Below are 143071 nucleotides of genomic sequence, written 5' to 3' on the forward strand. Positions count from 1 at the left end.
ATTATAGTGTCTTATTGTAATCTCACGTTAATCATACTATTTTAGTATAATCTCAACACTTATATAACAATGGTTGCACTTTGATATAATCTTGTAATTATACATATATAAGGGATAGTGTGGTATTGGATCAAATGTCCTATATATGTATTAATGGAAATCATTTTTACTATAAAGTTATGTTGGTAATGAATATTGTATCAAATTTTACTACATTAACGATAAAACTAAAACTTAAATGATAATTGACATTAAACTGAACTTGATTTCATTAGAAACAAAATCAAGATATATAATACATCAACTGAACCTAACTCTATATCAAGTTTGATAATAATTTATATGAATAAACAATCAACACTTTGCCAACAAAATAATAATGAAGTCTTATTATAGAATCAAGACATGAATAACTTGTTCAAGCAATGAAGTGTTTTCTGCACAAAGGTAATATAAAGCATGGAGATGTTATTCAACTTAAATGGAATGGTTATAAGATGATAGATTTTTTTATGTTTTCATTAGGTAATCTTATTGTTCAGACTTCAAAAGATTATCTATGTGTAAGTTGTATTATAATGTTTATAAACCATATTTATTCACATTTTAGTGAATTTTCATAAAAGTCTTACATTTAGTAATATAAAAATAGAACATAAGAAAGTTATTATAAAAATGAAGACTTGATTTGAGATGAATAACCACACATCAATCGATATGTATCTTGGATATAGGTGGGAATTTGGTAGTTTTTGTTATAAAAATTGTATGTGGAGTGATAATACTTTTTTGAGTATTTGTAGATGTAAGCCTAGAGGTGTCGAACTATGCTAAATTTCTTGTGTGTGTGTGTGTTTTCTTTTTAATTTATAGGTGTGCTTCGATTTGAAAAGATTATTTCCAATTGCGTGATTCTTAATCGTTGTATCAAAGTTGCAGTTCTAATCTTAGGAGGAAGATTAACAATTCGACATATGTTGAGCAGAGTCAACATTACGTGCCACATTTCTTACAAATAGGTTAGTGTAGTTGATCCTTTTTTGTGCAATGACTTTGTTGTTATGTGTAATGGGATCTAGCTTGGTTGATGTGGTGTTGGTGATGGATTCCCCTTGAGTATTGGTGAGTTGTTGAAAACAATGATGTGAAAGTTGCTAACAACAAAGTTGATGTCTAAGACAATAATAGCTAATGACAAAAATTTTTTTTGACATCAATGAGTTTGTGCAAACTACTAGTGACAAGAGCGGTTCAATCAAATATATTGTTAGCATGTCAAATCTTTGTTCCAACATGTGAAACTTTTGGATAAGGATAGATATGTTGGTTTTTTTCACTAAATTGTGTCAAAATAATTGTATAAAAGTTTGCAATTTTTTTTAGAAAATTTTTATGAAGGTTTTCAGTTTTAGCAAAAAAAAATTACACTTTCATAAATAATACTTTTATTAAGTATTGGTGAATGTAGACTTTGAAGTGTTGAACCATGTCAAATTTTTTGTATGCTTTTATTTAAATTTATGCTCTTATGTTCAAATCTATTTATGTTTGAAGAAATTATTTATTCTCAACAATATTTGTTGGGATAAACTTAAATTTTAGGGTTTTATTAATAATTTTGTTTTTTGGGTATATTAATATTTAGTTTGATTTGATAGAGATAAAATAGGGACACATAGTTATGATTTTCGGTTTATTTAGGTAGAATATTATTTTATGATAGATTAAGCAGATTTTATTTTTAAGATAGTTGATATTTTATTTTTATTTCTCGTAATATTGTAAGTGTTATAGCTATTTAAAGCCCTTCAATTATAATGAATAATAAGACTCAATTTTAGGAAAATATTTGAGTGTGTGTATCGTGAGATTTTCCCAATAGTGGTATCAGAGCTTTATGCTCTGAGTACCGAGAGAGAGAAATTAAGAGAGAGAGGAGAGAGTCAAACACCGTGAGAGAAAAAGTGAGTGCTTGATTTTTTTGTGAGAGAGATGACAAATGTATTCAATGGGATGAGTGTGCCACAATTGTCGGAAAATACCAATTATGACAATTGGTCTTTGCAGATGAAGGTTCTTCTTGGATTCCAAGATGTATGGGAAATAGTGGAGGACGGGTACAATGAACCTGCAGATGATGAGCATCAGACAGAGAACCAGATTGCTGCATTGAAAAAGACACGAGTGAAAGACAAATCGGCTTTGTACTTTATGTATAATGTAGTGGATGAATCTGGATTCGAGAAAATAGCTAATGCAAAGTCAGCAAGAGAAACATGGGAAATTTTGAAGGTGGCATACAAAGGAGATACTCACGTGATGCAGGTTCGAGTACAAGCTCTCAGAAGAGAGTTTGAACATATGGAGATGGATGAAAATGAGGGAGTTGTCGATTTTATAGCTCGAGTGCAGAAGATGGCCAACCAACTCAGAATGAATGGAGAAGAGGTTCCTCCTAATCGGGTTGCGGAAAAGATCTTGAGAAATTTGACGGATGATTTTGAAAGTATCGTGGTCACTATTGAACAGATAAAGGATTTGTCAACTCTCACAGTGGAGGAGTTAGTTGGGTCATTAAAAGCCCACGAATTGAGAAAGAAAAAGAAAAAGAAGGAACCCAACAATCAATTACTACAGGTACAGTTTGACTCGAATAAATCTCGGATTACTCAGAGCCGAGGTCCTGGTGGCAAAGGACGAGGTGGACGTGGCCGAGGTAATGATAATGAAGATCAAACCGGTCAGCAGAATTGACATGACCGAGGACAAGGAAAAGGTCGAGGAGATCAATCAAGAGTGGAGTGTTTTAAGTGTGGCAAGTACGGCCACTATGCAAACGAGTGTAGGTCAACAAAGTGCTACAACTATGGCAAGTTTGGTCATATTGCAAAGTATTGCAAGACCGAGACAAAGGGGGAGACGAATCTTGTTACTGAAGATGCAGAAGAAGATGTAGAAGAACTATTGCTGGCAAAGAGCTCGGATACAGTGGACATGGAAAATTCGGTCTCAATAGTGGATGAAGTGATCTCGGTAAAAGGTGCAACAAATGTGGAAAAAGAACTCAAACAAAAAGATGAAGAGATTCAGCGGATAGGGAGACTTCTAGATGAAGCTAATGAAATTATGAATAAACAGATGGTTGAGCTAGAGGAGTTGAAGAAGACGGCTCCTAAAAAGGAAGAGAAAGCATCTAGCGTTATTGAACTAGATAAAAATAGGGAAGAAGATGAAGAAGAGATGAAGAATGATGAGATTTCTACCAACTCGGTATGGTATCTAGATACTGGAGCAAGCAATCATATGTGTGGGAACAAGAACTTTTTTTATGAACTCACCAAGGTGGAGGCCAAATTTGTGTCTTTTGGAGATGACTCCAAGGTGGCCGTGAAAGGGCGTGGAACAATTCGGCATATTCAGATTAATGGGCGAGTTGGAGAGATTAGGGATGTTTATTACGTTCCGGAGTTGAAGAGCAATGTTTTAAGCATGAGTCAGATAATTGAAAAGGGTAATTCAATTTTTATGAAAAATCAGGTACTCTATTTAAAGGATAAGCATGGTCGTCTAACAACCCAGGTAAAAGCAAAGAAGAACCGGTTGTATGAATTGGAGCTGAAAATCTTGGAGAGAAGATGCAAACCTAGAGTAGGATGATGCACATGGAAAATCGAACGAAGGAAGGAAGAATTTAAGTTTATGGGGGAGTTTGTTGTGATAAACTTAAATTTTAGAGTTTTATTAATAATTTTGTTTAAATCTTATTTTATTAGTTTTTGGGTATAGTAATATTTAGTTTGATTTGATAGAGATAAAATAGGGACACGTAGTTATGATTTTCGGTTTATCTAGGTACAATATTATTTTATGATAGATTAAGAAGATTTTATTTTTAAGATAGTTTATATTTTATTTTTATTCCTTTGAAAGTGTTATAGTTATTTAAAGTCCTTCAATTATAATGAATAATAAAACTCAATTTCGGGAAAATATTTGAGTGTGTGTATGGTGAGATTTTCTCAATAATATTATCATTAAGGATGGAAAGAATTATATGTTGGTAGGTTGAATTAAGACATTTATAAATAATCTTATCTTTTAATACAAAAAATTGTGTATTAATAGCCATATAAAGAACAATTAGTTTGTGTTATTTATTTTAAAGGATTTTGAGGTGAAAGTGGAGATTTAAATATAAAGTTTATGCATATAAATTACAGATAAAAAAAATGTAACAATATATTATTATTATTATTATTATTATTAGATGGTATTATTATTATTATTATTATTAGGATGGTATTATTATTATTATTATTATTATTATTATTAGATGATATTATTATTATTATTATTATTAGGATGGTATTATTATTATTATTATTATTATTATTATTGTTGTTGTTATTATTATTATTATTATTATTATTATTATTATTATTATTATTATTATTATTATTATTATTATTATTATTATTATTATTATTATTATTATTATTATTATTATTATTATTATTATTATTATTATTATGATGGGTTGTTTCTTCTTCTTTCTTGGGTACACAGACGACTTCTTTTTTTCTTGGGTTGTTGCTTCATCTTTTTCCTCGGAGCAACACAATGGCGTCACCGTGGGCATGGAAGGACAGATAAATGTTGATTGTAAAATCCAAGTTTATTTAAAAAACATAAATAACTTGAAAAAGTATGCAAGTGTAATGAAGAATACAATAACAATTATTTAACAAAACAAATTCATAAATTTGCTGGTTGACGATAAGTTAAATGGTAACTGACGAATCAGTTTTTAGCTTATAGGTTAGTTATTAACTAATAAACTTCTAACTTACAAATTTTAAGTTGCATTACAAAAAATATTATATTTACCTATTGATAAAATCTATAAATAATGACAAAAATATGTAGATAATTAATAATTATATATCCACGTATTATTCATAGTAGGTAATTAATACGTTAGTAAGTTATTTATAATTTTTTTGCATGTGAGAAATATGTTTTTATGCGTAATACATACGGATAGGTAAATTTCTTATTTGTTTATTCATAGATAATTCCTATAACTCAATTTTCGTATTTTCGTGTGTAATTTCTTAATGTTGTTTATCCTTAAGTAAGTTTTACCTACCACTTATCTGTGGATAAATTACTATAAATACATTACATCAATTTCCAAACTATATAGGTCAATACAACATTCATAGTTCTTTACTTTTAAAACATAAATTCAAACAATACCATTTGAATTATTTCTTTATATATATATATATATAATCAAATGCAATATTCAAGCACAATTCAACTTAATATTATCCAATCATATATATCATAAATTAATTTAAAATCTCATAAACTGCACGTATTTACATATTTATTTATTTGAAAAATCCGGTGCAGACCATTGAATAAGATATAGAAAGATCTAGAATATAAGACGATGAAGCACAAAGAAATAGAATGAGATGACTAAAGCATTACAAGAATACGAACATGTAATATTCTCATTAGAGAAGAAAAAAGAAAAAGAAAATCTATACTATCCAATACAGAAGATACAAGGAGAAAAAACAAACCAAATTAAAATGTTATAGTTTAGTAAGACAAGATGGAAAAATATTCTTTAAATTAAAAAAATATTACCACATAATTAGTGAATTGAATTTTTAGCGACCTATGTAATAAAGGTGACATAAAATCCTTCTTTTATACTAACACAAAATTTAAATTATAATAAAATAGCCTATATAAACTACTTTTACATAATCAATAAGTCTCTCCATATAAAAATGTTTTAAAGTTATTGATAGTGAGAGAGATGGAACTTGTTCTTGAAGATGAAGATATGTTGTTTTACTTTCTATGGCGTGTTGTCATGCATTCAACAACACTTTTAAATAACATACTCTCCTTACTTACTTTCTTCTTCTTTTCTTATACGTAAGAATCAATCATTCATAACAACAACAACAAAACTATTGCACTCATATTTCACTTTTCACAACTTTTCCAAATAAAATTTGTTTTTTTAAAGGTTAATTACCATAATCATTGTGTTTTCTATTTTACAATTTAGAATATTGTTTCCATTTTATCTTCAAAAAATATATTAAAAATTCAAAATATACATTTAAATTATTCTTATTCTTAATTTTTATACAATTTAAAAATACTGAATGTTTCGGAACATAAAATATCATTCATTCTTCAATAGATTTAAGATTTTATAGAGTTTAAGAATAATTTATAAGTTAAAAAAAAAAGAATTAGAAATCAAACCCATACTGTCTTCAATTGTTTGATAAATCCATTTACGAGGTTTTGCTTTAACAACGTTTTCAGTCTTTGCTATTTTCTAATAGCTTCAGTAGTGATTGTTGAGAGGAATATTCCAACTACGTTTTATCAAATATTCCAAATAATTTGTTTTTGGTGAGGTCCATATCTCTCTCTATAAGTATAATCATTTTTTTTGGATTTCATTTTGAATATTAAAAACAGTTTTTTTTTTTCTGAATAAACAGGGTATATTTCCTGAGCTGTATTTTGTGACAATTACATCTATCACTGTTCTTAAATACCTTATGAATTGTCAAAATAGTAGTTTTTTTATGTTATACTTTATATTTAAATGTATTGACTAATCTCCTTGAAAATTTTATGAACAAATTCCTGATCCGATAACAACTTATATTAATAAAAAAAACAAAATAAGAAGACATTAAACACAAATAATTATTCTTACTAGTTTTTCATTTCTTTATACGTATGAGTAAGGGCCGTGAACGAGGCAGTCGAAAGGCGCGGTATGGGTGTTGCTTCCTCCACTACCCCAAGTGTTTCTGTACTTTTCACTATTTTCTTTTATTTCAAAAATACTCTACATTTCTCTACTATTTTCTTTTATTTCAAAAATACCCTACACTTCCCCATTATCTTCAATAATCTTTCTCTTTCTCTCTCTGCATTAATGGAGCATTCATATGGCTTAGATTTAAACTTGTGATATATTGTAAAATTTTATTTACACTTTCCCTTAAATAAGTTTGATATTCATACTTCTTTTATGTCTTCTCAAACAAACTCACTCCTACCGTCTGAACTTTTTGTTTTTTAAATAAAAATATCACAAAAGAAATTAATTTCGGTTATTTTGAAGTAATAAAAAAAAGTTTTTGTTATATGGGCGGTACTAAATCCAATAAAAAACACAAAATTTTTCTATTAAGAAGCATAGTGAGTATGAAAACTTATATAGACAAAATAATGAAAGATAAGAAAAAGTAATAATGGTCGTACAAAAGAAAATGAGAAGGACAGCAAAAGTGGGGTAGGAAGATAAAAACGGGGTGTGAATAAAAGTAGTTTGTGTTGAACCCAAAATAACGATTAAAGTGTAAACTACTTCGAAAAAAAATAAGAGTGACAGGGGACGGTAGAAAGTTTCTTCCTGCACATCTATAACTTTCTTTCTGCACCTTTATAATTTTTTTTCCATTTTTCTCTTCGGATTTTAGAATCTAAAAGTTTTTTTATTTATTTATGGATTGTACAGTTGCGCAATCTAGAAGATAAATATGACTTTTAAAGTTTTGTTTTTTCTCAAAAAATAGTTATCAGATTATACTATTTGAAAATCATTTGGCTTTCAGATTACATAATGTAAAAGTATTTTTTTATTTATTTATCAAATTATATAATTCAAATATTTTTTCTAAAGAAAAAACTTTCAAATTATAAAATCTGAAAATTAAAAAATAATTTCTAAATTGTATAATCTAAAAAGGTTGAAATAGAAAAAAAAAATCTTATGGGCTGTAGGAAGAAAGCTATGTATGGAATGCAAACTGACACTGCCAGGACGCTATACAAGGCTGAAAACACAGTAACGCAATATGTAATTTTGCAATATGTAATTTTGAACTATTTTTTAATTTTTTGTGTATATAAATTATCCAGTTAAAACAATACTAATATAATTAATAAAAATTGTAAGTTGTTTAAATTGAGAACTAAGATTACAGAAAGTAAAAATTAAAAAAAAAACACCACATTCTCAAATAAAAAACAAAAAGAATGGTCAAAGTTACAATTTTGAGAAAGAACGAACTTCAGTCCTCGAACATTCATTGTAGCAAAGAAAACTGTTTGCTGAAAAATATTCCCAACCAGAACAATTGCACGTTGCTCAACTTCACAAGACATAAATAGGCATGATGGACCAACTTTAAGAGAGGGAGACATTCTGTTGTCCTTTTAAAAGATAATCATAAGAACATGCACTTAGTTTTTTTTTTTCATCCAAATTTTACAAATTTAAATGTACTGTTTTCAATTTTTCATTTTGTTGTTAAAGTTTATCTTTTGTAAGTTTTATGGATACTTTATGCTTCACTCAGTCAGACAATAGTTCAGTTTTTGAATGTATTTGGTGATCCAATGAACCTTTAATGCATTACTTTGACTGCACAGAAAGAGATTGTTGTGCGGCAAAGCAATGAGCTTTTGGCATTAGGTTTGAGGTAAATATGAAATATGCAGATTACATTATGCATAAACATCAATGAAGATCCGTCCAGAAAACGTGTGAATCTCAGACAGCATAATGTGAAAATAGATAAAAGTAATGATAATTAAGAAGGGTGGAGTGGTTTAAGTCACTTTCCGTTGGCTCCTCCAATTTCTTCCCTCCCCTTTTGGGAATCCCTACACTGACGTCAACAGCTAGCTGGCAAGTGGCACCTGTCGGTGATTCTCTTTCATCATCTCTTCTTTAATGTTTTTCCCACTTGCCCTATTGTTTCTTACCACTTCCATGTGCTTTTTTTAAGCTTCTCTCACTTTTTGGCATATTATTAGATAGATTTGATTTTGCTGTAGCTTTCATTTTTACCATCTTTCTGTCAAAACCTGATTTTTCTTTCTTAAATTATTAATGTGAATTTGGTTCAACAGTGATGTTTCTTTCATGACGGATGTGCTGAAGGTCCCACAGAGAGTAAATCATGTTCAGACATGCTTATTCTTTTGGGCTGTTTAGTTTCTGTGATATTTTTTTTTCTCAACCTTTCAACTGTCTCTGCAGTTCTTGTTTTGCGGTTCTAACTTCTCAGTCACATAAGTTCCTCACGGGGGTGAGTGAGTGAACTTTGAATAAGTAAGTGCTTTGTATGAGTTTTTGAGGTTTGCCTTGTTAGGTTTTGATCTTTGATGCGTGGTGTGGTGTGGCAGTTGAAGTTGTATTGAAAAAGGTGATTTTTTTCGCAGTGGCAAGCATGGCAAGAGGAAGAGCAGATGTGAACTCTAGAAAAAATTTAGTCGTGGCTGTGTTGTTTTTGGTGATTGTTGGTGTTTTCTTCTACTTTTATTCTCAGAGTGGCGATTCATCTATTGTTGAGTATGGGGATAAATCTTTGAGACAATTGGGTTTGAAAGGAGACAGAGATGTGAGCGAATCTTCCTCCACACTTATTGGAGGAGAGGACAGTGCTATACCAAAGACCATTCCAGTGAGTTAATTTAAGATTTTGAACTGAATAAGTTTAACGTTTTCCATTGACACTACCCTAGAATTTGTGTTTCTACTACTATGGCACCTTCAACTTTTTTTTTACTCTCGTATTTACCTTTTTAAGGTCTGTGACGATCGTCTATCAGAGCTTATTCCTTGTCTGGACAGAAACCTCATATACCAAACAAGATTGAAGCTTGATTTAGCACTGATGGAGCACTATGAAAGACACTGCCCAATACCTGAGAGGCGTTATAACTGTTTGATTCCTCCTCCTCCAGGGTACAAGGTGACGTTTTCACTCTCCTGGGATTGCTTACGTTAGATGGAACTATGAAAGTTCAGTGTTTTGAAATATTCTTTGCTTAAGTTTTTAGTTTCTTATGTTGATCTTGATAATAGATTCCAATCAACTGGCCCAAAAGCAGAGACCAGGTGTGGAAGGCAAACATACCTCATACCCATCTTGCAACTGAAAAATCTGACCAGAATTGGATGGTTGTGAAAGGTGAAAAAATAGTTTTTCCTGGTGGAGGAACCCATTTCCATTATGGTGCTGATAAATACATTGCTTCAATTGCTAATGTAAGCTTCAATTACCAATGTAATGCTTCAATTGTTCAAGATCTGTTAATTTTCTGTCAAAATTTGTCCTAATTGAGAGTATTTTAATCCATTCACAATTTTGTTACAGATGCTTAATTTTCCAAACAATAATATAAACAATGAGGGAAGAGTGAGGTCTGTTCTTGATGTTGGGTGTGGAGTTGCTAGCTTTGGAGGATATCTTCTTTCTTCTGATGTGATAGCAATGTCATTGGCTCCAAATGATGTTCATCAGAATCAAATTCAGTTTGCCTTAGAGAGGGGAATTCCAGCATATCTTGGTGTCTTAGGGACCCTGAGGCTCCCTTACCCAAGTAGATCTTTTGAATTTGCTCATTGTTCTCGCTGTAGAATTGATTGGCTTCAGAGAGATGGTATCCTTCTCCTTGAGCTGGATAGGTTACTGAGGCCAGGAGGTTATTTTGCATATTCATCTCCTGAAGCCTATGCACAGGATGAGGAAGATAGGAGAATATGGAGAGAAATGAGTGCTCTTGTGGAGAGGATGTGCTGGAAAGTTGCTGCTAAGAGGAATCAGACTGTTATTTGGGTCAAGCCTCTCACAAATAGTTGCTACTTAAAGAGAATGCCTGGTACTTTGCCTCCACTATGCAGATCTGATGATGATCCTGATGCTGTTTCCGGAGTTAAAATGAAAGCTTGCATTTCACGCTATTCTGATCGTGAGTCATATTTCCTGTGTGTTATAATATCATTAGTTGTTTTTATTGAAAGTTTCAAATCGACTACAGATAAGACTAATTTATAATGTATAAGTGACTACAAACTTCACTTTACAAACTGGTTTTGTAAGATTGAGTTAGGTTTAAAGTTCATTTCTTAATGTTCAAAAGTATGATTATTAATGTCCTCATGTTTATGCAGTTGTTGAATAGTTCACTTTATGAAATTGCTTTTGTTATTGCCATTATAGATAGGTCCATGTCTTTCTGGATATGGTATATATGATAATACTAGATCGTTTTTGCATGTTTCACTAGCAATGGCTTTAGTAGTTAATAACTCTTGTATGCAATAACAGTATATTCTGGTGTTTAATGCAGAAATGCACAAAGCAAAAGGAAGTGGTTTGGCTCCTTGGCCAGCTCGATTGACTACTCCACCTCCTCGTCTGGCAGAAATTCACTATTCTTCTAAAATGTTTGAGAAGGACGTGGTAATTTAAACTCTATCTTGATTACCATTTCAATATCTCCAATATTATTCTTTCATTGATCAGAAAGAAGTATCAACATGAGGCTTCGACTAGCTGTAACAGAAGAAGAAAAATATGAAAGAAAATACAAGAACAAGGGGGAGGATGCTTAAAACCCTGGCATTAATCAACCCATAGTAATAGATAACTGAGATCACATGCGTTACTAGACCGTATTTTACCATGAACAAGTTCATGTTATACCCATCTGTTGCCTAGGCATCAGTTTGCCCCCTAAATTTTCCTTCTACAATTGGTTCCTTATTCATTATCTATTGGAAGACCATCTAAAGATGACACCTTATGAACAATTCTTTATATTAGTTGAATGTGTAAAGATATAGATTTTAAGCCTAACTCAATTTTATAGAACCGGCTTATAAAATGAAATTTACACTTGCTTTAGATACTGTAAATTGACTTTATCACTACTCGATGTGAAACTTTTGACAATATGTAGTTATTCTATATCTTCTTCTCCAGTTCTAAGATGATCATGATGATCTTGCAATGGAAATTGACATGAACAAACAAACAAACGAATGTTGGCTAGTTTTACTAGAGATCTAACTTTGTGCAGGAAGTTTGGCAAGAAAGAGTTGATAATTACTGGAGCAAGCTAGGAAGTAAGATTAAAGCAGGCACAATACGGAATGTGATGGATATGAGGGCAAATATAGGTTCATTTGCAGCAGCTTTGAAGGACAAAGATGTTTGGGTTATGAATGTGGTGCCACAAAATGAACCAAAATCTCTCGCCATAATATATGACAGAGGATTGATAGGAGCAGTTCACAACTGGTATGGCTCGTTTCTTTCATGAAACAATTATTTTAACAAGCTTAATTTATGGCAAACCTTATTCAAATTTTTGTTTCATTTTACTACTTACTCTCTCCTTTGGATAAATGAACATAAAATGCAAGAACCAATCAAAACATTAAATTGTTCACATTCTAAGCAACAAGAAGAACTTATATTAGATGTTTCTTTTATTAGAGTTCAATAATCAAAGACTTTTCAAGGTAGATATCATACAATTTAACAAACTAATCATATTTGATGATTTGTAATTGGATGATAGTTAAAAAAATTTAATTAGATGTATTTTTTATTCTTAATTACAACACATTTTATAATTTGCTTAAGATTGAAATACTCTTTAATTATAATCAATTTATCTAAATTTTAGATTGACTTAAATATGTTATTGGTCCAATTTTATCGTTTTGGTTCCTATACTTTTTTTTCCATTTTGGTTCTTATAATTTCAAATTTTACTATTTTGACCGTTATTGTTAGGGTCTCCTGCTTAAACGATGATGCTTAAATGATGATGTGACACGCATGAGTAATGTCATGAAGACACATGACACCATGTGGCACCACTTATTATCAGGACATGACATTTTGTATAATACATCATCAAGAGTAGATCTTAGATATTCGGAATTAAAATAGTAAAATTTTAAGATATAGGAACCCAAATGATAAAATTTATATATTATAAAAACCATTTAGGTATTTAGTACAAAGCTATTTTTATAAATTAATATTTGTTATTTTTAATGATATTTTTGAAATATTATGTCACTTAAATATAAAATTAATCTAAAAACAAATATTTATATATTTTTTTAAGTTATACCCAATTTTACATCTAATGTTAGTTAAATTAATTTACAGTTCTTGTTTCATGAAATAATGAATGGTTACCGTGAATCATAATAATAAACATTTGATAGTTTGATAACTATTTGATAGCCGGTAGTTAGTTAGATATAATGAACAATAAATTTCGTCAAAATAAATTAAGAAGTGAATTCTAAGTTTACTTTAACTATACAAATTTAATTTTTGAAGTAAATTTTGTATTCATTTATAGATTATAAAATTGTCTTATTTTAAATTGTCTAATCTCAAGTTGAGAGATCTTCAACGGATTTAAATGTCAAATATCATATAGTGGGTCCTTTTTGAAGGAAAAGAAAGAGGTAATAAGTTCTCTTGACAAGAAAATCTTATTCAGTGAAAACCAACATTATTTCAGTTATTGAAATGTGGATTCAACATGATCTGATAAAATCTGATAATTTGTTCAAATATGAAAACCTGGTATTAACCATGCTGTGGCTATTTATATATTTTATGAATGGAACAGGTGTGAAGCTTTTTCAACCTACCCTCGAACTTATGACCTACTACATGCATGGACTGTATTTTCTGATATTATTAAGAAAGAATGCAGTCCAGAGGACTTGCTGATTGAGATGGATAGAATTCTGAGGCCAAAGGGCTTCATCATTGTCTATGATAAGCGGTCAGTGGTGGAGTATGTAAGGAAATACTTGCCTGCATTACACTGGGAAGTTGTGACAAATTATGACATTGATCAAGGTAAAGATGATGAAGATGAAGAAGATGATCATGCAGTGGTTATAATTCAAAAGATGTGGCTCACAAGTGATAGTATCCAGGTTTCAGAATAGTGTCATAATATTCACTGTATAAGTTCACATTAATTTCTGTAGCCTTATTACTGCGGCCTAAGTTTTCAGTGTAGCTCTCTTCACTGTAGACGTAAGTCGCAGTGAAAGCTCACTTAAATCATCATATCTTTTTATTTGCATTTATTTATTAAATTTTGGACGCTTCAGCGTTTATATCCACACCTAAGGGATGCCGATTTTTCAATTAATTTTTACATATTACTGTACTAGATATTGTAGTTTTTTTTTTCAACACTTCTTCTTATGTTTTGGGATCACGTTGGCCCCTTGGTTGTTAACCTAACTGCTTGAAAAGGGGTACTATTGGCATGCAGGACTCTAAAAAATATGGTTTAGGTGGAGTTGAGTCCTGCCATAACTTGGGTTGTTATTTAAAGGAAAATAGTGCTTTGCTCAAACAATAGAGCACGACCCTTGAGTCGAGAAGACTGACAAAGTACTGCTTAAATTGGATACTTTTATGGTCGGTGAGGATTTGTTGTGTTTTTAGACTCTGCTCCTTAATTTTCCGAACAGGCTCAGCTTATAAATGATGTATACCATTTATAAGCCTAAGCAAATTCCATGACTTCAAAAACACATAAGACCAAGAAAAGAATGACTACTGTTATTAATTAACTCTTGTTTTGGTGAGTTCAGACCATTATGTAACATTACTATAATGGTGGTTTGGAACTTTGGATCCATGAGCTTCCCTTTGCTTTGTTAAGAAAAATAATGAAAAGAATTATCAATATTACGTACGTATGCGGCAGTTGATCAAGTAATCACTATCTGGAGCAATTTAATGAGAAGTTCAGAACTTCTGTCATTTCTAATCACTTTTCTGATGTTTTGTTTTGGGCTACAATGGGGCAAAGTTAATAGCTGCCACAATTTTCGCTTGAGTTCAGAAATTTACAATTTAATTCTCATTTTCATCTACTAAGGAAAAGAAACATAAATAAGCTTATCAAAATTTGCATTCAACTTAGTATAGATTTAGTTTACTCGCTTATATTATCTAAGCCAAATCGAAATTACAGATTTTGATGAGGTAGCTTTTTCAAGTCCATATTTTCATTCGTTGTGTTTAATCTCAGAAACTAAACAAAATTGCATAATTTAATCTCCCAAAAATATCTGTCAATCGTGAACCTTTTCAACTAGGTATTTAGTGTGTAATACTTAAAAGTCAAACACTCTTCGTGGCTAACATTTTTTTTCCGGTCTTATGGGGAGAGGAAAGGGAACTTGAGATAGCATGCATTCTTTACCGTGGATGCATGTCCAACTGGCTGTGCTACTTCAGCTACGATGGATGGACTTTCATATCATTGCCAACGTATATGAACCAAAAAAAGGCATCTTAAAACAAATCACTTCATAGCATTTGCACGATCCAACCCCATCTTCATAAAGGGATCTAAGCCAGATCTATATCCACTTCCAGAAATTGTCCATCCCTTCTGAAACTTGTAGACAGTAAACGATAATCCTCGAAACTATGAGAGTCGACACGAAATCACAAACATGTATCTATAAAACGCAATTATTTGAAGCCGAAGGAGGTAGGCAGAGAGATTCAGATGTGGACGATGATAGCATATGGTGTTTGGGGGCAAAAAAGTTATCGACCATAATGTCTGGGAGAGGTATATGCAAGAACATGAGCGGAGTCGACGACTTTCATCAGGATAAGGCAAGATCAAGATAAAAAAATTTCTCTTTTGATATAATTGAGCTCTAAATTTGTTACGAATTAGTACAACAAAGTCCTACAAAATTGGATTAGTACCATATGTTCAAGGAAAAACACAAATTACCATATCATGTCTTTATAAATAGACAACCTTCCTTTTACTCATGCAGACTTCAACTTGGATGAAGTTGAAGCGAGATGGGAGAGAATTCTGTGTCCCACGAACATAAGAAAAACACCCAAAAGTCCTACAGTTTTGAGTGTAGTAAACAAGTCCAGCTGCATTTGAACAAAGGAAAATCAGCAGACAAGCATTTCATATTCAAAAATGGTGGAATAAACTGTGACAATACAGCCCCGCCAGAAGAGAGGATGAAAATTGTTCCACCAAAAACCAATGTGGATCACTCATACCAGCTCTGCTAGCTAAGCATTGCATTTTGTTTAATATTATAATTTACAGGAGACTGCTTCTCATTTATTAAGATCACCATACTTTAAATGGAGAAATAAATATCACCGCAGAAAAAATTGACAGAAACATGTTGAATAGAATATAAGCAAGAATACCTTCAACCAGAAAAGTACATAGAGCAATAGAACTGCAGCAATGCCGAGATGGAATAGGATAGCGTATGTGGCAGGTGCTGCTGAAGATGGAAAATTTTTAAAGTTCACCCCCAAGCGTAACAGCTGTAGATGACGTAAAAGAGAAAATTGTTAACTAACATAAGGAAGATAAATCAAATCATAAGAGGAAGACAGGATAGGTAAACCAATACAAGTAACTTGATAATTGAAACAACGTTGGAGGATGCCAAAAGATCATCTACACAAAAACAGTCTATCCCACACACGCCTAAGCATAAGTGAAGGAAATATATACCTATATGTTTAAACATAAAATTGAAGCCTTTTAAACTGAAAAGATATAATACAACTTAAACATTTAGCAATAGCGACCAAAAGGCATCAGACCAGAGGCTCAACTGCAGATAGTCGTAGATATCTTGTTGGTTAAAGCAGTCTTTAAAACATAAAATGTTGAACCTTTACCAACACTATCTTTCAGAGGATGGGTTTGCGATAAAAAAAGGCTCAATTTTTAAAATATAGTCTTTGGTGTCCTAAGCAGATAAGACCTCTTGCTCTCCTTTTAAACCATATTTTTAACATGGGAGCCAGTGACTGATTTAAAAGGTGATTACAGAAACAAACAATCTAACGCAGTAGTAGGTTATTCACTTCAAGTCCACCACAAATGAGGTTTTATGTCCGAAATTATAAGGAGAAAAATAGGCATGTTTCTTCTATAAAGAAATAAAGAAAAAAGAAAAGCCATTATCAGTCTTCAGTTTTTATCCCAAAAGTTCCCAAAATAAATATCATATTTTAGAAATATGATAGGAAAAACCATTCATGTGTGAATGGTTGGTTTATGAGAACATATAATTCAATTTTGTTTATAAAATTCATCCAAATGTTAGTTAACTAATAAAGAACAGTCACAAAAGTAAATTAACAGTAAAAATAAATTATCATTTTTAGATAACTTTACTGCAGCTTCTTTTCCACTCATCTATTGTCACATTATCTGAACTGCCTTTTCTCAGGCATCAACAAACGTGTGCCAGTTTCAAGGGAGGATTATTAACAAGACTTACCCCAACTAAAAAGCCAATAAATGGAAGAAGAGTCAAACTCAAGAAAGTAAGAGAGAGGTTCTGGGGTGGTCGTTTTTCAGGAGCCCTGAATATGTGGGCTATCTCAGCTTTGGGACCATATCTTGAGTAAGGATCAAGAGGGAGGGGAGGAAGACGCACTGCCTTCTCAGGAGTTTCTGGAAGTTCTAAATCAACATGACCAAGAGGTCGCAAGAAAGAGTTCTCCTGAAACCACAATTTTTTTGTTAGATTGCTTATTATATCATGTATCATGGAGTAAGGGTAAATTAAGCAAACCAAATATTGCAATATACCATAACAGCATCTCCAACGGTTAGTTCAATGTCATATCTGCCCGAGAGATAATAAAACTTTTCCACCAAACCAAGAAAATCCTAAGAGCCAAAATTACAAAGAACGTGAGAATAATAATAACATCTATAATGAAATGACAATTACAGAAATCACATATTGCACGTAATTTCAAAATGACAATTACATCTCTAACAAAATTACAAGCTTCTCAATCCCAGTTCAGCTCTAAAGCAGGTACAAAAGGTCAAATATTGGACATAGTTTCTCAATAACAGATAAATAACCATTCGCTTTCAAGTAGTTAAAGGTACAGTTTATCAGAAGCAGCATGCGATTTCTAATGTTGAAAACTATATGCTGCCATGCACTAAAAATATTTATCGGACCTTGGCAAATTATGCACTAAAGAAGAGCATTTGAAAACAGATAATGAAATATGTAATAGATACTTACAAGAATGATCTCAAACTTCTTGCCAGTATTTCCAACCACAAAGACGTGTTCATGGTTTGTCTCATGCTTCAAATTCAAAAATGCCTGCAGAAAAATAATTCCTCAATAAACAGAACAATGAAATGGCATTCATCTAGAAGATCTAAGACAACTACTACAGACCTGATGAGGCTTAAAAGGATGACCATGAGGTGTTGTCAATTGGAAAGAAAAGCGCAACTTTTGCAAGTGGTTAGCTGAGAGTTCAACAACAACATTTCCAGCCAAATCTAGCCTGGATAACAATATGACAATTGAAATTGAAAAAATAAAAACATGCAAAAAAGTTACTAACAGGTAAATATATACCTTAAGATTTAAATGCGCATGTACTAAGTTCATACATCAAACACAACATAAAATAACAAGTATTTATTTGAAGGTTAGATATGTAATCAATAATAAAGCAAACAGATTCCGAATATAACTGCAGAAAACTTCTTAAATCAGAAACAAAAACATACTTTTTCTGGGTTTCAACACTTCCAAGATCACTGTCAAGAACTACAATTTCTGCATTGCTGACTTTGATAATGCCAGTGACATATATTGGTACATGAATTTGACCTCCAGTAGCAAAAACATTTTCACCAGCAGAATCGTGAAGTACAATCTACAAAACGGGCTTGAAATAGTTGACAGGCTAATACAACTTACAAATACACCTTGATGAAACTTAAAGGAAAAATATTTCACTAAACTTAACAAGCAGGTACCTCAAAAACAAACACGTAAGTTCCCACATCCACGTTGTCTGGGAAAACTTCCAAGACATGAATTCCATTACTTTCATCATATTGGAGCTCCTGTGTGATCAAACATCAGCAGTACTTCAAACAACAGAAAGTAAAACACACCAGAGATATGCAAGAATTCCAACACTGGGGGGCCGGGGAATAATGTCTATATTTATCATGCCATGTTCCTCAAAATAAACTATTGAGAATCATCACTCACCTTGCTCTCAAAAATAGCTGAATCTTTAGCATCAGAGCGGAAAGCTCGGACAATCTTAACTGTTAAAGGTGGTGCAGCTGAACCAAGTACTGTATTCACCCTAACCTAATAAATTTTGAAATAGAAATTATCATGGTTTAACAGGAGTAAGAATGAGAACTAGAAAAACTGCACAGTTATAAAAGGGTTGATATGTACTTAACACAGCCAACCAAGCATGAGATGTTAATGTAGTAGTACTTCATGTAGACGAATCAACAAGGAATAAATGGAGACAAGTGCAAATAGAAGAACTTAATAATCTTCAGGACAGAATAAAAGAGAATGGGACAAAGGAGAGCATAACATTAAGAAATTTTAAAAAGTAATATTGGCAATGAAAGGACTCATAATAACAAATAGCATCCTGCAGCAACCAAGGAAACCTAATCTAAACTAAGAGCTGTATCAGTAATTGTTTTGACATTACAGGACTTTGAAAGGTGGTGTGAAGAATGTATGCTTGAAGGATGGTTCAGGCCAAAATTAGATAAAAGTCAAAGAGTTGCGGAATATTCTCCACTCTTCTATGTTAAAAAAGAATGTACATTGTAACATGTTCAGAAAGCAAGAGTGCATACCATCAACCACTCAGATATAGAATATAGGTGGGAATGAGAATGCTGTTTCTTTCTCTTTGGCACTTAAATTCTATATCACAATAATTATTTCCCAATTCCTAAGATCTATCAATTACAAAACTCTCGAAAATAAGACTTTAAAGATGCTAACTTCATGGAATACCTTGAGCTGATCTTTTTTGGATAATGAATAAACTGTTTCAGGAAGTGACAATACCAATGGGATGGAAACCCTACACCACAAAAAGAAATCCGAGGTACATAATGTTACTGAATAACATGACTAGATCAATGTATGAGAAAGAAAAGAATAAAAGAGAGATACACTATAAAGGTGTATTTCCAATAATAGATTGTTTTTAGAAATGCGCTTGCCTGTTGTTCTCTAGAAGAGCTAATGACTCAACTTGATTGAAGAAGTCCTTGGCATCACCTGGGATTCCAATACCCAGGAAAAATTTTGCTAAACCCAAAACTTTATTCCCTGGAAGCTGGAAATGCAAAACCATAACATTAACATAAAATTCTAACAGGATAAAAAATTAAAATGTAGCCCATACACTTCACATACATTTACTTTTCCAGAAATTACAGAAGCAAATGTTGTAACCCCCCGAACAACAGATGAAGTTGTGGAAAGAGAAGCCTGATGCTCACGTCCACCAACAAATTTCTCATCAAAGTAGAAGGTTCCATCATCTGAAAAGAGATAATATTTTAATCTTAGATCAGAAGGATGAGGAATGTGGCATAAGGAACAGCGTAACCATTTAATGCAGTAACAAACAATTAGGGTCTACTTCGATAAATCAAAATTACTAGGAATTTGAATTTCAATTAAAATTATGTAAGAATTGAAATAAGTTCAGAATCATAAATTTACTATTTGGATTGCACAAAGAATTAAGGTATATAATTTGAAATCCAAATGTTTGAATGTAAAATCTAGAATTTAAATAAAATAATACAAATCTGACATTAAGAAGTTAATTAATATATAATAATCAAACATTTAAAATTTAATAATATTATAAAATAAATAACAGTTTAAAATTTAAAACAAAAATGGTTCTCTACGCTTATAATTTCTTATAATATAATGATGAACCTAATAAATAGATCTTAAATTCACATCTACTTTGGTAAAATCTAGATCTGATTTGTCTTTCAAAATGACCCTAATGTCATTAGCATAACAATATCGTATAACAATGAAAAAGAAGTGTGAGGAACATATTTTGTTTTTAGGTTCAGCACATTTAAATTCCTAGACGTGGTGAGGATTTTTAAGGTACTGACTAAGAAATGGAAAGATCTTCCACGGGTTATTTTGCACTTCCAAGGAATTATGACTCTCATACCAAATTCTAATTCAATGCTCTGATCCAAATGCCAAAAAAGCACTTAAAGGAAATTTGCAGGAATATCCAATTAGGGAGGAGAAGACATAAGTTTGTCTTCCAGCAGATTTTATTATGTTAAGTGGCACCAAGTAGGACTGTTACACAATAAAGCAAACATAGAACTGCTATCCATATCCTCAACCCTAAGAGACATACTGCTTCGAAAAGTTTGTTGAAGAGGTGTATCTTCTATCTTTAAGTCATTTAGTTTGTAAAATGGAACAAAAATTGATCAATGGTATAATTATTAATTACTAACAATGGCATTCAACTCGATGAGTCTATCAGAAAATATGTATAGAAACAAACAGAACTCAGTGCTGTTAAAACTCTATAGTTTTTAGTTTACAAAAGAGAAAAAAAGAATTCAACCAAAAGAAAGTTGCACCGCAGCATAGCATGCAATGACATTGGGAGATACATAGTATCTACCATCTATCAAAGAACAAACTCTTTTAAAGGTAAAGCTATGGCTGCTACATATATCCACTCTAGGGGAATCAAATTTCATAGGTGAATATTAAGCCTCATGGTGAAATTTAAACGAGGTTAAGATCAGAGGTACACATACCATATTTCTCAATGCTGTCAAAAAGCTTCAAAATATCATTTTTCACTGTATTCACCTGACAAAATAGGAATGACATAAGATATCAATAGAAATGCCAGGATACCCATGATAAAGTATGGTCGCAAGATGCACCATAAACAACAAAGGTAAGTAAAACATAATCTAAACAGGTAAAATGTATAAAAAATGTAAAACTTATAAGTTTAACCTTAGATTCACAATACATCTCAAAAAAAGCTAAACTTCAAGTATTTGAATAGGTTGTCATCACTTTGTTCACCATTTAAATTCATTTTCATTTATCAGTGCCCTGCTGGTGTTCAACTTTTAGTAATTTAGTTTACAAATCATCTGATGAAACTTTCCCAACATAAATTTTATTTGGCACAATGCATATACTTTCATCCACACTAATTTTAGAATTTAAAAAGAATATGAATATTTTCAACTAAGCAAGCTTTAAAGCTTAAAATGTGAAGAAGGCTGAAGCAGGTAAAGCAACCAATTTAAGACAGATTTTACCCTAGACTGATCAATTTCAGAAGATGCTAATGAGATCACTCCGGCCAGTGCTTCAAGTGCTAACCCTGTAAAATATAACAATAGCTTAAGTTGTCATTATAGATAACCAGCAATATTTCCAAGAAGTCCATAATGCTAGTTTCAATGCAGATCGCAGGAAACATAAAATATCATCCTATTTCCAGCAAATCATTACCAGCGGCAAAGGTACTGGACTCTGGATTATCAGAACTATAGCGCCATCTTCCATCACTTTGGCTCAGAGCCTGACAATAATGCATTATATAACACTACACATCATGACCGTCTAAATTGCAATTGCAGCAATAAAAACATAAGTTGTGAAACGAAACAAATAAAACAAGGGAAATCCTATCACCATGCTATATGAGACCAGAATGGTAGCTATGAAGAAACAAAATAAGTTCCCACCTTACTCAATACCAAAGACACTAAAAAGTAAAACAGACCTTGATTGAATGGAAGATTCCATCCGCATCGGCAAGAAGCACATCAACATCAGAAGCCTGATCCTGTATATATAGAAGGAAGTGATCAAATCCATGAGCAAACCATAATGAAACATAATATCCCATTGCAGCTAGCAAGTGACAGTAAAAATAGCAGAGTCCTTAAAAGAGAGGCATTGCCATTATCTAAAATAACATAACAAGAGAAATTTTAGCACATTAGGAGAATATTTCAAGGACCAAAAAAAAATTCTTTTACATATCAATTAGAGTAGCAGGATGACAGGGAACTCAAGCCAAGTGTCTGAGTATAAAGAATGGGAAAATAATCTTCTGTAATGCACCACAGCCTCCTAAGAGGATTCAAATAAAAAATCACATAACAACCCGATGGGTTTACCACCTACCAAGTAGCATAAAGTCTAGAGAATTACCTTTATGAGAACCAAACTTGCTATTGAATGGTACATGTCAACCAAAGTGCTTGCATCATTGACAGTGGCTTTAACTCTCACAGCAATATCCTTTACAAGATAAGCAAATTGCAGCATCAGTTTTCAGACTTGCAATTTAACTACACAATAATTTCATGAGCCATGACATTCAAGCGCAACCTAATCATAAAAAGATACCCATAGCACAAAATTACCTTGAAAACGTCCGCATTAACCTTGCACTTTAATATGCCATTAACCTTTAATGCATAGAACAAATCCTTCACAGGGGACGAGGACCCAAGATTTTCCACTACTTGCTTGCACGTGGTTGCGCTCACATCTGGCTTATTCCCAATCCCAAGAATCTCAAAAACTCTGATGGCCTCATAGGCCTCTTCTAAACTGATAAGAAATAAGAGAATAAAAATAAGTTGACTTATATAGAGTTATCTAAAGTTTCAAAGTGATGGAAACCTAACAAATCAATTCATTACAGAAAAATAGAAGATTCACACCAGAGCTATAACAATCTTGTAATGTCTTAGGATGTTGCATTTCAATAAAACATGCGATGCGAGAAAACAAAAACGAGATTAAAAAAGCTAGCGCATGGTTTTCGAAACAAAACTATAACTAAATGGCGGCAGTGTCAGTGTTCATTATAGTCTGCATCAAGTTTTTAACTAGCGATCCGGACACAGTTTCATTGCTCTGCGGTCGAGGTGATCCCAAAAACCTTATGGTTGGACTAAAATTGCGGTCGAAAACTGTTTTTAAAACCCTGGTTTGTATTCACGACACTCTACTTCGACAAACTCTACACTAATTACACTAATTCGTGAAATCAATTCACAACGAAACCACAGCTACTCTTACGAGGCTAATAACATAAGGATCCATGATCTACGTATCAAAACTAAGCTAAGCATTAACCAAACTACACAACACGCGAGAAAGGGAGCTAGAGAGAGTTCAATTGACCTTGAAAATGAGCCACCGAAGAGCTCCGATGCTACGGAACGGTGAGCATCAGAGATGGGGCCAGGAATCGTGACGGCTCCGCAGATCGAAGCAGAAAAAAGCAGTGCCAGTAATCCTCCTAGGTATCTGGCCATTCCTGCACCGTTGAATCTAAGAATTTCAAAACACAGGAAATCGCATTTACAATTTGGAAGCGGATCGACGGCGAATGTTAAGTTTTTTAGGTCAAGAAGATGAGAACTAGGACATACGCGGCAGCAGCAGGAAGATGAGAAGGAAGGAATACACTTCGCAGCGACGACTTCAACTGAGGAGTGTTTACCTTCTTCGAATGCAACTTAACTAGAAGTCCTCTTTGGTCGTGGCATTAAATTTCATTTCCAATATTGTCCCTGAAACCACGTTTTTAGTGTTCTCAAAGAGAAAAAATTTTAAATGTTTTTTTTCATTAAAATATATAAATTAATTTTAAGTGTAAAATAGACATAATTATAATTTTTTTATCTGTGTTCTACAAATTTGTAGTTTTTATCGCTAAATTTTGTCTGCATTTTAACCTTTAACCATCGGTATTTTTATGGCACAATGTCACTGAAAAATATGTGTGATAGTCGTGACTTATCTTATAATTTGATTGTAATTTAACATCATTTTAAATTAATTTTAATAAAATTATAAATTATTTGAAGTTAAATGACTAAGATTTTAAAAACATGTAAATTTTATAAAAATATAAACCAAAACTATAATTAAGTCAAAAAAAAAGTGTCTCGTGTTTTTTCAGAAGATACGTCAGTTTGCGTATAGATAAGATAAATATTTTTCAATATAATAACAAGAAGAAATGGAGAAAAGAACGAGTAATTTTAAAAATTTAATGGTTAATCGTGTTTTACTATAAAAATTCATTTTAATTCTTTAATTTTTAAATTTTAATTATTTTGACTTGTGGTCTATGGTCGAGTATGACGTTGTAAACAACATGAATCTTGAAAAAAATAATCCTTCAAAAGCAAATCTTTATGAAAATAAAAAGTTACATATATCAAATTTCTTTATAATAAAAGTGAGAAAAGTCATGTCATATTTTTTTTCTCTCAATGGATAAAGGAAATTAAGGAATGAGATTAATACCAAACACTTGAGTGACGTACAAGTCAGGCATCATTGTAAATTTTGACACTCAGTATTAATATCTAAATGTTTATTAACAATTTTTAATCAACTAAAAATGTATTAGAAAGAAAAAAAAAATAATGCAAAACAAACATAAACAAGTTATATCTATTATAAAAATAAATCTAAATAAATGTATGGTCAAATTATCAGTGGTAATGACTCATTAGGCCCCTAATGTAGATTAAGGTGTGATTTGGTCATTATTAGGCCAACGAAAAGTAAAGATCCATCATAATTATTATAAATAAAGATCTCAGGTATGACTTAGAGGGGGAGAATGCACATAATATGTAGTACTTGTTGTGCTAACTGATCGGTCATATTACTGACTTGAGCATTAGAGTACATTTGACACGGCTTGGACAAGAAAGAGGGAGAGGGAACAACATAACTTGGATGATGGAGGACCATTAGGGAGCTCATCCGGTCTTCAGAACAACTTGAAGTGCTTTGAGTAAGGAACCTCAAACTTGTACCCGAAACATTTTGGCGTCCACTATGGGGTTGAACGAGTATCCCCTAGTGTAGCCACAAGAAACTAGTGAGTGGTACTTTGGAAGACCTCAATTGCCCAATCGTTCAACCTCAATATTTTTGTTCAACATCAGCTTGCTCAAACCACTTTATCAAAATTGGTCTCAAGTGTTCGACCTAAATTGTTCGATCATACCTTGACCTCAACTGCTCGATCACCCATGGCCTCACAAGTATTCGATCACACTTGGTCTCAATTGTTCGGTCATTCCTATGGCCTCACAAATACTCGATCATCTATGACCTCACACAGTCACCTATGGCCTCACAGATACTTGACCACACTTGATCTCAACTATTCGGCCTAAAGTGTTCAACTTCAATTTTTCGACCATACCTTGGCCTCAACTGCTCGCCCACCATGGTCTCACAAGTACTTGGCCACACTTGGTGTCAATTGTTCGGTCATACCTTGGCCTCAACTACTCGGTCATCCATGACCTCACACACACTCCGCCACACTTGGTCTCAAATGTTTGACCTAAAGTATTCAACATCAACTGTTCAACCATATTTTGGCCTCAACTACTCGGTCACTCATGATCTCACAAATACTCCATCACACTTGATCTCAACTATTTGACCTTAGTGTTCGATCATACATTATATTAAAATTATCATTGTTAATAAGCTTTGCTAATAATCTTATATCTTAGTATTTTTTTTTCTCCCCTCCATCTACTGTCTTCATTCACCTTCCTCCCAAACATGAACTTGAGAGAAAAATCCCAAATCAAATCAAATCATAATAATTAAAATGTCATCGTTTTTGGGCATAGCTTGCTTGTTATGTTTCCATCAGTTTCATTATTATGAGTATGTTGCTACAGCAGGAATTATCTTGATAACTTTGTTTCAATATTGGCGTTTAATTATGAAGAACTTAAATGTAATAGAAAGTGGTGAGTGAGAACTTAAATCTAACAGAAGATGGTGAGCTATGAAGAAAATGAAGGGTGAAAAGAAAAAAAAACCTAGAAAAATTTCAAAATAAAAGATAACCAATTTAATAGAAGATTTAAGGCTTAATACCTGTTTTTGTCCCTCTTTTTAAGGGAAATATTCACTTTCGTCCTACCTTTTTCAAAAAGTTCAATATGGTCCCACGTTGTGAAAAAAGTGTCCAAGTTAATCCTTTTTGGTCCGGCGTTAAATATTTAACGATCCTGCTGCCAGCTAGGACTGATGTGTGCAACGTGGCTTTTTACTTGCGTAACGTGGCAGTGACAGTTTTCCATTAATTGAGAACGTGGCAGTGGGCAGTGAGATTAAAATTCTGAGTGTTAGGGTTTGATTTGGGTATTTCGAAATCGCGATTTGGGGATAAACATTTTGGAGTGCCTGCAAATCAAATTTGGGTGAACCAGAACAGAGAGGATGAGGATCTCCTGCAACGTCAAGCTCGAACAGAGAAAAGAGGGAGAACAAAGAGAACCCGAAAACATATATGGGGAAGAATAAAGTTGCTCCCCTAGCAATCCTTTTGCGCGAGCTCCAAGACTCCCAAGCCACCTTAAGTTGGGGTTTCCGCGAAGAAGAGGAAGGCAAACAAAATTGGGGAAAAAATTCTTCAGATTAGGGTATTGAGATGAATCAGCATTTGGGGTTTAACTAGAGTAATTAGGATTCAATTGGTTTAATTAAATTTTTCACTTAGAATTAGAGAAATAATTAAAATTTATCACTTACAACAGAAATTAACAACCCCAAATTATTTTTAATTAACGTTAACAGGAAATAAAAATTCTTACTTTATATAACAACCCCTAATTAATTTTAATTAACATTAAAAGGAAACCCTAATTCTTACTTTATTTCTAAATACTATTAAAAGGAAACCTAACCACTGATCTATTCCTTCAACATTTTGGAAGAACTGGAAATACAAATTGGGTGATGAAATCTGCAGAGCAAATTGTGCGTTTATCCTTTTTGAGAGAGAAAAAGGAAGCTCCACACTACTCTATTCTACATTTAATTGTCAAGTTCTTGTAATTCTTACACCTAACAACAATATACCTGTTTTCAGTGTTTAAAAAAGAAAAACAGAGCCAGCAAAAAAAGGCCGTGGGAGGATTCTCCATTGATGCTTCTTCAACCAGGGGCTTCGACAGCAAAATTACACTCTCCGTTCTCATCACTTGCTCTTCAAACCCTAACTCAGAATTTTTAAATCACTGCCATTGCCACATCAACTGCCACGTTGCACACATCAGTCCTAGCTGGCAGCAGGATCGTTAAATATTTAACGCCGTGACCAAAAAGGATTAACTTGGCACTTTTTTCACAATGTGGGACCACATTGAACTTTTTGAAAAAGGTGGGACGAAAGTAAACATTTCCCTTAAAAAGAGGGACAAAAACAGGTATTAAGCCAAGATTTAAAGAAAGACATTAAGTTGATTATATTTAACAAATATTGAAACTCAATTAAATCTAAAAAAAAATATAGAAACTAAAGTATATCATAAATCTATATATAAAAGTCGAAATACTAATTTAGTCATGTTAATATTAACTCGCTTCTTTCTCGTATGTTTCCTTAGTTTGGAAAAGGAAAAAACGTGTAAATTATATTTGAGCAGATAAAAATATCTCATTCTTAATAGATTCATGTAGCTGGTTTAGCTGCACTTATCTTGTTTTGAGAGCTGGCAATCACCCCATGCATGGAGACATGATTTGTTTACAACATTATATTGACTGCAACACAACTCAAAATGCATTTCAACACCAGGGTCACTTCATTCTAATACGTGAGCCAGATTTTACGTAATTCGTTCATAACACAATATATATGGCTCAATCACTTGGCCTCATGTATCGGCACTACACTAGTTCACAAAAACACTGCTAATCATAGGAAAGACACTTAAAAATTGGAACTTCAAAATCACTCAGTACTTTAGAGGTGGCTGCTGGGTTGGTAACAATCCAAAACGCTTCTTCAGAGTAACTCTCTGCCTCGAATATTTATCATCGGGTGAAAACCGGGCTGCATTTTGGGAAAACCATTAAAATCATAACAAGTACAGAAAATGGAACAAATTAAAAATAACATTTGACAGTATTTGGCAGATATGAAAACGAGGAAAGTTTTTCTCAATTAGCAGTGACAAATCTGCCTTATTCCAATGACAAAATCCAAACTGTGCAAAAAGTAGATCTTTAAAATATTATATAGGGAGCAATGAAAATAATAAGTTATTTAACTGCTGAAAATAGAAAACAAAGTACTGACTTTTTAATTAAAATGAAAAACAATAAATCAAAATACAAAACATTTTCTTGTAGTAAATTAGCCCCAAGCAACTAAGTTCTACACTATAGAAGTTCTTAACCAGACAGCCACATTGATAATGTTTCTCAGTCAATGACTTCCATCCAATGTTACATATAACATGCACGTCAAGATGAAACTGACTCGGCACTTACGGAGAAACGATGAGGCTGATGATGTTACTTTTTCACTTACAAATAATGAAATCCTCGATGGAATAAAGACCAAAAATCCTCGATGGAATAAAGACCAAAAGGTGAAAAGGGTACAAAAAGAAAACAAAGATCAAGAACAAGCACCAAAGCATGCCAATCTCTCTAAAGAATTTGACACTGACAGTGGCTATTACCACAACCAATAAAACTCTTGAACCCAATTTCACAAATAAACTCGAAAGAAGACTGCCTGCCAGAGAAAAATCTAAAAGAATTTTATTTCCAACCATAAATTCCACAGAACCACAGATTGAATGCAATGCTAAAACCCTTTTTCCGTCGTCATTGACAAAGCAAATCCTCTAAAAATTAAAACACAAACTGCCATTAATCCAAATAATTCTAGCCACCAAACAATGCAAGAACAAGAGATGACCGTTTCAGAAAATTATCTACGCAACTAGAAGAGAAATAAAAAAAATACAAACAGTAACTATAATTCGGTCCACAGTGCATTTTAGTGTTAATGCAGAAATTGGACAGAGAGAGGGACAAAAGGTTTTCTTTAAAATTCACGAAAAAGTAATATAACATATTTGAAAGACCTCACATGTATAGGTCAAAAACAGTAGTAAACAGAGCAAAATACCTGGATGCGCAGATTGTGTAGCTAGCCCTAGCGGCGACTCTTTCTGCAAAGAAGAAAAACAACTCACTTCAAAACACAGTGATAACCACCAAGATGCAATTAAAGAACCAGAGCGAAGGAAATTCGTGAAGATGCAATTACATTACAGGAAATCCTAATACGAAGAAATTAAAACGTAGGAAAAGAACCAGTCCGTCAAATTGAGCAAGGGCTGAAAGAGCCTTTCAATAAGTAATTTCAAATTGAGTCAAGAGGGCTAAAGAAAAACAAAGAATAAATCTTCTAATTCCATTACTGAATCATTAATAGATGTAAACTACAGAACCATACACAAAACTTACCTTAGTGGTGTAGACTTTGTCACCATTCTCGTTTATGTAAAACTGAAGATACATTATCACTGATAACTTCTCACTGCGAAAACCGAATAAGATAACGATAAAGCTAGAAACAGATAACGTGTTGATATCAGAAATTGGAAACAATAATGAGTCTAGGGTTATCAGAATCATACCTGATCGAAAAAGAACAGCAACAGGGATAGACTCAGCCGAACGTAAGAGAAAACTGCGACGGAGGCGAGGGAAAGGGTTATAAGGTTTTCTTGTCTACACAAGTGCTTTGTTTCAACGAGAACGGGCCTTTCATTTAGGTTACATGCCCTTTTTATTGGTTATGGGCCATTTTGGTAACACGGTGTGGCCCATGATGTTCACACTTTTTTTATCTTCTCACTCCCCACTCTTTTGTTTAATTATTTGAGTTAGATATATTTTATATGTTATATACAAAAATATATATAGTATTTAAAGAGAGAGTTGAGTGAATAAAGGTTTTTCATGAGCCAAGTCATACCCATAATGTTGTACCCGACATTATTGGATTCTCTCTCTTGCCAGTTTTACATAATTATAACTATTAATTAGATGGTAATCCGAATTATCAGCTTCTTCCCACAAATTCAACTTTTTCACATTCTCAATCTTTTAATCCATCAATTATTGTTTCACTCCGCTGCGTTATTTTTTTTTCTTACGTTTGTACCTTCCGAAAAGCTTCAATTTAAGGTACGATCAGAAACTCTTGCGTGTTCGCCAAGTCAATTAGAACTATTTTTTTTTTTTACTTTTTTGTTGTTTCGATATTTAATATGAAAATGATTCGCAGGGTTATCATAGTTGAAATTTGTTGAATTGAAAGTTATTGCGAAAGGAGTGATGGTTGTTGTTGGTAGTGGTTGAAACTGTGATTGGTGAGCGAAATGGATTCTGCTAGGAGTTGGTTACAGAAATTTCAACCACGAGATAAATTAAGAGCCTCAACTAGAAAGAAAGACGATACTCATGGTGGGAATGAAGCTCCAAACGTGCCTCTGGACGAAGCAGCTCTTTCCAATATCACAAAGCAGAAGGTTGCAGCAGCTAAACAATACATTGAAAACCACTATAAGGAACAGATGAAGAACCTTCAAGAAAGGAAAGAACGGTACGTTACATTCCCTTGATATCAATAGTCCATTACTTATTTTCTTGTTAGTTTGATTTTCAAATGAATGCGTATTCTGTTATCTACTCTTTAGAATAAATGTTGTTTTTTTCCCATTAATGCATTATAGCTTACTTAGTAAACTAGTTGTAGTGCAACAAAAGATATTATATCAATTGGTGTTCCTAGTTTAGCTAGAATTTTCTAAGAACATTGGGAGAACTACCCTGGTTGATATGAAATAGGGGTGCAAGTTTGAATAAGAAAATATGTGAATAGGATGAAGAATCAAGAATGTTCCAAAATATGTAATTTATTGTTTGACTCAAATTTGGTGGAGATGATCTTTATTTATAATCTATATATAAATTTGAATGTTTCACCAAATCTTAGGTTAGTGGTTCTTAATACAACACAGTGTAACCATGCAATCCTAGTGAGTAAGTGGAACTGTATAAACTATTATTGTGGCAGAATTTTCTTTGGAGTGCAAGTTGAGATTTCTTGAACTATGACTACAGGTTTTTCTAACTGTTTAGTTAAATTGTGTTAAAACTATCCAACTTATTGTGTATGTTTCAGTATTAATCTGAGTTATGATCGTTGGATTAACAAATATGTTGAAAACATATCTAATACCTTACATGTGTCAGTCGAACCATCTTGGAAAAGAAGTTGGCAGATGCTGATGTATCTGAGGAAGATCAAAATAACCTACTTAAATTTTTAGAGAAAAAGGAAACTGAATATATGCGTCTTCAAAGGCACAAGATGGGTGTAGATGATTTTGAGTTATTGACCATGATTGGAAAAGGTGCATTTGGGGAGGTATGTTTGTGCTTCTTATATATGATACAAGTTAATGTGATTTCTACCTGTTTTCTTAGCTTTTAAATCTATTTATGCTTCTGTCCATCAGTGGTTCTACTTTTACCTACAATTTGAAATTGTTTTAGGTCAGAGTTTGTAAGGAAAAGACTACAGATCATGTATTTGCAATGAAAAAGCTAAAGAAATCAGAGATGCTTCGCAGAGGCCAGGTTTACAATCATTTACCTAGCTACATGTATTATTTTACAGAGAGTAATTTTCATGTTAAAGGCTAATGTTATCACACTTTAACTCAGCTAACTATTTCAGGTAGAACATGTCAGAGCTGAGAGGAATCTCCTTGCAGAGGTTGACAGCAATTGCATAGTTAAACTTTATTGTTCTTTCCAAGATGAGGAGTATTTATATCTTATCATGGAGTATCTACCTGGCGGGGATATGATGACTCTACTAATGAGAAAGGATACCTTGACCGAAGATGAAGCCAGATTTTATGTGGGAGAAACAGTTCTAGCCATTGAATCAATACATAAACACAATTATATACATAGGTATCTATGAAATTGGTTGTCTACCAGATATCAGTCTTGCTTTCTGCAGTATGTTATAGTTGATTATACCATGTAGACTAAGGTGGCAATAAGCCTAAAATAAATTGATCTACAAAACTCATTATTAGAAGTAAGTATTGTTGTGATAGCTAAAATTATAATATAACTTTTGTTGATTGTACATCATATAAACTAATCTTCATAATATGGCACATTGCAGGGATATTAAGCCTGATAATTTATTACTTGATAAATATGGACACTTGAGACTGTCAGATTTTGGGTTATGTAAACCATTAGACTGTAGTACACTTGAAGAAACGGATTTTTCTGCTGGTCAAAATGCAAATGGATTTCCTCAAAGTGATGAATCTGGACGCACACAACAAGAACAATTGCAACACTGGCAAAAGAATAGGAGGACACTTGTAAGTTCAAAACTACTATGTGGATTTTCTTGTGTGTGTGTGTGCTTGCAAATGTGAATGTATGAATGTTGCAGGCTTATTCTACTGTCGGTACACCAGACTATATTGCTCCAGAAGTTCTATTAAAGAAAGGCTACGGGATGGAATGTGATTGGTGAGTTCTATGCTTGTGAATGATAAGATTCAAATTAATTTCATTTTGCTTTTATGACACATCTAATACGGAAGCATACTTGTGTTTCATTCAGTAGTAGTGATTCTTTCAAGACATGTTTCAAGTAACACAGTTTACTCTAGACTTTCTTGTATATTTGATGAGTTAGATGTTTTATTCTGATACAGTGATGTTTGTCATGATAAAATTCCCAGGTGGTCACTTGGTGCTATTATGTATGAAATGTTGGTGGGATATCCGCCTTTTTATTCTGACGATCCAATGTCAACATGTAGAAAGGTAACATTCATTATAAAAATAACTACAAGCTAAGACTACTGTAATGTTTTTCATTTGATTAGCTTTAGCCATTTTTACTATGAACATGATAGTTCAAACAGTTTTATATTTTGTATTGCTCAATACATTTATCTAATTAACTCTCTATTTTATGTAGATAGTAAATTGGAAATCTCATTTAAAGTTTCCTGAAGAAGCAAGGTTATCTGTGGAGGCTAAAGATCTTATCAGTAAGCTTTTATGTAATGTGAACCAGAGACTGGGCTCAAATGGTGCAGATGAAATAAAGGTGTTGTATGGTGTGTCCTTTTCTACATTCTTAAATATCTTGTGTAGACTTTTTAATATAAACATTACCTTTCTACTGCATTTTTTCTTTAGGCTCATCCATTTTTCAATGGTGTTGAGTGGGAAAGATTGTATCAAATGGAAGCTGCATTTATTCCTGAGGTCAACGATGAGTTAGACACTCAAAATTTTGAAAAGTTTGATGAGGTATTTACATTTTTCAAATTATTGCTTATTTTGTGTTGCAATTTGTTTAAGATTATTCACATTTGTAAAAAGAAATATTCTCATTTTACCTTTATCACTTTTGCAGTCTGACCACCAGACTCAATCAGCATCAAGAACTGGCGGTCCATGGAGAAAGGTAATCCAAGATTTTACTCTGTTTTACATTTTTCATGAAGTTCTCTTAGAAATTATTATGCAAATTAAGTCTAAATACTACATACCTCATTGATAAAAGAATATATGTGTTTTTGAAAAAGTTATATAGATTTTTTAATAATATGAAAACAAACTTTAAAGCTTATCAACTGTGTATAATTATCTAAGTCAAATGTATTCTCTCACTTTCTTGGAAAAATTTATCCATATTCTGGTATTTATTTCTTGCCTTGTGTATAGTTCTTGAATGATGGTGTTTACAATTTTTTATTTCTTAATTTATCTTACACATTTTTCTGTTCTAATCCTTATTTGACTTATTATATGTGATGGTACAGATGCTTTCATCTAAAGACTTGAATTTTGTGGGATACACATACAAAAACTTTGAAATTGTCAACGATTATCAAGTTCCTGGGATGAGTACGTAACTTTTTGCTCATTTCGTTTTGAATGTAAATAATGTTCCTTAGAAGATTTTGCTTTTATTTTGTTTCATATCTACTTCTGAAATTAATTTTTGTTTATCTACTTTAAGACGACATTGATTATATTTTTTCTGTTTCTTATTTAAATATTTTACTTAATAAATTAAAGATTAATAATGGTGAGAAATATGTTATAAAGTTTAAAAAATCTAATATAAATGAAAATATTATTCACGGTTATGTGTTAAAATTTTAAAATGTACACATTTAACTTTTGCTAGATGTTGAGATTAAGTCGTGGTATTTTTGGGTAAGAGAAGTCTTGTATTAATTTTAAAGAATTAATCTCAGTTCAACTTTATTGTAAAGAAAAATAACAATGATTTTCATTAAACTTGTTGTGAAAGAAGAAAAATTTGAACTCATTCCTCTTTTTTCCTTTTTAATTAAACGAGAGAACTTTTTTCATTGATTTTAAAAAACTTTTCTTCCTTTAATATTTCTTGTGTACTCTTCCTTTTTCTTTTAATGTAAACCTAAAAAACTCAATATTTTATTTAGTACTTTAATAACAAATATAAGTAAATCAGTCATAAGTGTCATATCCACAACTTGAGATCACCACCAAGTTAAGCCAATTGCTCATTCAATTTTTCTTCTGTACGAAATATTGCAATTTTATATAAATAATAGTTCACACCAATGAAGTTATATGACTTTCCAATAACCATTGTACAACACAAAAATTGTTCATATTGAAAATTAAATAAAAAAGTAATTTTTTTTTCTTTTCTTTGGCAGCTGAATTAAGAAAGAAAACTTCTAAAGTAAAGAAGCCATCCGTTAAGTCTCTTTTTGGTATGTCACTTCTTTTAGTTTTTTTTTTTTTTAAATATATCTGTTTATGTTGCTAATTGTATACATGTTTTTCTTTATGGTTTTGTAACACTAACTCTTGTTGTTCAATTGCATTGATTAACATATAGATTGTGATTCTGATACATCTGAAGCATCTGCATCTGAGGCTTCTGATTCAAATGCAAGCACAACTAAAAAGATTGATGATCAACATACTCATTCAGAATAGAAATAACAACTCAAGTCTATATTAGTTAATAACCATTTTTCGTGTTTATTGTAATTTTTGCTTTTATTCCACATTTTCATTTCTTCTTGAAAACCTCAGTGGATACATGATTGATGGCTCGCAAAAAAACAAGAAACATATGTTATTTGTAGAAGCAATTGATTACTCTTTAGTTAGTTACCAAAACTTATATAGAAATGTAAATCTCTTATTTAATATAACTTGTGAAACATAAAGATTTAATAAGCAATAGAAATCATGGCTTTTTAATCAATTATCTTAAAATTACAAAAATTGTGTAAAGCTTTAAAAAAATTTAGAATTGACAAGTCATGCCAAGTTGACATGACTTTAAAACGAAGAAGTCGTGTCAAATTGAAACGACTTCACTCTTAATAAATCAAAATCTTAAGATATGACAACTTCTACGAAAAGTGTTTAATACAACTTTTACTAAGTTTAATCACAAACCAAAAGTAAATCCATGTCATGTTGTGACAAGAGTTGTAGTCATGTCATGTTGTGATAATTTCAGTTATGTATGGAATTAATTAAAATTGTGTCATAGTGTGACGACTTTAGTTTTGTATGGAATAAACTAAAATCGTTTTATATTATGACGACTCCAGGTAACTTCAATTTTTATCAATCCTTAGCATTGTGTTTCACACCATGTTATACTTCTTATTTTTAGTTAAATAAGAATAACTTTTTTACTGTATATAAAAATTCATTGAATGAATTAACATAATAAAGTAAGAAATATATATTAAATTGAGGTAAAAAAGTAGTTTCTAATTTTATTAAATACTATTAATTGGGAGTTTATAAGAAAAAGTTAAATGTATTGAAAATGAAGTAAACAAGGTACATTTTATAATCTTGGATACTTTTACAAGTGATCAAATTTTACTTTATATGTTGGCTCAGTAAATGACTTATATGGATATATGTCCTATAAATAATTTCTTTGCCTAGATGTAACAAACTATGTAGTCTTTCCAAAATAAATGTTGATTTTTTTTATTATTCAACTGTAAAAATAAAAATAATAACTACTAAAATACACAAGAAACTGAAGATTGAAATTATTACATAATTGAAGTGGTTACAACGTGACGACATGACTTCAATTTATTCCATATGGAAATGAGGTCGTCACAATATGACACAACTTTAATTCATTTTAATACAGAGTTGATGCTGTCACAGTATGACATGACATGACTTTAATTCATTTTAGTATGTTATTTCAAGTTGTGATGACTTCAACTTTTCACCAAAATTGTTATATGTTGACACAACTTATCGGTTTTAAAATTGTATAAAAGTTAGTCACCATGCTTATTTAAATGTAAGTCTAATTTATTTGTTATTTCTCAAATATTTAACTCTTTGTACACAAATTATGTTTATGACAATATAGTATTAGTTTAAAAATTGAAAAAATATGTTTTCAAAACCTAACTCAAGTGAATTAAAATTTAAGTTACATCTAGAAAGAAGATGTTATATTTTTTAAAAACATGTTTTTAAAAATAGAGAGCCTAATTCGAATTTGTCTTATAAAATAATATAAGTAACTAACTGAATTATTTAGAAAACAATACAAAGTACCTATTATAATTTTTAAATAATAAAGAATTAAAATCTATTCTACAAATTAAGTCGAAAAAAAGGAGTGAGAATGGCTGTGTAAATAAAGAGAACTTGATTGTCTATATAATTTTTTATTAAATGATGAATTTTATATATTTTAATTTTTAACGCTAAGCATAAATACCAACTCTAAAAAAAATATTAAAAACATTAAACTTAAAATACAAGAACGAAACAAATATCCGTACAATACCCGCACAATAAAAAATTGAAATGAAAAAAAAATCACCAAATGCTGTCATCTTTAAATTAAAACATAATAATATTTAAAATCAAAAGTTTCAGCAGTTTGACTCATAACGGTAATTATTCTAATATAATTATACAGTCAACAACAACTATGTTATATTTATTTGACTATCATTTATGTTTTACTATTCACAACAACGATAGAAAGAGACCCATTCAATCCTCAAGAAAAGCAATAAATCTATACAAGTGTACAGTGTTGTATTTTATTAAAGAAGAGAACGATGAATTAGAATAAATGAAAGTGTACTAGATAGAAATAATTTATCCCGCCATACAAAATAATTAAAATATATATAGTTACTTTCATCTTTCACTTTAAATTGAAACATCTAAATTTATAAAATCATGTTAATAAACAAAATTAATTATATTGTAAGACTTTTGGTCTAATATTAATGAAACATTCCTGTTAGGCACACACAACAACAACTACACTTATCTTCTCGTGACTAAACTATAGTAAAATACATATTGAACGGTCACCTTTCAAAACAATTAGATTTAATATTAATTAACTTACTAAATTATTATTAACAAGTGAGTCGTAATTAGAATGTTGTTAATTCAAAACTCTTTCTAAAATTTACAAATACAAGTTTGCAGGAAAAAGATAGATGATAATATTTAATACACTAATATTTTGTTGACTTAACATTAAAGTATTTTGTATAAATAATTTCCAAATTTAATTAGAGGAAGAGCTAAGACAAAAAGCAAAATGAAGACAAATATTCAAATTTTTAAGATACATTGACATAATAAACCGTTAACCTTAACCCATAACCAAAATATTAATAAAAATAAATGATTATAATATGATGCTTTGAAATAATAGAATCAGATTGAAAAAACATTTCAATAAAAATAATAAAAGTAAATATCTTTTATTTATTACCTAAAAAATATCACACGATATCAATATATAACATACTTATGTTATGTAAACATGAAAAATAAAACTTAAAAATGAGAGACTATATTTTAATTAATACCTTGTGTCATCGATTATGAGAGCTATCAATCCACCAATTAATATTTAATTAAGTTAAATATGTTTTTGAACTTTTAGATATAATGCAAAATTAAAATTGGTTCTTTTTCAAAACTTTGATTTTGTTTGATCTCCTAACTTTAAAAATGATTGGATATAGTTCATTATACTATATTGTTCTGGGACAATTTTCTGTTTTTCAGGTGTGGTTTTATTGCAAAAATAAATTAATTTTTTTTTAAAAAAATGCCCAGTAGACGTCTGTTAGTGCAATGTCGGACGTCTATAGACGTCTGGCAGTGCACAAACCGATGTTCAACCCTATCCCTAGCACAAAACCATTCAGACATATGGCTGTCGGGGGATACACCTCGGACGTCTATGTAGACGTCGGGGGGAGGAGACACCGGACGTCTATGTGGACGTCCGAGGGTACACATTGGACGTCTACATAGACGTCGGGGCTGACACATCATACGTCTACATAGACGTCCGTTGTGGACCCCCCGACGTCTGAGTAACGTCACCCACAAAGACGTTGGGGGTAGGTCGAACGTCAAAAAGAACGGACGTCTAAAGCCCTTTTTGCACTAGTGATTGGTTCTTTTTTCAAAACTTTGATTTTGTTTGATCTCCTAACTTTACACATGATTGGATATAGTTCATTATGCTCAAAAACGTTAAACTTTCTGTAACATGTCAAACAACGCTCCCATGTAACATCTGCATGATTTAAACCTCATTGTCACAAGCTTCTTCTCCCTTTGAATCCCTCATCTTATTCACCTTATGCGAGACTCTCATCTACCTTCATGGTCATTGAAGTTTTTTCTATGGTGTCCACTCCTTCCTCCTCAGTGTCATTGCAACGCTCCCAACCAACAACGTTGTTGTCGTTGTTGTTCTCATTCCTCGCGTAGGGTTTTGTCATTCCAAATTCAACTCTGCCGGTAACCAATGAGCTCCTCCCTCAATTTGTCGTCATTGTTGCCACAATAACCATAACAAATTGCCATCGCTACCAGAGCCAATCTTCTTCTCTCATGTGGAGTTCTCCTTCTTTTTCCCTTCTAAATCACATGAGACTCTCAACCCACCACCCCTCTTCCCTTTAATTCTAATATTCACACATAACTCCTAATTAATTTGTTCATGTTTTTAATATTTTTAAGTTTGATTATAAAATGTATTTATTTTGTGATATTGACTCGGGTTTCATCATCATGCATTTTTTTAAGTTAAAGACGAATATTTGAAAAAAAAAGGGAAAAGAGTGCTTGAAGATGTTTTGTGGTTTTTTTTTAGTTGAAATGAATATATAAATTGGGAACTGTTTCTTTTTTTCCACCATTAATCCTTGTTCAATCTACAATCGTCCCCCACCACCCCTAGTGGCCAATAGTTCAGGTCCTCTCGAGTTTAATTGGAAACTCTTCAACTAACTATCGCATATATACAAGGATACTGCATGAGTTGGATGGTTGGGAGTGAACTCAACCCAATCACACAAAATTTTCCTAATTCTAGTTCACTCCATGAATGAATAGTCAAACATAATGTTATCTCAACAAAACAGAAAATAATAAAATTAAATAATAAAACAAAATTTCAACAAATTAACCTAACCAAAAGCATAATCCTAAATTATATAGATGAAAAAGATACTAACATTTGTTTAAAACCATAATTGTTGAGACGAATGGAGTAACACATTTAAGAAAATAAAGCAACTTGTACTAGGGTCAGCCATGATCGCTAAAGGTGTGAGATGAAGAGTAGTAAACAATCAAAACTGCTAGAATAAGAAAAATGACAGATGAACTTACAAAAGTTCAACCCATTGATGAGGAGAAGGTCGAAATGTGAGCCACGAAGGAAGTGAGTAGGTAGATAATAATGAGAAGGTGGAAATGGAAGAAACAAGAGAGGAACACCTTGAACTTTTTGAGAAACGTAATAACGAATGACGAACGCAATGACAAATAAACAGTATGCAAATCCCAATTTTACTAAGAATATTGGGAAATTTGAGAGGGATGAAGGAAGGGAGAAATTGACGCTCAATATTTTTAGAATTTAAGAAAAAAAAGTTTAATTGTAAAATTTTGGGAGAGAATAGATGTAAAAAATGGAGAATGAAAGTAAAAAATGTATTATAATTTTGGTAGGTTTTAAACCTCTTAAAAAAAGAATTAAAATCTTCATAAATAAATCATTTATCAGAACCATCCTAAATTGTGTTAATTTATGGAAATTTTTATAACTTTTTAAAATAACCTTTAATATACAACATTTTTTTTGTAGTACTTAGAAGTGAATAAGAATCCGAGAAGATTGTTTTGGGTTTTAATAGGGTGTCTCTTACCTTTATGTTGTTTACATGAAGATTGATTGAAGATGAGAATATCCAAAAGAGAATAAGCTCGTGACAATAATGTGTAATCACTGTAGGAATACAGTGATAAAATATCGTTTAACATTTAAAAAAAAAATATTGAATAATAAAAGTTATATCAATAATTTCTAAAGTTAAAATACCAAATAAAATCAAAATTTAAAACAATAACTAATTACAATTTTACGTAATAAGAGATAAGAATGTGTAATCATATTTAACTCTACACTTTAAAGTTTAGTCTTAAAAGTTTACTTCCTAAAAATATCTTAAAACATTTTTTACAATAGCACAGCTATCGTGGAATGCACCTTATTTTCTGTTTGCGTGTTGCAATATCATGATAAAGGGTATGGACATTTGACTTCACCACATCCTGCGTTTAAAGCTACATTATACATTATGAATCTCCTTTTGATTTTTTATTATACATTAAAGTCCCTGCCATTATTTTATGCACTTGCGTACCATTTTTCAATATGCCGTGTCGTTTAGGCAGAAAATTCTGAACTTCTGACCCATCATGCTATGTATGGATCTGTTTATCGTTTGAAGTTGCCAACCTCACAAATCACTCATCATCAATAACATCTTTATTTCTCAAGATTCTACTGTCTAAAGAACCTTGCTTTTTACCAAAACTAAACCTATAATAATAATAACTTTCTGTTTTATTAAATTCTGATTTTGGTTTGGTGACGGTTGTTTTCTGTTTCCTTTAGCCACAATGGATTAGTATATACAAACGTAACTTTATCTTTATCTTAGGATTTAACGTAATTGTAAAACATGTCTGGGTAGGTTACTCGGAGTTTTATTATGTAATACAACATCAATCTATGTTGGATTAATATTGCAGGTGAAAATTTGTTGGATGTGTCGCCGTCATGATATTTGCGACCGAAAGGGGAAGAGAAACAGATAAATAAGACAAGATTATTAAATATCATTTTTTACATTAATAACTCTTTGATGATTGAATTAATATAGATGTTATTAAGTTTGCACTTCCCTAATTTGTAGCTAGTTGAATACTAGTTTGTTCATTTATGTAACATTTTAATTTTTTTTAAAACTAAATATTTTTGTTATAATTGTAAATATGTATAAATATATATAATTTGTTTTTATATTTTTGTACCCCTCACGATACGAATATCCATGTCTTGGATGAAGACAAACCAAGCCATTCTAGAGTACCCCGCTCAATTGGTAACGTCTCATTCATGTAATACATAAAACATACTTATCTATATGCACCATGTTTTACTTGATAGAGCAATGAAAGTTTCTAAGACAATGTATAAGTTATCAATAAAGTAGATTGAGTAATGATATTAGCAATTAACTAAAATAATATTTATAATAAAATAATTATCTACGAAAAAAATAAAAATGATCTATAATAAATTTGTAAAAAATTATTAAAATTTACTTTTAAAAAAATAATATTTGTAATAATAATAATTCTATTACACTTTGTAATCATAAAAAAAAATAGATATACACATAACAAATATGTTTCCACCATTTTATTGGAAGTGAGACTTATTATGTATAAGTAAAATTATGTTTTCACGATTTTATTGGAAGTGTACTTATTATGTGTAAGCAAAATTGTAATCCAAATTAATTTGAAAAGAACAAATTTGTTATACGAGTCATATACTGATTAATTAAGAAAAAAACATGTGTTTTTCTTTATCAATTATCAATCCATTATGCAAGATTACATGTATTGTTAGGTTATTCAAATGAGACTATAAAGAAAATTAATATCAACTAGTAGCGAAAATTTATCTTAAAGACTAAAATATATATTATCATTAACAAAAAAATTTAAGCCAATGAGTTTGTTGGATCTTTCATATATATATATATATATATATATATATATATATTTATTTATTTATTGTTCATCTTATTTATTTTTATTTAATGTGAGATTTTTAACTTCTTTTAAATTTTTAACATCTTTGATTCCATTATGTTCTTATCAAGAAAGAGAAAAATAATGGTGTTAGAACTGACAATTTGCTTTGGTGATTTGCTTGAAATTTTTTCATCTTTATTTAATGTGAGACATCTAATTTATTTTAAATTTCTAATACTTTTCTTTGCATTGATATATACTAATTAGTATCAAACTTTAAATTTAAATCCTCTTCAATTCAGTATATTTTTTAAATAAAATTTCTGTCGTTTGCATAAAAAAAAATTAAAAGATTCAAGTTTGTATATTAATAGTGTAAATTTTTTTATCTTGTATAAACTAAAATCACTATTGATATTATTTCTCATATAGTTCTATAGAAGCTTACAAAATTTATCACGCATGATTGTCTAACTTTGATAATGTAATTATATATATTTTTTCAAAACTATAAATTAATAAAGTTAAACAAATTTTTATTTTCAATTGTATTACGTTAATATGTTAAATATAAGTTAAGTAGAAAAACTAAGAATTCGTAGGGAAAAAATAACTCAATAAACAATAACATTTTAAATTAACGTTGTTAATATAATAAATAAAACATAAACTATATGCACTTAAAACTTTAAGTTCTTTTTTTAAATAAAATTATTTAATTGGCACTTAAAAACTACGGTTTCTTTTATATATATTCTCATCATTAACAAAATATTTGTTCTCTCTATTGCTTCTTTTATTTTTATCTCTCTTTCTTTCACCACAATTTACCAAAGATTTGTCGGGTGGAAATAATTATTGAAGCACCTCAATGCTTTACGAATTACATCCAAGTCACTTAGCATGTAAACATACGCTTCACAAGCAATTCCAGAATTTGGTTGAATCTTAAAACATCATAAAAAGTTTTATTATAACAGTAGTTGTTTCTACTCCATCAAGAGTTCAATCCAATATATATATATAACTAGTTTTTTTTCAGTGACAAATCAAGAATGTTGATGCTAAGTGTCATTATTCCATTCTTAGGAACATACGAATGTCTTTAGTTTTCTAGTACTATCAATACCTAAAATTTGGAGAAACAGTGACACAAAACACAACACAATCATCCTCTACCACATGATGCCAACTGCCTAAGTTCCCATACTAATCATCAACTCTTCCTTTTAAAAATACTTATTATGGTAAGAGACATGGTTACATATTAGTTTTTCTTAAACTATTATACAAAATTATGTTTCATCTTTAAACTAAATTATCAAATATTTATATTTCTTATACACTTTTTTAAAATTATATGACAAATGAGGTATTATAATAAACTGAAATATAATGTTTTACATTTATAAAAATGTAAAGAATGAACACCTTATAATTCGTTATAAATAAAAAATAATTTTATAATAACTTCTAAAACAAAACTGTAAAACATATAAATACTTATAGAATATAGAAAAGAGTTATTTACTATAAAAGGTGAAATAATTTTTTCCAATTGATTGCAATCGTGTACTCTATAATGGTACACAACCTCCATGATTATGTTTTTGTTTGGCCAATTCATTAATTACTATTTAGCTTTTTTTCTTGAGTGGAATAATAGGATTTATGATGGATCCCACGTTCCTCTCTCTCTCTAAGTCACTTTTTTTTGTCTTCCAATTATTGTTTTTTATATAATTAATGTGTCCCATATCTACACGGGTATTCATTTTATGCACTCGTGACATCCTCATTATACAAAACTTTTCAAACTTCACCTTTATTTTATTTTCACAATAACTATACAATAATTTTTTTTATTTTCTTGGCGTTCTACAAAACTATGTTCCCTTCATCATGTTTAATATTTTACTTTATTTAAAACAAGAATTAAAATATTATCTTTTGCAAGTAATTAATAAAGACTACTGTCAATTACTATATATATATATATATATATATATATATATATATATATTTATTGAAATTATGAATTCACCAGGATGAATATGCATTCTCCATACACAGCTATAGAAATCAAATTGTATAAAAGTCAAGTTAGAAATAATGTTAAGTATTGACTACAGAATTCAATTTTTTTCGGTGCTACTTCAAACCGTTTTAAAAAATAAACTCGATCAACAAGTTCTATCAGTGCAATTGAAAATTGGATTTGTAACTGATTTATTAACTTAAAAAATGATTTATCTTCAAATTATAAGCCTATTTTAATTGATATTTGTAGTTTTGTTTTTAAAAATTTAATCTGGAATGTTTAAGAATTATACATAAATATACATTATTCCTAAAAAGTAATGAATTATTTTAATCTGTAAAATGTATAATTTAATTTGTTATATTAATTGAAAATTTGATATATTAACTTACGATGATTTTTAATGAGGTTAGATAATTTTAATTATTCTAATAATCAATTATATATATAATAATTATTTTTATAATAAAATATAATCATAATTAATTTCTGTTTGGATAAATTATTCGAATGAATAAAATAGTTACTTATATACAAAATCTGTGGATTTAAAAAGGAAAATATTGTTTAAAATAATCATAAATGGTATATTTGAACACACATAAAATGATTTCTCTTTCTAATTTTTTTTTTAAAAAGGTAAGTGCCATTTAATATTTGTAAAAAACAGTTTTTAAGATGAAAAGAAGAGGAAATAAATTAAGCGTTAAATATGTTTTTGGTTTTTAACTTTTAGTGAAAAATAAAATTAGTTCTTTTTTAAAATTTTGGATTAATTTAGTCTTTAAACTCTAAAGTTTAGAGACTAAATTAGACCAAAGTTTTGAAGATAAACTAATTCTAATTTTCGCTGAAAGTTAAGAGACAAAACCATATTTAATCAATAAATTAATAATGAAAAAAAAAGGAAAAAAAAAAAAAAAGAAGGGGAGCAGTTTGACTGGAATGGGAGAGGAATAGAGATGTAAGGGATCGGTTAACCCCTCGTCTTGTCATAATCTACAAATTTTCTTTTCGAACACAGTTTCGCTGAAAAACGAAGATGAAAAAGTAAAGAAATATTAAAATAAAATTAATTTTAAATACAACGAAAACACATCAACGATTACTATAATCTTGCCAGCTTTTCCTTTTTCTCATTCTCTCTCTGTCTCTGTCTCTCTCTCCCTCTCTCTCTCTCTGTCTCTCTCTCCAAAGTCCATACTTTTTTTGATTTGTGGAATTACTCCAGTTCCTACTTGGTTCAGCACAGCCTCCACAATCTCCTCTTCTTGGTCTTTCTCTTTTTGTATTTTTACAATAAAAAGACTTAGTTTTGTGTGTTGTTGCTGATACCCGTTAGCATTTTGTGTTCTGGGTCAATGCGGTCATGTTCTTTGCAAATTAGGGCTTCAATCAGTGGTCTGGGGTGATCGATTCTGGTTTATGTGTGGATAAGGAATGTAGTTGGAGAAGGTGGTGTGTATTCTGAATAATAAAGATTTAATCTTCATTGTTGGGGATGCTACGAATTTTGTAAATTTAGCACCTTTTTTTTTATTTGCCCCTTATCCTGGATTTGTTCCTTATTCCCCTTTGACGGCTAATCGGACGACTAGATTAGAACATCTCATTGGATTTGAGTGGATGCTCCAATAGAGGTTGGAAATTTTGACCTGGTGGACCCCTTGGTGCACATAATTTGGTGGTGGAATTGGGAACAAATCTGAGCAGCAAAGGCTCGCTGTAGTTACCGGTGAGGGTGTATTGAAGCTCTTTTAGGATGGATCATGTTATTGGTGGGAAATTTAAATTGGGAAGGAAAATTGGGAGTGGGTCTTTTGGGGAGCTTTATATTGGTATGTTCATGTTTTTGCCCTCTTTTTCTTTATTACAGTAATTATAGTCTTCCTTTTGCAGCATTTTTACATATAATTATGTGGTTTGTAACGTATTTTTGTTCCTATTCTCTTTGTCAGCTGTTAATATACAAACTGGAGAGGAGGTGGCTATCAAGCTGGTATGTTAGTTCTCTTCAAGATTTTAGCCCTCTTTTGCGTCTGGATGTGGCAGAATGATTATTAGTTAACCCTTATATGAATTTGTAGAGATCCATTGATCTGTTCGTGTTTTTGATTCCATTTGCCTAGTATGTGCATACATAAACTAGTCAGTAATTACCTTGATTTAATCTGTGGAACATGGTTTTTAGACCGTATAATTGTCTTGCACTCGTTGGAGTGCTTCAGAATACTCCAAGTTTGTTTTATCAATGTTCAGAGAGTTCCAATAAGGATACTTGACATTTGATTTGAGATGTAGTTTATTATTGTCTGATTAACTAACAGAGGAAGTAGCATCTCTCTCTTGCACTTTTACTGAGCAATACTTACGGTTTTCAAGAAATCAATAAGATTACTTAATGCATTTCAGTGGCATGTGCTAGGGGTGTAGTGCACGATTTGGTTCCCATTATTAGCTGCAATTTATCTTAGATTTTTCATCACATTCTTTCTTCTGTTGTGTTTTGATAGTTTTTCTTTAAGTTTATTATATTTATCTGCTCATTATATATGTGTTTGTTCTTAACCCATTTGTCCTCTCTATAAAATTTCCAGGAACCTGTGAAGACCAAGCATCCCCAGCTTCACTATGAGTCAAAATTGTATATGCTTCTTCAAGGAGGAAGTAAGTCTAAATCTCTATATCTTCTCTCTCCCCTTTTTTTTCCATTTTTGGTACTAATTGTATTAGGCATTACCTCATGCTAAAGTTTCACAATAAAATTATTTCTCAATCGTTCTGTTGTGTGTATGAGTATTGCTGTCTGGAGGGGAACCCGTCACAGAGCAACAAAAAATCAATGAAACAGTATGAAGGGAGGATTACTGAAATTACTTATCCATTATAAGCCCTCCAGTACAGAGTCATGATGCAATAATAATGCAAAACGCAAGCATTGTATTCACAGTATACCATAAGTAGAAAAATGAACAACAGAACAGTACAAAGAAAGATTCCGACAGAGAGAAGGATCACAATTCAGAATTCTCATTACCCTCTTCCTCTCTCCTCTAACCGTCTCTTTTATTTATTTGTGGAACAATGAAAATCTTTGAGCTTGATGTTAGTTATTTTGGGCCTAGAGCTCCTCCTGACCTCAACGTTCCTTTCCCTCACGTGTTCCTCACCTCGTCTATCATTAAGTGTCTCTTTTGCCCCCTCATGCATTGTTACAGTGTCTTCTTGAGTGTGGAGGGTATGGCTTAATAGATGTCCTGAATAATCTTCTATTTATGAATCCAAAATCATTAGTCTCAAGCTATTCCCTCAAAGTAATGTGAGACTGAAAAGGTTTCAGAAAAAAAAATAAGATTTTTCCTTTTGAGTAATGCAATTTGGTTCCTTCTTGAAGCGGGTATTCCCCATCTCAAGTGGTTTGGAGTAGAGGGAGATTACAATGCGATGGCAATCGATCTTCTTGGACCAAGTCTGGAAGATTTATTCAATTATTGCAACCGGAAGTTAACATTGAAGACAGTGTTAATGCTTGCTGATCAATTAGTGAGTCCATATGTGCCATCATTTTCTAAGCAAAGTACATTAAATAGAGATACTGATATTTTATTTGCTTAATACTGTTCTTCAGATTAACAGAGTTGAATATATGCACTCTAGAGGTTTCCTTCACCGTGACATTAAGCCAGACAATTTTTTGATGGGCCTTGGACGTAAAGCAAACCAGGTATATTATTTTGTTGAAAGTGTCTTGTTTCTTCATCTTCACCTTTTTGTTTTGGAGGGTTTTGGTTGTTATTTCATCATTTTTCACACGAATGGAAACTAAATAACTCATTTAGTTATTACTTAGACATGACGTCAAAGCACATTTTGGAATTCAAATGTGCAAGACTTCTGAAGTGTGTACCTATAACAGAATTGGATTAATCTTTGTAGTGCAAGAGAAGACATAAAATGGTGTTGTGCTACTACGTATCAAAGAAGATAAATTTGATAAATTGAATTCTTCTTCATAGTTCAAGAGAAGGCATAAAATGGTGTTAAGCTAGCTACTAGTATCCTAGAAGATAAGTTTGATAAACTTGTTTCAGGAAGAAGAAAAGGAGCAGAGTGTTTATCTTTCCTAGGATGAGGAAAGAACCCTAAAAAATTCAACTCATTTGAAAAACTGCGAGTCTGGTGGTTATTCTATTTTGTCCTGTTTTGTACCTAATTGTGCAGGAGTGATTAAGTTTAGATTTAGGAGTCGCTTTCTACAACAAAGCATGAGACAGTACCTCACATGTCATGGTGCTTCGGATGTTGGCTTGTCATGGCCTCTTCTACACCTTGAAACTCACAAGGCATTCTTGCAAAGTGATTGAACATCGCTTTGAGACAACACGCCTTTCCTCTGGCTCTTGTCATTTCAATGAGTTATTTTCCTTTCTTTTTGCCTTCAATTCTATTCCAGTGTAATTCTTTGTTGCCACTAAAACAAATGATTGATATATTCTGAATGAAACATTCTATTTGCTCATCCAAATTCCAGTTCTTTTAACTATGTTCATCTCATGCTGGATATCTCATTTCAGGTTTACATCATCGACTATGGCCTTGCAAAGAAATATAGGGATCTTCAGACACATAGGCACATACCATACAGGTAAATTTTATCATCATTACTTGAGGATATTGAGGTGTAGTATATGAAATTTTGACCAGTGGTTCAGGGAAAAAACCCTGTTGTATTTATTGATGTCTTTGATTTAAGCATTTCTATCTCATCACTTCTATAGGCATAATACCCTTTTTCAAGTGGGTAGTCTTTACCTAAATTTAGGTGGTATTGGTATCATTCACTCGCTACAATGATTAATGATAATATTAATTGGGATCACTGTCAAGTATTGTGGATGTGGTTCGGTTGTGCTTGCAACCAAGCTCAACTCTGCAAATTGCAACATTTATCTTTCACTTTATTTTTTTTATTTTTATTTTAGTAATATAGTTCTATTTCGTAGTTTTTTGGTAAAATTCACATTTCTTTTCTTATTTACCGTTGTATTTCCTGTGCAGGGAAAACAAGAACCTTACTGGCACAGCTAGGTATGCAAGTGTTAACACTCATCTTGGAATAGGTGAGTATTATGTTGTGAATTTGCGTGGTTCATTCTGTTTTTTTTTTCTTTTATTTTTTTAACAACCAATAATTAGAACTCTTGCTTTAGTTAATTTTGCTTTATTTTGCTGGCAGAACAAAGCAGAAGGGATGATCTGGAATCTCTTGGTTATGTGCTCATGTATTTCTTAAGAGGAAGGTCAGACAATTGATAGAGACATCTACTTTATTATGTTATTCTTAACATAGTTTATCATAAAATGTTATTCTTACTATATCTTTCCATTGTACAATTTTTTTCAGTCTTCCCTGGCAGGGACTGAAGGCTGGCACCAAAAAACAAAAATATGATAAAATCAGTGAGAAGAAAATGTCAACTCCGATAGAGGTATAGTAATTAATTGGATCAGTACAGCTTTTGGATAAATTTGATATGCCCTCTGGATCTAGTATTTTGTGCAATGAATTTGGTTGGATGTTGTTGAATGGTGACTTCTAATGTGAATACTTATGAGCAAAATGAACTGCTTATTTCTCCTGTGCATTGAATTATATTTAGTTATCTATGAATATTGAATGATGTTATTAACTAAATACTCAGGTTAATTTTCACATTTCAAGTCTTAACAGTTGTATGTGCTGTGCATACAATTGGCAAAACTTGCCTATTGTGTATTTTACCTTTCTTTCATCTTCTATTATAGCTCTCAATTTTGTCGGTCCTGTTTTATTGTTAATATTTGTGCTTGTATAATAGGTGCTTTGCAAATCATATCCCTCAGAGTTTGTATCATATTTTCACTACTGCCGATCCTTGCGGTTTGAGGACAAGCCTGATTATTCATATTTAAAGAGGCTTTTTCGAGATTTATTTATTCGAGAAGGTATGACACACATGGTATCTAATTAGCAGATTAGCATTAAATATATTTTGATGAAAAACTAGTATGTTAAATGGATGCAAATTGTTCTGGACATTTTTACTGCAGGCTATCAATTTGACTATGTTTTTGATTGGACTATATTGAAGTATCCACAGATCGGTGGCAGCTCTAGAGGGCGGGTTAGTACTTTTATATCATGCTTGTTTGGATTTTTCTTTCTACTTGAGGTCACTTACTATAATGTTTTTACAACAGCATGAAAGTGGCAAGGCAGCTATGCATGCTGGACCATCTGTACAAAAGCCAGAAAAGATATCAGGTCCAATCTCTTTCAGCCAAATAAGATGATAATATTTCTTATTCTTCTAATTCAAAACAAATCTGACTCTGGTGATCAGAAATTAATATACTCTGACCTCCAACTTCCGAAACATTAAGCCATGTCTATCCTTTTCATTGTTCATTCAATTGTGGTTGAACTACTCCACCTTTCTCAAATTGATTTTTGTATAGTTCATGGTCATTCAAATCACTTACTCATTTCAGTTGGGAAAGAGATTCGGGAAAAATTCTCTGGTGCTGTTGAAGCTTTCTCCCGGAGGAATCCAACAAGTTCTAGTCCTCGTGGTGATCACTCCAAACATAGGGGTTTTGAGGAAGGAGCAGTGCACAAGGACGTGGTAAGTTTTGTTTTTTAACAATTAGATTCCACTATTGTTTTCGAGCATGAGAGCTTTGTGAATGTGTTGCATCATTGCATGCAATCATTTGTTATCAATTTTTATAGTTGTGGAGTACTTCCATCACGGAAACAGTGGTGAAAGTTGTCAGTTAAATAATGAACTAGTTTATCTTCATACCTATACGAATTTGTTTATATTTCTATTGACATTGTTAACATTGTCTTTGAAGTATCATGATCAAGAGAAGGGACGTAATTCATCTCGATACGGTAGCAGTTCAAGAAGAGCCATAATCTCATCATCAACCAGGCCAAGTTCATCCGGGGATCATACCGACAGTCGTACTGGCCGGCTCACCTCAAGTTTGAGCCGTCCATCAACAACACATAGAAACATTCAACCTATGTACGAGAGCAAACAACCAACGTACACACGGTCTGGATCTACCAGAGGCAACCGTGACGACCCTCTCCGGAGTTTTGAACTCCTCTCTATCAGGAAGTAACAAGTATATTTAGTTTCATTTGTTGCAAAGACATTTTCTAAATTCTAATGCACCTGTTTCTCCCAGAACTATTGATCTCAAGCTTTATGGAATCATGTTCACGTATATTATTGCATTGCAATGAGCCACGAGCCATGAGGTTATAAGCAACTTCATTTGCTGTGTATCAAGGTGGACTATTTTCTACCCCCTCCTAGATAGTTCCTTCTGAAGAAGATTTCTCAGATGTTGTACCATGTTCCTAAAACATGCTTCTGAGAATTCAACCAGCGTCCTCTCTTGTTTACCATAAAAACTTTCTTTTCTATAAAAACAAAATAGATGAAAGTAGAGTTGTAGTTTATGATACATTTGTTCTTGTCTTTTTTGCAATGAGACTCAACACTGTCTCTATCTATCTTTCCCTTGCTATGAGAGTGGAATTATTGATGTTAGAAATTGGTCTCAACCATTTAGAGCTGTTTGAGATCTTTCATTCTTCATTTCTCCGGCAGTTTTATAAACTACGTATGATGTTCTTGTTAGTTTTAAAATTTCTGGTGTTTGGTTAGTTGATATGATTTTCTCTAAAGATAAATTTATTTTCGTAATGGTTCTTAAATTTAATCATGGATGGTTAAGATTAAAATATGCGAGTAATCATGTTGCATGATAAGCATTTCTTTTACTTCAATTTTGATTACCATAGTATATAGTTGTACGATTTAAATTTATTATTGTTTTTCAATGGAAAGTGACTCATTTGATACATTACGTTGAGTTGAAACTAGTTCATTAATTAAAGGGTTAAATATGTTTTTAGTCCCTAAACTATTGACCGTTTCTGGTTTTAGTCCCTCTTTCAAAATAAGGTACAATTTGATCCTTATTCTTTTCGAAACTTTGTTTTTAGTCCTCGAAAACTAACATCGTTAAAAATGTGCTGATGTATCTAACGTCTCTGTTCACGTGTAATTGCTTTAATAGTTCAACACAACTCTCTTTGGTTTATTTATCTGTTTATTTCTGTTTTTCGTTTTTCTCTACTATCTTCTTCTTCTCCTTTTTCGAATTGTTCGAATCCTTGATGAAGCATTGAACCCTTTTCATCGGAATCTTAGTCCTAATGTGGGTTCTTGGTTTGAGTTCTCAGAAATTGGGAGAACGATGAAGAAGAACTCTGGATCTTGTACTGGAGGTTTAAACAACTGAAAGTCCGTAAGTTGAGTGTCTGCATTTGGGTATTTCTGATTCAGCTGAATCTGTAACCTTTCATAGGTTAGACGATTTGTTATTGGTCCGTATAAAGTTTTGTTGCCATTTATTTGATGTATCAGAGAATTTGTTGGTTGTTTAACATTTTCTGCAAACTCTTGAAAAATTTTCAGAGATCCAGGTGTTTTGGTCCGAGTACCTGTTAGAGTAATACTAGTTAAATTTTTGATTTTGAACAGTGGAAAAGTTTTCAATGAATTTAAAAAGGGTCTTCGTGTGCAGTTCCTGGTTGTGATTGTAAGGTGATGAGTGATGAACGTGGTGTGGATATTCTACCTTGTGAGTGTGACTTTAAGATATGTAGAGACTGCTATATAGATGCTGTAAAAACAGGAGATGGACAGAGACGTTAGACACATCAGCACATTTTTAACGGCGTTAGTTTTCGAGAACTAAAACCAAAGTTTTGAAAAGAATGAGAACCAAATTGTACCTTATTTTGAAAGAGGGACTAAAACCAGAAACGGCCAAATTGTAGATATATGCTTATTATTAAGTTGCATATTTCTAATTTTTTGTGATTTAAAAATAAATGTATTAATTTTAAAATAAGTAGACGTATATAAAGTAATTTGTTGAATAATTGTTTTACATTTGTCCTTTTAGGTGTTGATAATATCTGAGTCATTTTGTCTCATTACTAAGAAATAAAATTGAACAAAGTGCATCTATTAAATTGAATTCAACTTAAATGGAATTGTATCATGAGTAAATTGAATGAACTAATCTACTTCGAATTGGTTAACTACCTGCATTATTTAAATTATCAATTAGGATATGATTTTAAAATATATTTTCTAATCCCATACGTTATGATTCAATTTAATTTAAACAATTATATATAAGCATAATTCAATTTTCAAAACAACTTAAATTTTATATATATTTCCAAACGACAGAAGTCAAACTTCGATCACTTTAATTAAGTGATGCGAGTCACTTGCTACTAGTATAAACCCAAATTGGTATAAAAATGAAGCATCTAATACACTTTACAAGAATTTTACAAAAATCTCCGATTACGAATAAAAGAAGTAGCGATAATTCGATTTAACTTGTAGTTTTTGTTTAACCCAATAGCACTTTTCAAGTTAATTAGGCACTAGTTATTTCTTAACGTGTAAAACATTGTCTGTGACAGAGGTTTAAACCACGAGACTAGAAAATGCTTGATTTTCACACAAATGAATATTTCTCATTTTAGTTAATTTATTGACGGTAAAGCTTTGGGAATCAACTCTTGATAATGCAAGGCCTACATAGAATCAATGAATGTACACATGTTCAATCTAGAAGCTTCTATTTTATGATTTTCCCTTGCTTTCATTCCAAGCAAGCACCTGCACCAACAATCTAAAAGTTTTTTTCGGCTAGCCTCAGCATTAATCAACGTGGCAGTTTACATAAAAGTAGCATCAAACTTAAGACTATTTATTATTCTTTATGTCCCCAACTAAAACTTCTGCTGGTAAATTGCCATCTCAGCAATTTTGATATATCATCATTCCTACATGATAATATCAAAGATGTATGTACACACTCAACTTGTCAAATCCCAGTAAAACATGATCCAGGAATGAATTTTTGTTTAAAACTATCACAATCCCAGGCAAAAAATTAAGGGTTTCTTAGAGCTGCCAAACGCTTCTCAAGTTCGTCAATGCCCGAGCTGCAGGGGCATCAAATAAACATTAATAAAAAAAATGACTAAATTTTTACTTATTCATAGACACAATGGTCCAAGTTTGGTTCTTTAAAATATATGACCAGTTAGACAGAAGATACCTGCTAACATCTTCAGTATTCTTTGTTCTAATTCTCCCTTTGGGGGCTGCTGATAACTGCCAGAGTTCAAATATGAATCACATTAGCTCAAGAAAAAGCATTATGACAGATTAAATGAGTGCAGAGATTAAGAACAGCTTATTCCTACCTGTGAGGCAACATCCACACCAATTTCATCCAGCACCTGTAAAGAAAGAGTTTAAGAGAAATTGTCATCAATTTCTTTTTTGTAATTTGAAAAACAAATGCCATCTCCAAACAATAAGACCTTGACCATCTGCCTTCTAAACCTTGTAAACTATGCCACAACAAAAATAGTTCAGAATTCTAGAAGTTGTTTCAGATCTGGAGAAGGAAACATGATAGTAAAAACACCATGCTCTTTCTCTTGACAGACATTCACCAATTACTCCTTTACTTATCTCAATGAGATTATGGAAGGACTAGCCAAATGGCATCAATTGATCAACCTAGTTCACTCCACCCAAAATTTAAATAAGGCTTGGTGATTTTTTCTATTGATTCTTGACTGCCCTGAGTGTTGTTGCTGTGGTTAGGACCTAAAATTGGACCAATGATTCTAGCACACCCACCTAATCCTCAAGAATTCTAACCAAAGATATAATTGTTATTCCTCCCAGTAATCAACTTGATGTGAAATAAATGCCATGTCAAATATAAAAGGAGTCTTAAATTATTTGAAAAATTAGTAAAAGGCCCTGCAAACATTACTGCATATTATCTTTTGAAGTTGCAATGGAAGATAATAGAGAATACCTGATTTGTCAGTTCATCAGTTTCCTCTTCAGCTTCATCATCATCCAAGGCATCATCTATGGCATCGGACATCATTTCAGTCTGCTCATAAATTATATAGCATTAAAGTCCGTAAGTTGTTAAAACAAAAATGATTCCTGTTTTTTCTAACTTCAAAAATTAGTAAACCAAAACATCTTACAGTCATATCCATCTGTGCTGACTGTTTCTGGAAGTCCTGTATAATTTTAGCTTGCTTAGCTGGCTCCATTTGCTGCAATGAATCTTCTAATTTAGCACAGGGGAAAAAATAATAAAAATGGAAGTAGAGTTTAAAGACTTCGATTTAAATGTTTTTTTTTTCAGAGGAAGTTATAAGAAGTGCTGTTATCATTGCTGTTTCTATACACAGCATTTTTCCTTTGAGTTTCTCCTCAATGCGGGATATATCCACGCCATCCAATTTTATCTTCGAATTCTCATTCCCTTCCCTCACGTGTGCATGTGATAGGAGGGGAGAAGGAGGGCAGAAATATTTTTACAAAAAATTAGCAAAAGAATAATGTCATGCCCTTGACTATTGTGTGTAATAAAATCTAGCAAACCCCTCAGTAAACCCTAAATATGAATAAACTTTATGCACCAAACCCTCAACTTTTTATAAACTTGCGGATCCATGAATAAACATCAAAATACATTTTCGTTCACATATCTGTATTGGACACATATATTATACCATTACTTTTAGATACTTCAACGATATGTATTTTTGAAATATAGAAGCCTTCAAAAATTCTAGTACAGCCAAACCTAAGACATAGAAGTACTGATTGTAGGCAACAACTCATCACATTTACTTAGTAATATTGAACAAGTATGCCGTTAATGTGGATTTGCAAAATAGAAACTCTATATTAAGTTTCATGAATTTTGTACATATCCTGCATGTATCATATCCTATAAAAGTAGTTGTCTTGTATCACTACATTGGATGCATATAGACTTCAATACACATCATATATATGGATCATAAATAAACCTAATCAAATGTAGCTCTCATGGCCTAGAAACATATATACTATATACGGACAAGGTACATATTTAAAGTATAAGACTGAATGTGCAACCTTATTGATAGCTGACATTGCCTTTGTAGCGCCTTTCATGCCAGCAGCAACAGAAGAATGGGCATGCATCGCCTGCATCAAATTACAAACACAGAAAATACAGGGCAAATAAACCATGTACCTATTCAATTTTCAAACACAAGTAGCAAAAGAAGACAAATAAACGCATTACAAAAAACGAAGGCTCCATCGACGACGTACCTGCGTGTGAGTTGCTATGCCTCTCATCTGAGCTCTACTACCTTGAAGATTGGCAATTTGTTGCCTAAGCCTGACCAACTGGCGTGCTAGAATTTTAGTAGCTGCCTGAAAACAAAACATTCATTTTTAAACTCTGAACAAGTGATCAATGTCTGCAAACAAACGCAAAAAAAAAAAAAAAAAACTCCGACTATGAGCATGAAATGCAGAGGACACCTCATTGCCTGTCTTAGCAGTTCTTTTTATCTCAGCAAGAAGCTTCTTTTCCTGATAACACAAACACATAGTTCATATTATATAAATACACACGAAAGTTGAGGTTCCAAAAAAGGATAATCTCACATTAACTCGTTAAGAAACTGTAAAAATGACATACTTCCAATTGTAGTGCTCCAATTTCCTTCTCCACACCTGAAATAAGAAAACATATTATTTTACACACACAAGTAGAAATCTCAGCTCTCGAAACAAAAAAATGATCATAACCAAGGTAAATTGATCGACGGAAGGGTTTATGAGGTTGACTGAAACATCACATCACCTCTAGTGGCGTTCGCCATTTCTCGTTTACTCTCACGAAGGGCCTCTGCAGGAAAAAGAAACAAGGGCTTTTAACCAAACCAAAACGTGAAAATTAATCGGCAACGAAAGCATCCCAAACATGACGGTAAATTAACTATGATTGGCCGGGGGAGAAAGCGATGATTTGACGGAAGAAGAAGAAGAACCTTTGGCAGTGGGTTTCTTGGAGAAGATGTTCATGGCGATCGGTCACCGTGGAAGGGAATTAGGAAGAGACACGCACAGCACAGCGATGGTCGTGGATAGAAGAAATCCTCGTAATTTGTTAATCCTAATTTTCATGTTTTTTTAATATATATACTTTTTGTTTGTTTGTTATTATTTCCCATCTTCCACTTACTCCTCGATTTCACATTTTTAAGATTTTAGTTAATAGAAACCGCGTCGGTCTTGGTCCACCATTTTAACTATAAAGTTTCTAAAACAAATGATAATATTTATTTTCCTTTCCAAAATAAATTTGACATTTAATTTTGCAAACAATTTAGTTAAGGGTTCACGTCAAGTGATTAATTCAGTTATTATTTGTTTTGTTGTATGGAAGAAATTTCTACCGTATAATCAATAATGCCTTTTAGTTTAACTTTAAAGATCTAGTTTGGTTGATTAGTGTGAATTATTATAAACTTCATCACATGTATTCAATTCTTATTAATAAAATGAAAACAAAATTAAAGAAGCAATAAAATTTTGATTTAGACTTTGGATTAAAAAAATGCCTCCATTTTTTTTTATTTCTATTAAATTAATTATAAAATTATATTTAAGAATAAAATTTAACTGAATTATTATGAGTCACTGTTAATTTTTATTAGTATTAAAAGAATATTTAATAAGTTAAGTTTTTTCGATAAATTATACTATTATTTACTAGAAGAGGATGATTAATTATTTTTATTATTTTACTAATTAATTATATCTTTTTCTTTTCAATAAACTTAATTAAGATCAATATTAAAGATTAAACTGATTAAATTTATTATCTATTAAAAATATTAAATAAAAATAATTATTAAAATTTATTAGATAATTTATATTAAAAAATGTTAAAAATAAATTTTAATTATAATACATTTTAATATAAATCATTTAATTAATAAATAAAAAAGATATCACTAAATTTATATTAAGTCGTCTCTAAAAAATGATTTGGTAGATAGAGATAACAAATAAGAGAGATAAAAGAAAGTGTAGGTTAAACAAGAAAGAAATTATTTTATGGGCATCTTAAACGATTTATTATGTTGATTTTATCTTTATATTTCTCATTTCTCAAGAATCCAAACGTAACTAAAATAATTTGTTGAAATGACATGGAAAGGAACATAAAGACATGTCTGTAATGTAAAAAAAAAAACATAAAAAAATAATAATCGATTTAAAGAAATATTATATCGTTTCAATCATATTTCTTTCATGCCAAACATTCTTAAAATTTATAATATTTTTCATTTATTTTATGTATTTTATTTTTCAATTTTATCAATTTATTTCTTTCATACAAGACACGGTTCAAATAATGACATATTTACCAAACTTTAAATAAAGAATCCTTTGAGGTGATTTTAGTTCAGAATAATATTTTAACATACACAAATTTTTTATACATATTATTTTTTTTTAATATAAAAATTTATTTATTTATAATTATTTTATTCTTAATATGTGCCAAATGAATCATCCTATCATTCTACCATCATTCCTTTTAGCCTTACACCAAACATCTTCAAACACTTAATAAAGAAATCCACTTAGATTTTGTGTCTTTCTCTCTTCAAGTCACACAATTCCACAACTTAAAATGATTGAGATTCCCATAAACTGTTTTAAGAATAACTGAAAAGAAGACGAAGCTAGCAAGTAGTACAAAAATGTTTGCAAAAGAAAACAAACACTAATAATTAAGTACATTATTTTCATATAAATTGGTTGTAAAATATCTGTACATAAAAAATCATCAATAACTGAGGTAAACAGGTTACCACCAAAAGCATAAAAAGATACAATTTTAGAGTTGGGAGAGAGTTCTAAATTCAATCCTTTACTACCCATAAAACAAAACTTTTCTAATTTAGGTGATTTGTTTTTAAACCAATAACTACCATTTACAATCCATGACAGAGGTAAAATATTCTAATAAAAATGAAATTTTGTATTTGTAAAGAAAAAAAATACTAAAAATCAATTTTTATATTTTAATAAAAAAAAGAGTAAGAGGACAATGAAAAATAGTGTGGTGAAAATTGTGTGAAAGCATCAGTGTCCATTTAGGTTACTTTTTCCTGTATCTTCTGTAGACTTTGTTGTCTCAACGTGTCCATCTTCTTGTAAAGACTCATGTTTGTTAGCTAATTTGGAGCTACGTCTCCCATGGCCTTCGCATTTTGATCTTCCTCTGCTTGAGGCACCACCAACATTGGAACCCTCTTTTGACATCTTGGGACGTGACTTTCTAGGCGCCAAATCACTGTCTTCGTGTTGGTGGGAAATATCACCCGTGTGCATGTCGTGGTCGGTGTCTTTCGATGTTTGACATGAATCATGCGGTTGGTGCGATGATTTTGATGACTTTTTTGAACGCCTTGGTCTGTCAGATTTTTCCTTTGCCTGAGACTCTCTTACATTCCCCGTTGAATTTGAATGTTGTTTAGATTTTGCCGACTCGAACGAATGCCTCTCATCACCTTTCACAGATCTTGAACTTCTTTCCATTGAATCTGCAAAAGAAAACTCTTCATCTATGATATACACATGCAATACAAAACACGAGAACTTCTGCTATCATCATGTGTTAATCTATGACTTTCATCTAAACAAAACATGCTATATATATATATATATTACGTACCTTCAGAGGCCCTTTGGATTGAACTATTGGATTCTTTGCTATGATCAATGTCTCCTTTACGACTGTGAGATGCAGATGAATTCCCTGGGACAGATTTAAACTCGTTCATCTGAAACAAGTGAAGTAATGCTCCAATGGCTTCTTAAATGATGCAACATTTACAAACCTTATTCATTAATATTTCCGGTTTGATCACCATTATTCTAAGACAAATTAAGAATGAAAGCTTATGCATTGTAATATTCTCTCTCTTTCTCTCTCTCTCTCGACAAGGTCAACAAAACCACTTTTACAATATTTCGTTCATACAAAGAGTGATTAAGTAGCTAATTGAATGTGTAAACAATGTTTTGGAAAAAAAGGAGAATTACCCAGGTGGGGTTATTGTCAGAGGGACCTTGGCCATCCCATCCAATGTGTGCTAGATGCTTTACATCTGTGGGATGACCAATCTGAATGTCTGAATCTTTCTCATCTGCAAAGAGAAAATTAATTAATCTTTCTTCAACTTTTATTATATTTGAAATATGGAAATGGATAAAATAATTAGCGTGTTAAAAGTAATTCGAAATTAATTACAGCGAGGGAAAGAAATTAAGAGCAATGCCATGCACGTACCGAACATCTGAGAAATGAATCTTAAACCTTTCAGGAGACCCTTCACCTTGTTGTTGTTGGACATGTTGAGCAAATCTTATGCCTTCAATTTTCTTATATGAATTCAGCTTTACTTAGACTTCACAAAAGCCTGGAAGATAATGCTTAAAAATGATGAATTTGATATCAGAAAAGCCTGGTTTGAATAAATGCTCATAGCATGAATGAGGATAAGGCTTATATTTTAACTCTTTTTGCTTGATACCCAGAACCTGAAAACATGGTTTAGTGATTTTAATGTCATTTGCAGAAAAGGAAGAGTTGTTTGAAAAACTTGTGGCATGTAATTGGAAGAGTCTATTAAGAGAAAAGGTATGAATGCAGGAAAAGGATTAAAAGAACAACCATTTTTACTTTGGTTGATTCATTGGCGATAGTTTACTTGTTGGTTTTCCCTTTATTCAAAACCAGAGGCTGATCGAAATTTCAGGCGTGACAATGACGATATTTTAAAGGAATTCTTGCTTTCAATTTATCATATTTTTAGTCGGTGAGATGCTTTTTAACTATATTAATGTACTATTAAATTGATTTAAACTGAGAATACCATACTAATTTATTGTATGACAATTAAAATGACAAAAACTAGACAAGAAATCTTTTTGGAAGAAAAAATAAGTATTGTGATGATAAATTGACAACAACTAACTCATGGTTTAATTAATGAATATAAAGAGAACAACATGAAAACATGATCAACATTAAAATAAAATATAAATAATAAAAATACTATCGGTCAATGTCCGTCAAAAAGGAAAAAATATCAAAGTTATACCATATATATTAGTTTTTTTACAAAGAATAACATATTACAACTTTTTTCATGGAAAATACTTACAATTTTTATATGAAATATTTTTGGTGAAAAATATCTATAATTTTTTTAGAATTATCTTTTTCAGGAAATACCGTGTAAAAAATTATTTGTAGAAAATCAATATTAATACCTGTAAATTTCGTTGCATTAAATATTTTATACCTACATTTTTTTTAGAAAAATTATTTGTAAACCACCAATATTAATACTTGCTAATTTTTCTGCATAATATTATATTTTTTATTTAGCGAATAAAAGTCTGTAGCAAAATTTTATTGCATACCTACAAAAAACTTATGTGTAAAATTATTTTTGTAAAAAACTAATGAATATTTGTCAATTTTACTGCATAATATTATATTTTTTATTCTCGAAAAAAATCTGAAAATTTTCCTTCATCATTTATATTTTTATTTATTGAATAATATTATAGTTTAGTCATGGTTCATCTCCTCTCTATTTTTTCACACTTTTAAAATCTCAATACTACTCCCATTCAATCTCTTTTGTGTTTTTGTATACTCTTGTTATAAAGTTACCACTCTCTCCCTTCTCGCTTTCTCTCGCTCTTAGTTCTTGATAGTTCATTCTTGCGTACTCTCGTTATCTCGCTTTTGGTGCGGTTCATTTGATTTATAGTTTCACTTTTGCTTTGATTTGATTTTGTTTTAGATCGATGTGTATATTTGGTTTAATTTTTAAAGAAAATGATGTTAGAGTGTGTCTCTTGTAGCATGTTTAGAAGTGTGGTAGCTAATTTTTAAAAACTGACCAAAGCAATTTGAAATGAAGCTTCATTATATGAAATGTTAGTATCTATAAGCTTACACTTGAGGATTTGTTTTAATAATCACAACATGAAAAGAAAAAGTGTTAGAATACAAGGGAAGAGTCTAAGGGGACACCGGTACACTACTTTGCTAATTAAGGTTTCTTTTTTGTTGACCTTTTGTGATTATCATCTCATTTTTTATTCTCTATTAGACCTTTGTGTTGAAAATCTGAAAAGAATATTTAAAATCGTTGATCATGAAGTTTGTGTGGCTTGTTGTTTTATGGCATGCTGCATTATAAAATTGTAAATGAGATTCACAAAAACATATGTTAAGAAGTGAAATTTAATTTTAATTCAATCATACAAAATTAACTTGTAAGATGAGATTTACATCCACATATATATTGTAAATTAGTTTTATCTCTAGTTGACTTTCAACACACTTTTCTTACAGTGAGGTACATTTATGACTAAATGTTAATGGGTGGTTCGATATGAGATGAAATAATAGACTGAACAAACATCAAATTTCACTAAAACAAACTCTAACTCATAACTTTGATATTATGTTAAGAAGTGAACTTTAACCTTATTAAGCTTTCACCTCTTGCAAATTGATCTTACTTCCGAAGATTGCAAGGTTGTGTCATGCTTCAATCATTTCTTTATGATCATTAATGTTATTCTATAATTAATTGATATTCTACTATATATATATATGGGGTTTGCTAACATATGTAAGCTCTTTTTTTAGTTAGTGCATTTTAGCAGAGTGTAACGGATTTTAGTAGACAAAAATATTCTCATATAATATGGATTCTAAGTTTTAAGGTCAAGGGTATTTGAATAATTTTCATTTTCAAAACTAAAAAAAATAAATAAGAAACCCCCAAACCATTACTCACCTCATACATCATTCCTCTCAACCCTTTCTCTTTCGTCTCTCTCACTTCAACCTTCTCTCTGTCATCCATATAGTAGTTCTAACTGAAAAAATTAGAAACACCCACCTAACCCTAATCCAGCTTCCTCTCTTATCCAATTTGTTTCTCTCTCACCCACACACAGCAATCCGCGACTGCAATTTGTTGCTCTTGCTTTGTTCGTTCATTTGTTTTCCACTTTAATAACAAAATAATTGATGATGTTGATGTTGATTTTTGATTGGAGGGCTGTGTTATATCTTTTCCCTTCTGATTGTTATAAAAATTTTAAAATACTAAAGTCTACAATAATTTCAAAACTTAACCCGTAATAGTTGCAAAACATTTAGTTTCTTATTACCAATTTTGATAAGATCATAAAAATGAAAGGAGTATAAGTTAAACTATGAGCGTGATGGTAACAAATTTATTAAGTTTAAATTCCAATTTGAAATTCACTGCGTTTTGTTTTTCTTAATTTTACTTCTGCGGCAAAAAATAAATCAGAATGACAACATCATATTTATATTGACCAAACAAGTTGGAGATGTGACTTGTTTAAAATAAACTGACATGATGTGATTTACTTTGAAAAATAATTTTCTTGTCCAAGTGAGAGCTAACAGGTTAACATTATGACTAGTTTACTAATTTCTAGTTCATTTTTAATTAGTTGGTATATCAGTGCAGTTTTTCTTGAAAACTACTCAATATTTTGCAATATGTTCAAATTTAGAAGATGTGTAATTCGTTAGAATATTTTTATTATTTTTACAAAAATGAAATGAAGATATGCTTATCAATATAAAACATTCGAAAGTGAACGAGCATTGGTTTCTTTTCTGAATAAGGGGATAGAGTTAACAACAACAATTTTCTCTATTCATAACTCTCTTCAATAATTTGTTCATGTTAAATCATTTAGTACGATGTGCAAGAACTTCTTTTTTTTTGCTGTGTTTTGAAGTTGGTTTATATGCAGGAAGGTGAAAAGTATAATCCGAAATATTATTTTGAGGAGAAAATATGTTTTTAGAATTATTTTTAGGAGCTGACTTCATAAATCCATTTTTTGGATAATGACTTATCCCTTTCGGAATCCCTTTCCACACAAGGGTTTTTCTCTTCTCGAAAATATTTCCAAACAACTTAATAGTCAAAATATCAAATTTCCCTGAAGATAAATTACTAATTCTAAAATTTAAAAACGAAATTTAATAACAATCAGCTAAAATTAACACAACTCTCCAATAAAAAATCAACAACAACATCATCAATTATTTTGTTATTAAAGTGAAAAACAAATGAACGAACAAAGCAAAAACAACAAATTACGGTGTCACGGGTTGCTGTGTATGGATGAGAGAGGATGGAGATGTGAGAGAAACAAATTGGATTAGTGAGGAAAGTGGATTAGGTGAGTGTTTCTGATTTTTTCAATTGGGGCTACTCTAAGGATGACAGAGAGAAGGTTAAAGTGAGAGAGATGAAAAAGAAAGGGTGGAGAGGAATGAGAGATAGGTAAATAAGGGTTTGTGGTTTCTTGTTTTTTTCTTTAATTTTGAAAATGAAAATTATTCAAATATTCTTGACCTTAAAACTTAGAATTCATATTATATAAAGGTATTTTTGTCTGCTAAAATCCGGTACACTTTGCTAAAATGTACCAATTGAAAAAAAAAGCTTAGGTATGTTAGCAAACCTATATATATATATATATATATATATATATATATATATATATATATATATATATATATATATATATATATATATAACCGATGTATAATATTTTCATTCTAAATTATTTTATTGTTCACATGTTTTTGTTAGAATAACAAAATTTAAATTTGAATAAAAAGAGTCAATTACTATATCAAATATAAAAAATGACTTAAATATTAAACAATCGTTAATAATGTTAGTTATTAAAGTTTATTAAGAATTTTTCAATTTATATTGACAAAAAAAGTTAATAGAAAATATTCTTAATAGGTTTTGATTGAGATTATTTGTAGTCAGTGTTAACCATAATCAATATTATTTTTTACTATATTTATGATTGGGGTTTTTCTTTATCATTGTTGTCTAAAATGTTTCTCAGTTAATATTGATAAAAAACAATTCTAGTCTCGGTTACCATTAAAAAAATAAATTATAGTAAATTATTGACAAAGAGTAATACAAAAAAATTACTAAAAAATAATATTTATTAGTATGAATGAATAGACTCTACTCAATTAATCTCAACAAAAAATAGTTATCCAATAAGCCTCAACCAAAAGTTGAGAAAAGAAATAAAATATGAATTTAAAAATATAAATAATTTCAATTCCTTAATTTTTTTAATTATTTAAGATATGAATACAAATCATTATAAAAAAAGTATGCTAATACAAATCATTATAAAAATCATTAAAATAATTTATAATTAACTTTATTTAAATATAATATTTAGTCCTTTTCTAAACCATATCTAAATTTAAACCATATTATGTGTAATTCCCAATAAATTATAATCAATCAAATAAAAAATCTTAAAAAATAAAATATTCTTAACATTTCTCCTATTTTAAATTTGTTTAAAATTCAAACCGAATCAAACAAATATACAAACATACATTTAAAATGTGACCTAATTTATATTTGAATTCAATCTCTTCAAATAAAAATAGCAAGATATGCTTCTCAAATAGAAGTTTTTTATTTTTTATCAAAGTTAATAAGTACATATTAGTTTATTTCACTTACCTGTTGATTAATATTTCTGTAATAATAATAGTAACATAGCTCATTTTTTTGTGTATTTTTCTTTTTCTAAATCAATTATCCATTTTAGTGTAGTCAGAAACCATTTGATTTGTTTTCTTTTTATCACATTCTCTAATTAGAATTCCTTAATTTATTTATTAACGAATTTTAAAAAATAAAATAATTTTCTGTCATAAATAATTTTGAAAATTGACCTTTTATAAGTAGACAATTAGAAAAGACAAGTAGGGTATTTTTCTTGTCTCTGTTCTTCTGCATTGCACTATTCTTAATTAGTTCTTCACTAATTTCAACTACAGTAATCAGAGAAAAATGAATGGATTTTACAAAAGAGATCTTGCTTCTCCTCCTGCAGTTGACTTCTCTTCCGATGATGGCAAGGTAGTTTATTCTGTTACAAATTCTGTTTGATTCTTTACTATTTTCTGGAGTTCTGTTTTTTATATATTTAAATTATGTATTGCTTTGTTTTTTCTTTTTCAATTTATGAAATTTATTTATTATCTTTAGCAAACTTTTTACTTTATCTTTATCAAACTTTTTACGAGGTATAACTTTTATTATTTATTTATTTTTTAAAATATAATAAAAGAAGAAAAGGAAGAAAACAACTTTTTTCCACACAATTTTTTTGACATAAAATCAGCATTTAAACTCTAAGTTAAACATTGGGTGTCATAATAACCGTAAATTTTACTTATATTTAAATATGAATTTAATTTTTTTTGTAATAATTAGGTTTTGATTTTAGTCATAATTTTTTTTTCTATTTTAATATGTCATGGTTGTTAATGTCTCTATCATTTTATTTTTTAAATTCAATTCTATAAGAGTAAAATATATATTTTTTATAACAATACTATAAATCAGAAGTAGTAATTTTAGATTTAAAAAATATTAAATTTATATTTTTTTTTTACAAAAAAGACTGAAGTAAAAATAGCCAATTTCACACAATTAAAATGACTACTTTAACTCAATTTTTGACTTATAAAAACATTTTCTTATTTATTGGTAAAGAAAATAATAAAAAATGTGTGATTTGTCATCTCACATGTTTTATTTTTTTTACATATAATAATAAAGGAGTGAAAATTGTAATAACAAAATATATATATATATATATATATATATATATATATATATATATATATATATATATATATATATATTAGATAATGTATAATTTATAATTTTACAATTACTTAATTGTAATTAATTAATTTATTATTTTAAAAATTAATTTTGATGTGTTTCAATGTTATTTTTTAAAATAAATATACATATTATTTTCTCAGTTTTTCTTATATTTTTAGATCGTCAATATTATTTGTTAACAATTTATTAATGGATAAGTTGAGGTCACAATTTTTTTTAAACTTCTTTAAGTTTTTTTATGTAAAAATATTTTATTATAATTTTATATAAGAAATAAAAAGCTAAGGTTAAAAAAAATTGTTGTAAACCTGTGAATTCCAAAAATATGTTCCGTCTTTTGTAAAAAAAAAAAAGAACTAAAAAAAAGTTTATATATACTTTTTGAAATTGAATTTTCTGTTGCATGAGAGATTACGAGGTGCATAAACTGAATATTCTGTGAAGGAATCAAGACAAAGAACCTCTGCAACCCAACAAAAACGAAAATGTTTGACGGTTACAATCATCAAAAGAATAACCTGATCAATCGAACATCCAACATAGAAAACTAGATGTAGTGCTTAGGTTTTGCAAAGAGTATTTGCTTCTGCTTCTTTCAATGGCGACGGCGGGATTGTACCGACGCCTTCTTCCTTGTCCTCCCGCCGTCGAATTTGCTTCCTCACAAGGCAAGGTAGCGAGAACGAATGAACATGGTAATGTTTTTAACGGTATCGTGGTTTTACTCAATTTTTCTTTCTTCATTGAATTTCAGGAACTTTTTCTCGAAGCCATTCACAATGGAACCATGGAAGGCTTTTACAAGTTGGTTTCCCACTTTCAAACACAGTCCGAGCCCGCTTTCTGCGGTCTCGCTAGCTTGTCTATGGTTCTCAATGCTCTTGCCATTGATCCTGGAAGGAAGTGGAAAGGTACAGTTTATGCTTCTATCACTAACCAAACCTACGCGATTAAGCTTTTTGGACAAAATTCTGTAAACACTTTTGGAAAAATAATAATAAACTTTGTTTGAATCTATACAATGTCATATAAGAGTGATTTGACTTATTCATTATTAGCTTAGAGGGAGGTTTATTTATTACTTGTTACTTTTCTATTCTAGAAAAGTCTGTGGAAAAAATTCTGTAAACATATCCTAATTATGAATCAATGTTGGCTTAAATCAATTGTAATGCCTTGATTTGACTGTTCTGATTTATGTTTTTCTGTCTTCTGGGGATTTATCTGCAGGGCCTTGGAGATGGTTTGATGAATCTATGTTGGACTGTTGTGAATCTCTAGAAAAGGTGAAAGTTCAGGGCATCACGTTTGGGAAGCTTGTGTGTTTGGCTCAATGTGCTGGAGCCAAAGTTGATTCCTTTCGTGCTAGCCATAGCAGCATTGATGATTTTCGTAAATATGTCATCAAGTGTTCCATGTCTGATGAGTGTCACGTTATCTCCTCATACCATAGAGCTGCCCTTGAGCAAGTATGTTCTATGGTTTGATAGGAAATATGAAACTTTCCAAGTTTGATTGTTATTTCTCATCGCCTGTCATGCTGATTACTTTCTGTAATCTTGATTTTCTTTTCATGACAGACTGGAAACGGTCACTTTTCTCCTATTGGAGGATATCACGCTGGAAAGGACATGGCACTTGTTTTGGATGTTGCACGATTTAAGTATCCTCCCCATTGGATCCCTCTTAAAATTCTCTGGGAAGGTATGAATTATGTCGACGAGGCTACTGGACGAACTAGAGGGTAAGCTTTCTTATCTTATACTATTTTCTATTGACTTTTAATCTGATTAATCACAGTCAATTTGTTATGATGTTACTGAATGTTGACAATAAGAAATTATGTAGCCTGGACTGCAGTGGCCATTTTGAGCAATAAGAAAACTTGACACTTTTTTCTTTTCGTTACATACGTTAAATGATTTGCTTAACTTTTTTACCTATTTCAGATTCTTGCTTGTATCAAGGCCTCATAGGGAACCTGGATTGCTTTATACTCTGGTATTTATCTTTTTGATAAGTAATGACTCAGGGTTTTACATTTCAGATATAGTAAACAATACTGGTTGGGCATTAATTTTTTTTGGATAATTTCTTTAATTGTGAAAGCCTGTAGGCACATGATTCCTCCAATGTAGTGCATTATAATTAGTTTCTGTGTTATGGTGAAATTGTCCTCAGGAGCAGGCATGTTGGTTTATTTCTGGTTTGTATGATCTTCTTGTCAGCAACTGTGTTTCTTGTAAAGTAAACTACAATTTCCATTTTCAAACGGATAAAATACCTTGTTTGTCATCTTACTCCTATGATCCAATGTTTTATTTGCTAATACCAAATCAGATACTTTCATGTTGTCATAATAAGGATTATACAATAGTTGAATGAAGTTTAACTGGATATGCTTTATTTGTGGTACTTTCATACAAAACGGCGGAAAGTCAATTTGCACCATGTAGTTTGGCCATGTTTATTTTAACTCGTCTTAATTCATGCATTCATTTTCTTACTTCAGCAATCCTATGAATTCTGGAAATACATGCTTAGTGCAGTTTGTGTTTGTGTAGTGTCAGTATTGTGTTTTTGATTGTTTACATTGGTGTGGGTTGGATGTATCTTGTGTGTGTTTGTGAGTTTTTGAGTTTGTCACTGTTTTTCATTGTTTATGTTGTAATGGGTTGTATGAATCTTACAGAGCTGCAAACATGAGAGTTGGATTAATATTGCAAAGTTCCTGATAGACGATGTTCCTCTTCTATTAAAATCAGAGGATGTCAAAGACGTTCATCAGGTTGTTTCAATTATAGTCTCATCACTGCCATCCAAGTCTGAACAGTTTATCAAGTGGGTGGCAGAGATCAGGAGGCGAGAGGATGGTGGTCCAAGTTTGAGCACAGAGGAGAAAGCAAGGCTTGCTATCAAGGTTCAATACGTCCAATTTTATCTTGTCCCGATTCTCTCATTCATCGTATATTCTATTTTGGTCCCATCAATCTTCTTAGTAACTTTTTTGTTATGCAGGAAGAGGTATTGAAACAGGTCCAGGAGACCGGCCTTTTCAAATATGTAGCTTCCTTTCTGTCAAATTCTTGCAGCAGGGAATCACCAGATGATACAGATGCGTTACCTGTCATTGCTGCAAGTATTTGTTGTCAAGGAGCAGAAATTTTAGCTGGGAAACCTTGGTCACAGGCAGGGTATAGCTGTCAAGTAACATGTATGAAATGCTTGAAAGCTGAAGATGACAAGCCAATAACAATGGTTTCTGGGACTGTGGTAAATGGTAACACTGAGCAAGGTGTTGATGTGTTGATTCCTTCTTCAAGTAGGAAATTATGTAGCAATTGCTCTAGGACAAGTAATTATATGAGGATGCATCCAGCTAGCACTGACGTGCTAACAGTGCTACTACTGTCCTTACCATCTACAACATGGACAGGCATCAAAGATGAGCAGCTTTTGACAGAAATACACAGTCTGGTTTCAACTGAAAACCTTCCCTCTTTGCTTCAAGAAGAGGTAGTTTATTTCTCATTTGCTTTGTAGTTTCTTTTATACATTGCACTTCAGCACTGTTTTCTTCTAATTCTACTCAGTCTTCAACTTCACCTCACTGTTAACAATTCTGCATTTCAGGTTCTGCATTTGAGACGTCAGCTTCAGCTTCTCAAGAGATGTCAAGAGGGTAAGGTTGATCAGGATCTTGGTGCTCCTCACTCTTAGCATCTCACATTTTTTAATCATCCATCTCAAGGCCGAACCACTTTTCCACAGTCTTGACAGCTAAAACTTAAATCTCATACACGAGTGTAGAGTCACTTAATATTTTATTCACCTATTTTTGACAACTGAAAGTTCTATTTTCGACCAGGGATTCAGTACCTTAGTTGCTAATTACATTAATTTTTTTCGTTTATGCTTATTCACTCGTGCTGATAGAATTTACTTTCTGATTTTATATTGTACTTTAGATAACTTTTTGGTTATGATGTTTATGAATACCAAATTATATCTTGTTTTGTATATTTTTCTAGTTTCTCCTCTCTTGATTGTCCGTAAAAAAGTATGTAAAAATAAATAAATATGACACTAACTCAAATTAGAACTTGTAGATATAGCAGTGCTTGCAAAAAGACAAATTACAACCATTTGATAATGTCAAATAATAATATTTTAATTATAATTATATTATTTTTAATTTATAATTGTAATATATATTATTATATTATTAAAAAGGAGCGTTAAATGAATTTTTTTAAGGAGTGTCAAACTAACTTTTTTCAAAAGTATAGACATGACAGGGACTGATAAAAAGAGAAATATTTACGAAGAGAAATATTTACGAATAAGAAAACAAGTTTGATGTGACGAATCAAAATTAGAGAATTAAGATCGCGTAAGAATTAAATAGTATGGACCAACTGAAGAGTGCATATTCTTTCGTTGCATAGTTATTGGTGCTGTTGTGATCCTAATTTCACACTGAGCTCCGATTAGGGTGATAAATGGAACTGCACTACGTTATCATAAATAGTTCAGACATGTTTTATTAAATTGGACTGAACTAAATTATATTAAACTACAATATAAAATAAATTAAATTACTAATTATACTAATTTTAAATTGAATTGTATTAATTTTAACACTGCACTAGTTTTAAATCAAATTTTTAAGTTTAAATTAATTTTATAACATAATTTGAAATAAAATTTATTTTTATTATAGTGATTTAAAATATGAATAAAAAAAATATAAGTTTAAAATTTCACAATATTATTATTATTTTATTTGTTTATATTTTTTATTTGATTATTTATTATTTTACTTTTCTTATAACTAGTAATAAATATGATAAAATAATCTAAAATATTCTTAAAAGATAATAAGATTTATAAAAGCAAAAATTTGATAATATTATAATAGGAGGTATGATCCTAAAGATTTAAATAAGTAAATATTTATATATTATTTCTTAACAACACAGTACATAAAGTTTCTAAAAAATTAAATCGGAATTTTATTGTCACTCAAATTTAAGTGATAGTTTTAGCATAATGATTTGATTTTGATAAAGACTATAATTGGAGTGACAAACTTAAAGAAAAACAAAACAAAAACCTAGAAAAACAAAATCAAGTTAATTAAAAGAAACTAGAAAAAAAATTATAGAAAAAAAAAAGAAGGACCAATCAGTCTCACCAATAATCTTACATCAATTATGAAAATAAATATTTTAATTCCTCTCTTTCATTGAATAGGTTGAATGTTCTGGTACTATTTTTTTACATAAAAATAAATAAAATATCTTTTAAAACTTTCAAGTATACGTAGATTTAATCTTTATTTTATAAGTCTTTTAATATAATATATATTAATAAATTAGAGATTAAATGTCAATATTTAAAAACAAAAACTAAAAATAAGTTTATTGATATAAGAAAATAGACTTTATCCACATCAAATAAAAAAATTGAAATTTTTTTTTTTTTTTAACATTGAATGAAATCCAAACATTTTAACTGGTGATGGATAAGCTCAAAGGTATGAGAACCAAGACAACATACATACAATATTAAGATTTGAGAGTACAACTCTCTCACCAACCTCTTAAAAATATAGTTCAGTTCTATTAGTGAACTGAACTGAATTTCATAAGTTATTTTTTTTAAACTGAACCATAAAATAGTATATTTAACTTTTAATAAAAATAGATCAAACTATAGTAAAAATGAGTTATATTTGCCCGCTCCAATATTTATTCGAGAAAAGTATAATTTCCATTAATATTGCCCAGGCACCTAGGAATCGTGGGTTGAACATAGTTTCCATCAGCCATCACTTTCTTAAATTAATAAATAATATTGTTTAATTTTGACTTAATAATCTCGGTCTCAACTAATGGACATCTCGGTCTTAAGTTCGAAGAAGAATTTCATTGGACTTTAATGTTTTATTGGAGAAGCTTATGCCTGGCAATTTATACAGGAATAAAAAAACAATTTTTAAAAAAAAAACTAAATACGTTTTTAGTTTTTAAATTTAAACCTGAAATTAAAACTCACTTTTTTTTTCTAAGTTTGATACATTTTAATTATCAAATTTTAAAAATAAATAAATACGTTGCGAACAGAGAGACGGCAGAGAACTGAAGAAGAAGACGAAGAAAGAAAGAGGAAGAGAAGATAGTAATTAACGGTAATTTGTTAAGTTCAGAGGAGAAACATTACTGTAGGAGTTGCAGAAGAGAAGGTTTGATGTGCATGGCGAGCCCAGGTTTATACCGCAGAGAGCTACCTTCCCCTGCAATCGAGTTTGCTTCGCCCCTAGGCAAGGTCAACGCTCTTTCTCATCATTCCATTTATCTAATTCTTCCTTCAACAGTTTCATTGATTCGTTCTTCTTTGCACAGAAGCTGTTCGGCGAGGCACACGAGCAAGGAACCATGGAAGCCTTCTTCAAGTTAATATCCTACTATCAGACGCAATCAGAGCCTGCATACTGCGGTCTCGCCACACTTTCCGTTGTTCTCAATGCCCTTGCTATTGATCCTGGAAGAAAATGGAAAGGTATATTGCTGTAGTAATCTTCTCTTCTTTTTTTTGTTGTTTTGAATTTATGAAAGGAAAAGTCGCTTAACAGGTCCTTGGAGATGGTTTGACGAGTCCATGCTGGATTGCTGTGAGCCTTTGGCTCAAATTAAACTGGAAGGCATTACGTTCGGGAAAGTTGCGTGTTTGGCTCGATGCAATGGAGCTAAGGTGGAAGCCTTTCGATCGGATAAAAGCTCGGTTGATGAGTTTCGCAAACGTGTGATTTCGTGCTCTCAGTCTGAGGATTCTCACGTCATTGTATCTTACCACAGGACACCTCTCAATCAGGTGGTGTAGACTTCATTGGTTCACCATTCGTCTTTATGATAGATTATTAGTCTATTCATAACTCATGTTTCGTTAACTTTGATCGGGCCTACTTCACTTTATACATAGTTGTTTAATTCAACATCTAAGGTCCTTTTCTATACAGATACACTTACTGTTGAGTTGTGTAGGAAATGGAGAGCTACATGAGTTTATAGAAATGATGGAAATTTTGTCATGTTGTTGGGTAACAGACTGGAATTGGTCATTTTTCACCAGTTGGAGGATATCACGCTGAAAGGGATATGGTCCTCGTATTGGATGTTGCTCGTTTCAAGTATCCTCCTCACTGGGTTCCCCTTACCCTTCTCTGGGAGGGAATGAGCACCATTGATCAAGCAACGGGACTTCGAAGGGGGTAACACTAAGATCTCTTATACTGCCAATTAGAGCATAGTAGGATAACAGCTAGTTGTGTCTTAGGGGATGCTGCCGACACATTCTTTATTTCTCAATGTCTTTTGTAAAATTTTACCAAAATTATAGCCCCTTTAATTGCTATTATCGCCTTCAACTTTGTTGCACTTCTCCTTTTGCCAAAACGAAACCTTCCTGAATTTTGTGAGAACTGGTTATTTAACAGTGGAAATGTTTTCCTAGTCAATAAATTTTCATCTCTTACGGGGTTCTTTCTTTTTATTCAAGCTTACCAATTACTCAAAAATGGTAGTTTTCGTGGAATGTACGGTATGCTTCAAGTAATTTACTTATTATTTATGCCCTGATGCATTTCATTAGGGAAAAGAAATCTGCATTGGAAACTCCGGAGAATAATTTCTTTTTTTAATTATCGAAGTTGGTTTGATTAATTTATAAAGGATCATTTTCGGAGTCTTATTTTGTAGGTAACAAGTTCCGTTCTAATCAATCATGTTGTAGAATTTGAGAGGGAAACGGGTGGAAGTCGAAAATATCTTTACCTCATCATAGTCATAACATAATATGATTATATGTACTAAATTTGGGTATATCTATATATTCTATCCACATATACCTTAGTTGTTTTCTGCTGATGTAATCTGAAAATCGTACTATTTGAATGTCTGAGTGCCATTAAAATCTTTCTAGTTGCTATGATTATAGGATGTGATTTTATGAACACGTCTAGCTTGTTAAGCATGTTCAACTAGTCTTCCTTCCTCTATTTTATACTTGGAAATTTGTATTTCAGGTACATGGTTATTTCAAGGCTTAACAGAGCACCCTCTATACTTTATACTGTGGTATTGTGATACTATTAGATTCTTTGTTGAACCACTATATATACAATATCTAAAATCGTGAGTTTACTGTAAAATTGTAACGGTTAGGTCAGCTAGAAAGAGTTTCTTCTCCTGAAATCATTTTGAACAATACAAATGTCTTATAGCCATACATAGATCATGTTAAAATATGAAGCGTGATTGGGAGGTCTGCATCCATTGTCACTTGTAGGAACTGTAATGGTTGAAAATATAGGTAAAAGTCTATGTTAACAAAAACTCGACTTTCGTATGCTTTGAAAATCAGTTTCTATTTGTAGATTACGGCAAATAGTAAATAAATACTTAAAGATTTTCTGCAGAGTTGTAGACATGAAGGTTGGAGCCGTGTCGCCAAATTTCTAACTGAAGATGTCCCTCAACTTCTTAAGTCAGAGGATCTAAAAGATGTTCAGGAAGTGCTGTCTGTTATTTTTAAACCGCCTCCTAGTGAATTGAGACGGTTAATAACATGGATTGCTGAAGTTCGCAGACAAGAAGATGGAAATCTCACATTGAGCGACGAGGAAAAAGGAAGGCTTGCTTTAAAGGTTTTGACTCTACTTCCTTTCTGTTTTTTGGGGTGGTCATAATTTCACTCTTGAATCTGTCAAATGCATCATTTGCATAATTAGGAACTTCATCAAATAAATGAAAAATAACAATATTTGAGAGATTTGAAATTTCAGGCTGACATACTGGAACAGATTCGAACAACTGCACTCTTCAAACACGTGACCAGATGGTTGGATTCTGAAAATTCACGTTCTAAAACATATGCAAACCTTGGTGACGAAGATACGCTAGCAGTACTTGCCACCGGTGTTTGTTGCCAAGGGGCGGATCTTTTGACTGGTTGTGGTAGGTTAGGTTTGTCAGGTGGAAAAAGCTGCGGTCAAATAGAGGTAAAACTTCTGAATGTTGACAGTGAAAATCCAGGAACATTAGTTTCAGGAACTGTTACAACTAGTGGTGGTAGTGAAGAAGTCGAAGTGTTGGTTCCTCTGTGTCAAAGGGAGCCAAGTAGGTTATGTCTTTATAATGAAGGTCACTGCATAGAGATGCACCCGTCTGATGCAGATTTCTTAACGGTACTTTTATTGGCCTTGCCCTTGCATACGTGGTCGGGTTTTAAAGAAGAAAAGCTGCGAGTGGAAGTTTTGAGCCTTCTAGCAACTGAAGATCTCCCTCCCCTACTTCAGGAAGAGGTAATGTTCAGTTATTGACTAGATAAAACTGGATTCCAACTAAGAATTTTCTCCTGACAAAGTTCTCTTGTCTTACAAATGTTTTCCTTCTCAGTTTATAGCAAACTGTGAATTCACACCATTTGAAAATGTCAATCCGAATTAATTTTATCACACCAAAATTCAACACTACCTTTCAGTTCATTGAGTTTCAAACAGAGACTATGAAATGCTAAGTTGCTCATGATAACGCTTAATAGAGAGGTATCTAAGAACATAATATATCTTAGAATTTTAAATTAAAAAATTACATAAATGTCATTAAAGGATTGTCTCTTTTAGTAGTGTCAGGATATCACCCTCTATACACAATAAACATTTACGTTGACCATCTTTAGAATATTCTGAATGCTTCAGTTGCTCATTATATATATTAAAGCTTAATAGAGAGAGTATCATTCGCATGTTACGAATTATCAACAGAAGATATGGTGTGTGTGTGTGTGTGTGTATATATAATGGGAATTAATAGATCGGTGTCCAACCCACCATTGGGATAAGGTTTGATAGTGATTTGGCATTGACAATGCTTATTAACATGCTCTAAAATTTCACTAGCCAACAAAGTTGAAGAGGTAAAATAATCAATTTATATAGTATTACATTATTTTAAAATAATCACAGTTTTAATTATAAAAAAATATTTTGAAATATTCTTCTGACTTTAGCATTATTTTTTTCTGTATATTGGTGGAACAAACTTGGTATTAATTGAAAAGTTAGTAATTGTTTTATCTAAATTTGTACTAATTGAATATTTTTAATTTCCCAATTAATTTGGTTTTGAGTTAGCAAAATTTGCTGGAATTAATTTTCCAACTAACAAATTAGAAAACTTGCCTAAGAAACTTGATATGCAACCAAGTAAATCTTGTTCACGTTCAAATGTATGTATGGCATAGAAATCGCAGGAAAGCAAATTGATACCATGGTTCTACATTGTCGAAGAGGCTTCATGAAAAACTAATGAATGGAACTTAGTGGGTTGGGTGAAAATAGTATTATAACTTTTCAATGTAGTCATTAATCTGATTAGCTTCTGTACTTAGCAATAATTCTTGAAACAGGTTTTGTTATTGCGAGACCAACTTCATTTTCTCATGCAACGTTGTGGTGACGTGTAGAACACACCTGAGAAAAACTATTGTTCTACATTTGTGCAAGATGTCTGAGCTGTACAGCGTAATTCTGTACGGAAGAATAACATGCAGATTTGCATAAATTGAAAGATGAATCAACTGAATGTGCCAAAAGGTGAACGTTCTCTGATATTTCTTCTCACTTGGGTAATAAATTATGAGAAGTTAAAACAGTAAAACTCTTTCATTTTATAATATTGATCTATTGAAAATAAATGAATGGATATAATCATTCATGGTATGTCATTTTTGTTTTTCTCCAAATGGATATTTTCTCTTTTTGAAGCTATTCATTTCCTTCAACCAGGTGATCATTTTTTTCAGCTGTTATATTACGTGTAAGAACTAGTAACATTCGATGGCTATTATCTTTTATTACATTCGTTGCGTGTGCGCTAAAAGTTGACATTTGGAAACATGCGAAGCTAATGTTAAATGAATTGAACAATGCTGACAGGTTTTTTTGGCAATTTCTGTTTCAAGAATTTCAACTTATCGTAAATGGATTGTCCCTTTTACTTTTTTTGTTGGTGACTACTGTATTTGTAGAATTATTCATACTCTAAATGGTTCTTCATAATATCACGAGTTGGTCAAAAGTGTGGAGTAAAAGACCACGGAATGGGGTTTTAATGAACCTATATATATGTTTTTAGTCTATGTATGATGTTGGCTTTCTTATAAATTTAAATTTAAATGTATTAATCCTTATTATGAATAGTTAATGTATTAGTTATTGGAGTTTAGATAGTTAATAAGTTAATAGTTTATAGTTATTTTTATCTGTTTTGAATATAACAGTTTGAAAATTATAAATTTATAATTTGTATTGTTGATTATATGTATAAAAAAAACAAAGAAAAGATTAATTAAATTTCTTCATATTAGAAAATTGTTGTCGACAGAAGTTTAAATAAGATTGAATGGCATAATCTCATTTTCTGTGGAAGGTTGTTGAGTCACTAATCAAATGAAAATTGAGTAATTGCTGAAAATTTTCATATTTTATTGATGTCTCAAACAGAATTGAAAATACTAGATAATTCAAAAGGAAAGGTAACATTGGGTTGAGTAAAGTGAATTTTGATGAGAATTTACTTTAAGATCATTATTAATTTTTGTCTTTTCTAATCATAAGTATGGAATAAATTTAATTAAATTACATTAATCTCTTACTATTATGTCATATCATTAGTGATATAAGAACTTGATTTCACTTTTAGTCTAATCTAATTTTATTTTGCTTCGCATATCATCAAATAACTAAACTGCACACTTTGAAAACTATTTGGTATATTGCTTTCATTCATATAGCTCAGCAAGAGGGGGTTCTGCTGTACCAATTTTTGCTGGGAAAAGCGTGACCGAACAAATAATAATATTTTTTAATTTATTGAGATTACTTTTCATTGAACTTGTCAATTTTTAAATAAGTGTAAATAGGATATTGGACTAAGTACAAATAATAAAAATTGACAATAAAATATCAATTAACTTAAAATAAAATCTACTTAATCTATCTCTATCTTATATTAATAAAATAAAATAATACTCTCCTAAATAAAAGAAAAATCAAAACTACCTATATCTATTTTATCTTTATCAAAATCAAACCAAATATTACTAAACCCAAAAACTAATAAAATAAGATTTAAACAAAATTATTAACAAAACCCTAAAATTTAAGTTTATCCCATCAAACTCCCCCATAAACTTAAATTTATCCCAACAAACTCCTCCGTAAACTTAAATTCTTCCTTCGTTCGGCTTTCCATGTGCATCATCCCACACCGAGTTTGCATCTACTCTCCAAGATTTTCAGCTCCAGTTCATACAACCGGTTCTTCTTTGCTTTTACCTGGGTTGTTAGACGACCATGCTTATCCTTTAAATACAATACCTGGTCCTTCATAAAAAGTGAATTACCTTTTTCAATTATCTGACTCATGCTTAAAATATTGTTCTTCAGCTCCGGAACATAGTAAACATCCCGAATGTCTCCAACTCATCCATTCTTCTGCATATGTCGGATTGTTCCACGCCCTTTCACGGCCACCTTGGAGTCATCTCCGAAAGACATAAATTTGGCCTCCACCTTGGTGAGTTTATCAAAAAAGTTTTCGTTTCCACACATATGATTGCTTGCCCCAGTATCTAAATATCATACCGAGTTGGTAGAAATCTCATCAGCCTTCATCTCTTCTTCATCTTCTTCTTTCCTATTTTTATCTGGTTCATGAATGCTATATGCTTTCTTTTCCTTTTCAAGAGCTGCCTTCTTCAGCTCCTCAAGCTTAACCCTCTGTTCATCTAGAAGCCTCCTTATCCGCTAAATCTCTTCATCTTTTTGTTTGAGTTCTTTCTCAAGATTTTCTCCACAATTGTTGCATCCTTTACCAAGATCACTTCATCCATTATTGAGACCGAATTTTCCATGTCCACTGCATCCGAGCTCTTTACCAGCAATAATTCTTCTGCATCTTCAGTAAGGAGATTTGTCTCCCCTTTTGTCTCGGTCTTGCAATACTTTGCAATATGGCCTACCTTACCACAATTGTAGCACTTGCTTGATCTACACTCATTTGCATAGTGACCATACTTGCCACACTTAAAACATTCAACCCCTGACCGATCGCCTTGGCCTTTCCCTTGTCCTCGGTCAAGGAAATTTTGTTGTTCGTAGTGCTTGATCATCGGGTTTCCTCCTTTTATTTTTCTTCCTCAATTCGTGGTCTTTTAATGATCCAGCTAACTCCTCCATAGTGAGAGTTGACAAATCATTTGTCTGTTCAATAGTGACCACGATACTTTCAAAATCATCTGTCAAATTTCTCAAGATCTTTTTCGCAACACGGTTAGGAGGAACCTCTTCTCCGTTCATTCTGAGTTGGTTGGCCATCTTCTGCACTTGAGTTATAAACTCGGCAACTCCCTCATTTTCATCCATCTCCATATGTTCAAACTCTCTTCTGAGAACTTGTACTCGAACCTGCTTCACGCGGGTATCGCCTTTGTATGCCATCTTCAGAATTTTCCATGCTTCTTTTGCTGACTTTGCATTAACTATTTTCTCGAATCCAGATTCATCCACTGCATTATACAAAAAGTAGAAAGCCGATTTGTCTTTCACTCGTGTCTTTTTCAATGTAGCAATCTAGTTCACTGTTTGATGCTCATCATTCGCGGGTTCATTGTACTCGTCCTCCACTATGTCCTATACATCTTGGGATCCAAGAAGAACCTTCATCTGCAAAGACCAATTGTTGTAATTGGTATTTTTCGACAATTGTGACACACTCATCCCATTGACTACCTCTTTCTTTTTCTCTCTCTCGGTACTCAGAGCATAAAGCTCTGATACCATTGTTGGGAAAAACGTGACTCACACAAATAATAATACTCTTCAATTCACTGGAGTTACTTTTCATTGAACCTTGGCAACCTTTAAATAGGTGCAAATAGGGCCTTGGGCCAAGTACAAATAAAAACTGACAATAGAATATTAACTAACTTAAAATAAAATCTACTTAATCTATCTCTATCTTATATCAATAAAATAAAATATTACTTTCCTAAATAAAAGAAAAATCAAAATTACCTATATCTATTTTATCTTTATCAAAATCAAACCAAATATTATTAAATCCAAAAATTAATAAAATAAAATTTAAACAAAATTATTAATAAAATCCTAAAATTTAAGTTTATCCCAACAATTGCATAAGAGGAATGCTGCACTTGGTTATTTGAATTTCTTAATTCATAGTATATTTTTCATGTCTTAGTGTGTTCCCATTTTTGTATCAGCAAACTTTCTGGGTATATGTGACTTTAACCATAGAATCAACACGATCGCAGGTGTTTTTGAAGATATAAAACTTAGTTCTACTAAGTAAAAAGTATCTGCGTAACATGCTTTTATATTTTAACTATACCATTTAATTTATTTCAAAATAAAATAAGTGGAAATACATTAATTTAATGTTTCTGAAACAGTACTCTAGGTCGTACGTACCAATGTATGGGTCTCGGAGCTATTCATCTATTGTATATTTTATTATGTCACATAACAAATAAAGTTACCAAAAACTTTAAATAGGACGTAATTTGTTTTCTTCATAACAAATCTTAATACTCCACTAATACATAAAACTCACGATGATGAGTAATTATTAGCATTTAAACATTTAAATAACAAAAGAAATATGTTATTTAATAATAGTAACACAGATAAATCGCAATTAGATATGTGAATTTGACTTATGGTACATGGATTTGTGGTAGTCTACTCTTAAAAACGTTTTCTTTAAAAAGGTTCCCTCAAGTGCCATCAAAATATAATCTTAGTTTCCAAAGTTTCATCTTAAGTTAGTTAAGGTTACAGAAGTAGATTTGTTCTTACTTAAAAACTTTTATTAATTCTTAGAAACGTATACATTTAAAATTATATATTTTATATTAGATACCTAATATGCTATAATTTTATTATATTTAAATAAATATTTTTATATCATACTTATTATCATGTCATTACATAAAATATATAATATATAATTGAATATAATTATTGATTATAATTTATTTATTAATTTTATCAATTTTTCATAAATTTTTTTTTATAATATTTAATAAAATATGATAAAGTTTCAAACACAACAAAACAAACATGAATTGAAAATGTGAGAATAATATATTAATTCTAATATAATTACTAAAATTTATTTATAATTACTAAATATTATATTATAATATATATATATATGTCATACCACTAAAAATAGAAAAAAAATAAACAACATATAATAAAAAAAATCCATAATTTTATTATTCATAAATTCATTATTTTATACTTTCAAATGGAGATATTTAATTTAGCTTATATTCAAATCTAGAATTTTTCGCATAATAAAATTAAATGACTATCTTATATGATATCGTGTATTTTTTCTATGTTTTTATGTGATTTTTCTATATAAGCAAACAACCAAGTTTATTAAAACCTCTTACAAATTCTATGTTTGTCTTATTATAAAATGTTTGTATATAACTCTTTGACAAATTAAAAATACTTAGATTTACAATAGATTAAGAGTTAATTGCATTTTTTCTTGTATTCAAAATGAATATTTTTTCTAAAAACAATGTCATTGGACTAGTCTTGGCCCACAGGGTTTTTGCGGATAGTTTGGCTCTATATAGACTTTTTCAATGGGAGTCATGTGGGTCAAGGTCAAACCATACCTAGAAAACCAAAAATTGACATGTCTAAGTGCAACATTGACATTCTACTTTAATATATTTATAAAAATAAATAAATTTTATTTTAAAAATATAAATGGAATTAATATAATATTAAATTTTAACTTATTATATTAAGATAGCATATAAAAGAGTTAAACTCTTATTATTACATTAATATATAATAATATATACTATTACATTATACATACAGATTTTTCTTTTTTGTGTTTATATTTTCTTTTTCTAATTTTACCTTCTATCACTTTTTAAAATATTTTTTAATTTAAATAATTACTTATAATAAAATTTTATTTAATAATAAAATTATAAAAATTACTTATAAATAAAAATTATTTATTTCTATAATTATTTTAAATAAAAATTATATTATAATTTAATAATTTTTTGTCAAAAAAAGTTTATATGTATCACTTGTTTTCACTAATAATTAATAAAAAAATATTATTATAATTCCTATTTTAATATACATATTTTCTCATAACTTTAATGGTTCAACTTGTGATAACTAAGTTTAAAGTTAGAAACTATTAAAAAAAAGTCTATCAAAGTTATATAATTTGTTGGGTGGTACATTTCTTTTCTAAATCCAACAATGTGAATGCATAGGGCACCGTTGAATACCATTTCTCATTATAGGTTGGGAGCCTTTTAGTTTTAAGGTGCTGAGTATCAGAAAATGTCATTAAGTACGTACTTTTCCAAAAACAATGTTATTGAGCACCAAAAGTGTCTTTGAATGTCACTTTTAGCGAAAGGTTTGGGGCTAAGCGCTAAGACCACCATTTGTGAAAGGTTTGAAGCTAAACACCACCTTTAAGTGTCAATGTGTATGTTGAAATTTTCTTCTGTTTTAACTTGTTTGAGATATATTTGTCATGGTTTTTTTGTATGTTTAAGAGTATTATGACATTTTATGGAGTAATAACATTATTGTGAATATATGTGATAAATGTTGTGGAAGAAATTTCAAGGAGAAGTTTCTTGTGATGATTTCAGTAGTGTATGCATTGATATATGGATTCCATATTAAGAGTTATCTTGTCGTTCTAATAATCATTCAGTCTCAAGTTAAGAATGGTGAGACATGTGGTGAGAGGAGCAGAAGATTCTAATGTAGGGTTTCTACCTTGACCAAAGATGTTAACGGACCAACCATGTGTGTAAAAGAGTAAAGCCTAATTGCAATGACTCTATACAGCAATAGAGGTCACCACAAGTACATAACCCCTTAAAATCTAATATCAATATATGTATTCGGATGTTCGAGTCTAGTATTAATATTTGTATGTGCTAGGATTGTTGATATGAATGATTTACATGTATTAATATTTATATACTTGTTGTATGATTTCTCTTTTTGCACATTATCTTAAGTTTTCTTTTGTATTTTGTTTTTGTCTATGTGTTCTCTTTACTTACAATGATCACTTTAGTGGTGTGGACAAATAAGAAAATAGCAATTAATCCAATGTAGGACGAGATGGTGCAAAAATGTAGTGTTATGATCTAGTCATGTATAAGTTTTCTTTTGAATCAGTATAATATTACGTTTTAGCTATATAGGACCATCATATATAATATATATTTTCGGGTATTATAGTTATAATTGAGATAACAGTAATAATATTGTTATTATATATATATATATATATATATATATATATATGACTTATATCTTCTTAAATTTTTGATGTGTGATGTTTTTTTATAATTGCATACTATTAAAATTTTACAAATATAAATGAGATTTCATATATTATCCCATAAATTACTATTTTAAATTCATAATATATAAATAATTTAAAATTTTAAAATTAATAAATTAAAGGGTAGATATTTATCTAATATATTAAAAAATATATAAAGTACATACATTTTAATTTTACTAATTTTAAACTTCTATAAAGTTTCATTAATAATTAAGATAATTAAAGATGTACATAATTGTCACATTATTTATTATACAAAAACTAATATTGAACAAATTATAATAATTTTAAAATATAAAAAATAAATTTTTTTTATTTACATTAAATTTTGCAAAACCAAAATACAGAAAAAATATTAAACATTTAATATATGCTTAATTATTTTATCATAAATAAAAAAATAATTAAATACATTATATTAATTTTAAGTTAACGATGAATTGAAAATGAGAAAAATATGTAACATTAAATATTTAACAATAGAAAAGGTTGACATAACATAAAATACGTAGGACTCACAAAAAATAATTTGTAACACCCAACTCCCCTACAAAACACCGACAAACTCTCATTTTCATTTGGCTTATGAAGTGACTCAAACACACCCACATGTAACCCTAATTATGTCTTCTTTTTCTTCAACTGTGACTTTAACCTAACTCTTCATTTCTCTTCACCAACCATCTACAACTTCAATTCGACCTTCTTCTCCTAAACCCACAACATCTATCCATAGTTCACCACCATCGACTTCTTTTATATTATAAATCATTTTTTAATTTTATTGATGTGAATAAATTACCAAGTTATTTTTTTCTCGAAATAGATAGTTCAGATGCAATCTATTTTGCAAACTAAATTTTCATCATGTTTTTTTTATGTTGTTTGCGGTTGGAATTTTATTTTTAAACAACAAATTTTTAGTAATAATTTTTTTTAAAAATTTTATAAATTTGTATATTTATTTACAATAAATTAGTTTATTACAAATTTATAAATTCTTTTAATGGGGTTTGCTAATTTATGCAACCTCTTAAATTGTACTAAATTTTAGTTGACAAAAATACTCTCATGTATTATGGATTATAAAAGTTAAGGTTAAAGATATTTGAATAATTTCTGATTTTTCTTTTTACTTTTTATATTAAATTAAAAAAAATTATTAAAATATCCTTATATTTAAAATGTTTTTTTTATGAATAGAATTTTTGTTGTCAACTAAAATTTGGTACACTTTAAGAGTTTACCTAAGTTAGCTAACCTTTTTTTATAAATAAAAAATATTATATATATATATATATATATATATATATATATATATATATATATATATATATATATATGGGTTTGCTAACGCGGGTGCGCCAGTTTTTCAGTTGGTACATTTTAACAATGTGTACCGGGTTTTAGTAGACAAAAATACCTTTATATATTATGGATTCTAAGTTTTAAGGTTAAGGGTATTTTAATAATTTTCATTTTCAAAACTAAAATAAGAAACTCCCAAACCCTTACTCACCTCTGTCCTTCCTCTCAACCATTTTTCTTTCATTTCTCTCACTCCAATCTTTTCTCTGTCATCCCTACCGTGACTTAATTTAAAAATAAAATTTAATAACAATAAGAAGGGAAAATATATAACATAGTCCTCTAATAAAAAATCAACATCATTAATTATTTTGTTATTAAAGTAAGTGGAAAACAAATAAACCAACAGGAAGAGCAACAAATTGCAGTGTCGCGAGTTGTTGTGTGTGGGTGAGGGAGAGTATGGAGATGAGAGAGAAACAAATTGGATAAGTGAGGAATGTGGATTAGGGTTAGGCAAGTGTTTTTGCATATTCACCTTTAGACAAAAGTTCATTCAAGATCTCTTCAATTTCATCATCTTCACTAACATCTCTAATTTCATCCTCTGTAGATGTTGAATCATCATCTCTAAAAAAAACCCTCCAGGTCAATTACCAATTCCTTCATATGTCATTATGCTTGTGAAAATTAGATTAAATTAGATAAGACAAAAATTATAAAAATGAAAACTCATTATAAAATCATTTTTTGTAAGAAATTGTTTAACAAAGAGTGTTTCTGATTTTTTCCGAGCCAATTACCAATTCCTTTGATGTCATTATGCTTGTGAAAATTAGATAAAATTAGATAAGACACAAATTTTAAAATGAAAACTCATTATAAAATCATTTTTTGTAAGAAATTTTTTAAGGAGTATTTCTGATTTTTTTCCAGGCCAATTACCAATTCCTTCATATGTCATTATGCTTGTGAAAATTAGATAAGACAAAAATTATAAAATGAAAACTCATTATAAAATCATTTTTTTGTAAGAAATTGTTTAACAATCTGTGTTTCTCATTTTTTTTTCAGTTGGGGCTACCATAGGATGAGAGAGAAAATGTTGAAGTGAGAGAGATGAAAGAAAAAGGGTTGAGAGGAATAAGAAAGGTGATGAGGGAGGTGAGCAAGGATTTGGGAATGAAAATTATTCAAATACCCTTGACTTTAAAACTTAGAATCCATGATATATAAGGATACTTTTGTCTACTAAAACCGGTACACATTGCTAAAATATATCAACTGAAAAATAAACATACGCGAGTTAGCAAATCATACATACATACATATATATATATATATATATATATATATATATATATATATATATATATATATATATATAGGTTTAATACCCAATTTTGTCCCCAGTTTGGTTCGGAAATCTCAATTTAGTCCCTCGTTAGAAAAGTAATTGTAATGGATCCTTACTTGTATATTTGTGAGTCAAGTTAGTCCCTTCCATTAAATATAAGCAAACGGAGTTAGTAGAATGATGATGTGGCAGTAATTAGTGCTTAGGTGTCAAAATACAATTGTGTGCGTTGCTTACGTGGTATTAAACCTAAATTTATATATGAAATGGCGAAAACCTGAGGTTCCTGGCTCCTAAAAAACCGCATCCCCAGACACCCACCTTCACCTCACTCGCTACTCACTCACACTCATTCTCACTCTCTTACTCTTCTTCTTCTTCTCGTCTTCGTCACCTTCGTTTCAATCACACCTTCTTTTTCGCCCGGATTGTCGCCCGCGAAATCATTTCGATCGGATTGCTCTTCGACCGTAACCACTCCCAACAAACATAACCCAATCAACACACATGGCATAACAGATCCAGCATTCACCCCTCACACTCAGATGTACACAACACACACTCGTCATTTTCAATCCCAGTAAAACATCGAATCAATCAATGCCAAATTAATCAGTAAATAAATAAAAAAAATGAGAAAAAGAGAGGGAAGAATGCTTCGGTCCGGTGGTGATGCTGGAGACGAAAGAACCCTTGAAAGAGAAATAGGAGAGCCCATCGCGGCAGCCTCGGTGGCGGCGACTATGGACGGAGAAGGGAGAGAACTTCCCGCGTGCGACGAGCGACGAAGGAGGAGAGATTTCGCCTCGACTGGCGACGGCTCCGGTGGCTCGCGGCTGCCACTCGGGTGGAGGTTTGGACGTGCGATGAAGATGAACCCCTCCCTGGGTTGCCGGTGTCGGAGAAAGCAGACGAGATCGGAGAAACAGTGGCACGGTGGCTGGAGTTGACGAAGCAGTGGCGCGGAAGAGGCGCGGTGGCCGGTTTGGCGGAGGGCTTTTTCGCGGTAGACAGAAGGAGAGTGTATCGGCCTCGCGCGCGAAGAAGAGAAGGCAGCGGCGCCGCGGTCGGCAGTTGTTCCGATGGGGCCTGAGGTCGCCGTCGACGCTGAGACCGGTAGAGGTCGTCCCCCCTTTGAGTGTGAGGGCCTAGATCTGTTCTTCGACCGGATTGTCGCCCGCGACCAATTTCTGAATAAAATCCCTTCTTTCCCAATTAAAAAATTATTTTTGAATAAAATTCTTTCTTTCCTAATTGATTTCCTAATTAACCAACAGGTAAGCACATTTTTTTGACACGTAATCAATAAGTAGTGCCACATCATTAACCCATTAACTCCGTTTAGTTATACTTAACGGAAGGGACTATTTTCACTCAAAAATTTAAAAGTAAGAACCAATTTCAAACATTTTTCTAAAAAGGGACTAAATTGAGATTTGCAAACCAAACTAGGGATAAAATTGGCTATTAAACATATATATATATATATATATATATATATATATATATATATATATATATATATATATATATATATATATATATATATATATATATATATATATATATATATATATATATATATATATATATATATATATATATATATATATATATATATATATATATATATATATATATATATATATATATATATATATATATATATATCGAAGAAGTTAGTTTTTATCATTTCTGATTATAATATAATATAAAATTTCATTATAATTGATATAATGTTTTAAGGAGATATTATTTTAAAATGAATTTAGTTGAGAAAAAATTGAAACAAATGGCATAAATCTTAAACAAGTGATTTTTACATTAAAAAGTAATATTATTTTTATTGATACTGAATGTTATAAATAACTCCTACGGATGATGTAGCTTGATACCATCTCGCCTTAAATTGAATTTCATTCATTCACGCATTCTCCCATATTTGGCCTCCATGCAATCCATCACCCATCAAACACCAAAACCGAAACACGTACTACAATGCTCCCAAAGATTCTGTGAACAAATCACAACAAACAACATTTATTTCCACTCTACTTTTCTGTCTTCTTCTCCTGTAAGTCCAGTTCAGATTTTCCGTTAATTTTTTTATATTATCCCCTGTTAAACTTTTCAAATATATAAATATTAATATATACAAAGAAATTAATATATTTTAAAACAGAAAACATTAATATCACATAATATATTTTAAAGGATAAGACTAAAAACTCAACAGGAAAATTCAAATTCAAATTCTTCCTGCTTCCACCTTCGTATCAACAAACACGATCACCAAATGGAAATTGGGCCAAAGCCCAACTTCCTTTCTTTCCCCTTCTTTTACTCCTCTGGTCTATCTATAAAATAAAAAATAAAAAACATATTTTGTAACAACTTGTGCAACATAAATATTACAAAATACTTAAAAAAAAAGAGAGAGAGAATGGAAGGGAGTGTCAACTGTCACCCATTGCTGAGAGGAGGTAGAAGAGAGAAAGATTACAGCCATGGCTTATCCTCTTCTCAGATGCATGTCATGGCTTCTATATGTCACACCCTCTTTCCTTTGCCATTGGAGGAAACTTCTCATGTCCCTTTCCCACATGAGGTAATTTTTCTAACACTTACTTCTCTAATGTAATCGATGCATAATTCAGTTTTATCAGTTCTTTCTGCTTAACAAACTCAACCGATACACGGTGCTTCAATTCATTCACTTCGATGAAAATCAGGCTGCAGAGCTTTTGCGCAAGAGGGTTGTGCCAGAAGCCTTGTCCCTCGTGAATTGGGTTCTCTGGATACTGTCCTTCAGATTGGGGACACTGTTTCTCTGTGGAAGACTTTGCTTGAACTGGAAGTGGCCTTTCATCCACAACTTCTCTGAGATCTCCTTGGATAAGAGAGAAGAGATTCTCAGGAACTGGTCCAGGGAGAAGCGCTGGGTGCCCCTTCGGATAGTCTTTTTGCTCATCAAACTTGCTTTCTTCTACACTTTCTTCTCAAGGGTAAGTTTTCTCGCTTGTTCTGATGAGATTGAATTCAGTGTTGGTTGGAAATTTGAATTGCAGATCACGATTTTGCATCATTATTGTTAAGCATCGCTGTATGTACATGTGCTATTTCTTTCATCAAGTTGTCATTCGTATTTAATGATCATAAATTGGGATATAATGCCACAGTTAAAAAGGAGTTCGTAGTTACTTGAAAAACCATCTCTATATACACTGCACAATCAGACAGACGTTTTCAAAAGTTTGACTCATGACTTTAATATATGAGATAATGATATGTTAAGTTTGACAAATGACTTCAATAGATGAGTTATTTGCAAAAGTTACCACTAAAATATGGATATTTGATTGACCAACACGTTTCTTGGTAAATATTCAAGGATATTTTATTATTTATTTTCAAAACATTTTAAGTGAATTATCTATTTTGTTCTTTTCAATTTTTTACTTCAATATACATTTGTTATTTTTTTTTATCTCTCTAGATTATGATAACTATTTTTTTCTCCCATCATATTAATTAAATTAAGGGTATATTTTAAAAAGGGTTATATTATCTTGAAATTTTAAAACAATTGCAGATAAAAGAAATCGCCAATTAAAAAGAACAGATGGTATATTAGATTATATGATTATTAATGAATAGTTGTCCCATTCCAGAATTTCAGAATACTAGTCTTTTTAGCTTTTCATTTGTATTGTAAAATAGTTTTTTTTTTTTTACTATTTTTTTCCAACAATACCTTTGTATATAATTGAGAATAATCAATACAGAATCATTTATATCGAACAGAAACAATAAAAAAAAACAGTTTAAAAAAGGTTGAAAATAATTTTAGATAAATTTCCTAACTAAATATTTCTTAATAAGTGTGTCTCGATTTTTAAAGGCTGTTGTTTTAAAAAGGACGGAGGATCACTTGGACAACAACTAGATTGGTGTAGTGCTAATTAATATTTTCATTAATCCAATGGTGAATCTGATTTTAAATTCTTGTTTAGCATGTCATGATGTGAAACATGTATATTGAATTTCTCAGTATCTCCCTCCCAAATTATTTGCTTGTTTAATGTTTATATATTTTTGGCCTTTTCATATGTTTCCCCAAACAATGCAGGCTGATGAAAATGGACATAATCCCGCATGGGAAGCAATTGGATACCAGGTGGACACCAAGGAAAAGTTGATACAGAAGGAGAGGCCTCTGCAAAGGGGATTAATAGAGACTATATATGAAACTCATAATACTTTGATGCAATCCCTCGCTGAAAAAGGCCTTGAAGTTACTGAAGATAAACTGCAGAATCTATACAAGGTCAAATGTGATGTTGTCATTGTCGGGTCTGGTTGTGGTGGTGGAGTTGCAGCTGCAGTTCTTGCAAACTCTGGTCAGAAAGTAATCGTCCTAGAGAAAGGAGAGTACTTTGTTTCCCATGATTATTCTTCCCTGGAAGGACCATCCATGAACGAGCTATACGAATCAGGTGGCATTCTGCCAAGTCTTGATGGGAAGATGATGATCCTAGCTGGCTCAACTGTGGGTGGAGGCTCTGCAGTAAACTGGTCTGCATGCATCAGAACACCCGATTCTGTTCTGAGGGAATGGTCGAAAAAAAAAAAAATTCCCCTTTTTGCAAGCTCTGATTATCAATCTGCCATGGACACGGTATGCAGAAGGATTGGTGTGACAGAGAAGTGCAACAAACCAGGGTTTCAGAATCAAATTCTCGTACAAGGATGTGAGAAAATGGGCTTGAAAGTAGAGTCAGTGGCTACAAATTCCTCAGCAGATCATTATTGTGGTTCATGCTGTTATGGTTGTAGGACAGGAGATAAGAAGGGCACTGACTCTACTTGGTTGGTTGACGCTGTAGGAAATGGTGCGGTGATCCTCTCTGGATGTAAAGCTGAGAGATTCATACTTGAAGATGGAAATGGTGGAATGAAGAAAAAGAAATGTTCAGGAGTCATTGCAGCAGCAACGTGGAGGAGTAAGGTAACAAAGAAACTCCTAATCGAATCCAAGGTAACTATTTCAGCATGTGGCAGTCTGTCCACTCCTCCTCTAATGATTTCCAGTGGACTGAAAAATCCACACATTGGAAGGAATCTCCATCTCCACCCAGTTCTATTTGCATGGGGATACTTCCCAGAAGACATGACAAACTTCAGTGGCAATAACTACGAGGGTGGGATCATAACTTCTATCCACAAGGTATTTGCAGAAGAGGCCACCCCAAGATTCATCATAGAAACACCTGCGGTAGGACCAGGATCATTTTCAGCATTGGCTCCCTGGCTTTCAGGGCATGACATGAAAGACAGGATGGAAAAGTATGCAAGAACTGCTAACATTTTTGCCTTGATTAGAGACCATGGTTCAGGAGAAGTGAAGGCTGAAGGGAGAATAACTTACAGACTTGACCAAGAGGACAAAGAAAACCTTAGAATTGGACTAAGGAAGGCCTTGAGGATTTTGGTTGCAGCAGGTGCTGTGGAAGTTGGAACATTCAGGAGTGATGGGCAAAGACTGAAATGTAAGGGGATGAAGGAGGAAGATTTAGAGGAGTTTCTTGACACTGTGACAATAGTTGGGGGTCCAAGGTCCAGGAATGAACTCTGGACAGTGTTTACATCTGCACATCAGATGACAAGTTGTAGAATGGGTGCCACTGAAGAAGAAGGTGCAGTTGATGAAAATGGTGAGAGCTGGGAAGCAAAAGGCTTGTATGTGTGTGATGGGAGTGTTTTGCCAACTGCAGTTGGTGTCAATCCCATGGTAACCATTCAGTCTACGGCATACTGTATTGCCACCAAGATTGCAGAATCATTTACCAAAGCTAAACAAACCATAAATAGTTAAATTTTATTATTATTTCATTGCATGCTTTTAGTCAAATTGTATTATCCCCACGCATGTTTTTAGTTAAGTTGTATTATTTCAATGAATAATTTATTACACCCGCATTGTTACTTGTACTTAATGAATGTAACAGTGTCAACGCATGCTCTGGAGGACTTTATAATCAAATTTTAATCTCTGTTTTAATGAATTATATACTATCACTGTTTAAGGTTGTTACATTTCCTTGATTTTACTATTTCGTACAGTCGTACTTTTATTTTTCCACTATAATAAATTACTTATATATGAAGAGAAGAATAAGTGCATAAATAATAAAAAATATCTAATATTGTCTTAAATTTTGAAAATAACAGTTAAATAAAAAAAAACATTTGAAAATGAGAATTGATGAAAAGGAAATAGCTAAGATTCTTTCTACTTTTATTAGAATTTATATTTAGATTTCTAACCAATATAGAAAAAACTTAATTTATTTCTTTTACATTGATTTTTTTTTCTCTCCTTTCTCTTCATCCTATGCACTAGTGTCTTCTATAATTCAGAAGCACAACGACAACAACAGTGTCGTATCGACAACATGCATCTTTGTCTGAACACGAATCTCATACCCTAATTATTTGATGTAGGGTAACGAGTTGGCAAAAGGAAAAATGATGAGGTCCACAAGTCGAATGAACAAAAATGTTTCGAGACGAAGAGGGAAGAGGTTTCGATTATTTTCATTCTCATATTTAAATATATTGAATTTAACATACTGTTTTTTAAATATTGTATTTGAATAAAGTGATATAAATTTATTTTATTTATTTATTTACAAAGTATTTTAATTGTTATCAAATAAAAAATTTATTTTAATATCAAACAGTATTTAGTTTTTAAAATATTAATTGAAAACATCATTTTGTCGCATTAATTGATGTTTTGTAAAGATTTTTGGAGTGATATTGATAAGATTATTCTCCATTGATATTGATATTAATAACGATTACTTTTGTGGAAATTTTAATTGTTTGATGAAAAATTCTCACACCTGATATTGGTAAAGTGTAATCTTAGTTAAAGTTGACCAAAAGTAAATAATATTGGTATCATCCATCAAAAACTAATCTCAACAATTATTGAACAAAAACCCCTATTACCATGTAAATTAATAAATTTTAATCAACATTAACAAAAAAGTAGTCCTCTTAATATTTGCTAAAAAAATATAAGCATATATCAATAAACCTACAATAAAATAACTCTAATTGAATTAAAGTAAACAATAAAATTATATTTAACATATATGAAAAATACTGTTTATATGGACCAGAAAAAAATGTATTAGTATTCGTAAAAATAAGTAATCAATACTAGCTTATACAAATGATAAAGTAAATTCAGCGATATCAACGGAAAATAATTTTGATTAACTTCAGTTTAAAAAAAACTTTTATTAATATCACTTGATAATGCTTTACTTAAAATATATTAAGAAAAACATAATTTTAAGAGTAAGAATATATAAATTTAAGAATAATAATAATTTAATTTTTTATTTATTAAATAAAATTTAAAATACTTGAATTTTTGATAATCGGAGTTCTCTTTTAAATTTTTAAAATCTATTTTTCTTGTATACTCAAATAACACATAATATCATAAAATATTTTAAATTCTCTATTAAAAAAATATTTTTTAATTTAAACACGTCATTATCATGTGAATAAAAAGAATATAAAAATTATTAAAAAATTAAATCATTCTTATTGTAAATTGTTTAATATTTTCAAATGTTTAATTACGTGAGAAATTACTGACGAAGTCGACAAATAGATAGATACATGAACGTGACTCCTAGATTCCCTTCACGTTTTAAGTATGATATGCATAGAAGAGCCTTCCATGAATAATGCTCATGAAATTAAGGTCGTCTACGTATAAGTTTTCTTCTGTTTTCGAAATAAAAATACGTATTTTGTATAAAAATTATTATTTATTGAATAAAGGATTATTATTTTATATGCAGCAGATACTTAATATTTAATGTTCAGGTATTTTTTAAAATAAAATCATGACCGAATTTCAGATTTCAGAAAGAATAATATTTTAAAATATTTAATGTTCAGACATTTTTAAAATGAGACTGGATTTTAGATTTTAAAAAGAACAATATTTTAAATTCAACATCCTTAGAATGTGCTTAATATAATTACATATTTTAATAATCATATTCATATTTATCCAGTTAGAAGTACTTGAACTTTATGAATCACCATATAAAGTGTTAAAGAAAACGCCAAATAAAGATTATTTACACATTAATAACTGCAAAAAGACTGAGCGTAGACTTCGTTACTGTCTTATTCACAACTTGTTTATTGACCAATTTGTCATGAAAAAGTTGGACCTAATTTTTCCTTACACGAAAAACATGTTATGTTCATATTTATTTTCAAAAAAATATTAGATATTCATTTGAATAAAAAAATATCAGAATAATCAATCTTACGAAGCATAATGAAATTAATTTGTTTAAAGTACTTAAAACCTTTTAGTTATATAATGTCTAAACAATTCAAATAATTTCTTTATATAACTACAACATTTCTTTCCACTTATTGTTATATTTATCTGAATAAAACTCAATAACATTAAAGTATTCAAATAATTCTCAACATCAATTACAATTTCTACACAAAACACACACGGTACACTACGATAATATAATATACACATATTGTATTTATAATAAAAAAATATAGGTTAATTAAAAATACAAATAAAAAATAACAACAAATTAATTAAAAGTAAAAGACAAAAGTAAAATATCTATCTAAAATATCTAATAATCAAATAAATCTACCACACTCCTCCTCAAGATAATGTATACAAATCTTATATACAAGTTTGTTACAAATATAACAATTCTCGAATTCCATAAAGACTTTGTAAAAATATGTATTAACTTATCACTTTAATTAATGAACTTGACATTTTCATATACAATCTTTTCCTTAATGAAAAGAGTCAATCTCAATGTATTTAGTCCTTTCATGAAATACACAATTAGAACAAATATGAAAAAGAGTCTATTTTTCACATATAAATGTCTCAAACTCCGATCGTGTAAATAAATAAAATCTTTGTTAAATAAAGAGAACGAGCTAAACAACTAATAAATAATAAGTTAAAAGGAGATCAGAGACATAAAGAACATTATCAATAGGTAAAAAAGGAAAAATGTTAACAACTTCAATACCATGAGCTAAAATTCTAGATCCATTAGTCATTGTAACAGAAGGTAAAGGATCCAAAGAGGATAAAGAAGAAAACAAAGATTTGTTACTAATAATGTGATTTGTGACTCTTGAGTCAAGAACCCAAGGACCAAGAAAAGAAGATGGAGTCAAGACCAACAAAATATGTACATATGCAATGGAATTACAAGGTTGATCCTTATACCATTTGTGAAATTTACTGAATGAAGGAGGATCTCTAGTAATTGATTGTGAGGCATAAGCAGTCTGAACAACAATCACAAATCTAGGAGGATTATCGTGTATTACATAACACTTATAAATCTTGTGGCCTATATAGTCTGCCATAATGGTCACACTTGTGACATCTTTTTTCCGGCTTGCGAGAGTGATGATCATCACGTTGAGATGCTAACATAGAGGAATCATCAACATAAATATGTGTATCATTAATCGGTTTACTAGATACATGCAAAAGAGTGGGAACAAATAAAAGTCAAAATAGGTACAACAGGTGAACCTAAAATCTAATTATGAATATGATAATATTTATCAGCAAATAAGAACTTTGACCGTTGCTCTATTTATTGGGAAAGAGTAGAGACATGAGGCAATAATTCATGAAAAAAAACATGAATTTTACCCATATAATCAATCATAGATTCCTGATGCCAAGGAGCAATAACATTGAAAAGATCATGACATACATCATAAATATGTTGAGTATCATTTATGTATAGTAATTTGGCCTCTTCCCAAATTTCCAAACATGTTTTGTAGGAACGAAAAAATTTGTTTTAAAGATGAGTGAGGGTACCTTGAGAACAATGCATAATTGAGCATCAATTTTCAACAAACGAGTAACCGCAGCGGAATCAATAGTTATCACGTTTTGAATAATATGATCAACATATCCCTTACTCTTAAACCAAAGTTTAACATTTGATTCCCAACTCGCATAATTAGTGTCATCTAACTTATTAATAGATAAATGCACATGGACATAGTTAATATATATGGACGAGTCAGAAGTGTTGAAAACAAAAGATAGGTTAGAAGAGACATCATGGAAAAAGGCCATCAACACAACAAGGTCAGATCCAGAAAGAAGAGGTTACAATGAGTTCAACGAAGGTGGTCGGTGTTAGAGACGGTAACACACGCGTCGCCACTAGGGATGACAATTTTACCCGCGGGCACGGGTACCCGCAGGTAAAATCCGTGGCGGGTAGTAACTATCCGCGGGTAGCGGGTATTTTAATACCCGCTTCTAAACGGGTCGGGTACGGGTAATATACTACCCGCCCCGCGGGTACCCGTTACCCGCAAAAAATTAAAAAATAAATAATTTATATATATTTTTAATTAAATTTAATTAAAAATAAAATAAAATTATATTTTATTAGTTTAAATTTTATTAAAATTAAATTTTAATTTACATTTAATTTAATTTATATTATTTATATTTGTATTTTTATTTAAATTTTATTTTTAAAATGTATTAAATATTTTTTTTTTAATTTTTTGCGGGTATCCGCGGGTACCCGCGGGTTTTAAAATACCCGCGGGTATTTTTTAAACAGGTACCCGGCGGGTAGCGGGTCGGGTAGCGGGTACGATTTTATCCGGCGGGTCGGGTTGCGGGTAGGCACTACCCGTACCCGACCCGACCCGTTGCCATTCCTAGTCGCCACTTGTGACTGAAAAGAACGATAACACTTGATTGTGATTGGATTGTTAAAGTGCGATTAGAATATGACTGCAATCTTGACGATATTCTTATCCTCTAACTAAGACGAGTAAAATCGTGTGATCGCTAGTCAAAATTGATGCTCTAATGATGATGATAATGGTGACAGTGATTGTAGTGAGCAGAGGCGACGAAAAAAAAACCCAAAGAAATTTAGACTATAAATATTATTTTTAATATAGTAAAAACAATATTTTAAATTAGTATCTTCTTATATTGAATATTTACATAAAGTGTTGTATTTGTAATATAAAAATTATATATGTAAAATATCTAATAATGTAATATATGTATCAAAATCAAATAAGAGAAATCTATAACAAAATATTCAAATATGACAAAATTTAATATTTAATCAAATAAGTTGAAATAATTATTTTTCCAATTACTTCACCGTTGATGATAAAATCATAATAAAAATAAAGAATATTTAGAATAAATAAAAACTTATTTTAGTTATAAAAAAATTGAATAAAATATCATCCGGTCTTTCGTTTACTTTGAGAAGAGATCAAAAGATATAAAATATAGAAGAAGAAAACTAAAGATAAATGAAAGGAAGACTTTTGGAAGATATTAAGAAAAGAGAAGGAAATAGTAAGGGGCAAAGGTTTACAATTTGTTATGTTTTTTCTGTATAAAATTAGTTTTTTTTTTTTGTAGTTTTAAACATTATTTATTTTTCAAAATAACAAGATTATATGATAAAAAAAAATCTCCACTTGCGTGTGCTTTTAGTCGAAGTTTTTAATTTAATTTAATATGAATAAGAACATATAATTATTTTCATTAAATAATCTAAACCGGTAGTTACATAAAAAGAAAAGTGTTAAATGTACATTTGACTTTTGGGATGAATGGGTTGAATGAAGTAAGAGAGAAAGAGATAGACAGGGTTAGGGTTAAGTTGATGGATATAATAAATGATTTGATGGAAAAAAACAATAAAATAATGTCAAAGTAATAATAAATATTAAAAAAAGTGAAAGTCATATAAGAAAAATTAAATGCATGAATAAGATAATTAAATTATTTTTTTAGTTTTAATAAAATCGAGAAGCTTTGGCTTTAATTTCTCTAAAGCATTTTTATCTTAACAAAATAGTTATGTATTTTCTATATTTTGTTTTTATATCATAATAAATGTATGTAAATTCTTTGATTTAGTGAAAAAAAGAGAGTAAAAATGATAAAAATAATAATTGACGTCATTTTGAAGATGAACAATAAATTTTGATAAAGTTTTCTAAAAGTTTGATGATTTAAAAACATATTTTTTTATCTATATTTTCATCTAATTTTATTTCCGTTTTTTATTTAGAATGTAATTCAATTTTATAAAAGATTGAAATATTTATAACAAAAGTATGTTTTTTTAATATTTTTGAGATTAAAATTATATGAATGTATAAAAATAACTATGACTACCTAAAGTTATATATTTTTTTATTAACATTAAAAACGAATTTTCAGTTAACCTAAAATAATATATTACTTTTAATTGATATGAACTACGTTATTTTAATCAATATTCATGATAATATAATTCATCTTATTTTTTTAATAAGTTAAATTGTAATTTTCCCAGCCAATATTAAAAAAACATTCTAGAATAATTATGAAAAAATAACTTTTTGAATAGTATTAATTTGAAACGTTTTATCACAACTTATCAAAGTATTTTTAAACTCATATAAGTAAAAAATATAATTAAATTATTTGTCTAATTAGTAATGTTGATATTATTTATTTAGGTGAAGATTATTTATTATTTTACATTTATCAAAATTATTTGAATTAATATAGGTGGATCCATTTATTTTATAAATGTCAATTTATGGACAAAAACATTAAAATGGTATAATTTTGACTTTAAAATTATTATAATAATATAATTTTGAAGTTATGATAGTTTGATGGTTTATATTATAATATCGTATCAAATTTATATGATTTTAGTTTATCCCACTGTACATTAAAATAGTTTTAAAATGATACAATTTCAATTGAAATTAAAAAAAAAGTATTAAAATCATAATAAACTGACATAATTTCTTTAAAATAAAATTGTATCAAACTCACAACTTCAAAATTATACTATTTTCATAATTTTTTAGCTTAAAATTGCACCAATATTTTTATGTTTTTTCCTCAGTCAGTTATATATTTTTTTTACAAAATGTATGTAATTGATATTTTAGTTAGATTGAAACAATATCTTCTGCATTTGGTATGACTGAAATATATGATCTAAACAGAGAAATTAAAACTTAAGAAATTCAAGATAAAAACAATTCAATTTTAATATATCTTAATTTCCCAAAGTCATAGAATTCTATCCAAATTCAATGTAAAAAATGTTTCAAATCATTATCTCAAATTACATAAATAAATGAAGGTAAAACTATTTATCTCAATGATTAATAAGACAAAACTTGAACTAGTTTTTTTTTAAAAAAAAAAAACAATAACGACAAAATAACTGGTAAGTTGTGCAAATATAAAAGGCAGAAAAAATGACTCATCCTTGCACCGCTTGGCATTAACGTAATATCTGATAGTAATCAAGGCCATTTAGTTGCGTCAGTGAATATAAATACCACACTCCATAACTTCTTCATTATTCCAACGTTACCTCTTCCTTGTTATCATCGCTTTTCTTCTCTCCAATTCACATTTATTTCACTTCACTGTTCATCCGCACTCAGATTCCTTTCTCAGTTTTCATTTTTTTTCTGTCTGATGATGGTGATGTGTGCAGTGTAGAAGAAAAAATGAGTACCAAAACAATGCGTCCTCCCTCTCGCCGTACACCACTGCCACTCAACGGTGGCGGTAAGCGGAAGGAGAGGCATCAAGGTTCCCAAAAACCCATATCCTCGGCCACAATTACCAAATTGCCCAAACTTGAGGGCCCTGATCCTGACCCAGTCTCAACAAACATGCTCCTGGCTGGGTACTTGGCACATGAATTTCTCAGCAAAGGAACTCTGTTGGGCCGCAGAATGGGCCAGTCGCCAAGCCTGCAAGAGGAGTCGCAGCAGCAGAAATACGAGAGGTATGTCGAGCTAACCCTCTTGTTGAAGAAGGAGGGGGCCCACCTCTTTGACATTGTAAACCCAAATCAATTGGCCCAATTCTTAAAGCTATGATTAGACGTTTTTTCTTGTTAATACTAACACATAAGGCCTGGCCAAAGAAAAACAATGGCTAACATAGACTTCCTAGGAACTACCATCAATGGAAAAAGTAGTGAGGAAGATGAATCTGCATTTGTAGCTTTGCTTTTATCTATGACATGTGGCCATCCATACATGCATGCAACCACTTTTATATCTAAGATCATCATGATGAAGATCATGTGTGATGAGTGATGAGTCCATTCACATGTCACTTCTGATACCTTTGTATGGATCCCCATTTTTTTTTTCAATTGTTTTTCTAAAAAAATTATCCTTTTTGTTTTAATTCCTTCTTGTGTTTTTGTTGATTATTGTTTTATTGAAAATTATTAGCGAAATATAAATAATTTTGAGTCTTAAAGTAAATAAATGGTTTAATGATTTATTGGTTAAAAATTGGCCATGTGTTATCACTGAATCAATAGATGTAATAACTTATTTTATGCTTTTATGTTGTTTAAATTTAAATTAATACAATTTTGTATGAAAATTAAATGCTTTAATATTTAAATTAATATGTTCTTATATACATTTTTTAAATTATGAATATTCTCTTAGAAAAATTATATATGTACCTCATTTTTATAAAAACAAATATTTAATTATAAAGAATTACTTTAATGCACAAAATGTAAAATATAAAGTACCAAACATAAAATTTTAAAATATAAGATTGGAATAAATTTCTTATCATTCTTAAAATACATCGAAAATGTTCACCGGCTTATTTTAACTGCTACAACTTCTTTAAAGAAATCAGGTAGATTTTAGAAGTGTTACATGTAAATTTAGAAGTAACAAATATTTGCATAGACATTTAAACGTGAAATGTAAAATATGTAATTTTAAAGAAATGCTATTTTATTTGAAATAAACGATAAAAGTTACATATTCAAGTGAAATTGAAATTTTAACTCCTAAAATTAATTAATTAATTAAATGATTTTCATTCATATTTTAAAAAATAGTGTTAATAAAAGAACTGAAGACGGAGTAAAATAATTGAGGAAAATAAATTGAGTACATAAGTTTTAAAAAGATTACTTAGTAAAAAAAGTCAGAGATGAAAATGAAATTACACATAATTAACTTTACTTAATATTTTATTAAAGAAAAATAAGTATTGGTTGAATTTTGTACTCTTTTTATATATAATCTTGTCCACTTATGGTGATTACTATTTTAGTCATTAAAAAATTTAAATTAAACTGATATTTGTTCATTTCTATCTCAAAGGAAATCTGTTTATCGAAAGAATATGACTATTTTGATAAAATTTATTTTAAAATATTATATTTTTTATTATAATTATTATCTATAAAATAATCTTAAAATGCAATACGGAAGGTGTAACATTCTTTTAGAAAAAAAATGTAAAATTGAATAAGTTGTATATTATTGATAAATACTTCTAAAAAACTTTAATCCACAGACATTATAGTATTGTCGATGTTTATTTATTATAACGATTTAAAATTTTTAACTTATAATTAATGATGATAATAAATTTATTGACAATATATAAAGATGCAAGTCAGAATTTAATTGGAGTCTTAATTATTAGTATGTGTCGTGATTAATAAACCTTAGAAAAAAGGTTATTTATAATATAAGGTTGGTTAGTCCTTAATTAAAATCTTTAAATGGATGTTCTAAAAATATATTAGGAAAAAGACACTTTTTATTTTATTTTATTTCTCACATTGGTTTTAAGAAATAGTTTTATTTGAAGTACTATGGTGCATAATAATATGAATATTTGTGTTATATAAAATAAAGATATTGACCTCTTTTAGTGTATTAAAAATATTAAAAGTTAACAAACATTTAATGTAGTAGAGCCATAACATTTAACTTCTTCCGGCCTTGTTTTGTTTTGGTTCATTGTGACTCGAAGGTAATTAGGAATGACAGGATAATATGACAAGCAAGTTAAATTATCGTCATGCCTATTTTCATTTATATTTGCCAGTATACTTATATTATATGTATACATATGTTTTTATTTTAAATATTAATTAAATGATATTTTATGAAAAGTAATAATTATAATATTATGGATAATTAATTGTAAAAGGATATTTTAATCTCAAATGTTAAAAATATATAATTATACAAATATCAATATAAAATATTAAATAACAATAAATAAAGAACAAATAAATATAAAAATGAATAAATATATAAGTTTACCTATATATAAAAAAAGGAGAAAGATTAAATATGATAAATAATTTTTTTCATTAAAATAGAATATATCTTCACTATATTCATTTTTACTCATAGAAGATTCTTTTCTTCCGTTTTCTTAACATTTATTAACATCAAATTAAGTGAGAATTTATAAGAAATTTCTAATTGGTTATAAATATTAATAGAATTAACTAATTTACCTAGTTGGTTTTTTATTAGAGTAACTACCCATTTAGTTAATAAGATATAATCTATTCAATCACATCATTACATTACATAATTACATAAGAATATGAAACCTACATAATATTTTATCAAAATATAAATAGAAAAAAATATACAATCCTCCATAACATTCAAAACTATTAATTAGACATTAAATATATGGTCATCAAACTAACCATACTACTAGTATATAAAATAAAATGTTTTATATTTTTAATTCAAGGAATTTAAAATTGATAATGTTATATCATCTTGTATCATAATATAATGCAATTTACCATAAACTAACCACCAAGAAAAACATACATTTTACAAACAAGGTAAAACTAGATTTAATTATCAGAATTATTCGAAACATACACTTTTGGTAATTTTTACTGCTCTATAAAGACACAGTGAAAGAGTTTTACCCTTTCATTCACAAGGTTAATCTGTTTCGTTTTGAGACCATTATATTGCCTTCAACAAAATATCTCTTACTATTCTCATCACATAACTCATTCTATTATACATGAGTGTGAATGATTATTAGTGTATCAAGATATCTCTGGACTTGAATCCTTACATCCATGTATATATTAAAGGAATGTCACCGTAAAACCTTCCTTAGAGCTTCCTAGAATTATGCCAAATACATACTTTCCTCCATAAACATATTCCACAACAAAATCCTAATACCAAACAATCACTCATATTTGTATTCATTCATACTAAATAATATCATGTTCATGATCAATTACCACCAACATAAATTTTCATATTTCATCATCCTTATCGATCTCAATATATACATATACATATATTATGTCTTTGTTTCACCAAGTTTACAATACATATTATCTGTAAAATAAAGTGCATTCATCATCAATTCTCATACCACTTTCTTAAGTATATAGCATAACAACTTAACAACATATATTGTTCAAGATTTTAGAAAAAAAAATTGCAAATTCTACAAAACTAAAAAAAATGTATGTTTTTGCCTTCAATTGAATGAGTAACGCAACACAAAATGAATCAAAACCAAACAAACAACAAATGTCAAAGTTTTCATCAACCTAAACTATTGGAATATTACGTGAAAAAAATGATCTAATTACATACCTCTAATTAAATATTTGATCGCTCAAAGTAAATCATGATATATCTAGGACCCATCGAAAAAAATTTAATTTGATCCAACAATTAATGAAATATGAATTTTTTTTCCAAGATGACTCAGATACAAATAAGGTAGTGTTGAACTCCCTAAAAAAATGCAAAAGTAATTTCGCTAAGCATAGTTATCCAATTAATAATCCTAATGGTAAAAGTGAATCAATATATCTTAGGAATTATATATCAAAATTTCAGGTTAATCTAATGATTCACGAGATAGAAATCTAAAGACAACTTAGAAACATAAATAAGATGGTGTTTAGCTCCCTAAAAAATGCGAAACTAATTTTTCTAAGCACATACATTCAATTAATAATCCTAACTATCAAAGTGAATCAATATATCTTATGAATAAAAAAATAAGAAATTAATTTTTTTAAACACATGCATCCAATTAATAATTTTAGCAAAATAAATCAATATATCTTAAAAAAATTTAGGTTAATTTAACTATTAGGAAATTAATAATTAAGGTTTTTATTAAGATAACTCAAAAAACAAAATAGGAAAATCATAAACAAGAAAACCAAAATTCCACAAATCAACTCATCCAACTAAAATCAAACAATTCAATCTAATAACTATGCTTATCAAAGTTTAATTTATCAACTTAAAAACTTGAAAATTAATCGAACTTAATTAGCTTTCCTTATATTGTGATAGACACTTTCTACTTCCTCAACTTGGTTCCAACACTCACAATCTCACAACAACTTTTTTATCGAAGGTTTTTTTATCTGTTGGAATTGAAAAGTTATCCACCGTGATCTCAATAGAGAATTTGTAAAGAATGTTTTTGGAGAATGAAAGAGAATTGAGAGAGTAAGAAGTATGGAATGTGAGATTATTACAGTGGGTGTCCTCCTCCTTCACTGCCGTTGTCGTGAATTATATTGAAGTGGTAGGGTGACTATGGACTTTGGACTTACATAAATAAAAGAGATATCTAAGGTTTACATATATAACTTGTTAACAAATATACATCTGACTTGATAGTAAGTATGTCTGAACCACCTTAAAATAATAAATTGAGATTAATTAAAAATGTAAATAATTTATAAATAAACTATCACATATATTCGTTTAAAAACTTTATAGATAATATTGTTTGAAGTGGTGAATGTTTTATGATATTACCCACTAGTGTATCCTTACTTAGTGTTATGAATGGAAAACAATTTTATTAATACATATTTTTAAAATATTAAACATGTGAAGTTTTTTTTTTAATCTACATGCTTTTTAACTAAAAGTGATTACATTAGAAAAATATTTTCATTTCTATTGCGGAAATTTTAGTACATCTAACATGCTGATATATTATAAACTTGAATAAATAAAGTGTTAGTTCCAGCGAAGATGGATTAGATTCTTTAAACAACTTCTTCAATTAAAGTTTTATAAAGATGGATTATATTCTTTAATTAATATCTTAATCTGGTTTTATGAATGAAACAATTTATATAGAAGAGGGATTTCTTTAAGTAAGGTATTAGATTCAAGCAACTATTTGGTTCAAAGGAGGACAACGGAAAAATTATAATTATACTATTTGGTTTAAAGAAAGGAATTATAAAGGATAGAAAGGGAAAAATCATATACACCATGTTTAATTGAAAGAATGAAATAAAAAAAATTAATAAAGGAGAGGAGTTGACCATTTCTATTAGGATTACAAGAGGAAAAAAATAATTTTAAAAAAGAATTTAATAAAATTTCAAGTTTCTAAAATCTCCTAAAACTTGAAACAAACACTATTTACGAATGGTTAGTTAATAGAGAAATGATTTCACAATTTTTCTCTCTTCATTCCACCGTGAGAAAAAGCATATAATATATTTGTAAATAAAAATTCAAGTTTCTAAAAGGAGGTATGAATAATTATACTAGCTTAATTTTCGAGTAAAACATAACAAAAAGAGTTAAATTGTGATTTTAAAAACCAAATCCTTTTATTTATTTTTAAATAAAACTCTCTATATTTCTATTTTAAAGAGTTAAACTAACAAGATTATTATAGATACATTAGATAATTAACTATTTTGAGATATCATTGAGAAAAAACTATTATACGCTCACATCGATTCATTTTAACACGATATTATATTTAGTAGTTAGTACAAGTTTTGAGGAATGAATTTTTATTAAAAATAAGTTATATCACTAACCCTTTGTTCACTTGAATGAATTTGGAGGAGAGTGATTGAATGAATTTGAAAAGATTTGTAGGTAATTTTTTGTTGTTTATTTGAGTAGATTTGAAGGTAAGTCAGAATGGATTTGAAAGTAAATTTTTTTAATCGGTCATATCAATCAAATCCTACACTAATTCTCACAAACTTTACTTCCAAATTCACTCTCACTTACTTCCAAATCCACTCAAATAAACAACAAAAAATTTACCTTCAAATTCTCTCAAATTTATTCAATCACTCTCCTCCAAATCCATTCAAGTAAACAAAGCCTAAGTGATACGGTGTTTGATTAAGTGAGGATGATGGGAATGTAACATATATCATGGAGTTTATTGGATTTAATTTATTTTCCGTTCATATCTGTGCATTTATCTTCATATATTTATATTCTATTTTTATATTTATATTCCGTTTATATATTGTTTCAAACAATTATATACATGTAAAATTGTACTCTCTTCTTATGGAATAAGAAATACAATTCCTATCCTTTCTTTTCTCATAACATGGTATCAGAAGAAAATTAATTTTTTATCACGTTCTTCCGCAACCAATTATTTTCCTGTCCAGATCTTCATTTTCTACCTTTCGTTCTTGGCTTTTCTGCCTTTTTCTTCTCCTTTTATGGCTACTCCCTCTGTTACTCTCGCATCGTTGCAAGATACAACACATGACTATTACATTCATCCTAATGAGAATCCTTCATTGGTGCTTGTTTCCCCGATTCTTGAAGGTCACAATTATCATGGATGGGCTCGCTCGATGTCTATGGCACTACAAATGAAGAATAAATTTGGCTTTGTTGATGGTTCCATTCCTTGTCCAATTGGTACAGATCCAATGGTTCAAGCATGGAAGTGTTGCAATAATCTAGTTTTATCTTGGATCAATCATTCTGTTTCTCATGAGATTGCTACAAGTATTATTTGGATTGACTCTGCTGCTACGGCATGGAAGGATCTCAAAGATCATTTCTCCCAAGGTGATTCTGTTCGAATTTCACAATTGCATCAAGATCTTTATTCAATGCATCAATCTGATCTAAGTGTTACTGCATATTACACTAAAATGAAGATTCTCTGGGATGAACTTTGCAATTTTCGCCCTATTCCTGAATGCCAATCTTCTGCTTCTTGTTGTGTTGTTTCTAAGACAATGAAGGAATATCGTGAAAATGATTGTGTTCTTTGTTTTCTTAGAGGCTTGAATGATAATTACTCTGTTGTTCGCTCTCAGATCCTTCTCATGGATCCCTTGCCTTCTTTACCCAAAATTTTTTCGATGATAATTCAACATGAGCGACAATTACAATCAGGAATTCTTTCTCAACCTCCAGTCATGGCGTCACAAGTTTCTCAATCTAAACCTTCTTTTTCTACCTTCAATGGCAGAGGTAAACCCTCTCCTGCCAATGATTATGGCCGGGGAAGATCTTCATATCAAGGTTCTCAGGCTCGTTATCAAGGTTCTCAGGCTCGTTCCTCAGGGGGAAGGTTTGGTGCACCTCGACAATGCACTCACTGTGGCAGGACAAACCACACCATTGATACTTGCTTTCTAATACATGGATTACCACCTGATCTCAAATCCAAAAGAGTCCACAATTTTACAACAGATTCTTCTACAGTAGTTCCTTCTTATAATAATTCTCCGGCACAATCACATTCCGCAATTTTGGGACTTTCTCAAGAGCAAATTCATGGTTTATTGGCACTTCTTCCTCAATCTAATCCCACAATCCCACATTCTACTAATCTAGTGAGCTCTCATAATGCTTCCACTTCTTCCCAGGCTCAAGGTAATATCTATTCCAAATGGATTCTAGACACAGGTGCTACTGATCATATATCTAATTCTTTGTCTCATTTTATTTCTTATCATAGAATCTCACCAATTACAGTATCACTACCCAACAAGAACTCTTCATTTGCTCATTTTTCTGGCACTGTTTCACTTAGCCCACACCTTACTTTACATAATGTCTTGTTTATTCCTAATTTTTCTGTCAATCTTATTTCGGTCACAAAGTTAAGTAAATCTCTATCTTGTAAACTTAACATTTCTGAATTTTCCTGTGAAATACAGGACAAGTCAACCCTGCAGATGATTGGCAAAGCTTGAAGAAAGAGATGGCTTGTATGTCATGATAGTTCCTGCACCCACACCCCTTGGTTCACCAGCTGCTATTACTTCTGAGAATTCTATTGCTTGTTCTACAATAAGACATAACTCTATAGATATTTGACACTATAGACTAGGGCATCCTTCTTTTTCTTGTTATACCAAATTACGCAACATGTATGCCACTTTACCCAATACAAAATACACGCATTGTGATGCTTGTCATTATTCTAAGCAAAGAAAATTACCTTTTCAATTAAGTACTACTGTTTCAAAAGCTCCTTTTGATTTAATTCATGTTGATATTTGGGGGCCCTATAGTACTTCTTCTGTTGATGGTTTCAAATATTTCTTAACTATAGTGGATGATATGTCTAGATACACATGGATTAAATTAATGACAAGTAAATCAGATACAAGATCACAACTTATTGGCTTTGTTTCTTATATAAAAACACAATTTGGCATTGATGTAAAAGCTGTTAGATCAGATAATGGTAATGAGTTTGCAATGACAGATTTTTATAGACAAAAAGGGATACAACATCAATTATCATGTGTTGAAACACCTCAACAAAATGGAGTCGTTGAGAGAAAACATCAACACATTCTCAATGTTGCTAGATCTTTAATGTTTCAATCCCATTTGCCCATAATTTTCTGGTCTTTTGCTGTTCATTATGCTGTGCAACTCATTAATATTTTACCTTCCAAAGTTTTGACATATTTTTCTCCATCTCAGCTGTTACACAATGTTAAACCTGACATTACTTACTTACGAGTTTTTGGCTCACTTTGCTATGCTTCAACTCTTCAAACTCATAGAACAAAATTTCAACCTCGTGCAAGAAAATGTGTTTTACTGGGTTTTAAAACAGGAGTGAAAGGCTACCTTTTGTTAGATTTCAATTCTAGGGAAATTTTTCTATCAAGGAATGTAGTATTTTATGAAAATATATTTCCTTTTCTTACTAGTGACAAGCACTCACCTATTAATACACAAAATTCATTGGATTTTGTCACCAAAATTATTTCACCTCCATCACCTCTTTTCTCAGAAGTTACTGATCAACCCTCTTTACCACTTACATCTCCTCCTTCTATTGTTTCCGACCCTGTTATTTTCTCTTCTCAGCCTGTTTCTGTTGAACCTGTCACTGCTACTCCACAAAGGAAATCAATTAGGCCAAAACATACACCATCTTACCTGCAGGACTATCATTGCAACATGTCATCTACTTCTTCCGCCACTCAGTCATCCACAGGTACCTTATATCCTATCTCTTCATATCTATCATATGATGCATTATCATCTCTTCATAAATCATATGTCCTTAATCTTTCCCAAGTTAGTGAACCTAAAACCTATAACCAAGCCATCAAACATGATTGTTGGAGAAATGCCATGGATCAAGAAATTGCAGCTTTAGAAAATACCAAAACTTGGGTTTTGACTGATCTACCTAATGGAAAGCAACCTATCGGATGTAAATGGGTATACAAAATAAAGAGGCATGCTGATGGGAGTATTGAACGATACAAGGCAAGGCTTGTAGCCAAAGGCTACACACAACAACAAGGTTTAGATTACTTTGAGACTTTTTCACCTGTTGTCAAACTCACAACAGTAAGATTGGTTCTAGCTTTAGCAGCTTCCAAACATTGGTATTTACATCAACTAGATGTAACTAATGCCTTTTTACATGGGGATCTAGATAAAGAAGTATACATGTCTGATAGCGTCCTCCTCGAGCTAGGTTGGGCCAAAGCACGAAGATGAAGCTATGGAGGTGAAATTTGTGCGGAAGCGATGAATATGGTGGTGGGCTCACAATTTTGGTGAGTATTTGTAGTAGGATGGAGGTGTTTGATGGATCTCCGGAGAGGTTGGGCCAACTCTAGAGAAGGGTGGTTAGAGGGACCTCATGGGATGCTCTAGCCTTGACTTGAGACAAGATATGTTTGCACACATTTTGGCATAATAACATTCAAATTCATCAAGTGATTTTACAAGGAAGGAGACCCTTCTATTTATAGAGAAAGGTGTCTCCAAAGTAGACAAGAAACCCTAAAAACTATCCACTCTTAAAGAGACATGTGGCAATCCTCTTTTACAAAGTTTCTCCACTCTTAGAGTGCCATGTGGCAATCCACTTTTGTAAAGTCTTCTCCACTCATGTGGTAATCCACTTTTGCAAAGTTCCTCCACTCTTAAAGTGCCATGTGACAATCCACTTTTGCAAGAGCTTTCCACTCTTAGAGTGACATGTGGCAATCCACTTTAGGAAGAGTTTCTCCACTTGGAAAGTGACACATGGCCACTTCCTTTTTAAGAAGTGTCTTCACTAAGAGCTTGCCATGTGGCCATCATGTCCCATGGTGGGACACACTCTTTAAAAATAAGATTACAAACCATACAATACTTAGCCCTTAATACAAGGCCTAAAATTAAATACTATACTATTTGACCCTTAATACAAGGTCTAAAATACACACAATTTTACCATGGCTAGGGCATATGCCATCATACCCTCCCTCTTAAAAAGGATTTGTCCTCAAATCTTTAAGTTTCTTCAAAAACCCTCTTCTTCATATTGATCAACTTATGTATCAACAAAACCCTCCGGGGTCAAATAACTTTCTGCAAAAAACAAGAGATAAAGTAAGTGTTATTAGAATAATCAACCCAATTATGTATTTTCCCTTTAAGTCCCGGCTTATCTTGTGTTGAATGCATATGCATTTGGAGTGACTTCCTTTTTTACCACCAAGTCTCATTTGGTCTTGTCTTTCCAATCTACTAAAGGAAGATGGAAAGAATACCCCTTTTGAATCTTCACACAAGCTTGTGGCCCTTAACATGAAGGCTCTTTTGTTGGGACACTCATTGGACATGTGTGTATTGCTTTGACACTCTGAACATTTGATTTTGTATATGTTAATGTCATCTCTTTCCTTTTCTCTCTTATTTTTCATTTGTACTTGGTCTATTTCAACTTGAGATGGTGTGAGAGGATGAAGTACAAACTTTCTATCTTTATGGTTGAAGGTTATCTCATTGGTACGACCATGATGTATGGTTTCCTTTTCAAAAAGCCAAGGCCTTCCTAACAAGATGTGACAAACTTCCATAGGTACTATGTCACATAGCACACTATCTTCATAATTCCCTATGGAAAACTTAACCTTCACTTGTTGATTAACTATCATGTCTTCACCATCATTAAGCCATTGAAGTTTGTAAGGTTGGGGGTGAGGCAATATAGTTAAGGCTAACTTTTCAACCAACCTAGTGCTACAACAATTGCAACATGAGCCACTATCCACAATAAGAGAACACGTGTTTTCTAAAACTTGACATCTTGTATGAAAGATGTTCTCTCTTTGGGTTTGGACTTGGGGACTAGGTTGATTCTTCAAAACTCTTCTCATCATGAGGAGATCTCCCTCGCATGGATAGGAATCTTCTCCTTCACTCTCATCCTTACTTGTGTCTTTCTCCTCCTCCTCTTCACTACTATATGAGTCAACATCCCTCAAGATTATGGTCCTTTTAGTGGGGCATTGTGATGCCATATGACCTCTACCTTGACATTTAAAACATTTAATTTCACTAGTACGAGTGTGTAATGATGTTCCCTCCCTTGATCTATCTTTTTCTTTCTCCTTCCATAGATTCCTAGAGGGTTCCTCTTCCATCACTTGCTTACCTTCCCTCCTATAGTCTTTCTTAACACTAGAGTTAAAGTGGTTAATTTTCAAACCTTTTCTCAAATGTTGTTGCTCAACTTTTATGCAAATTTGTACCAAATCATTGAGATCTTGATAGGGCAACAATTCCACTCTATCTCTAATATCAAGATTAAGACCACTTAGAAATCTAGAAATTGTGGTTCCTTCTTCTTCCCTAATTCCCGCCCTCATCATGTAGAGTTCCATCTTTTGCCTATACTCTTCCACACTCATGGTTCTTTGTTGGAGCCTTTGGAGTTTATCCATAAGCTCTCTATGGTAGTAGGAAGGTATGTGTCTTCTTCTTAGAGCACTCTTCAAGTCATTCCAATATTGGACTTGAGGGGAATTGGAGAGTCTTCTTTCTCTCACTAGGGCAGTCCACCAATACATGGCATTCCCTTGAAAGCTTAAGGTGGCTAGGGAAACTTTCCTTTCCTCTATTATTTGATGACACTCAAAAAGTTGTTCTACTTTCATTTCCCAATCTAGGTATGCCTCAACATCTTCTTTCCCATGGAAATGAGGAAGGTCTAGCCTAATCTCTCTTGGTGGTTGTTCACTCTCCCTTCTATACCTTCTAGGTGGAGGATGTTGGTAGAATTGTGCAGCAGTCCTACTATCTTGTTCAAGGTATGTGTTTTCTGTGGGAGTTTTTGAACTTCTCCTTGAGTGACTCCTACTCCTACTTTTCTTTATCTCTTCTTGGACCTTTTCTTGTTTTTGGGCTAGAACTCTAAGTTCTTCTTCTAAGGTTTCAAGATATTGTTCTCTTTCAACTCTTTCTTTTTCTTTCAAAATGGATTCTTGCTTTTGCCAAAGTTTTAGTGATTTTAGTTCCTTGGCCATTTGTTCTAAATTTGGTTGGGCCTCTTCACTATAATCACTATCAATTTGGTAAGAAGGTTCCTTAGACATTCTTAAAAAAATTCAAAATATGTAATGCACACACAAACTTGTATTTCAAAAGTAAATTCCTTTAGAGATTTAAGGAGGCAAAATAATCTCAAGTTCACTTCCAGGAAAGAGAGGAGAATCACTAAGGATCACTTAAAATCCAAGCCTTTCCTAGCCAAAGTTTACCTCAAGTTCTCTTGCACCAAACTTCTCAAATGGAATTAGGTTTGATACACAAGTAGACACACAATAAATTATAAGCAGTTAAAGACAACAATTAAACTAGACTATGCGGCCTAATGGTAAAGTTAGAAGGCACTTTGGAACCTTCAAACTTTAACCAACTAAAAACGTTTTCAATATGGTTTACAAGTCTTTGTTAGGATATGGGATTGAGTATCACAGACTACCCCAAGATACCTAACAAGGTTATGAGTTACAAATCCAAAAGCAATACAATTTTACAACTCAAAAATGCGTAATACAAATAAATAATGTGTGTTCCTCTCTAAAGTGTTTCACTCCTTTTCTTCTTGTCTCTTCCTCAAGGTTTCAAGGTCCATAGAGGTCTCCGATCACCCAATATACTATGTCCAATTTCTTTTTTCCTCCAAAGAATATCCTACACCAAATATCAACACAAATCCGAAAGGTAGGAATCCAAAGAGAATGCAAATCAAGGGCCAATTTGAACAATAGCTCTTCAAAAGGAGTTATGTTGAGACAAAACAAAGAGTAATGAACAAGACAATCAAGAAAATAAAGCTTAAAAACAAAGGCTAGGCACTCAAAAGAATTACCTAAAGAAAGGCACTAGAATAGATGAATAAAACCAAAAACAATTAGAATAGAGAATTATTACTTCTTATCTTTACAAACACTTAGCTAATGGTGCAATGTAGGCAGAGACAATATTTTGCCAAAAGTGTCATGTCCAAGTCTCATATCCAAGGGTCATGTCCAAGTGTCATGTCAAGGTATTATGTCCAAGTATCATCTCCAAGTGTCATGGTAAAGTCTCATGTCAAAGTCTCAAGTCAAAGTAACTTTTTTTTTTCACTTTTGCTTTTGCTTGTACTTTTACTTTTTTTTTTCTCTCTTTTTTTTTTCACTTTTGCTTTTGCTTGTACTTTTACTTTTTTTTTTCACTTTTTTTTTTCTTTTTTTTTTTTTTACTTTGACTTTTTACTTTTGTCTACACTTTTGTTTTTCAACACAAATTAGATCTGGACAATTTGTTTGTGTAGCTCAAAGTTCATGACTCAAAGAAAAAAAATGGAAGAAATCTTACTAGAATCAAAAATAGAGCATGAAACTCAAAGAAACACAAGAGAAACTTAACTCTAAGAACTTGACAATGATCTAATGACAAGCATGAACTCAAATATGAAATAGAAAAGCACTCAAATGGATGTATATACTGTAATTTCGAAATCCCAATGGGACATATTTTTTTATGATTTTTGCAAAGCCCGAACTAAGAGAAAATGACATAAAAATGACTGCACATGACTCTAGACAACATGGATGGAATTAAAAATAAAAAATAACCCAAAAATGACATTAAAACAGAACCAAATATATGAAGAAAGACTCAAAAAAAATATAAAAGCACGCCACAACACATGTATATGGAAACTTAGTGGTAAAAACCGAATGGTTCCGCAAAAGAACAAACTAGAACCATAAAAATAACATATATGGATGTAAACAATGGAAGACAATAAAGAACAACACAATAACAACAAGAAATACACAAAGATAGGTAAAGGACCAAGATACTTAGCTCTTGTAGACCCAAAGCTCTTGATACCAAATGATAGCGTCCTCCTCGAGCTAGGTTGGGCCAAAGCACGAAGATGAAGCTATGGAGGTGGAATTTGTGCGGAAGCGATGAATATGGTGGTGGGCTCACAATTTTGGTGAGTATTTGTGGTAGGATGGAGGTGTTTGATGGATCTCCGGAGAGGTTGGGCCAACTCTAGAGAAGGGTGGTTAGAGGGACCTCATGGGATGCTCTAGCCTTGACTTGAGACAAGATATGTTTGCACACATTTTGGCATAATAACATTCAAATTCATCAAGTGATTTTACAAGGAAGGAGACCCTTCTATTTATAGAGAAAGGTGTCTCCAAAGTAGACAAGAAACCCTAAAAACTATCCACTCTTAAAGAGACATGTGGCAATCCTCTTTTACAAAGTTTCTCCACTCTTAGAGTGCCATGTGGCAATCCACTTTTGTAAAGTCTTCTCCACTCATGTGGTAATCCACTTTTGCAAAGTTCCTCCACTCTTAAAGTGCCATGTGACAATCCACTTTTGCAAGAGCTTTCCACTCTTAGAGTGACATGTGGCAATCCACTTTAGGAAGAGTTTCTCCACTTGGAAAGTGACACATGGCCACTTCCTTTTTAAGAAGTGTCTTCACTAAGAGCTTGCCATGTGGCCATCATGTCCCATGGTGGGACACACTCTTTAAAAATAAGATTACAAACCATACAATACTTAGCCCTTAATACAAGGCCTAAAATTAAATACTATACTATTTGACCCTTAATACAAGGTCTAAAATACACACAATTTTATCATGGCTAGGGCATATGCCATCAATGTCTCTTCCTCTTGGTTATAAATCTGAAAAACCAGGACAAGTTTGCAAGTTGTTGAAGTCTTTATATGGACTCAAACAAGCCTCTAGACAATAGAATTACAAGTTGACAACTACTTTACTTTCTTTGGGCTACACACAATCAAAATCAGATTATTCACTTTTTGTCAAAAGTGATTCTACTCATATTACCATCTTACTTGTTTATGTAGATGATATAGTTTTGGCAGGTGATGACATCCAGGAAATCCAAACTGTGAAGGCTCTATTGAATGCAAAGTTCAAGATTAAAGACTTAGGCCAACTCAAGTATTTTCTGGGCTTAGAAATTGCAAGATCTCAACAGGGCATTAATTTGTCACAAAGGAAGTATGCTCTAGAGTTACTAGAAGATGCAGGATTGTTGGGGTGTCAACCTGTTTCTACTCCTATACAGCCAGACACAAAATTTTCCAAGACAGAAGGGAAACCCTATTCAGATGTGCAGGCCTATAGAAGACTTCTTGGCAGGTTACTATATCTAACCAACACAAGACCAGATTTATGTTTCGCTGTTAGTACTCTCAGTCAATTTCTTTCCAATCCTTTGGAAGATCACTATGCAGCAGCAATAAGAATCCTGAGATATATCAAGAACAATCCAGGACAAGGATTATTCTTTCCCTCCAACACAGAACATGCTCTCAAGGCTTTTAGTGATTCTGATTGGGCTGCTTGCCCTGACACTAGAAGGTCTGTGACTGGTTTTAATGTGTTCTATGGTGCATCATTAATTAGCTGGAAATCCAAGAAGCAAGGTACTATATCTAGATCATCAACCGAAGCAGAATATAGAGCTTTAGCTTCCACAACATGTGAAATTCAATGGCTTCTGTATTTGCTCCATGATTTGAAACAACCTCTACCACAACCAGTTTCTCTGTTTTGTGACAATCAATCTGCTATACAAATTGCACAAAATCCAGCCATGCATGAAAGAACAAAGCATATTGAAATTGATTGTCATCTCATAAGAGATAAAGTTCAAGCTGGTATAATTAAGCTCCTGTCCATTCCTACTTCAGCACAACTTGCAGACATTCATACTAAAGCTTTGCATCCAGCACAATTTCAATCTTTGTTGTCCAAGCTGAGCATTAAGGATATATATGCTGCAGCTTGAGGGGGGATATTGGATTTAATTTATTTTCCGTTCATATCTGTGCATTTATCTTCATATATTTATATTCTATTTTTATATTTATATTCCGTTTATATATTGTTTCAAATAATTATATACATGTAAAATTGTACTCTCTTCTTATGGAATAAGAAATACAATTCCTATCCTTTCTTTTCTCATAACAGAGTTTGGAAAATCAAGCAAATATATATGTTAAGACACAAGGGGGAAATGATTGCTTAAGAGTTTATTGTATTGATGATTGGACGTCTGTAACTTATTAAAATAAATGAAATATGTGTATGTCATTTAAGCATTATGTAAATGGTCCACAGATTAATGTTTAAGTGAATAAAACTTAAGTAAGGAAGAGATAAATTCAATTATACTTGTAAGAGACATCTTACTCAGACATCATAATATTGCTTAAGGAAGAAAAGTTGTTTGCAGTTGATAAAAGCGAGGATTCTCAAATGATATTGGTAAAGCGAGAAAAATTTATTTATGTAATAAGAGCTCACTTAAGCAATAATTGCCTGCTATGTTGATGTATAAATAATAGGATTATGTGTGACATGCGTATATAAGTGAATGTTGAATGTTATCTTTTTATGGATGTATATTTTCTAGGATATTATGTCAAATCTTATGAGAGAATGTTAAACATATTAATTCGTTAAATATAAGAGATGTATTAAATTCACAAATGATTTGGTCACATAGTTTAAGACATCGTATGGTAAGAAGTTGAAAGAGGTTTATGCATCAAACTTGACTAACACATGCATAAGCTATTTATCACAATGTGTATATGTCATTCTTTGATACAACATGCTTAAGATTATGAGTGACAAAGTGAACTACAATTCACATGTTGGTTTGCTAACCTACCAAATTTTGATAGGTTGGATTGAAGTTTTCAACTTATTAACCCACCAAACTAACAAATAAGCTAACCTATTGGCACATTTTTTTTTTCAAATTAAAAGTTAATATAAAAAATAATTTTAAACATTAACTTTTTTTTATATATTATTACTTCAAAAATGCAAAGATGTAATACCATTATAATTGAAATCATTAATACTTATAAATTAAGTTTTAACAGTTAATTATAATAGAATAATTTAACAAGTAAATATAATAATTATTTTAATTTATTTGATTAGAGACATTAATTAATCAATTAAAAACACACACACACACATATATATATATATATATATATATATATATATATATATATATATATATATATATATTAAAAAGTTTAAATATTAAAAAGTTAAAACAAAATTAAAAAAAAATGGTGAACTAATGTATCAACTTCTCAGTTTGTTATTGATGAGTTGAATTAAGACTTTAATTTTGTTTTAAAGTTAGTTCCATCATGTTTGATGACGAATGATAAGTTGTATCAAAATGGATTGATGTGATCCATTTTGTTATACCTATTTAAAAGAATGAGTTTTCTAAAAATATATTATACTTAATATTTTCTTATTTAAGTAAATAAGCATTGTGCAATAATAATAGAAAAATGTAAGTTTACTTGTATATTAAATACGTTATATGATAAAGTTTACTTGTATATTAAATATTTTGTGTCTTAAATATTTAAAAAACTGATAAAACCATGAGAAGGACAAAAACAAGGTAAAATGCCTAATAGAGAATAACAACCACCACTTCATAAAAAGATAAACAATTAATCTAATATTAAAGGAGACAAAATGAACTATATACGTAACACTTATTACCATTTAGTGGATTGAGTTATGTTATGTATGCTTTTAAGAGAGAAAACGGACTTGAGAGGAAAGAAAAGTAGAAGTGACGTTGTTGGTATACAGAGAAAGATAGTTAGAAATATTTAACAAAAAAAAAACATTTATTTAAAAACAAGTGATGATGTTGATAAATTAAAAAATATTTTAATTAAATTTTTTGAATAATTATCATTTTATCTTTAAGATTAAAACTAATGTAAAAACAAAATATAATTAGTTTAAATAAATAATTATTAGTATTAATATTATTATTATTATTATTATTATTATTATATATTATTTATGTCACAACCCAATAAACCCTCTCCACCTAAAGTTTTATCATTTTTCCACCACCGCTTTCTCAATCAATGACGATGCCTCCACTGGATTATCCACCAAACTATATTATTTGATTATAGATATTAATTAATTAAAAAATATTACAAATACTTATATAATTGGATATATTTTTAATATTTATATATCAATAATTTTTAAAATTGAAAAATTAAAGAGAAATGACAAGTCGACCACCAACTTGCTGGCCTTGGCAGAATATAACAAGATTTCAAACACTAAATCAAGATGGATCGAACTAAACTGTTTTACCACCCTATCCAGAATCTTACTTTTGGTTTATCACTTTATTTCATCCATTGGATAGATCATAAATCACAAAATCGTCTTATATTATTCAACGGATTTAAAAATACCCACTAAAAATATTCAACGGATTTAAAAATATTGGTGACAAAAATGGCGATTATTAATGCAAGAAAATTTTATATCAAGATATTTTCTCTTTCTTATGTCAACTCAATTAATTAATTATCTAAATTAATTAGAATGGGTTGTTACCTGTTAGCTGTTAAAAGAAGACAAAGCATAGTTAATGGCCGTTCAAGTGCCAGCGCAAGAACCCAGAAGATTCACGCCACGTGGCAACCAACTATCTTCGTGCTTCCCAAAGTGGGACCCACCATAAACGAAACGAACTTTCCACGTGCGATTGCCTTCCCTCTATGAAAATTCGTGTCTTCTCGCTTACGCTTCCACTTTCTCTCCCAAACAAACACCGCTAGCAGTAACAGTTTCGTTCCCATCTCAAACCAAAACATAAAATAAGCGAAAAAGGAAAAGCAAAAGATGAGAAAGAAGCTTTCAATGCTTTTATTCACTCAAAGCATTCAAAGGTTCCTTCTTCCACTGTAGAAAAGATAAAAACAAACTCTGAAATGGCGGTTACTGTTAGTGTCCCCAGTCATTCCTCAACACTCTGCTTTTCTTCTACTATAAACAAACTCCTTATTTCTTTCTTTCTTCCGATTGGTAATGATTTCTCTAACGATTTACGAGTTCTCTCACGGTTAATTGTTGTATGATGATTTTTCTTCTTTTTGTGATTGTGATCGTTTATTTAATTTGACAGTTGCGAGGTTTTATATTATCGCATGTGGAGTTCGATTTTGTGACGTTAATTAATTTATTAAAATTCTAATCGGATGATGTATTAATTCCGATAACGTCGTGGTCTAATCTAACCTTGTCAGTTTTTTTATTTTATTTTTATTTTTTAATTTCTCTTGGTTTCCTTTTATAACCGATTCGAATTGAACCTAATAAAATAGGAAAGCTATCGCTATTGATTGTGAAATCAGAAAATTCGGTATGAATTAAATGAATATGAATTGGGAATTAGGAATTAGGAAAAGGTGTTGATTGCGGTTTGAATTGAATGTGTGACAGTATTGTTGCGGAGGAGAGGTTTTTGAGGGGGCATGGGGAGTAGGGTTAAGCAGGGGAGGAGATTGCGGAAGATGATGAAGTGTCTGTGTGTGAGGGAGCCGGTGAAAGGTGAGGATGAAAGGGTTCCTTCCTCGGAATCTCTTGGAATCAGGGAATTTTATTCATCAACGGCGAGTGGGCGTTCTGGCCTCGATGGAGAAATTGAGATGTTGGGGTCTGATTCTAGTAAAATAGACGAAACTGAATTGTCTTTGCGTGAGAGTGGCATCTTGGACAATGAGGTTGGTTTCTTCAAAAATCCCTTGCTTTCTTCATTTGATGATACCCTGAATCATAACTTAGATTTTGATGTACTATGCTTTGCTCTTACTTACTCCAGAGAGATCCAAGTCCTTTGGTTCTTTGTTAAGTTATTCACAGATTATATCAACTTTCAGAATTTTCTGTGCGACTTTTATTTGTGGATAGTTGAGAGCCCTCAGTGTCTATTTAACTAACGGTATTTAAAAAATTATTTGTTCTCGTTTCATTTTATCATGTGTGTGTTATGGAGAACCCTAGGTTTCTTTCCGATGGCTGACATATGTGGCTGTTTGATGATCAAATTTATTGGACTTGATTCTGATCTTGTACATGCTTGCAGGAAGCTAGTGCTCTGTTAGGAAGAGATGAATATCATAAAGGGAATATAAAAGCTGCTTTACGTGTTTATGAGAAAATAAATATAGGCGCTGTGACTTCCAAGATGAAAATTTCCCTTGCCAAAAGCAGAGAACGAAAGCACTCCCATTATTATGCTACTCCCCCAATGTCCATGTACACGGCTGGATTACTGTTGGAAGCAATTTTCCTAAAATCGAAATGCTTACAGGCTCTAGGGAGGTTTAAAGGTACCCTCACTGCTTATTTATTCATAGATCTGCTCATTGTTCTATAGTTTAAAGGAACCTGTGGTTTTTCTTACATATTTTCTTTTTGAACTGAAATTCCGCTCATTGAAAAGACTTGTATGTCTGTCATGCATAGGTTCTTTTTCGTGCTTTTGATTTTAACTTGATGTGCATGCATTGGTCTTGTATCTGCTATGCATAGTGATCCCCTTTAATTTATTCCCATCACAATGGAACATATAGTGGTTTTTCCGATTTACTTGAACATTTTTTCACACTATCTACCTTGGTCCATCTTTCGAATGGATAATTAATGCAGTAATGGTCAAGCACCCCAGAAACTGGAATGTTAAAACTTTAGTTTTTGCAGGGAGATTGAAGAAGTTTGAACGTTAAAACTTTCGTTTTGTACAGGAAGATAAAATGTTATCTAATTTATTTTCAATCTTCTTGCAGAAGCTGCCCAAACTTGTATAGTTATTCTGGACACATTTGAATCTTCATTCCCTGAAGGCTTGCCTCAAAACTTCGGCAACGAGGATAAATTGCAGGAGACTTTGAGTAAGGTAGTTGAGCTACTTCCAGATTTGTGGAAACTTGCTGATTCTCCCCGTGATGTTATTTTGTCTTACCGGCGTGCACTCCTACACAAATGGAATCTTGATGCAAAAACCATAGCAAGGATTCAGAAAGAATTTGTTGTTTTTCTTCTGTATAGTGGAGGGGAAGCAATCCCCTCCAATCTTCGTTCCCATATGGACAACTCTTTTGTACCTAGAAATAACTTAGAGGAGGCTATACTCCTTCTAATGATTTTGCTAAGAAAAATTACTCTAAATAAACTTGAGTGGGATCCATCAATTTTGGATCACCTTGCATTTGCCCTATCTGTTTCAGGGGACTTGACAGCTTTAGCCAATCAATGGGAAGAATTACTCCCTGGGACTGTCAATCGTAGAGAAAGATACCAGGCCTTATCTCTTTGTTATTATGGAGCAGGTAAGGACTTGGTAGCATTGAATCTTCTTAGAAAATTGTTGAGTAAAGAGGACCCAAAACATGTTCCCTCTTTGTTAATTGCTTCTAAGATTTGTTGTGAGAACCCTGATCTTGCAAAAGATGGGGCAACCTTAGCTCGCAAGGTGCTTGAGAACTTGGATGGGAAATGTAATCAGTTGGAAGGTCTTTCTAGTTGCTTACTTGGTGTTTCACTTTCAACACACTCAAAATTTTGTATTTCTAATTCTGAGAGGGTTGAGAGACAATCCGAGGCACTACATTCTCTGGAAACTGCACACAAAGTGACTGGAATGAGTAACCCCCTTGTAATATACAGTTTGAGTTTAGAATATGCAGAGCAAAGGAAGTTGGATGCGGCACTTCATTATTCAAGATGCTTTCTAAACTTGGAAGCTGGGTCTAGTGTTAAAGGGTGGTTATTGTTAGCCCGAATATTATCAGCTCAAAAACAGTTCTTAGATGCTGAATCTATCCTCAATGAGGCCTTGGATCAGACTGGAATATGGGATCAAGGAGAGTTACTACGAACAAAAGCTAAACTACAAATAGTGCAGGGCCAGTTAAAAACTGCCATTGAAACATATACTCACCTTCTTGCTATTCTCCTAGTTCAGAGAAAGACGTTTGGTTCAAGGAAGACGCTATATAAGGTTGGTTGGCTGTAATGCTGATTAATTTATAATACAGAGTTGATATTGCCAGTTGAGTTTATTTTTTATTTTTGGCTTTCTGCTTAACCCTTCTTTCTCATGCTTTTTTGTAACAGGACTACATAGATCATGCTAGGAACATGGAAATAGAAATATGGCATGATCTTGCGTATGTTTACATAAGTCTGTCACGATGGCATGATGCAGAGGTGTGTCTTTCGAAATCTAAGGCCATCAAACTATACTCTGCTTCTAGATGTCATGCAATAGGTAATTAATATGGTTTATTTTTGAGTTCATGAATTGTGGAAAGGACCTATATGGTTTATAATCACTTGGGAAAATGGCAGATATTGTCGAAATTCTAAATAGTACTTTTGGCTATAGTTAGTTGTATAATAAGTTAGATGCACTGAGGTGCCAAAATACAGGTGCTTTAAACAGTAAAACCATGTTTTATGTTGGCTGAATTGTTAAATGGTTAATAAATGATAATTGTTGGAAGTTTCACATCAACAAGGTCAATTTAAAGTATATATATGAATGTAAACATCATTTTACAAGTGGGGATGTGTTAGGTTTAAAATCAACTTTTTAGCTGCTGTTATGTTTATTTGGTTGGTATTAATGGGTTTTGTTGGATATCGCAGGTAGTATGTACGAAGCAAAGGGGGTTCACGAAGAGGCTTTAAGAGCTTTTCGTGATGCTTTGAATATAGATCCCGGACATGTCCCTAGCTTGATCTCTACTGCGGTGGTCCTTAGGCAGTGCAGTAATCGGTCAAATCCTGCTATCAGAAGCTTTCTGATGGATGCACTACGGCATGACAGATATAACGCTTCTGCATGGTATAATCTTGGCATTTTCCACAAGGACGAGGGTACAATGCTAGAAGCTGCAGAATGTTTTGAGACAGCCAACTTTCTTGAAGAATCGGCTCCAGTTGAACCTTTCAGATGACTCACTCAGCGTACATTATTGTTATTCTGTCTCACTCTTTTCATAAATTCATGTACCAACACTCCCTCTCACACTGTCATATTATTCAGGTAAAAGTGAGGTGAGTTTGGTTTTGTTTTCTATTTGGCGCCGGTCTTGTTCACAAATTAGTAGGATACCATACCCATAAATTTTAAACAAGAAAAGAATGCTAAAAAAGAAAGAGTGTTGTTAGTTAATGTGTTACCGACACTCCTTTCACGTATGATTTCCATGTGTTCCCGAGTTCAATAAGAAAAGCATGCTTCATGATTTGCTTTTTCTTCGTTGTCATCAGCTGCTGCTGCTGCTTTATTTTCCTTTCCTATTTTAGTTGTCGAACAAGCTAGGCATCTCCGTTGAATTGAATACAATCTCTTTTAAGGAAATGTTTGGATAATCCTTTTCTATAAATAGTTTTACTGAAATTCTTTCATATCAGTTTTTAAAATTTGATTTTTTATGTTTAAACCAGTTAGAATTTACGAAAAGTGTATTTTAGTTTTTAAAAATTATTTGAATAAAATATTACAATAAATGAAAATAACATCAATGCTTACGGCTAAAGGTGACATGTACCCACAAAAACTGTTAGAGAACGGGAGACCCAAGGATGTGCCACTGTCGGATTTGACTCGACTTTTTGAGTAAAATAACATCGTTAAAATCGTTCATGATCCGCGACACATCTATCATGAATGTACTGCAGTTTTTCAGACTAAACGAAATTGTGTTTAAATAAAATAAGGGCACGGCAAAAAAGTTTAAACATTACAATTTATTCATTGTTGCTCTTGTTTCTTTGACATGGAAATGAAGTTTGAATTGAATTAGTATGACCTATTAATTCTAATTTCATATTGGTAATTTCACATGATAAATGCATATGATTACAGACAAACCTATTAATTTCACATGATAAATACCTATTAAGTCTAAGTGGTTTTTAATTTTTATTCTAAATCCTTAACATTGGTAATTTCACATTTAAGTACTATAATATATTACTCCTTCCATTTTTTGTTTAGACTGACACTATTTTTTTCGTAAATATCTCCATTTAAACATTTAAAATAGATAAAGAAATGTAACGTTATGGGAGGAAATATGTAATAAGAATTTAAACATTTGAGAATGAGAAGAATTCAAATTGGGAAGGAAAAGGATGCATGCCTAGAGAGGACAACCGACAGAGTGGGGACAAATGTGAGTGAAAATGCTCAAACAGAAATAGACAAATGCACCCTCCTCAATAGTTCCTGTCTGTTATCTTCAAACTCAAACACAAACACAAAACAGTTTGAATCTGGCACTCTTACTTCCTCTCTTTTTTTTTTTTTTTTAAATTTCCATTAAGAGAGCTAAACAAAATAGAAAATAAAAAATGTAACAAAATCAAATTATTTGAGTTAAGTGAAATAAAAAAAATGATGTAAAGGGTAAAACTATATATCTGTAGTTTCAAAGAAAAAATACATTTTTTTAATGAATTACTATTTCCTTTTACTTTTAATGAATTTTTTTATATAAATTTTGCTAAAATGAAATAAAGTCGGATAAAAAAATTCAAATGTGTTTGATTAGGAATAAAAGAAAAGAAAACAATATTTTCTTTTTAAGAATTTACAGGTTAACCTTTTGGACTTTTTTTCTGTTTATTTGACTTTCATTTTTATTTTGTTAAATCGCGTTTGGGGTGAGCTTCTTGAGTGGGAGCAAGCGGAGCAGTGTGAAGCAGCTGTGCTTAGAAACAGTTCCCAACAAAAGTCACTTGTGATGGTGAGCGGATGCAAAGAGGGCAAAAGTGTTATTTCAACTCTTCACAAAACCCATTTTCTCTTCTTTCCACCTTTCCCCAAAATCAAACCAACAAAATTTTCTCATTTCTTTGCTTTACTTTCTTTTCACACACCCTTTCCATTGTACCAAAGACTAACAGATAACACAGCACACTAGCTGCTCAAGAAGACCTTCATATTCTCTGATTGGAGAGAGACACAGAGAGATGGAAAGTGTGAATGGGAAGAGAGAACAGGAAGAAGCAGGGCCTTCGGATGGAACCAAACAAGAAATGACTGAGAAAGTGAGTGATGCTTTGGATGATGGTAAAGTGGAGGAGGAAGAAGTCGACGAGGAGGAAGAAGGAGGCATTGGAGTTAGTAAAAATGGTTTCTTTGTTCCTGGGCCTCTTGTTTCTCTCAGGGAGCAGATCGAACGGGACAAGGTTTTTATGATCTTCACCTTTTTTTTTCTTTCACGTATTTCCCACCTAGCCTCCTTCATGTTGTGATTTGTGGGGTAGCGGAAAGATTGACGTTTTCTGGGTTTTGAATGGGGTTTTAGTGTCATCCGTTATGTGAAGAATCCACCCTTAAACCGTAAAGCTGCATTTTCAAGTAGTTTAAGTGTTTAAAAAGGAATTGCCAAACAAAGGGAGACGATGTAGCTCTGTAAACTGTGTACAAAATGGTTCAACTGGTTTTAAGTACTTTTAAACCGTTTTATTTGAAGCTTTTGAGATGTGAGCTTTTCGGGAAGCAGTGAATGGCTAAATTGTTCATGTTGTATTGGATTTTATTTGTTTAACACATGCTGCATATGATATCCAAGGGGTTTATCTCATAGGCAAATGACACCATTGGTCAATAAAGTGATTCCTACTAATGTTCTAACAGAGTAGTTATAATTACTGGTATTTTTCTGATTTTGAGTTTACTTGTTTCTGTGTAGGAGGATGAAAGCCTAAGGAGGTGGAAGGAGAAGCTGCTGGGTTGCTTGGAAAGTTTAGAGGGTTTGTTTGAGTTTTGTTTAGCACTCATGTTTATGTTTCTTAGAACTTTTTGATTGCCTCTACTCAACTTCTTTCCTTGTACAGGTCAATTGGATCCTGAAGTGAAATTCCACTCCATAGGAATCATTTCTGAGGATTTTGCTGAAATTGTTACTCCTTTACCTGTGGACGAAAGTCGGAATGGTTGTACTCTATTCACTCTCCGAGAGGGATCTCGCTATCAGCTTAAGCTAAAATTTAGTGTTCTGCACAACATTGTGTCTGGTTTGACATACTCCAATACTGTGTGGAAAGGAGGGCTTCAAGGTACAATATCAACACTCTACTCTGTTTCTGTTGCTAGATAATCTGGAATATGTAACTTTGTGAACCAAAGTCTTAAGTTCCAGTATGTTTGAGAAGCAATTGAAATAGTACTAAGTATTGGGTCATTTAGGTTTGGTGTAAAAGACTGTCTTTTGAATGATCAAGGTTTTTGTTGTTTTACCTTTATGCTTTATTATCTCCATGATGGAGGACAAAGGTAGCACTACAAGGAAGTCTCAAAATTTAATTAAGTATTGTAAATGTCCCTTCTAGGGAATGAATTTTACTTCAGTTTTAGCAGCACAGAACTTTATATTAAAAACAAAGGGTTAACCCTGAGATTGAATGTCTCAAAAATGCTTATTAGTCGTCAAACAAAAGCTTGTTTTCTAGAGTAAGAAATTTTATGTGGTGTGTATGGTACATACACCATATAAATTATAACATGATTGATGGTGATAATTAAGTTGGATTACTGTTTTATATATTGGCATATATTCTAAGAAATTGACCAAATGGATATGATTTCTTTTTGAAAATTTCAAATGATAATTTGGTTTTATTCTTGGATTTTTCAGTTGATCAGAGCAAAGGAATGTTGGGTACTTTTGCTCCTCAAAAGGAGCCATATGTGTATACCTTGAAGGAGGACACCACTCCCTCTGGTGCACTTGCAAGGGGTGTTTACTCAGCCAAACTAAAGGTATTTCGAAGTAAAGTTGCATTTGTCAATTGGATCCTTTGCTTATAACATGTGTTGGCTTTTCTTCTTGAAGGCAATATATGATGACTCTGAATACCTACAATAATAAAGTTCTATTGAAAGATCTATGATCTGAAACTTCTCTCACGTGGTGATAACTTTTACAAATTATGATTCATTTTGTTCAGTAGATAGTGAATGAAAAGGTTAAAATTTTTGAAATAAGGAGTATTTAGGAGTACAACAAACACATGAAAAGGTGAAAAAGCAAAACATACGACCCTCAAAAGAATTGGTTATTTAATTTTCATTTGCGTATTTTGCAGTCACTATATATTTCAATCTGATAGTTATTACAAAATCTAAATCCAAAATGTTTGAAAATATGAAGAGCTTCCATTATGTTGAGGTTTACTCCATGTAATTTGTACATTTGATCCATATAAATTGATAAATTGTTCATGTGTGGTTGCTGTCTTACAGTTTGAAGACGATGATAGAAGGTGTCACATGGAACTCAAATATTTGTTTGAGATAAAAAAGAGCAGCTAGTCCGGTTTTTCTGACACTGTTTTTATGTTTTGTATCCTCCTAAAGCCCTTAATTTTATTTCTGAATATGTGTTATCGATGCTACAGCTTTTTATTTGTTTTCTAATACACAGAAAAGGAATGGACTCTTATGAAATTGTCACGGCTATCTTTCTTTTCTGTTTTTTTTTTTATAAATTGTGGCTTATTTTAAGAATTAGAAAAGGACTATAACCATTCTTTGGAAATTTAACTATTCAGATTTCAGTAATTGCATGAATTATTGAATACAATCTCTATCATTTTTCAATTAATGAAAACAATTTGACAGTTTACATTTTTTAGAGATATCAAATCCCACTCTCATTGCTTGTAATAAATTATCTTTTATGATTTATACGCATTAATAGTTCGTAAAACTTAAAAAGTTCTTGCATCTCCATAAAATAAAGAAAATTATAATTTCCGACTCGTGTATTTTGGTTCTCGAAATTAAAGTCTGTGAAATATGATTTAGAAATTTAAGTCTGCCTCTTTGTGCTTCAATTATTTTTTTGTCAACATTGATTAAAATGTTTTGCCTTTTGTAAATGCTAGGACTATTAAGCACTTCTTGGATTCCTACAACAATGTCATAGAAATACAGTAAGGAAAGAGAATGTTTTTGTATATCCCATACAAAATATTACACATTATAGAGATCTAAGGAAAGAAAAAATCATAAAGACAATTAAGATGACCTATGCATAAAAATTATAAATGATAGATGGTTTAATTAGACTTACTAAACAGTCTTCCAATAAATTATCTTTTATACTTTTCATAAGTCAATCATGATTCAAAATTGACACGTCACACACACCTAAGATAGAGGTTAAATTTGAGAGGGTGAGTTGAACTTGTGTCAATAATCAGAGTCCAATTTTTAAAATAATAAAAAGTATTTAATAAAAACAGATTGAAGAAAAGTACTAAAATACATACTTTGTAAAGGAATAAAGTGTAATTAGGAGTATTAATTTTTTATTGCATTGTTTGGACATTTAAATTTTTATAGCATGTTTAGAAGTTTAAAAGGTACTACAATAATATAGATTCATAATCAATTAATTTTTTATTTATTTTAAAACATTTATTACAATGCAATCTTTTAAATAAATTTCATGTTTGATCAAACTTTTATAAGGACAACTTATTTTATGTACTTATAATATCATTTCCTAATTAAAAACAATTCGTTGCTTTAATACCTACATCGATTAAAATGTACAATATAATTTTAATTTCAATAAAAAAAAATATAAACACACATGATTCATAAAAGTTCATGTCAAAGTTACAAAAATAAATAAATATGCAATTGGTAAAGGGGTGAAGATATAATTTGAAATTTGAGAAACATGTTAAACTGAAGCTGTGCAAACCCAAATTTAACCCATTTCAACCCATGGAATCTAATTCAAACTATATGAGGTGTAAAAAATTATCAAACACATGCTTTGCAGTAAATTATATTATTACAATCCGAAATTCAATTCGGTAAACAAGGATTAGACTGAAGAAAAACTTACAAATCTTAGAAAATAATGTTGATAAAATACAAACGGAAAGTGTTCATATGCCTATTATTTCTTTCTAGTCTCCCTATTGACCAAAAACGACCCAGTAATACCAAAAAGATGCAGATCAGGAAAATTAATCTTACTCCAAATGAGCTTATCAAAACATTACATAAAATTTGTCTTTCCTGAGGATATACAACATTGAACTGTGAGTAATACCAGAATGTCCATGTTACAGTATATCAGAGAACAAATGTTTTCCTCTACACTACTATCACCTGCACTATTCGTATTATCATTTTCCATGTCATGTTTTCTAGATCAAGAAAACTGTTAACCAGTTGAACAATATAGCTCTACAGATCCCCCACCATTCTGACGTACTATTTATTATGGAGGGCAAGTGAAAAGTGGTCAGTCGACTAACCAACAGTAAAGGATGTGCACCTAGTTTAACCAATAGCAGTATAATTCCGGTTTCAACAAAATAGAACACAAACCTCAATTTCTAATTGCAGAGAATATGAAGAAGCATTTCAGATACCACCAGTATCAAGTTTGCAGATAAAGTTTTAAGAATTATAATATATTATTTTATTTATAAAAATTATGCATATTTTATGGTAATGTTTAACCTAACTAAAACGTTATAACTTTATTCTCTTTTTAATTTTCATGGAAAAATTACTTTATTTTCCTCGTGTTCATTTTAGATTATTAAAATTATATTCATATTATATTAAAAATTATAATTAAATAAGACAACAAGAAAGAAGATGTTCAGTCCAGTCATTTTCTAGAACAAGTAATTAAAAAATAAGAAAAAACAAACATAAGGTATACTGACTTTTATTTTGAAAATGAATATTTTTCTAATAATTTATATCGATAAAACTATTTAAAAAAACTGGGACTTTAAACTTTTAGAATCTTGCAATTGCCTTTTTTTTAATCTAGTTGAATATGAGGCCCTGGAAGTCAAAGTTCCAAACCAGTAAAGACAGTTTGCTTGTAAACAGTGCCCCGCTAGTATACAACCCCAAAGAATGGCCAGACTCCAAAAATTACGGTAATATGAAGGAGAAATGGTGTTCGTGTCAAGTGGGTCATCCAGAAGAAAAAATTACCGGAAGGTAATAGCACCTGGGTTGAAAAAACTAAGTTTGAAATAACAATAAAAAAACAAATATGAAAATGGTACTTTAGTCTAGGTATACATTAAAGAATTATAATAGTATATTGAATTCATCATTATTATCATGTAATATTTATTTTAGAGAACAAAATATCATCTATTCAAGCATAATAAATATAACGAGTCTATATAAACTAATATTTTGGGCATTTAATCACATTATATGAGTTTCTGATTAGTTAAATTTAATTATTTCAGCACATTGTGTGGATTTAGCTCAAATTGTGTAAAATCTACCAACTCCAGATTGGGCAGGGAAAGATATTTGATAGGTAAGAGAGTTAATGATGATAGAATGATTGAAGTAGTAATTGGAGGTTTAAGGGAAGGATTCTGCAAATCTAGAGTGTCAACAATTAAAAAATATGAAACTAACTTATTCTCAAGGTTAACCCCTAATCAAAATTATCGCAGGACAAGTTCAAGCCAGATAAAAGACAAGTATAAAGAAGTACCTTGTTATTTACAAATAATGTGACAACACTTCAGCAGTAGTATATCTCAACCTACAGCTTTGTCCCAAGTGAACATCCCCAAAAACATATCTGCATTATGATACAACGCACATGTTTAAAGAATTAAAAATCAATGGATATAATGGTCAACACAGAAGGTTGTGTTATACAAATCACCAATTAAAAAAGAATTAAAAATCAAAGGAATGGGGTTTACAACTTAGAAGGTTTTGTTGTACAAATCTCCAATTAAGAAAAATTAACCTGTAGGTTCAGTATGGAATATAACATTTACTTTTGGTTAATTTCTTTCTCAATTTGAAATGTTTTCAGAAATTTCACAATTTCAAATAATAAATAAAATATTAAATAGAAGAGAGAAAAAAAACCTATATTCACAGTAGTCAGGCCATGCACAACGAGCCTTCCCATAATCCCAATAACAGTCCTCGTCTCTTAAAGGACCCCTCTTAGCTGTAATGGAACAAAGTCAGTAACTGAAGATTCTCAACTGAAATTGTTTATAAAGATAGTCTCACAAACCTTTTGTTACAAACTCTAATTTTGCATCAGGATGGATATCATGCCACATCTCAAGCCATAGTTCCCTCATTAGCACTGGTGATCTAACTATGTTCCTGTGATTTGCTACAGGAATATCATGTCAGTTTACTTGTATGCATCCTTGTTGTCAATTACCTTCTGTTAAAATTTAGAACCTTGAAGATATTGAGATCATACTAACTCGTCTATGAAAGCAGTAATCACTAATCAATCAATAAAATAAATTATGGGTTACAACTTTCCCCATGGATTTTCAGACACCACTTCAATCCTCCAAAAATTTTGCCATCAAATTAATCCCTCAACTCTTTTTTATCACAAATTAGTTCCTCAAAGATTCTTTTTATCATCACCCTAGCCCTCCATAATGGACAATATGATGACATTTTAGATCTCCCTATGTATAGTCATCCATAATCATCAATTTTCCACCAAATTAAACTTTTTCACCTCTTTATTCCTTAGTAGATAATCAATACAGTGATAATTCAGATCTTTGAAAAACAAATGTGGTGACAAGACAAAATTTCAAAGAACGAATATGCTGACAATTTAAATTTGAGACTTTGATTACTAATTTTTGAAGGACTGATGCGGTAACAAGTATAAAATTTCATGCTAAATGAATGAGTTTTTAAGTATTAGCAAACTTTGTGAGCGTCAACTTCTAAATCCAGTCAGACAATTGACAAGATACTTGTCTACACTGAATTAACATAGTCCAAGTGGGCATGAAAAATTCATAATATAGTTGTGATTATTTCAGTCATAAATAAAAGCATCAGGTAGTCCATGACAACTCCAGGGACAAGTCATGCACCTTTATCAAGCTCCCAAATTGCTGTCCTCTTTCCAGGAAGACTTTCAGAATCTTCATAATATGTTATGTACTTCACTCTTGGCAATCTTGTCATTTTTGGAACAAGATCTTCTCCATGGTGATGTTCCACATTCAATTTAATCTGTACATCTGAACCATCATGCTCTGACTGAAAAGTCAGAACAAAGATAAATATAAAGATTGTAATACAAATATAATTATGAATGCAAACGAAGTTAAATGAAAATAAGAAAAGGACAACGACACAACAGGAGATGTCAAAGTTAAGGACTTCTTATGTTGTTATTGGCTTACAACTAATGGTCACACACTTGTCTATCTAAAATAAGGACATGCAGCAACAATTTAATATTATGCATACCAGTAAATTAATAATTTAATAGAAAATTATACAAATCTATTTAACTTAATCCCAAAAATATACGTGGAAAAAATAAGAACATAATCACACTTAAACACTACCCAAATACAAATTTTTAGTCTGCAATACCTGAGGCGCTCTTGTTATGTTCACTTTTGGTCCAAGCCAGTTCTTGCACAAGGAAAGGGAGAGATATGGCACCTGTATAGGTTGATTTTATTGCAATCCAATTTGAGTCTAGATGTAATTCTCACACGTCACAATTTCAAAAAACAATGGAAGTAGAAAAATGGCCAATTAAAACATTATGCATTCCTATATAATCACAACTGTGAGAGAAACATAATTTGAGTTTACCGTCTCATCGCCACTTATAGGTCCAATTTTCCCTTCAACCAGAGTCCCTGACCTAACAATTGAGACTAAAACACTTCAACACCTTTAATTTTAAAGAATATCCAGAAAAACTGGAATAGTAATAACTATTTCCTAATTATACACATTGTATACGAAAAGAAAAATATTAGTTTGCAAAGTTAGTGCCAAAAATTCTAACCAAAAACCACCCTCTCCCCAGTTCATTCCACATACAACTACAAAACCAACACACCTGCAAAGATAGAGAATTACCTTGAGATTAGAGATCCTTCAAACTCATAAATGACATCCGTAATGATCCAGTTATCGGGGTAAGGCTTGCCACTAGGAGCAAAATAGTAACCAACCTATTTTTAAAGTTAAAATGCCAGAATTATCATTTACAATAATACTATTTCTGATCAACAGATTCCCAGAAGATTTAATGTATAAAATATAATTTCAAGATATAGGTAAATGTTGAAAATCAGGGAAAATGATAAATACAAAGATTTTGAGAATTGACATTAACTAAAGATAACTTTAGCTGTGAAAACTGCAAGATACCAAGGTTTTAGTATACCAGTGTCATCCCCTGTACCACTAAAAAGCCTTCAGGATTGAACAATAAGCAAAAAAAGAAGAGGCCAGAAACAATGTCACAGATAAAAAGAGTCCGTCCACAATGTGACAGACCAGAATGCAGTGTTCAAAGCATGGCATGTTTCAAACTATATTTTAACGCATGGAGGGCCAAAATAGTCCATTTTATCAATTTATTCCCACTACAAATGAAATGTTTCTTTCCTGTATGACACTCCTACATGTGACCTTTGCTGAACACAAGTAACCATAACGAGGGAAAGAAATAATGTAAAGGGTAGAAAGCAACATGATGACGAGTGTAAAATGATACAATAAAAATATATACTGGTACTTGTGATGTGGCTTCAATGAATGTAAATATTTCATAAAACTAAAAGAATGTTCACAGCTTTCAGAACCAAAAAATGCTCCCTATGTTCGTCTGCAGTGCAGGGGCATCAAATATATGGGCCCAATATTTGTCACTTTTTCTAAAATAAAACAAAATATGGTAAATTAAAAGACACTTTATAGAGTTCACAAATAAAAAAGCTACAACTATATGCAGACTTCAATTTTCATGTACATAAAACTAAAAGAATGGAGAACTAGAACCAAAAAAAGCTCACTAGGTTCATCTGCATATGAGCACAATATTTGTCCCTTTTTTCTTAAATAAAACAAAATATGGTAAATTAGAAGACATTTTATAGAGTTCACAATCAAAAAACTACAACTATATGCAGAGTTTGATTTTCATGTACTGTCATTGCAAAACTTTGCATACTAACAACCAATCAGAAGCTGTTATGACTTTTAAGTTAGTTATAAGAAAGTAAAAAAACTTATCATAAATTAAAAGTTGTGATTAAATGACAATGACAAAAACCTATTATACTGTCAACACATTTAAATTAAGTTCATACAAATGAAATTATTTGAATGAACCCTTTACAAGCAATCTGCAAAAACCCTTTACCCTTAAACCAAACTTCACTTAAATAAAAGTGTGTTCATTTGTGGAGGGAAATTTACCTTTGTCTTTGAATCAGACCCATAAATGCAGAAGACATTTTTTATTGGTGGCCGCTCCCAAGGTGTAAGGGGATTAAGAACAGGATCACCAAGATATGATCTAAAACATCAAAGCATTAAAACATGTCTGTTCAATAATGGAACTTTAAATAACAGTTTAAACATGCCGAGTAATAGTTAAATCTCCAAAAAATTAAATAAAAATAGACAGCTAGTGCAATAGATATTAGAGAAGCATTTATTTTCTATTTATAGTCACAAATCACTTGTAAATGAAAACACCCTATTTACGAATCCTTCTTGAAGCTTAACGTTGTAACAATGTTTAAAAATTGATTTGTTTATTTTTTTTCTTCAGGGAAGAAGGGATTTAGTTTCATATCCAATGTATAATGAAGCTTTAGAAATCTCAATCTGAGGCTTTTCATGTAGAACGATCAAAATATTCAACATATTTAATGATTATCGAGATAACACTAACTTTTGTAACAGGTGTAGCATCCTCTTGCTGTCTGGGTCATAATCTTCAATTGCCTTGAAAAAGGTGCCATCTGATATTTCACGAGCTGAGAATGATAATTGAGTCGGTAGTCCACACTCCATGCTAGACAAGTTGGACTCCGGTATTTCTGAGAATGAAGGATATGCATCAAATGCTGCGAGAAGATGTTAAAATTAAGAAGTCGGAAACCAGAAGCACCACAGCTAGATTGCCCACTAGAAAAAGTAAAAGAGTCATCAATCATACCATGTGCTGAAGGAATTTCAATGTTGATTATTTTTGTTGGCCACCCAGAAAAGTTTGACTGAAACTCCTGCTCATCACATTTATATGTTGGTTGACCAGCATGCCTTCCCCCAGAAAAATGCTTCCAATATCTATTATCTGTTCTGCAGTACTTGGAAAAAGGCATCATCCATAGTGCTGAACCAAAGGAGTTGAACATCAGCCGTGCTGTTCCCTGATACCTTAAAAATATTATGATAAGCATGCATTAAGAATAAAACTGCATATGACACAGCAAACATAAGAATAAGTCCAAATCAACCCATCTATTAATAAAAATAGTAGTTTGATGTTTATATAGGAATTCTATCTACTGCATGCAAGTGTCCCTCTCAAAGATCGTGGATGAGTTGGCTCACTACCACACTCATTGCATAAGCAATTTCTAGTCTAGTGCGGATGAATAGATGAGCTTTCCCACCAATAACAACTACTGACACTTCTGGGCTCCCCTACTCACTTCCAATATTGTGGTTCTGTGTAAAGGGAACTTCAAATGTTCTATACTCAAAATTTCCTATTTCTTTTAGAAGATTGAATGCATAATTCCTTTAGGAGATAAAGATACCTCATCCAGAATAGGCAACTTCTATCCAAAGAATATACCTAAGCTTCCGCAACCCCTTTATTCAAATTGGGTTGTCACGCCTTCTCCTTTAGAACCTAATTTTCAATTTCATTATTACATGCAATGGTCATACCATCTGCTTGACCTAAAAAGAGTGAGATGCCATCGTTGAAATGTTTTAAGAAAGGGGTATGCTCACCTTGACTTTATCTATACCCCAATGATATCACAACCTAGGTGAATCTTGCAAACCATACTTGAGGAAATTGTTTGAGATAATGCCTTCCTAAGCTTGAATGTCTTACTCTTCCATTATGAGAGTCAAATCCTAGAGGAATTTTCACATACATGTCTTCTAAGTCTCCATGTAGGAAGACATTTTAACACCAAAATGTTATAGGTTGCAACCAAAGTGAGTGGCTAGGGAAAGGAAATTCTCACTGTATTTATTAGTATTGTTGAGGCAAATGTCTTCTCATAATCATCCACAAGTCTAGTTTGTTCATTACCAGTTAACAAGTGGCATTATAGACCAAAAACAACCACTAGGGTAAGTTTTAATATCAACTTCAAATTAAAAAAAAAAAAGATGAAGAAGAAGGAAGAACTGAATATATTACCATAAGTTTGTAGCACAAGCACTAAATCTCTTTTACAGGCTCAATGGCTAATCATAATAAAAGAAATAGGGGAACTAACACAAAATGGAAAATAAGAAAAATACAAGATATACATTAGTCAATTCTCAGACAACTCCCAACCAAGCAAGCTTACACAGATCAATATAACAAAAAGAACTATATAATTTTCCCTTTGGTTATTATATTATAGCTCAAACTCTGCCCAAGAAGAAGGTGCCAAAATTATTAAAAGCCAAAAAAGAACGGCCATGGAAATTTGGCAATAACAAAATGAACGAGACATAATATTGGACAAGCATAAGCCTATACAGTTTTTAAACCAAAAAAGAAAATTGAAAAGAAGATACAACAACAACAACAAATGCCTTATTACAAAAGATGATATTGATCATGCAAAAGAAAACAGTATTTGCAGAAATTAAAAGGTAACCTCAGATATGGGAAGACCAAAGGTGAACCCAGAAAGAGTTGCTTCAATGGTTTCAATTGCACCAAGAAGGGGAGCTCCTAAGATAACCAATCAAAGAAGGAAAATCAGAATATCAATTCATTCATATCAGTAATACCCTCAAAGAGGCAATAAATGTACATAAGTCAATCATACCAACAGCAAAATAGGCATGGATATGTTGATCCAGCCACTCATTATAATGTTTTGGTGCAATCTCTAGCTTCAACCACTCTAAGAAATAACGGAAAACATGATTACCCAATGAATGGGCAAAAACTAAAGAGGGGCCACCACGAAGTTTGTAAGCAGTTTCAAATGTTAATCTGCAAAGAGAAATACAATTATACGTAAATATCATCACAGTAACTAGCAAACCAATTTCATCTTATCACCTATATTTGGAGGAAATGAATAAATAACCCACAATCAGGTGTACAAATACTATTAGAAACAATCCTTTTAGTTTTAAAAATATTAATCAAAATAGCTTACTAGAGCATTTCAAATTTGTGTACATATATCTGTAACTGTGCAGCATATACCTGAATTATTAGAATCCAGGTACCAAGGTTTGGCAAACATACATAAAGAAGAGACTAAAGTTACTAACAATAGTAGAATATTCTTATTCTTAGCCTTGCACTGAAATTCCCAAATACATATAGTGCGAACAATTTATTATATCAGTCTTGTGATTATTTTTTCGGTTTGAAGAAGTTGAACTCTATAAATTTGTTTAGAGGAGGGGTAATGATGGAGCAGTAGCAACTACCTTTTAGGGAGTTTAAAATTGATGAAGAGGAAGGGACTGGAATGTGGGGAGAACCAATCTTCCTTCCATTTCCCTTTCCTTCCATTTCCCTCCATGTTAAGAAGCTAATTAGATTTAATTTTATTTACAAAAAATAAACTTGTCAGCAATAAGCACCCTAAAAATCTAGTTATATTTAAGGGGGGAGTCCCTCAAACATTACCAAACATTCTACAATAGTCAATGAGGACTTACACACTCCATTATATTCAAATTCATATCAATTATTTAGTACTTTTACCCAATAGATTTGATTATATTAAAATTTTGCAATTTCAACCTTTTTATGTGTTCCTTTCTTCCCTCATCAGTCATATCATTAACATGGGAAATCATAACTATTTTAGATTCCATCTCTTCCCTTCCATTTCATCCAGACTTTCAAATGTAGACTGTGGGTAAAATGGCCTTACCATTTGCTAATGAACTTTGCACATATGCAAACATATAGTTTTGCAGAAAATGTAATGAGATTATCACTGATATGTACATCTTAGGAATAGTTTAAGCACTTCAAAAATAATTAGTTAGCAGAAACAAATCTGCCAAAAGGAAAACATAGTTATATCTAGCTCACTTTTTATCCAAATCATATGCAGTATAACTGCCCAGATTACAGCAAGCCAGATGCAAAGATCAAGACATACTTTAGCTTATGAAAATAAAGGTCCCTCTCTTCAAGCATTGCGGGCGACAATCTCCAGTCATATGGAACAGCAATTATTGCATTAGCTTCTATGCCAAATTCAATACACCACTTAATCCACTCTTTCCAAACCGATGAAAGAGGTCCTGCCATTACAGGTATATGACACATCACCAAACCTTAAAGTACAAAAACTAGAACAAATTGACAAATATAAGAGAAACGCAGTCAAAACGCACCTGTTATATAACCTGGGTCAAGTTCTGTAATCCCAGAAAGACCACTATCAGGGCGGGACTTGCAATCTGGATGGTCAGTCTGGTTGTACGGATCCAGCACCATGCACTTAAGCCAGCAATTGACAGCCGAAAGTAGCTGTGATACAAATCAATTCTCACACATTTTACTCTTAAGTCTTTAATTTGTAGTTCATTGGTGCTAATTTCATATACAGTAAAACACAGGAGGCAAACTATGCTTGACAAGTAGTTATATACATGGACACTTCAATAGTACAAACACCTCATTGAAGCTTTTGTCATGTCAAATTACTTATATATACAGTAGTAACTATTCTTCTCTTTTTTTTTTCAATTTCATTCTATTTTAGGTGCAAGCTGGTATACAAGTGATAGTGCTAAAAACTACCTTATAAGAAGATGAAATACATAAACTCAAACTCTCTCCCTGTACCTATCGATACTCTTTAAGATGCAATTCTCTGTAATCTTAGGACAGCATAGACAAGAGGATAGAACTGATAAAAATTGATACAACAGTCGAAATTAAGAGTTAAAAAATCACGGACAAATGAAATCTACTCCTATTTTCTTTTCTTGGAGCAAGAAAAGAAATCTACTCCTATTTTCTTTTCTTGGAGCATTGGATCCTCATGCAGTGGAGTGCAAAAACGTAGAAAACAAAGAGAGTGAAAGAAACGTCAACAACGTACTTTGGTTGTATCGAGCCAGACCAAATCGAGAGGGTTGAAATCAAGCGGAGAGTACGGACAGTCAAGAATGGACCATGCTCGGAGCTGAGTGGAAGCGAAGCCAGGGATTATAATGCCCGAGAGCTTGGAGTAGTCAAGCTCAGCGCCTGAAGAGGAGGCTCCGGCGATGATGACAAAGGCAAGGAGGAAAAGCAAGAAGCAGAGTAACGGTTTTTTCGCCATTGTGTGTGAGAGAGCGGGAGGGAAGAATGAAAAAAACGTGACTCTAACCTTCAGCAGTTGGGAAGTTGTGCGAATAAAGGAAAATTCCAATCGGAAAATTGGCTTTTAACCTTTCCCAAGATTCAAACTTTGAATTGATCCCAGATTATGGGCCCTTTCTGCTTCGACTTTACGGGCCTGTTCGGACTGTTACCATTTTTTCTCCAAAGTTATTGCCAAAAAGAGTAAATTGAGATTAGTTTTTCTTGGTTACAAAATCAACCATTGTTTTCTATAGTGTACAGTTCTGCACAAAAAAATGTATGATGTATTTACTTAATATTGGAATTGAGAAATTTTAAATAATAACTTTAGAATGTAATTTATAGTATTAATTCAAAAGTAAAAAAACTCTATAACTTCACTAATTAGTTGCCTTTTCCTGATATAGTTTCTCACATCCACTCAAGGATGTATTAATCTCGCTCATAATTAGCTGATTTGGTTAAATTTAAAGTAGTTTATAAAGTTGAATACTTTTACAATATATTTTAGTTTTATTGAGTTATGAAAGTTTTCACTTTTGTGTAAATGAGCTGTCACAACATCTTAATCCTTAAATGTATGGTTTGACTATTATTTCTTTATTTTCATTTTTATTTCCTAATCATCTGTTATTTTTTCTTTCAATAACGAATTGACCATAGATTTAAATGAGATTAAAAAAAAATGTTTGGACACAAGTCTAACCATATGTATCAACTTTGAAGTATAAGATGCTCTTAAAATTATCTTTAACTTAATATTCAATATGTATTATCTTGTGAACTACAGAATAAAAGTAGTAGATATTTTATTTCTGAGGAGAAAAAGCACGGAAATTTTGGTTAGACTATAAAAGTACTCTTGGGTGAGAGAAGACATTCAGATGGTGAGTGTTTCAAGAACTTGAATATTCACACCACCAGTAACCCCTAAATTGGTGGAATTGATTATAAGAGGTCAAATGGTGATTTGAAATGGACAGTGACGTGTTTCATTAATGTAATATAATGACTATAAATTGGAATGATTCAGGAAGGTTTTAAAATATAAAATATGATTTTGTTATTATCTTTTATCATTTTTCTTAATTATAGTCCACTTTTTTATAACATTAAATATTTTGTCCTCTTATTTTAAAATTTACACGTGCTTGTTTTGTATTTTGATAATGACATTGTGGACATACAATGTAAAAGTTAATAGTTTTCACTTTAATTTTTATAAAAAAAAATATCATTCTAAGTTTTAGACGTATTTCAAATTGAGAGAAATAATGATTGATTTTGTATTTAATTTGTTAAAAGTATAATGTTTTTTTTTCTTTAAAAATATTTTTTTCTTTTTATTTTGGGTGTCTTTCTT

The 143071-nt window shown here is 31.1% G+C and overlaps 15 protein-coding genes across 27 annotated transcripts; 10 read left to right on the plus strand and 5 right to left on the minus strand.

Annotated features, from left to right (window-relative positions):
• Nucleotides 1–8814: 8814 nt before the first annotated feature.
• On the plus strand, nt 8815–14071 carry LOC108323270 (probable methyltransferase PMT3). Of its 3 annotated transcripts, none has more exons than XM_017555683.2 (9): nt 8815–9016; nt 9104–9175; nt 9286–9527; nt 9654–9818; nt 9932–10114; nt 10224–10818; nt 11200–11312; nt 11932–12152; nt 13513–14071. In XM_017555683.2, coding segments are annotated over exons 2-9 (1848 nt in total). In that variant the 5' UTR covers nt 8815–9016; nt 9104–9174; the 3' UTR covers nt 13841–14071. The 3 variants fall into 3 exon arrangements, with proteins under 3 accessions (XP_017411172.1, XP_052728315.1, XP_052728316.1); XM_052872356.1 differs by having other exon boundaries at nt 8863–9004; XM_052872355.1 differs by having other exon boundaries at nt 8859–9175.
• Nucleotides 14072–15554: 1483 nt separating this feature from the next.
• LOC108323265 (dolichyl-diphosphooligosaccharide--protein glycosyltransferase subunit 2) lies at nt 15555–24358 on the minus strand. Of its 2 annotated transcripts, none has more exons than XM_017555669.2 (20): nt 24226–24358; nt 23975–24110; nt 23206–23395; nt 22991–23080; nt 22557–22619; nt 22283–22352; nt 22087–22151; nt 21565–21619; nt 20162–20289; nt 19966–20081; nt 19754–19823; nt 18971–19075; nt 18730–18819; nt 18478–18626; nt 18137–18248; nt 17975–18058; nt 17521–17601; nt 17207–17431; nt 16113–16235; nt 15555–15821 (listed from the first exon to the last, which is right to left on the minus strand). In XM_017555669.2, exons 2-20 carry the CDS (start codon nt 24106–24108, stop codon nt 15705–15707), a joined length of 2067 nt encoding a protein of 688 aa, XP_017411158.1. In that variant the 5' UTR covers nt 24109–24110; nt 24226–24358; the 3' UTR covers nt 15555–15704. The 2 variants fall into 2 exon arrangements, with proteins under 2 accessions (XP_017411158.1, XP_017411159.1); XM_017555670.2 differs by having other exon boundaries at nt 23975–24124; nt 24226–24342.
• Nucleotides 24359–28368: 4010 nt separating this feature from the next.
• On the minus strand, nt 28369–30431 carry LOC108323240 (H/ACA ribonucleoprotein complex subunit 3-like protein). Its single transcript, XM_017555631.2, has 4 exons — nt 30286–30431; nt 30113–30185; nt 29772–29814; nt 28369–28682 (listed from the first exon to the last, which is right to left on the minus strand). Exons 2-4 carry the CDS (start codon nt 30164–30166, stop codon nt 28585–28587), a joined length of 195 nt encoding a protein of 64 aa, XP_017411120.1. The 5' UTR covers nt 30167–30185; nt 30286–30431; the 3' UTR covers nt 28369–28584.
• A 333-nt stretch (nt 30432–30764) lies between these two features.
• Nucleotides 30765–35871, plus strand: LOC108323252 (uncharacterized). Its single transcript, XM_017555645.2, has 14 exons — nt 30765–30838; nt 30939–31256; nt 31910–32084; nt 32213–32296; nt 32397–32638; nt 32859–33066; nt 33141–33220; nt 33436–33520; nt 33678–33809; nt 33902–34015; nt 34122–34172; nt 34531–34615; nt 35422–35478; nt 35607–35871. The coding sequence occupies exons 2-14, from the start codon at nt 31033–31035 to the stop codon at nt 35705–35707; spliced, it is 1638 nt and encodes a 545-aa protein (XP_017411134.1). The 5' UTR covers nt 30765–30838; nt 30939–31032; the 3' UTR covers nt 35708–35871.
• Nucleotides 35872–46034: 10163 nt separating this feature from the next.
• On the plus strand, nt 46035–52484 carry LOC108323262 (casein kinase 1-like protein 6). Its single transcript, XM_017555659.2, has 14 exons — nt 46035–46756; nt 46877–46917; nt 47516–47585; nt 48313–48461; nt 48547–48642; nt 49493–49563; nt 49977–50038; nt 50155–50218; nt 50323–50407; nt 50777–50903; nt 51009–51082; nt 51159–51222; nt 51450–51583; nt 51816–52484. The coding sequence occupies exons 1-14, from the start codon at nt 46681–46683 to the stop codon at nt 52089–52091; spliced, it is 1389 nt and encodes a 462-aa protein (XP_017411148.1). The 5' UTR covers nt 46035–46680; the 3' UTR covers nt 52092–52484.
• Nucleotides 52485–54628: 2144 nt separating this feature from the next.
• On the minus strand, nt 54629–58101 carry LOC108323232 (vacuolar protein sorting-associated protein 2 homolog 3). 2 transcript variants are annotated; one of them, XM_017555621.2, is made up of 11 exons: nt 57943–58101; nt 57756–57800; nt 57591–57625; nt 57431–57481; nt 57215–57319; nt 57014–57085; nt 56089–56160; nt 55908–55988; nt 55279–55314; nt 55131–55186; nt 54629–55014 (listed from the first exon to the last, which is right to left on the minus strand). In XM_017555621.2, exons 1-11 carry the CDS (start codon nt 57974–57976, stop codon nt 54963–54965), a joined length of 639 nt encoding a protein of 212 aa, XP_017411110.1. In that variant the 5' UTR covers nt 57977–58101; the 3' UTR covers nt 54629–54962. The 2 variants fall into 2 exon arrangements, with proteins under 2 accessions (XP_017411110.1, XP_052729437.1); XM_052873477.1 differs by having other exon boundaries at nt 57892–58078.
• Nucleotides 58102–60052: 1951 nt separating this feature from the next.
• Nucleotides 60053–61326, minus strand: LOC108323225 (CRIB domain-containing protein RIC7). Its single transcript, XM_017555615.1, has 4 exons — nt 61263–61326; nt 61016–61119; nt 60645–60753; nt 60053–60534 (listed from the first exon to the last, which is right to left on the minus strand). The coding sequence occupies exons 1-4, from the start codon at nt 61324–61326 to the stop codon at nt 60053–60055; spliced, it is 759 nt and encodes a 252-aa protein (XP_017411104.1).
• A 6843-nt stretch (nt 61327–68169) lies between these two features.
• On the plus strand, nt 68170–71670 carry LOC108323244 (glutathione gamma-glutamylcysteinyltransferase 1). The gene is made up of 8 exons (XM_017555635.2): nt 68170–68419; nt 68501–68657; nt 68977–69215; nt 69327–69490; nt 69696–69747; nt 70439–70666; nt 70765–71262; nt 71380–71670. Exons 1-8 carry the CDS (start codon nt 68345–68347, stop codon nt 71464–71466), a joined length of 1500 nt encoding a protein of 499 aa, XP_017411124.1. The 5' UTR covers nt 68170–68344; the 3' UTR covers nt 71467–71670.
• A 2219-nt stretch (nt 71671–73889) lies between these two features.
• Nucleotides 73890–78673, plus strand: LOC108323248 (glutathione gamma-glutamylcysteinyltransferase 3). Its single transcript, XM_017555641.2, has 8 exons — nt 73890–74076; nt 74154–74310; nt 74384–74622; nt 74856–75019; nt 75833–75884; nt 76226–76453; nt 76592–77110; nt 78217–78673. Exons 1-8 carry the CDS (start codon nt 73999–74001, stop codon nt 78271–78273), a joined length of 1494 nt encoding a protein of 497 aa, XP_017411130.1. The 5' UTR covers nt 73890–73998; the 3' UTR covers nt 78274–78673.
• An 11608-nt stretch (nt 78674–90281) lies between these two features.
• LOC108323271 (long-chain-alcohol oxidase FAO2) lies at nt 90282–93989 on the plus strand. Its single transcript, XM_017555685.2, has 3 exons — nt 90282–90532; nt 90657–90929; nt 92054–93989. Exons 1-3 carry the CDS (start codon nt 90368–90370, stop codon nt 93797–93799), a joined length of 2184 nt encoding a protein of 727 aa, XP_017411174.1. The 5' UTR covers nt 90282–90367; the 3' UTR covers nt 93800–93989.
• Nucleotides 93990–101580: 7591 nt separating this feature from the next.
• Nucleotides 101581–101943, plus strand: LOC108323255 (uncharacterized). Its single transcript, XM_017555647.2, has one exon. It carries the CDS (start codon nt 101581–101583, stop codon nt 101941–101943), a length of 363 nt encoding a protein of 120 aa, XP_017411136.2.
• A 6425-nt stretch (nt 101944–108368) lies between these two features.
• Nucleotides 108369–109891, plus strand: LOC108323226 (uncharacterized). Its single transcript, XM_052872639.1, has 3 exons — nt 108369–108884; nt 108981–109542; nt 109830–109891. The coding sequence occupies exons 1-3, from the start codon at nt 108369–108371 to the stop codon at nt 109889–109891; spliced, it is 1140 nt and encodes a 379-aa protein (XP_052728599.1).
• An 11193-nt stretch (nt 109892–121084) lies between these two features.
• Nucleotides 121085–125604, plus strand: LOC108323269 (protein NPGR2). 5 transcript variants are annotated; one of them, XM_017555679.2, is made up of 6 exons: nt 121085–121366; nt 121784–122064; nt 122427–122673; nt 123130–124343; nt 124460–124552; nt 124994–125604. In XM_017555679.2, the coding sequence occupies exons 2-6, from the start codon at nt 121816–121818 to the stop codon at nt 125033–125035; spliced, it is 1845 nt and encodes a 614-aa protein (XP_017411168.1). In that variant the 5' UTR covers nt 121085–121366; nt 121784–121815; the 3' UTR covers nt 125036–125604. The 5 variants fall into 5 exon arrangements, with proteins under 5 accessions (XP_017411168.1, XP_017411166.1, XP_017411169.1 ...); XM_017555677.2 differs by having other exon boundaries at nt 121087–121366; nt 124460–124613; XM_017555680.2 differs by lacking the exon at nt 121784–122064 and having other exon boundaries at nt 121087–121366; nt 124460–124613.
• Nucleotides 125605–127027: 1423 nt separating this feature from the next.
• On the plus strand, nt 127028–129832 carry LOC108323241 (rho GDP-dissociation inhibitor 1). Its single transcript, XM_017555632.2, has 5 exons — nt 127028–127546; nt 128053–128113; nt 128198–128419; nt 128998–129122; nt 129606–129832. Exons 1-5 carry the CDS (start codon nt 127328–127330, stop codon nt 129672–129674), a joined length of 696 nt encoding a protein of 231 aa, XP_017411121.1. The 5' UTR covers nt 127028–127327; the 3' UTR covers nt 129675–129832.
• A 1536-nt stretch (nt 129833–131368) lies between these two features.
• On the minus strand, nt 131369–141957 carry LOC108323222 (phospholipid--sterol O-acyltransferase). 5 transcript variants are annotated; one of them, XM_017555610.2, is made up of 16 exons: nt 141464–141954; nt 140751–140886; nt 140513–140657; nt 139208–139377; nt 139034–139110; nt 137356–137569; nt 137089–137236; nt 136608–136707; nt 135261–135355; nt 134988–135039; nt 134760–134831; nt 134249–134417; nt 133408–133512; nt 133254–133338; nt 132865–132954; nt 131369–132357 (listed from the first exon to the last, which is right to left on the minus strand). In XM_017555610.2, the coding sequence occupies exons 1-15, from the start codon at nt 141683–141685 to the stop codon at nt 132873–132875; spliced, it is 1872 nt and encodes a 623-aa protein (XP_017411099.2). In that variant the 5' UTR covers nt 141686–141954; the 3' UTR covers nt 131369–132357; nt 132865–132872. The 5 variants fall into 5 exon arrangements, 4 of the variants coding, with proteins under 4 accessions (XP_017411099.2, XP_017411098.2, XP_017411097.2 ...); XM_017555609.2 differs by having other exon boundaries at nt 131369–131597; nt 137089–137263; XM_017555608.2 differs by having other exon boundaries at nt 131369–131661; nt 137089–137263.
• Nucleotides 141958–143071: the final 1114 nt, after the last annotated feature.

Source organism: Vigna angularis, chromosome 2 (genome assembly GCF_016808095.1).
Source record: "Vigna angularis cultivar LongXiaoDou No.4 chromosome 2, ASM1680809v1, whole genome shotgun sequence".
NCBI classification, from domain to species: Eukaryota; Viridiplantae; Streptophyta; class Magnoliopsida; order Fabales; family Fabaceae; genus Vigna; species Vigna angularis.

Coding starts and splice junctions, on each gene's coding strand:
- LOC108323270 (XM_017555683.2), top strand. Junction 9,819..9,931: donor CTCCTCCTCCAGGGTACAAG/GTGACGTTTTCA, acceptor TCTTGATAATAG/ATTCCAATCAACTGGCCCAA. Junction 10,115..10,223: donor ACATTGCTTCAATTGCTAAT/GTAAGCTTCAAT, acceptor ATTTTGTTACAG/ATGCTTAATTTTCCAAACAA.
- LOC108323265 (XM_017555669.2), bottom strand. CDS start 24,108: ATGGCCAGATACCTAGGAGGATTACTGGCACTGCTTTTTTCTGCTTCG. Junction 19,076..19,753: donor CCAAAAAAGATCAGCTCAAG/GTATTCCATGAA, acceptor AAAATTTATTAG/GTTAGGGTGAATACAGTACT. Junction 18,820..18,970: donor CAGCTATTTTTGAGAGCAAG/GTGAGTGATGAT, acceptor TTGATCACACAG/GAGCTCCAATATGATGAAAG.
- LOC108323240 (XM_017555631.2), bottom strand. CDS start 30,166: ATGTATCTTCAGTTTTACATAAACGAGAATGGTGACAAAGTCTACACC. Junction 29,815..30,112: donor ACAAAGTCTACACCACTAAG/GTAAGTTTTGTG, acceptor TCTTCTTTGCAG/AAAGAGTCGCCGCTAGGGCT. Junction 28,683..29,771: donor TACACAATCTGCGCATCCAG/GTATTTTGCTCT, acceptor CCCAAAATGCAG/CCCGGTTTTCACCCGATGAT.
- LOC108323252 (XM_017555645.2), top strand. CDS start 31,033: ATGGATTCTGCTAGGAGTTGGTTACAGAAATTTCAACCACGAGATAAA. Junction 32,639..32,858: donor AAACACAATTATATACATAG/GTATCTATGAAA, acceptor GGCACATTGCAG/GGATATTAAGCCTGATAATT. Junction 35,479..35,606: donor ATCCGTTAAGTCTCTTTTTG/GTATGTCACTTC, acceptor ATTAACATATAG/ATTGTGATTCTGATACATCT.
- LOC108323262 (XM_017555659.2), top strand. CDS start 46,681: ATGGATCATGTTATTGGTGGGAAATTTAAATTGGGAAGGAAAATTGGG. Junction 50,408..50,776: donor AAATGTCAACTCCGATAGAG/GTATAGTAATTA, acceptor CTTGTATAATAG/GTGCTTTGCAAATCATATCC. Junction 51,584..51,815: donor GAGCAGTGCACAAGGACGTG/GTAAGTTTTGTT, acceptor TTGTCTTTGAAG/TATCATGATCAAGAGAAGGG.
- LOC108323232 (XM_052873477.1), bottom strand. CDS start 57,976: ATGAACATCTTCTCCAAGAAACCCACTGCCAAAGGTTCTTCTTCTTCT. Junction 57,801..57,891: donor TTCTCCCCCGGCCAATCATA/GTTAATTTACCG, acceptor TTTTTCCTGCAG/AGGCCCTTCGTGAGAGTAAA. Junction 55,015..55,130: donor AATACTGAAGATGTTAGCAG/GTATCTTCTGTC, acceptor ATGCCCCTGCAG/CTCGGGCATTGACGAACTTG.
- LOC108323225 (XM_017555615.1), bottom strand. CDS start 61,326: ATGTCCAACAACAACAAGGTGAAGGGTCTCCTGAAAGGTTTAAGATTC. Junction 60,754..61,015: donor CTGACAATAACCCCACCTGG/GTAATTCTCCTT, acceptor CACTTGTTTCAG/ATGAACGAGTTTAAATCTGT. Junction 60,535..60,644: donor AATCCAAAGGGCCTCTGAAG/GTACGTAATATA, acceptor TGTATATCATAG/ATGAAGAGTTTTCTTTTGCA.
- LOC108323244 (XM_017555635.2), top strand. CDS start 68,345: ATGGCGACGGCGGGATTGTACCGACGCCTTCTTCCTTGTCCTCCCGCC. Junction 68,420..68,500: donor TTGCTTCCTCACAAGGCAAG/GTAGCGAGAACG, acceptor ATTGAATTTCAG/GAACTTTTTCTCGAAGCCAT. Junction 68,658..68,976: donor TCCTGGAAGGAAGTGGAAAG/GTACAGTTTATG, acceptor ATTTATCTGCAG/GGCCTTGGAGATGGTTTGAT.
- LOC108323248 (XM_017555641.2), top strand. CDS start 73,999: ATGTGCATGGCGAGCCCAGGTTTATACCGCAGAGAGCTACCTTCCCCT. Junction 74,623..74,855: donor ACAGGACACCTCTCAATCAG/GTGGTGTAGACT, acceptor GTTGGGTAACAG/ACTGGAATTGGTCATTTTTC. Junction 77,111..78,216: donor CTCCCCTACTTCAGGAAGAG/GTAATGTTCAGT, acceptor TTCTTGAAACAG/GTTTTGTTATTGCGAGACCA.
- LOC108323271 (XM_017555685.2), top strand. CDS start 90,368: ATGGAAGGGAGTGTCAACTGTCACCCATTGCTGAGAGGAGGTAGAAGA. Junction 90,533..90,656: donor ATGTCCCTTTCCCACATGAG/GTAATTTTTCTA, acceptor GATGAAAATCAG/GCTGCAGAGCTTTTGCGCAA. Junction 90,930..92,053: donor TCTACACTTTCTTCTCAAGG/GTAAGTTTTCTC, acceptor CAAACAATGCAG/GCTGATGAAAATGGACATAA.
- LOC108323255 (XM_017555647.2), top strand. CDS start 101,581: ATGCGTCCTCCCTCTCGCCGTACACCACTGCCACTCAACGGTGGCGGT.
- LOC108323226 (XM_052872639.1), top strand. CDS start 108,369: ATGGCTACTCCCTCTGTTACTCTCGCATCGTTGCAAGATACAACACAT. Junction 108,885..108,980: donor AATCTTCTGCTTCTTGTTGT/GTTGTTTCTAAG, acceptor GTTCGCTCTCAG/ATCCTTCTCATGGATCCCTT. Junction 109,543..109,829: donor CACTTCTTCCCAGGCTCAAG/GTAATATCTATT, acceptor TGTGAAATACAG/GACAAGTCAACCCTGCAGAT.
- LOC108323269 (XM_017555677.2), top strand. CDS start 121,816: ATGGGGAGTAGGGTTAAGCAGGGGAGGAGATTGCGGAAGATGATGAAG. Junction 122,065..122,426: donor GTGGCATCTTGGACAATGAG/GTTGGTTTCTTC, acceptor ACATGCTTGCAG/GAAGCTAGTGCTCTGTTAGG. Junction 122,674..123,129: donor GGCTCTAGGGAGGTTTAAAG/GTACCCTCACTG, acceptor ATCTTCTTGCAG/AAGCTGCCCAAACTTGTATA.
- LOC108323241 (XM_017555632.2), top strand. CDS start 127,328: ATGGAAAGTGTGAATGGGAAGAGAGAACAGGAAGAAGCAGGGCCTTCG. Junction 127,547..128,052: donor AGCAGATCGAACGGGACAAG/GTTTTTATGATC, acceptor GTTTCTGTGTAG/GAGGATGAAAGCCTAAGGAG. Junction 128,420..128,997: donor GTGGAAAGGAGGGCTTCAAG/GTACAATATCAA, acceptor TGGATTTTTCAG/TTGATCAGAGCAAAGGAATG.
- LOC108323222 (XM_017555609.2), bottom strand. CDS start 141,685: ATGGCGAAAAAACCGTTACTCTGCTTCTTGCTTTTCCTCCTTGCCTTT. Junction 140,887..141,463: donor TCTGGCTCGATACAACCAAA/GTACGTTGTTGA, acceptor TTTGTATCACAG/CTACTTTCGGCTGTCAATTG. Junction 139,378..140,512: donor CTTTATTTTCATAAGCTAAA/GTATGTCTTGAT, acceptor TTCTCTTTGCAG/ATTAACATTTGAAACTGCTT.